The sequence below is a fragment of the Bos indicus genome, chromosome X, assembly GCF_029378745.1.
Source record: "Bos indicus isolate NIAB-ARS_2022 breed Sahiwal x Tharparkar chromosome X, NIAB-ARS_B.indTharparkar_mat_pri_1.0, whole genome shotgun sequence".
In the NCBI taxonomy this organism is placed as follows: Eukaryota; Metazoa; Chordata; class Mammalia; order Artiodactyla; family Bovidae; genus Bos; species Bos indicus.
In genome coordinates, this window is record NC_091789.1 from 85,186,445 (window position 1) to 85,317,777 (window position 131,333).

General features: G+C 43.1%; 5 protein-coding genes, 1 long non-coding RNA gene, 2 other non-coding genes and 2 pseudogenes across 31 annotated transcripts; 5 read left to right on the forward strand and 5 right to left on the reverse strand.

The window, feature by feature from the left end:
- Positions 1–8,124: 8,124 nt before the first annotated feature.
- LOC109555012 (large ribosomal subunit protein eL42-like) lies at positions 8,125–8,430 on the forward strand (annotated as a pseudogene).
- Positions 8,431–51,952, reverse strand: ITGB1BP2 (integrin subunit beta 1 binding protein 2). 7 transcript variants are annotated; one of them, XR_011565288.1, is made up of 13 exons: positions 51,422–51,952; positions 51,131–51,180; positions 50,984–51,040; positions 50,761–50,906; positions 49,968–50,062; positions 49,802–49,860; positions 49,589–49,659; positions 49,376–49,475; positions 49,007–49,120; positions 48,704–48,766; positions 42,758–42,796; positions 14,105–14,182; positions 8,431–13,868 (listed from the first exon to the last, which is right to left on the reverse strand). XR_011565288.1 is itself a non-coding variant. In XM_019955905.2 (11 exons), the coding sequence occupies exons 1-11, from the start codon at positions 51,483–51,485 to the stop codon at positions 48,117–48,119; spliced, it is 1,047 nt and encodes a 348-aa protein (XP_019811464.2). In that variant the 5' UTR covers positions 51,486–51,952; the 3' UTR covers positions 47,943–48,116. The 7 variants fall into 7 exon arrangements, 2 of the variants coding, with proteins under 2 accessions (XP_019811464.2, XP_019811466.2); XR_011565287.1 differs by having other exon boundaries at positions 14,105–14,185; XR_002180236.2 differs by having other exon boundaries at positions 14,105–14,220.
- Positions 13,382–13,484, forward strand: LOC139181780 (U6 spliceosomal RNA). The gene has a single exon (XR_011565521.1). It is a non-coding gene; the product is annotated as a U6 spliceosomal RNA (small nuclear RNA).
- A 142-nt stretch (positions 51,953–52,094) lies between the features above and the next one.
- NONO (non-POU domain containing octamer binding) lies at positions 52,095–65,284 on the reverse strand. 2 transcript variants are annotated; one of them, XM_019955904.2, is made up of 11 exons: positions 65,132–65,284; positions 59,984–60,143; positions 58,765–58,958; positions 57,147–57,448; positions 56,248–56,343; positions 55,853–56,049; positions 55,425–55,509; positions 54,895–54,997; positions 54,340–54,379; positions 54,005–54,114; positions 52,095–53,311 (listed from the first exon to the last, which is right to left on the reverse strand). In XM_019955904.2, exons 2-11 carry the CDS (start codon positions 60,132–60,134, stop codon positions 53,177–53,179), a joined length of 1,413 nt encoding a protein of 470 aa, XP_019811463.2. In that variant the 5' UTR covers positions 60,135–60,143; positions 65,132–65,284; the 3' UTR covers positions 52,095–53,176. The 2 variants fall into 2 exon arrangements, with proteins under 2 accessions (XP_019811463.2, XP_019811462.2); XM_019955903.2 differs by having other exon boundaries at positions 59,984–60,154; positions 65,132–65,275.
- Positions 65,285–78,555: 13,271 nt separating this feature from the next.
- Positions 78,556–93,879, forward strand: ZMYM3 (zinc finger MYM-type containing 3). Of its 9 annotated transcripts, none has more exons than XM_070784733.1 (25): positions 78,556–78,579; positions 80,376–81,061; positions 81,999–82,042; positions 82,358–82,430; positions 82,866–83,160; positions 83,395–83,572; positions 83,928–84,146; positions 84,437–84,587; positions 84,804–84,919; positions 85,085–85,171; positions 85,299–85,449; positions 85,661–85,833; positions 86,034–86,199; positions 86,883–86,986; positions 87,061–87,226; positions 87,501–87,613; positions 87,757–87,931; positions 88,115–88,261; positions 88,753–88,856; positions 89,332–89,500; positions 89,773–89,924; positions 90,507–90,621; positions 91,156–91,410; positions 92,188–92,305; positions 92,416–93,879. In XM_070784733.1, exons 2-25 carry the CDS (start codon positions 80,395–80,397, stop codon positions 92,606–92,608), a joined length of 4,131 nt encoding a protein of 1,376 aa, XP_070640834.1. In that variant the 5' UTR covers positions 78,556–78,579; positions 80,376–80,394; the 3' UTR covers positions 92,609–93,879. The 9 variants fall into 9 exon arrangements, with proteins under 9 accessions (XP_070640834.1, XP_070640832.1, XP_070640833.1 ...); XM_070784731.1 differs by lacking the exon at positions 78,556–78,579 and adding an exon at positions 78,926–79,000; XM_070784732.1 differs by lacking the exon at positions 78,556–78,579 and adding an exon at positions 79,102–79,181.
- Positions 93,880–95,011: 1,132 nt separating this feature from the next.
- On the reverse strand, positions 95,012–95,971 carry LOC109554867 (large ribosomal subunit protein eL33 pseudogene; annotated as a pseudogene).
- Positions 95,972–105,790: 9,819 nt separating this feature from the next.
- GJB1 (gap junction protein beta 1) lies at positions 105,791–112,891 on the reverse strand. 8 transcript variants are annotated; one of them, XM_019956378.2, is made up of 3 exons: positions 112,754–112,837; positions 108,540–108,598; positions 105,791–107,307 (listed from the first exon to the last, which is right to left on the reverse strand). In XM_019956378.2, the coding sequence occupies exon 3, from the start codon at positions 107,289–107,291 to the stop codon at positions 106,437–106,439; it is 855 nt and encodes a 284-aa protein (XP_019811937.1). In that variant the 5' UTR covers positions 107,292–107,307; positions 108,540–108,598; positions 112,754–112,837; the 3' UTR covers positions 105,791–106,436. The 8 variants fall into 8 exon arrangements, with proteins under 8 accessions (XP_019811937.1, XP_070641332.1, XP_019811936.1 ...); XM_070785231.1 differs by lacking the exon at positions 112,754–112,837 and adding an exon at positions 110,462–110,717; XM_019956377.2 differs by lacking the exon at positions 108,540–108,598 and having other exon boundaries at positions 112,754–112,891.
- Positions 112,892–113,504: 613 nt separating this feature from the next.
- LOC109555522 (uncharacterized) lies at positions 113,505–120,360 on the forward strand. Of its 2 annotated transcripts, XR_002180282.2 has the most exons (3): positions 113,505–113,693; positions 115,276–115,365; positions 116,880–120,360. It is a non-coding gene; the product is annotated as an uncharacterized lncRNA (long non-coding RNA). The 2 variants fall into 2 exon arrangements; XR_011565478.1 differs by having other exon boundaries at positions 115,276–120,360.
- Positions 120,361–124,429: 4,069 nt separating this feature from the next.
- On the forward strand, positions 124,430–124,502 carry TRNAC-ACA (transfer RNA cysteine (anticodon ACA)). Its single transcript has one exon. It is a non-coding gene; the product is annotated as a tRNA-Cys (tRNA).
- A 3,826-nt stretch (positions 124,503–128,328) lies between these two features.
- LOC109555521 (heterogeneous nuclear ribonucleoprotein F-like) lies at positions 128,329–129,049 on the reverse strand. Its single transcript, XM_019956457.2, has one exon. It carries the CDS (start codon positions 128,965–128,967, stop codon positions 128,329–128,331), a length of 639 nt encoding a protein of 212 aa, XP_019812016.2. The 5' UTR covers positions 128,968–129,049.
- Positions 129,050–131,333: the final 2,284 nt, after the last annotated feature.

Sequence of the window (131,333 nt, forward strand, 5' to 3'; positions counted from 1 at the left end):
CTTCACAGAGCTAGAACAAATAATTTCACAATTTGTATGGAAATACAAAAAACCTCGAATAGCCAAAGCAATCTTGAGAAAGAAGAACGGAACTGGAGGAATCAACCTACCTGACTTCAGGCTCTACTACAAAGCCACAGTTATCAAGACAGTATGGTACTGGCATAAAGACAGAAATATGGATCAATGGAACAAAATAGAAAGCCCAGAGATAAATCCACGCACATATGGACACCTTATCTTTGACAAAGGAGGCAAGAATATGCAATGGATTAAAGACAATCTCTTTAACAAGTGGTGCTGGGAAAACTGGTCAACCACTTGTAAAAGAATGAAACTAGAACACTTTCTAACACCATACACAAAAATAAACTCAAAATGGATTAAAGATCTAAACATAAGACCAGAAACTATAAACTCCTAGAGGAGAACATAGGCAAAACACTCTCCGACATACATCACAGCAGGATCCTCTATGACCCACCTCCCAGAATATTGGAAATAAAAGCAAAAATAAACAAATGGGACCTAATTAACCTTAAAAGCTTCTGCACATCAAAGGAAACTATCAGCAAGGTGAAAAGACAGCCTTCAGAATGGGAGAAAATAATAGCAAATGAAGCAACTGACAAACAACTAATCTCAAAAATATACAAGCAACTCCTACAGCTCAACTCCAGAAAAATAAATGACCCAATCAAAAAATGGGCCAAAGAACTAAATAGACATTTCTCCAAAGAAGACATACAGATGGCTAACAAACACATGAAAAGATGCTCAACATCACTCATTATCAGAGAAATGCAAATCAAGACCACTATGAGGTACCATTTCACACCAGTCAGAATGGCTGCGATCCAAAAGTCTACAAATAATAAATGTTGGAGAGGGTGTGGAGAAAAGGGAACCCTCTTACACTGTTGGTGGGAATGCAAACTAGTACAGCCACTATGGAGAACAGTGTGGAGATTCCTTAAAAAACTGGAAATAGAACTGCCTTATGACCCAGCAATCCCACTGCTGGGCATACACACTGAGGAAACCAGAAGGGAAAGAGACACGTGTACCCCAATGTTCATCGCAGCACTGTTTATAATAGCCAGGACATGGAAGCAACCTAGATGTCCATCAGCAGATGAATGGAGAAGAAAGCTGTGGTACACATACACAATGGAGTATTACTCAGCCATTAAAAAGAATTCATTTGAATCAGTTCTAATGAGGTGGATGAAACTGGAGCCTATTATACAGAGTGAAGTAAGCCAGAAGGAAAAACACCAATACAGTATACTAACGCATATATATGGAATTTAGAAAGATGATAACAATAACCCTGTGTACGAGACAGCAGAAGAGACACTGATGTATGGAACAGTCTTATGGACTCTCTGGGAGAGGGAGAGGGTGGGAAGATTTGGGAGAATGGCAATGAAACATGTAAAATATCATGTATGAAGCGAGATGCCAGTCCAGGTTCGATGCACGATACTGGATGCTTGGGGCTAGTGCACTGGGATGACCCAGAGGGATGGTATGGGGAGGGAGGAGGGTGGAGGGTTCAGGATGGGGAGCACATGTATACCTGTGATGGATTCATTTTGATATTTGGCAAAACTAATACAATTATGTAAAGTTTAAAAATAAAATAAAAAAATATATAGAAATTGAAAAAAAAATAAAAGTTATAAGAAATATATACAATAGTGTCAAATAGGAAAAAAAGCTTAAGGAAAACGGGGAGCAGCAGTGGCAGAGCTTCCATTGTTGTTGTTCAGTCTTGTCCTACTCTGTGATCCCATGGACTGCAGCATGCCAGGCTTCTCTGTCCACCATCTCCTGGAGCTTGCTCAAACTCATGTTCGTTGAGTCAGTGATGCCATCCAATCAGCTCATCTTGTCGCCCCCTTCTCCTGCCTTCAAACTTTCCCAGCATCAAGGACTTTTCCAATGAGTTGGCTCTTCCCATCAGGTGGCCAAAGTACTGGAGCTTCAGCTTTAACATCAGTCCTTCCAATGAATATTCAGGACTGATTTCCTTTAGGAAAACCAGTCGGTTTGATCTCCTTGTAGTCCAAAGGACTCTCAAGAGTCTTCTCAAAAAAACAAAAACAAAAACAAAACAAACAAACAAAAAAAAAAGTCTTCTCCAACACCACAGTTCAAAAGCATCAATTCTTTGGTGCTCAGCCCTCTTTATGGTCCAAATCTCACATCCATACATGACTACTGGAAAAACCATAGCTTTGACTAGACGGACCTTTATTGGCAAAGTAATGTCTCTGCTTTTTGATACACTGTCTAGGTTTGTCATAGCTTTTCTTCCAAGGAGCAAGCAGCTTTTCATTTCATGACTGTAGTCACCATCTGCACTGATTTTGGAGCCCAAGAAAATAAAGTCACTTTTTCTGTTTTTTCCCCACATATTTGCCATGAAGTGATGGGACCAGATGCCGTGTTCTTCGTTTTTTGAATGTCAAATTTTAAGCCAGCTTTGTCACTCTCCTCTTTCACGTTTATCAAGAGGCTGTTTAGTTCCTCTTTGCTTTCTGCCATAAGGGTGGTGCCATCTGCATATCTGAGGTTGTTGATATTTCTCCTGGCAATCTTGATTTCAGCTTGTGCTTCATCCTGCCCAGCATTTCTCATGATGTACTCTATATATGCTTCCCCGGTGGCTCAGATAGTAAAGCGTCTGCCTGCAATGCGGGAGACCCGGGTTCAATTCCTGGGTCGGGAAGATCCCCTGGAGAAGGAAATTGCAATCCACTCCAGCACTCTTGCCTGGAAAATCCCATGGACGGAGGAGCCTGATAGGCTACAGTCCATGGGGTCACAAAGAGTCGGACATGACTGAGTGACTTCACTTTCACTTTTCACTCTGCATATAAGTTAAATAAGGAGGGTGACACTATACAGCCTTGACGTACTCCTTTCCCAATTTGGAACCAGTCAGTTGTTCCATGTCTGGTTCTAAGTGCTGCTTCTTGACCTGCATTCAGGTTTTGCAGGAGGTAGGTCAGGTGGTCTGGTATTCCCATCTCTTTAAGAATTTTCCAAGTTGTTTGTGATCCACACAGTCAAAGGCTTTAGCATAGTCAATGAAGCAGAAGTAGATGATTTTCTGGAATTCCCTGGCTTTTTCTATGATCCAATGGATGTTGGCAATTTGATCTCTGGTTCCTCTATCTTTTCTAAGTCTACCATGCATATCTGGAAATTCTCAGTTCATGTACTGTTAAAGCCTAGTTTGGATGATTCTGGGTGTGAAATGAGTACAATTGTATGGTAGTATGAACATTCTTTGGCATTGCTTTTCTTTGGGATGGGAATGAAAACTGACCTTTTCCAGTCCTGTGGCCAACTGCTGAGTTTTCCAAATTTGCTGGTATATTGAGTGCAGCACTAACACAGCTTCATCTTTTAGGATTTGAAATAGTTCAACTGGCACTCCATCACCTCCACTAGCTTTGTTCGTAGTGATGCTTCTTAAGGCCCACTTGACTTCGCACTCCAGGATATCTGGCTCTAGTTGAATGATCACACCATTGTGGTTATCTGGGTCATTAAGCTTTTTTTTGTATAGTTCTTCTTAGTATTCTTGCCACCTTTATATCTTCTGCTTCTGTTAGGTCCATACCATTTCTGGTATTTTTAATTTTCTTGAAGAGATTTTTAGTCTTTCCCATTCTATTGTTTTCCTTTATTTCTTTGCATTGTTCTTTGCAGAGCTTCTGAAATTGTCAATAAAAATACCTGAAGGTTGGCAACTGCAAAATAAAACATTTAGAGCTACTAAGGGAAAACTAAATGCAGACTAGGCATTAGATGAAATTGGGAAATTATACATTCTATTGAGTGTAATAATGTTATTGTAGTTATATTTTTTAAATCTTTGTCTTCTAAAGATATATATAAGCCAAAATATTTAAAAGTGAAGTGTGTAGGAAGATGTCTAGAATATGCTTTAAATACTACAGCAAAATTTTCCTAATAATAATATTAATAGTAATAAATGAGAGGGCTAAATAAGGCAATAATAACAGAGTATTCATTATTATTGAATTGGGTGATAGGTACATGGGGACTTATTATACTATTCTCTCTCCTTTGTATATGTTTGAAAATTTCCACAGTAAAAGCTTTAAAAATGAGAGTTTGGAATGACCTCCAAGATATAGTGTTAAGATAAAAACAAGATCCAGAACATGTGGATGGTACGCTATCAATTTGATAAGAAAAAAATTAAAAGAAAGACTATGAATTTTTGTTTATATATCACAGACTATCTCTGAAAAGATACTCAAGACATTGATAACTTTAGGGACTTTCGTGTTGGTGAGTGGTTAAGACTCTGTCCTTCTAGTTTAGGGCATGTGGGTTTGATCCCTTGTTAGGGAACTAAGTTCTCACATGCTATGCAGTGTAGCAAAAGTAAAAAGCAAACTGGTAACTTTAGTTGTTTCCTAGAAGGAGAAACTGTCTGGCTTGGGGACAAGAGTTACAAGGCGATTTTTAAACTGTATATCCTCTTGAAACTTTTGAAATTTTGAAACTATGTAAATATTCAAAAAGTAAATAACAATTAAAATAAATATTTTCTGATAATATGGCTCTGACTTTCATATAATCATTAAGGATTCCTACAATAAAAGAGGTATAATTTAGCCAAGAATTTTAATAATCCTAAAACCAAAAATTTTTTTTTTTTTTTGCTTTTTATTTTTTATTTTTATTTATTTTTTTTTAATCCTTCCAATTTTATTTTATTTTTAAACTTTACATAATTGTATTAGTTTTGCCAAATATCAAAATGAATCCACCACAGGTATACATGTGTTCCCCATCCCGAACCCTCCTCCCTCCTCCCTCCCCATACCATCCCTCTGGGCCGTCCCAGTGCACCAGCCCCAAGCATCCAGCATCATGCATAGAACCTGGACTGGCAACTCGTTTCCTACATGATATTTTACATGTTTCATTGCCATTCTCCCACATCTTCCCACCCTCTCCCTCTCCCACAGAGTCCATAAGACTGTTCTATACATCAGTGTCTCTTTTGCTGTCTCGTACACCAGGTTATTGTTACCATCTTTCTAAATTCCATATATATGCGTTAGTATACTGTATTTATGTTTTTCCTTCTGGCTTACTTCACTCTGTATAATAGGCTCCAGTAAAACCAAAATTTGAAATAATTTTACAGAAACATTAGAGGTGGGGAAAAATATGAAAGAACAATAGGTACAAAATAATTATTGCTATAGACAGAAAAAGAATAAGTTTAAGTGTTTTGAATACAGGAGTTATTACTCATTGACTAGAAGTAAGAACTAAAACTGGAGGGGAAAAAGGAACAGGACAATTTGATCAGCCAAGCAACCAAACAAATCAATGCAGAAACAGACGACTTGAACAAGACTATAAACCAGATGACTGTTGGCTGACTGGGGACTTCTGGATACCCTCAGATGGGAGGTGACAGCCAGGGAAATGACCATGTGATTAGAGGATTAGAACTTCCAGTCCCATCCCCTGACTTTCAAGGGAGAGGGGCTGGAAATCAGTGCAATCACCAATGGCCAATGATTCAATCAAACATGCATATCAAACATGTACCTCCATAAATATCCTAACCAAAGGAGTTTGGAGAGCTTCTAGGTTGGTGAACATGTGGAGGTACTAAGTGGGTATCACACCCAGAGAAGTCATGGAAGCTCTACACTCCTTCCCCCATAACTTTATGTATCTCTTACATCTGGCTGTTTCTGAGTTTTATCCTTTTATAACAAACCAATAATCTAGTAAGTAAACTGTTTTACTAAGTTCTTTGAGGCCATTCTAACAAGTTACCAAACACAAAAAGGGGGTGTTGGGAACCTCCGATATGTAGCTGCTCAGTCAGAAACAGAAACGACAATCCGGACTTGCAATTGGCATCTGAAGTGGGGGCACACTTGTGGGACTGAACACTTAACTTGTAGGATCTGATGCTATCTCTTGGTAGATAGTGTCAGAATTGAGGTAAATCATAGAACACCTAGTTGGTATCCCCTGAGATCTGCAGAATTTCTTGGTGTGGAAAAAACACTCACACATTTGAAATACAGTAGTCTATAGGTAGAAGAAATGAGTATGTCCCCTTCATAAATTACCAAAAATGGCCCATAAAAAAATAAAAATAAAACAAATAGAAAAAAAAAAAGAAATAGAAAATCCGAGATCTATATCTAGTAAGGATATTTAACCAGTAATTGAAGACTTCCCAACAAAGAAATTCGCAGGAGTACGATGGTTTCATTGGTGAATTCAACCAAACATTTAAAAGAGAAGCAACATCGATTCTTCTCAGACTTTTCCCAAAAATTGAAGAGGAAATACCTCATAATGCACTCTGTGGCCTATTACCCTGAAACCAAAGCCAGACAAAGATACCACAAGGAAAGAAAACTACAGGCCAACATCCCTGATGTACATGGATGTAAAAATCCCCAACAAAATACTAGCATACTAATTTCGACAGCACATTAAAGAGTTCATATACAACAACCAAGTAAGATTTAGCGCTGGGGTGCAGGGGTGCTTCAGTATATGCAAATCAATCAATATGATCCACGATATTAACATAATAAAGGATTAAAATCACATGATCATCTCAAATTTTATACACACATACACACACCAAGGGCTTCCCTGGTGGCTCAGCTGGTAAAGAATCTGCCTGCAATGCGGGAGACCTGGGTTCAATCCCTGGGTTTGAAAGATCCCCTGGAAAAGGGAAAAGCTACCCACTCCAGTATTCTGGCCTAGAGAATTCCATACACTGTATAGTCCATGGGGTCACAAAGAGTCGGACACGACTGAGTGACTTTCACTTCACACACACATTGTAGGGGAAAAAGTGATCTAAAGATTCAGTGCAAAAAAAAAAAAAAGATTCAGTGCAATCCTGATCAAAATTCCAATGTAGTTTTTTGCAGAAATAGAAAAATCCATCCTAAAATTCATTTGGAATCTGAAGCGACCCTGAATAGTCAAAATGGTCTTGAAAAATAATAAAACAACCAAATTCAAAGATGGGCAAAGGGATATTTTTTTCAAAGAAGGTATAATAAATGGCCAATAAATATACAAAAAGATGTACAACACATAATTAGTCATTAGGGAAATGCAAATCAAAATCACAATGTGATACAACTTCATACTATTAGGGTGGCTATGACTAAAAATGAAAAATAACAAGTGTTGGTGAGGATGTGAAGAAATTAACTAGACTAAGAAACTAGACTAGAACTTAACTTGACTAAGAAATTGACTAGCACTCTAGTCAATGACAAAGGAACAAAGAATGTACTATGGAGAAAGGACCAGTCTCTTCAATAAATGGTGTTGGGAATTTGGACATTCACACTGAAAAGAATGAAACTGGACCACTATATTATATCATATATAAAAATTAACTCAAAATGGTTAAAGACTTAAATGTAAGACCTAAAACTATAAAACATCTAGAAGAAAATATAGGTAGGAAATATAGGAGGTAGATCTCCTTAACATTGGTTTTGATGATGATGATTTTTTTTAGTCTGATAGCAAAGACTAAAGCCACAAAGGCAAAAGCAACAAGTGAGACTACATCAAGCTAAAAATCTTGTGCACAACAAAGGAAATCGTCAACAAAATAAAAAGGCATCCTATTGAATGAGGAAAATAATTACAGGAGGGAGGCTCAAGAGGGAGGGGATATATGTATACATATAGCTGATTCACATTATTGTATAGCTGAAACTAACACCACATTTGTAAACCAATTAACTTCAATTAAAAAGAAATAAAATAATTACAAGTCATATATCTGAAAAATATTTAATACAAAGAACCCATACAAGTCAACAGCAAAAAAAGTCTGATTAAAAATGGGCAAAAGATCTGAACAAGACATTTTTCCAAAGAAGACAAAAGGTGGCCAACAGGTACATGAAAAAATGTTCAACATCATTAATCATCATGGAAATGCAATTCAAAACCACAGTGGGATAGATATTACCTCACACTTGTTAAAATGACTATGATGGATGTACTTCTTTTCTGGCCAGGTCTCTTTTCTCTGATAACGCTCTTGCAAACATGGTGAACATTCCCAAAGCCCATTGGACTTTCTGTTACAAGTATGGCAAGTACCAACCTCACAAAGTGACATAGTACAAGAAGGGCAAGCATTCTCTGTATGGCCAGGGAAAGCAGCATTTTGACAGGAAGCAGAGTGACTATGGTGGGCAGACTAAGCCGATTTTCCAGAAAAAGGCTAAAACTACAAAGTAGATTGTACTCGGGCTTGAATGCATTGAGCCCAACTGCAGATCTAAGAGAATGTTGGCTATTAAGAGATACAAGCGTTTTTAGCTAGGAGGAGATAAGAAAAAGGCCAAGTGATCCAGTTTTGAGCTTCATATTTTATTATGAAGACAATAAAAATTTGAGATTCTTTACTTAAAAAAAAAGACTATTACAATCAAACAAAAAACAAGTAATAACAAGTGTTGGCAAAGATGTGGAGAAAAGAGAACCCTTATGCACTGTCGGTAGGAATGTAAATTGATACAACCGCTATGGAAAAACAGTATAGAGGTTACTCAAAAAATTAAAAATAGGACTACTATGTGATCCAGCAGTTCCACTTCTGGGTATTTTAATTTTTATTTATTTAATTTTATTTTCCTGCTGCAATGCTCGGCGTGTGGGATCTTAGTTCCCCAACCAGTGATCAAATCAGAGCCCCCTGCATTGGAAGCACAGTCTCAACCACTGGACAGTCAGGGAAGTCTTATCTACTTCTGGGTATTTATCCAAAGAAAACAAAAACACTAATTTGAAAAGATACATGCACCCCTATGTTCACTGCAGCATTATTTACAATAGCCAAGATATGGAAACAATGTAACTATGCACTGATAGATGAAGTGATAAATAAATAAATTATATATATATATATATATATATATATATATATATATCTAAGCCATAAAACAATGAAATCTTGAAATCTGCAACAACATGGATGGACCTAGAGGGAAATGAAACAAGTAGGACAGAGAAAGATATATAGAGTATGATCTTACTTATGTGTGTAATCTGAAAATAATAACAACAAAAATCTCCAAGCTTAGAGATACAGAGATCAGACTGATGGTGGCAAGAGGCAAACAGGGGTTTTAAGAAGTTGGGGGTAGGGGTTGGGAGAAATGCATGAACTTTTTTACGTTTAAATAAATTGTATACAGTTTTTTAAAAAAGGAAATTGGAACTTTTGCACATTGCTGATGGAAATGTAAAATGTTTGTAGCTGCTGTGGAAAATAGTTTGGTAGGGTCTCAGAAATTTAAACATAGAATTACCACATGATACAAAAACTTCACTCCTAAGTATTCAGTTCAGTTCAGTCACTCAGTCATGTCCGACGCTTTGCAACCCCATGGACTGCAGCACACCAGGCATCCCTGTCCATCAGCAACTCCCGGAGTTTACCCAAACTCATGTCCATCCAACCATCCCATCTTCTGTCATCCCCTTCTCCTCCCACCTTCAATCTTTCCCAGCATCAAGATCTTTTCAAATGAGTCAGTTCTTCACATCAGGTGGCCAAAGTACTGGAGCTTCAGCTTCAACATCAGTCCTTCCAATGAATATTCAGGACTGATTTCCTTTAGGATTGACTGGTTAGATCTCCTTGCAGTCAAGGGACTCTCAAGAGTCTTTTCCAACACCACAGTTCAAAAGCATTAATTCTTCAGCATTCAGCTTTCTTTATAGTCCAATTCTCACATCCATACATGACTACTGGAAAAACGATAGCCTTTACTAGACGGACCTTTGTTGGCAAAGTAATGCCCCTGCTTTCTAAAATGCTGTCTAGGTTGGTCATAACTTTTCTTCCAAGGGGTAAGCATCTTTTAATTTCATGATTGCAGTCACCGTCTGCAGTGATTGTGGGGCCAAAAAAAATAAATAAATAAAGTCTGCCACTGTTTCCACTGTTTCCCCATCTATTTGCCATGAAGTGATGGGGCCAGATGCCATGATCTTAGTTTTCTGAATGTTGAGTTTTAAGCCAACTTTTTCACTCTCCTTTTTCACTTTCATCAAGAGGCTTTTTAGTTCTTCACTTTCTGCCATAAGGGTGGTGTCATCTGCATATCTGAGGTTATTGATATTTCTCCTGGCAATCTTGATTCCAGCTTGTGCTTCTTCCAGCTCAGCGTTTCTCATGATGTACTCTGCATAGAAGTTAAATAAGCAGGGTGACAATATACAGCCTTGATGTACTCCTTTCCCTATTTGGAACCAGTCTGTTGTTCCATGTCCAGTTCTAACTGTTGCTTCCTGATCTGCATACAGATTTCTCAAGAGGCAGGTCAGGTGGTCTGGTATTCCCATCTCTTTAGGAATTTTCCAGTTTATTGTGATCCACAGTCAAAGGCTTTGGCATTGTCAATAAAGCAAAAGTAGATGTTTTTCTGGAACTCTCTTGCTTTTTGATAATCCAACCGATGTTGGCAATTTGATCTCTGGTTCCTCTGCCTTTTCTAAAACCAGCTTGAACATCTGGAAGTTCATGGTTCACGTTCTGTTGAAGCCTGGCTTGGAGAATTTTGAGCATTACTTTACTAGCGTGTGAGATGAGTGCAATTGTGCAGTAGTTTGAGCATTCTTTGGCATTGCCCTTCTTTGGGATTGGAATGAAAACTGACCTTTTCCAGTCCTGCGGCCACTGCTGAGTTTTCCAAATTTGCTAGCATATTGAATGCAGCATATTCAGGTCAAGAAGCAACAGTTAGAGCTGGACATGGAACAATAGACTGGTTCCAAATATGGAAAGGAGCACATCAAGGCTGTATATTGCCACCCAGCTTATTTACTTTATATATAGAGTCCATCATGCGAAATGCCAGGCTGGATGAAGCACAAGCTGGAATCGAGATTGATGGGAGAAACATCAATAACCTCAGATAGGCAGATGACACCACCCCTTATGGCAGAAAGTAAGAAGAACTAAAGAGCCTCTGGATGAAAGTGAAAGAGGAGAGTAAAAATGTTGGCTTAAAACTCAACATTTGAAAAACTAAGATCATGGCACCTGGTCACATCATTTCATGGCAAATAGATGGGGAAACAATGGAAACAGTGACAGACTTTATTTTGGGGGGCTCCAAAATCACTGCAGATGGTGACTGCACTCATGAAATTAAGAGACTCTTGCTCTTTGGAAGAAAAGCTATGACCAACCTAGACAGTGTATTAAAAAGCAGAGACATTACTTTGCCAACAAAGGTCTGTTTTGTCAAAGCTATGCTTTTTCCAGTAGTCATGAATGGATGTGAGAGTTGGACTATAAAGAAAACTGAACCTGAAGAATTAATGCTTTTGAACTGTGGTGTTGGAGAAGACTCTTGAGAGTCCTTTGGACTGCAAGGAGATCCAACCAGTCAATCCTAAAGGAAATCAGTCCTGAATATTCATTGGAAGGACTGATGTTGAAGCTGAAGCTCTAATACTTTGGCCACCTGATGTGAAGAACTGACTCATTTGAAAAGACCCTGATGATGGGAAAGATTGAGGGCAGAAGGAGAAGTGGACGAGAGAGGATGAGATGGTTGGATGGCATCACCGACTCAATGGACATGAGTTTGAGTAAGCTCTGGGAGTTGGTGATCACAGGGAAGCCTGGTGTGCTGCAGTCCATGGGGTGGCAAAGCATCGGACATGACTGAGCGACTGAACTGAACTGAGAAATGACTCAAGTGTCCATCAATAGATGAATGAATAAATAAAATTTGGTATATACATGGAATGGAATATTATTCAGCCATAAAAAGGAATAACATTCTGATATATGTTACAATAAATATGAATCTTGAAAACATGCTAAATGAAATAAGACAGAAAAATTCAAATATTGTACAATTACATTCATATAAGTTACCTACAATAGGCAAATTCATAGAGACAGAAATTAGAATAGAGTTTACCAGGTCTGTTGGAAGGGACAATGGAGAAATATCGTTTAATAGGAACAGAGTTTCTCTTTAGGGTGAGAAAGTTCTGGAAATAAGTAGTGGTAAAGGTTATACAATATTGTGAATATACTTAATTCCAATGAATTGTGCACTTTAAAATGCTAAATTTTATGTTATATATATTTGCCATAAAAATGCAAAAAGCAGGGCTTCCCTGGTGGCTCAGTAGTAAAGAATCCACCTGTCAACATAGGATACATGGGGCTGATCCCTGGTCCAGGAAGATCCCACATGCCATGGAGCAAATAACTGAGTTCATGCACCACAACTACTGAGCCTGTGTTCTCAAGTCCAGGAGCCACAACGACTGAAGTCTGCATACCCGAGAGTCTGTGATCCACAACAAGAGAATACCATAACTAGAGAGTAGCCCCTGCTCACAGCAACTACAGAAAGGCCTGCACAGCAATGAAGACCCAGCACGGCCAAAAATAAATAAATAAACAAAATTTTTTAAAAACGCAAAAAGATCCTTGGTGGTCCAGTGGTTGGAAATCAGCCTGTCAGTGCAGGGGATGGGGTTCAATCCCTGGTCCAGGAGAATTCCACATGCTTTAGGGCAACTAAGCCCATGTGTCACAACTACTGAGCCCTCACTCTAGAGCCCATGAGCTGCAGCTACTGATGCCTGCGTGCCCCACAGCCTGTGCTCCATAACAAAAGAAGCTACTGCAATGAGAAGCCTGTGCATTGCAACAGAGAAAGCCCACAAGCAGCAATGAAGACCCAGTGCAGCCAAAAGAAAAAAAAAACAAAAAAACATTTTAATGGGAAAAGAAAATCAAAAGCCAAAGAAGAGATTCAGAAAGTACATTTCAACCCACATAACAAGAACCTGATTTACTTAGGATACAAAAAGCTTTTACAAAGCAATAAGAAAAGAGAAATAGAAAACTAGGCAAAGGACATGAGTAGTATACACACACATGCAGAAAAAAAGGAAATATATGTGAATTTTAAGTACATTAGAAAGCTTAGGGAATTCTGGTGGCCCAGTGGTTAGGACTCCATGCTTCCATGCAGGGGACACAGGTTCAGTCCCTGGTCAGGGAACTAAGATCCCACATGCTGAGCAGCGTGGCCAAAACATAAACAAACAAACAAAAAGTTTAACCTTACTCATGATAAAAAGACTGTTAAGATACCACTCTTTTCCTATAAAAATGACAGTATCAGATAGTTTGATAATATATTATTTTAGCAAAGCTGTGGAGAAACACTCATATTTTGTTGTTGGATTGTAAATCGGTATATCTTTTGTAAGGCAACTCATCAAAAAATTTTTAAAGTGTGCTCACTTTGGCACACTCTACTACATTACTACAGCACATTACTACAATTGGAATGATATAGAGGTTAGCACAGCCCCTGTGCAAGGATGATACACAAATTCATGAAGCGTTCCACATTTTTGAATACATGTATATGTATAACTGAATCATTTTGCTGTACACCTGAAACTAACACAGCATTGTAAATCAACTATACACCAATAAAAACTTTTTTAAAAAAGGAAAAAAAATAAAGTTTATATGCTTTTTTATTTGTAAGTAACAGAAAACTCAACTCCAATAGTCTTAAACAATAAAGATGATCTATTGGTTCCAGTAACGCAAATTCCAGGGGACGAGTGGGCTTGGAAATTGGTTTGCTTCTGTGGCTCAACAATATCACCAAGGACCTAATTTCCTACCATCTGTCAGTTCAGTCATCCCAAGTGCGAGCTCCACTGTTTGACTCCGTTCTTGGTAGCAAAAGGGCTGCAGCACTTGAACTCTTCACATCAGCTACAACATACTGTGCAAAAGAAGAGACAAAGCTGGCTTTTATTCTCTCTCACAAGAGCAAAGGAAAAAAAAAAGAAAATCAACCTTCTTCCTCCCAATACATCAACAAATATCTTCTAACATTTCATTGACTTGGTATCACTGGATCATTCCTGAACTTTCCCTTTGACAGGACAGTGGTATGCATTGATTGGTGAAGGCCTGGCTTGCCTGAACCAATAACCAAGGCATAGGGGATAGACTTACTTTGATCATGTTACACGGTGGTGCACCAACTCTTGAAGCTGGGAGTGAGATCAGTTCCACTGTCTTCAAATTTTATGACTGCTGAACAATGGTGAAGACATGGCATGGATAGTGGGCTGGGAATGATATCAATCACTATAATACATTGATACAACAATCATACCTCTAGGAATGTTTCCTAAAATATACTAACCCACATGAACAAATAAGTATGTTCAGATGTTTTCATCAGTAAATCAGACATACATATTCAAATGCATGTGCACACACACATATACACCCATTTATTATACTTGTATATACATGGTTTGCATACAAGATATCTGGAGGAATAAACAAGAAACTGACAGTGGGCATCTCTGGAAAGGGAACTGAGGGAACAGGGGTTATAATTTCAATTGTATATCCTTTTATATTGCTTGTGTTGTTTTTTGCCATGTACATGTATTTTTAGAAAAAAAATATTATTAGTTATAGGTTTCTAACCTGTAAGATTGTCAAAGATAAAAATATTTCTTACTAGTTTCTTTATTGGTCAAAATGGCCGAGCAGGAAGACTGAGCTCACCTCCTCTCACTGGCACCACCAAAATCGCAACTATTTGATGAGAGCAACTATTGATGAGAAAGACCAGAATCTAGCAGAAAAGATCTCCTACAACTAAAGTCGTAAAGAAGGAACCACAATGAGATGAGGAGGAGGGCCAGAGTCACAGTATAGTCGAGACCCATACCCCAGAGTAGGCAACCTATAGATGGGAGAATAATTACAATTGCAGAGGCTCTCCCCAAGAAGCGAGGGGTCTGAGCCCCACATCGGGTTCCCCAGTCCAAATTTCCAATATCAGGAAGATGATCCCCAGAATGTTTGGCTTTGAAGGCCAGTGGGGCTTACTTTCAGGGGAGCCAGAAGGTTATGGGAAATAGAGGCTCCAGTCTTAAAGGGCATACAAAATCTCATATGCTCCAGGGCCCAGGGCTGAAGCAGTAATTTGAAAGAAGCTTAGATCAGAGCCACCTGTTGATCTTGGCCAGCCTTCCAGAGAGGCAAGAGACAACTGGACATAGACATATGTCTCATCCTGGAGACAGAGACACTGGGGCTGGCAAGCACCATTTTGGAATCCTGCTTCTAGTTTATTAGCCTTGGGATGCTGCCCCACTCCTGCCCACCAGCCTGTAGGCACCCATATTGAGATGCTTCAGGCCAAGCAACTAGCCAGGCAGGAACAGCCACACACACCAGCAGGCAGGTGGTCTTAAAACCCTCTGAACCCACAGCTGCCTCTGGACATGGCCCTGTCCGCAGAGGGCCCAGGACCCAGTCCTATACACCAGAGCGTAGGTACTAGACCCAGGACCCCCAAAGCCCTGCAGCCAGAGACCCCCAGGACTCAGCTCTGTCCACCAGTGGGCAGGCACCAGCCTCAGGACACTCTGTGACCTGGACTCACCCACCCGTGAGCAAGCTCTAGCCTTGGAACCAGCCTCACCCATCAGTGGGCAGACATCTGCCCAAGGACCACTGTAGCACCACAACCTGCCATGGCAGGACCCAGCCCACCCACCAGCAGGCTGGCACTAGCCCTGGAACCTACTGGGCTATGCCCTCACCCACCAGCAGGCCAACATCGGCTCTGAGACCTCTTGAGCCCCTCAGCCACCAGGATCCATCCTCAATCACCAGTGGGCTGACACAAGCTTGAGGACACCCCAGACCCTGCAGCCATGTCAAGAACTGGTCTCAACCACCAGTGGCCAGACATCAGCTCTGGGACCCCTCGGCCCTGCAGCCAGAGACCCCAGGACCTGGTTCTACCCACAAGTGGATTGGCACTAGTGCCAGGACCCAGCTTCACCCACTGGTGAGTGGGCACCACTGTTGAGATCTCTTGGACTTCAACCCCACCAACCAATGGGTAGACACTGGCCCCAGGATCACCACAGCCCCACAGCTTGCCTTCTCAGGACCCAGCCAAAACATCAGCAGGCAGAGAGCAGCCCTGGGACACTCTGAGCTCTTTAGCCAGCAGCCCGGGGATCCAGCCCCATACGCCAGTGGGCTGAAACCAGCTTTGGGATGCACAGGGCCCTGAAGCCAGAGATACCAAGACCTGGCTCTGCACACCAATGAGCTGGCATTAATTAGCTTTGGGACCACCTGGGCCCTAGCCACACCTATCAGCAGGCCAATACCAGCACTGAGATGCCTTTAACTCCTCAGCCAGCCACTTAGCCCTATTTACCAGTGGGCCAGTACCAGCAGTGGAATACCCGGGAACCTGCAGCCAGGCACATCAGGAACCAGCGCCATTCACCAGCCCCATTCAGAAGGCTGACACTAGATCCAGGAAATCCATCCTAGAAACTGATTCTGCCCACCAGTGAGCAAGCACTAGCCCAGGACCACCCCCACCCCCAAACCTGGGTCCTTCAGCCAGGATCTTGTGACCTGACCCTGCTGACCAGCAGCTAGTAGCCTCTATACAATGCAGGGTCTGAAAACCAACCAAACCAGGGGTGAGCCACACCTATGAGACCACCCACAGTAGTCAACGCACCATAACAGAAGGAACCACTTCTAGAGCATATAGCTCTGGTGACAACAGGGAAGTGTGCTGCTGGGACACATAAGATGTCTCCTACAAAAGGCTACTTCTCTAAGGTTGAGAAACATAACCAATCTACCAGATACATAGAAATAAAAACAGCAAATTAGGCAGAATGAGGTGACAGAGGAACATGTTCCAAATGAAGGAACAAGATAAAACTCCAGAAGAAGAACTAGGTGAAGTGAAGATAGACAATCTACCCAATAAAGAGGTCAAAGTAATGATTGTAAACATGATCAAAGAACTCAGGATAAGAAGAGATGAATAGACTGAGAAGTTAGAAGTTTTTTAACAAAGACTTAGAATATATAAAGAACAGCAAAACAGATGAAGAATACAATAAGTGAAACGAAAACTACACTAAAAGGAATTAAAAGTACACTAAATGATACAGAGGCATGGATCAGGAAACTGGCATACAGAGAGAGTAGTGGAAATCACCAAAGTAAAACAGAAAAAAGAATAAAAAGAAAAGAGGACAGTTTAAGAGACCTCTGAAACAACATCAAGTATACTAACATTCACATTACAGGGGTCCCAGGGGGAGAAGAGAGAGAAACGGACAGAGAACTTTTTGAAAACATAATAACTCAAAACTTCCCTATCCTGGATATCCATATATCCAGGTCCAGGAAGCACAAAGTCCTAAACAGGATCAATTCAAGGAGGACCATACCAAGACACACTGTAATTAAAAGGGCAAAAATTAAAGATAAAGAGAATATAAAAAGTGCATGGGAAAAGCAACACATACCATACAAAGGAATTCCCATAAAGCTATCAGCTAACTTCAGCAGAGACTTTTCAGGTGAGAAGGAAGTGGCACAATACATATAAAGTGAAGTAAAGGAAAAAAATAAATAAAGTGAAGTAAAGGAAAAACCTACAATCAAGAATGCTCTACCCAGCAAGGCTTTCATTCAGATTTGATGGAGAAATCAAATCAAATCTGTAAAAGTATTACAGACAGGCAAAAAAATATGTTCAGCACCACCAAGCCAGCTTTATAAGAAATGTTAAAGGGAAGTGAAAAAGAAAAGGCCACAGCTATAAACATGAAAATTATTAAAGGAAAAAGCTTACTGATAAAGGCAAATATACAGTAAAGGTAGTAAATCATCCACGTACAAAGCTAGTAGGAAAGTTTTAAAATAAAAGCACTAAAAATCAATAAGTTGTTAAAGGCTACACAAGATGAAAAGATGTAAAATATGATGTCAAAAACAGTAACCATGGGGTGAGGGAAGTAAAAATGCAGAGCTGTTAAAATGCCTTTGAAATTAAGAGATTAGCAGCTTAATCACATATATGTGTATATACATTGATTTTACACACACACACACACACACCTGATGATAACCACAAACTAAAAATCTATAGTAGAAACACATACACAAAAAGAAAGGAATCCAAACTAACACTAAAGACAGTCATCAAATTACAAGAGAATAGAACAAAAGAATAAGAGACGATCAAAAAAATTACAAAAATTACCCCCAAGTAATTAACTAAATGGCAATAGGTATGTATCCATCAATAATGGGTAATGCACTAAATGGAAATGCACTAAATGCTCCAATTAAAAGACATGGAGTGAATGAACGGATACAAAGACAAGACCCAAATATATGCTGCCTACAAGAGATACACTTCAGATCCAAAGACACACACAGATTGAAAGTGAGGGTATGGAAAAAGGTATTCATGCAAATGGAAATCAAAAGAAAGCTGGGGTAGCAATACTTATATCAGACAAAATAGACTTTATTTTATAGGTTATTAAAAAATTTATTGGAATTTAGTTGCTTTACAATGTTGTTAGTTTCTGCTATAGAGCACAGTGAATCAGCAATATGTATAATACATCCCCTTTGTCACCACAGAGTACTGAGTAGAGTCCACTGTGCTATATAGTAGGTTCTTACTACTTATTTATTTCATACATAGTAGTGTATATATCGGAGAAGGCAATGGCACCCCACTCCAGTACTCTTGCCTGGAAAATCCCATGAATGGAGGAGCCTGGTGGGCTGCAGTCCATGGGGTCGCTAAGAGTCGGACACGACTGAAGCGACTTAGCAGCAGCAGTGTATATATATCAAAACAAAGACTGTAACAAGAGACAAAGAAGGGTATTACATAATAATTAAGGGATCAATCCAAAGAAGATATAACAGGGATTTCCCTGACTGTCCAATGGTTAAGACTCTGTGCTTCCACTGTATGGGGCACAGGTTTGATCCTTGGTCAGGGAACTAAGATCTTGCATGCTGTGGCAAAGCTTCCTCACAGAAAGAAGCTATAACAATAGTAAATATATATGCACCCAACATAAGCACACCTAAATACATACAGAAAATATTAACAGACATAAAGGGAGAAACTGACAGCAACACAATCATACTAGGTGATTTTAACACCCCATTTCCCTCAATGGACAGATAATCTAGATGAAAAATTAGCAAGGAAACCCTGGTCTTATATAAAACATTAGTCCAAATGGACTTAATAGATAAATATAGTACATTCCATCCAATAACAGTGGAATATACACTCTTTTCTAGCGCACATGGAATACTCGCCAGAAGAGATCAAATGCTAGGCCATAAAACTAAGTTTCAGTACATTTAAGAAAACTAGTATCATATCAAGTATCATATCTTTTCTAGCCACAATACTATGAGACTAGAAATCAACTACAAGAAAATAAAACTGTAAAAAAAAAAAAAAAAACCCACAAATACATGGAAACTAAACAAACCAAAGGATCAGTGAAGAAATCAAGGACAAAATTTTAAAAATACTTGGAGACAAAAGAAAACGAAAACACAATGATCCAAAATCTATGGGAGACAGCAAAAGCGGTTCTAAGAGGGAAGTTTATAGTGACACAAGGGACTTCTCTGGTGGTCCAGTGGATAAGAATCCTTGATCCCAATGCAGGGAGCCCCAGTTTGATCCCTGGGCAGGGAACTAGGGCCCATATGCTACAACTAAAGATTCTGTATGTTGAAACTGAAGATCCCACATGCTGCAACTAAGGCCTAGTGTAGCCAAATAAATAAATAAATACAGTGATATGAGATTACCTGAAAAAACAAGAAAAATATCAAATAAACAAATCTGACACCTAAAGGAACTAGAAAAAGAAGAACAAAAGATAAAGTTAGTAGAAGGAAAGAAAACAGAGAGAAATAAATGAAATAGTGACTAATAAACAATGGAAAATATCAATGACACTAAAAGTTAATTCTTTGAAAAGATAAATAAAATTGATAAACATGTAGCCAGATTCATCAAGGAAAAAAAAAAAAAAGAAACGAGGGGCTTACCTGGTGGCTCAGTGGTAAAGAATCCATGTGCCAATGCAGGAGACTCAGGTTCAATCACTGATCTGGGAAGATCCCACATGTCACAGAGCAATTAAGCCCATGTGACACAACTATTGCGCCTGTGCTCTGGAGCTTGTGAGCCACAACCACTGAAGCCCATGAGCCCTAGAGCCCGTACTCCACAACAAGAGAAGCTACCACAATAAGAAGCCTGGGTACCTCAACTAGAGAGTAGCCCCCTCTTGCTACTGCTACTAAGTCGCTTCAGTCGTGTCCGACTCTGTGCGACCCCATAGATGGCAGCCCACCAGGCTCTGCCATCCCTGGGATTCTCCAGGCAAGAACACTGGGGTGGGTTGCCATTTTCTTCTCCAATGCATGAAAGTGAAAAATGAAAGTGAAGTTGCTCAGTCGTGTCCGACTCTTCTCAACCCCATGGACTGCAGCTTACCAGGCTCCTCCGCCCATGGGATTCTCCAGGCAAGAGTACTGGAGTGGGGTGCCATTGCCCCCTCCGCCTGTGCAACAATGAAGACCCAGCACAGCCAAAAATAAATAAACATTTTTTTTAAAAAAACCGAAAGGGTCCTAATCAATAAAATCAGAAATGAAAAAGAAAGTACAATTGGTACCATAGAAATTAAAGGGATCATAAGAGACTACTACAAACTATACGCCAATAAAATGGACAACCTAAAAGAAATGGACACATTCCTAGAAATGCACAATCTCCCAAGACTGAACCAAGAAGAAATAGAAAATATGAACAGACTAATTGCCAGTAATGAAACTGAATCAGTGATAATAATAAAAAAATCTCCCAAACAAACAAAAGACCAGGATCAGATGGCTTCACAGGAGAATTCTACCAAACAAACAGTTAAAGATGAGTTAACACCTATCTTTCTCAAGCTATTAAAAAAATTTGCAGTGGAAGGAACACTTTGGAACTCATTCTATGAGGCCAACATCACCTTGATACCAAAACCAGACAAGGATATCACACAAAAAGAAAATTATAGGCCAATTATCAGTGATGAACTTAGATGCAAATATCCTCAACAAAATATTAGCTAACCAAATTCAACAATACATTAGAGGATCATACACCATGATCAAGTGGGATTTATCCCAGGTATGTGAGAATGGTTCAATATCTACAAATCAATCAATGTCATATACCACATTAACAAATTTAAGAATGAAAATCTTATGATCATCTCAATAGATGCAGAAAAAGCTTTTGACAAAATTCAGCATTCACCTATGATTAAAAAACTCTCTACAAAAGTGGTATAGAAAAAAAGGGAATTCCCTGGCAGTCCAGAGGTTAGGATTCTGTGCTTTCACTGCCAAGGGCCCAGGTTCAATACTTGGTGAGGGAATTAAGATCCTACAGGCCAAAGAGTAAAAAACAAAGTGGGTATAAAGGGAACATGTGTGCATGTGTGCTCAGTCACTCAGTCATGTCCAGCTCTTTACAACCCCATGGACTGTAGCTCACCAGGCTCTTCTGTCCATGGAATTTTTCAGACAGGAATACTGGAGTGGTTTGCCATTTCCTATTCCAGTGGATCTTCCTGACACAGGGATCAAACCTGCATCTCTTGCATTGGCAGGCAGATTCTTTACCACTGTGCCACCTGTGAAGCCCACAGAGGGAACATACCTCAACATAATAAAAGCCATATACGACAAGCCCACACTTAACATCATACTCAATGGTTAAATGCAGAAAGCATTTCCTCTAAAATCAGGAACAAGACAAGGATGCCCACTCTTGCCACTTTTATTCAGCATAATAGTGGAAGTATTATCCATGGCAATTAGACAAGAAGAAGAAATAAAAGGCATTCAAATTGAAAGGGAAAGAAAATTGTCATTTTTTGCAGACCACCTAATACTATACATCGAAAATTCTAAAGACACCACCAAAAAAAGAGTAGAGCTCATCATTTGGTAAAGTGCAGGATACAAAATTAATATACAGAAATCCATTGCATTTCTATACACTAACAATAAACTACCAGAAAGAGAAATTAAGGAAACAATTTCATTTACAATCACACCAAAAGGAATAAAATACTTAGGAATAAATCTAACTAAGGAAATAAAAGACTGGTACTCAGAAAACTATAATATACTGATGAAAGAAATTAAAGATGACACAAACAGGTAGAAAGATACACTGTGTTAATGGACTGGAAGACCTAGTAGTTAAAATACTACCCACGGTGATGTACAGATTCAATGCAATCCCTAACAAAATACCCATAGTATTTTTCACAGAACTAGAACATATAATTTTAAAATTTGCATGGAAACACAGAAGATCCCTAATAACCAAAACAATTTTGAGAAAGAACAGAACTCAAGAATGATGCTCTCTGACTTCAGACTATACTACAAAGCTATAATAATCAAAGTAGTATGGTACTGGCACAAAAACAGACACATAAATCAGTGGAACAGAATAAATAAATAAAACCACACACCTGGGTCAATTAATCACAATGGAAAAAAGACAGTCTCTTCAATAAATGGTACCAGGAAAGATGGACAGCTACATGTAAAAACTGAAATTAGAACATTATATAATACCATATACAAAAATAAACTTTAAAACTCCTAAAACAGAACACAGGCAGAACTCTCTGTGACATAAATCATAGCAATATTTCTTTGGATCTGTCAATTAAGGCAAAGGAAACAAAAGCAAAAATAAGCAAATGGGACCTCATTAAATGTAAAAGCTTTTGCTCAACAAAGAAATGATCATGAAAATGGAAAGGCAGCCTACTGAATGGGAAAAAAATATTTGCATATTATATGACAGACTAGGGGTTAATATCCAAAATATATAAATACTACATACAGCTCAATATTAAAAAAAAAAAAACCTGATTTAAAAATGGGCAGAAGATCTAAATAAATATTATTCCAAAGAAGACACACAGATGGTCAACAGGTGCTCAACACTGCTAGTCATCAGAGAAATGCAAATCAAAACCACATTGAGATATCACCTCACACCTGTCAGAATGGCTATCATCAAAGAGACAACAAATAACAAGTGTTGGTGAGGATATGGAGAAAAGGGAACCCCAGTACACTATTGGTGGGAAGGTAAATTGGTGCAGCCACAGTGGAAACGAGTATGGAGATTCTACAAAAAAACTGAAAACAGAATTACCATATGATCCAGCAATTCCACACTTGGGCATATATCCAAAGAAAATGAAAACACTAATTTGAAAACAGAAGGTTCAATGCAGGATACAGGATGCTTGGGGCTGGTGTACTGGGATGACCCACAGGGATGGTACAGGGAGGGAGGTGGGAGTGGGGCTCAGGATGGGGAACACGTGTACACCCGTGGCGGATTCATGTTGATGTATGGCAAAACCAATACAATATTGTAAAGTAATTAACCTCTGATTAAAATAAATTTATATTAAAAAAAAGAAAATAGAAATAAACACACACACACACACAAAGAAAACAGATGTACCCCAAAGTTCATCAGTTCAGTTCAGTTGCTCAGTGTGTCTGACTCCATGGACTGCAGCACACCAGGGTTCCCTGTCCATCACCAACTCCTGGAGTTTATTCAAACTCATGTCCATTGAGTCGGTGATGCCATACAACCATCTCACCCTCTCTCGTCCCCTTCTCCTCCTGCCTTCAATCTTTTCCAGCATCAGGGTCTTTTCAAATGAGTCAGCTCTTTGCATCAGGTGGCCAAAGCACTGGAGCTTCAACTTCAATAATTCTAATGAATATTCAGGACTGATTTCCTTTAGGATGGACTGGTTGGATCTCTTTGAAGTCCAAGGGACTCTCAAGAGTCTTCTCCAACACCACAGCTCAAAAGCATCAATTCTTCAGCATTCAGCTTTCTTTATAGTCCAATTCTCACATCCATACATGACTAGTGGAAAAACCATAGCCTTGACTAGACGGAACTTTGTTGGCAAAGTAATCTCTCTGCTTTTTAATATGCTGCCTAGGTTGGTCATAACTTTTCTTCCAAGGAGCAAGGGTCTTTTAATTTCATGGCTGCAGTCACCATCTGCAGTGATTTTGAAGCCCCCCCCCCCAAAATAAAGTCTGTCACTGTTTCTACTGTTTCCCCATCTATTTGCCATGAAGTGATGGGACCAGTTGCCATGATCTTAGTTTTCTGAATGTTGAGTTTTAAGCCAACTTTTTCACTCTCCTCTTTCACTTTCATCAAGAGGCTCTTTAGTTCTTCGTCGCTTTCTGCCATAAGGGTGGTATCATCTGCATATCAGACATTATTGATATTTCTCCCAGCAAACCTGATTACAGCTTGTGCTTCATCCAGCCCAGCATTTCTCATGATGTACTCTGCATATAAGTTAAATAAGCAGTGTGACAATATACAGCCTTGATGTACTCCTTTCCCTATTTGGAACCAGTCTGTTGTTCCATGTCCAGTTCTAGCTGTTGCTTCCTGACCTGCATACAGATTTCTCAGGAGGCAGGTTAGGTGGTCTAGTATTCCATCTCTTTCAGAATTTTCCACAGTTTATTGTGATCCACACAGTCAAAGGCTTTGGCATAGTCAATAAAGCAGAAGTAGATGTTTTTCTGGAACTCTCTTGCTTTTTCAATGATCCAGCAGATGTTGGCAATTTGATCTCTGGTTCCTCTGGCTTTTCTAAGTCCAGCTTGAACATCTGGAAGTTCATCGTTCACATACTGTTGAAGTCTGGCTTGGAGGATTTTGAGCATTACTTTACTAGCGTGTGAGATGAGTGCAATTGTGTGGTAGTTTGAGCATTCTTTGGCATTGCCCTTCTTTGGGGTTAGAATGAAAACTGACCTTTTCCAGTCCTGTGGCCAATGCCAAGTTTTCTCAATTTGCTGGCATATTGAGTGCAGCACTTTCACAGCATCATCTTTTAGGATTTGAAATAGCTCAACTGGAATTCCATCACCTCCACTAGCTTTGTTTGTAGTGATGCTTCCTAGGCCCATTTGACTTCACATTCCAGGATGTCTGGCTCTAGGTAAGTGATCATACCATAGTGGTTATCTGGGTCATGAAAATCTTTTTTGTATAGTTCTTCTGTGTATTCTTGCCAACTGTTATTATCTTCTGCTTCTGTTAGGTCCAGTTTCTGTCCTTTATTGTGCCCATCTTTGCATGAAATGTTCCCTTGGTATCTCTAATTTTCTTGAAGAGATCTCTAGTCTTTCCCATTCTATTGTTTTCCTCTACTTCTTTGCATTGATCACTGAGGGAGGCTTTCTTACTGGAACTCTGCATTCAAATGGGTATATCTTTCCTTCTCTCCTTTACCTTTTGCTTCTCTTCTTTTCATAGCTATTTGTAAGGCCTCCTCAGACAACCATTTTGCCTTTTTGCATTTCTTTTTCTTAGGGATGGCCTTGATCCCTACCTCCTGTACCATGTCACAAACCTCCATCCATAGTTCTTCAGGCACTCTCTCTATCAGATCTAATCCCTTGAATCTATTTCTCACTCCCACTGTATAATCATAAGGGATTTGATTTAAGTCATACCTGAATGGTCCAGTGATTTTCCCTACTTTCTTCAATTTAAGTCTGAATTTGACAATAAGGAGTTTGTGATGTTCATAGCAGCATTATTTACAATAGCCATGATATAGAAGCAAAGTAAGTGTACATTAACAAATGAATGGATAAAGAAGATGTGTTAAAGAATAAAATTTTGCCATTTACAACAACATGGATGGACCTGGTAGGTATTATGCCTAGTGAAATAAGACAGAGAAAATAATTTGTTGCCACTTATATGTGAAGTCTAAAATATAAAATTATGTATAAAATAAATAAGCTACGTGGATTTCCATGGTGGTCCAGTGGTTAAGAATCCACCTGCCAGTGTAGGGGACATGAGTCAGATCCCTGGTCTAGGAAGATACCACACGCAGCGGGGCAACTAAGCCTGAGTGCCACTACTGAAGCCTGCATGCCCTAGAGCCTGTGCTCCACAACAAGTTACTGCAATAAGAAGCCTACACACCAGAACTAGAGAGTAGCCTCAGCTCGCTGCAACCAGAGAAAGCCCATGCGCAGCAATGAAGACCCAGTGCAGCCAAAGAAAAATAAATAAGCTACAAGGATATACTATACAACACAGGGAATATAGCCAATATTTTATAATAATTTAATTTTTTCAAGTTCTGCTTATTTATTTATTTATTTATTTGGCTCTGCTAGGTCTTAGTTGTAGCACACAGAATCTCCAATCTTCGTTGTGGCAAGCAGGATCTTTAGTTGCAGTATGCAAACCCTCAGTTGTGGCGTGTGGGATCTAGTTCCTCGACCAGGGATCAAACCCAGAAGCATGAGTTCTTAGCCACTGGACCAGCAGGGAAGTCCCTATAATTTTAAATGCTATATAATCTATAAAAATTTTGAATCATTATGTTATATACCTGAAACTAGTGTAATATTATAAATCAACTATACCTCAATTTATAAATTGTTAATAGTTAGCAAGGGTGATGAGAATCAGACTCATATATACTGCTGATGGATTTACAAATTAATATATCCTCTTTGGAAGACAATCTGGCAAAATCTATTAAAATTAATAATGCACAGAATATTTCACCTAGCACCTACACATCTAGGATTTTATCCTATTGATATACATATTGGCAAAGGTGCATGAATAAACATATGTACTGCAGGAGTGTTTGTACCAAGGTGAAAACCATTTATATATCTATTAACAGAGGATTTGTTATCTACATTATGATATATCCACAAAATGAAAGTTAATTTTTTTAATTGGAGGAAAGTTGCTTTATAATGTTGTCTTGCTTTCTGCCATACAACAACATGAGTCAGCCATAATTATAGATATAATCCCCTCCCTCTTGAGCCTCCTTCCCCTCCCCCCATCGCATCTTTCTAGGTCATCACTGCTGCTGCTGCTGCTGCTGCTAAGTCACTTCAGTCGTGTCTGACTCTGTGCGACCCCATAGACAGCAGCCCACCAGGCTCCCCCGTCCCTGGGATTCTCCAGGCAAGAACACTGGAATGTGTTGCCATTTCCTTCTCCAATGCATGAAAGTGAAAAGTGAAAGTGAAGTTGCTCAGTCGTGTCTGACTCTTAGCGACCCCATGGACTGCAGCCTACCAGGCTCCTCTGTCCATGGGATTTTCTAGGCAAGAGTACCGGAGTGGGGTGCCATTCACTGCTCTTCAGGTCATCACAGAGGAAGTTAATTTTAAGAAAGAATTCTACACAGCAATGAAAAAGGACAAATTATTATTATTGTTATTGGCAGCGCTGCATGGCCTACAGGGATCTTAGTTCCCTGACCAGGAATCGAACCCAGGCCTCTGGTAGTAAAAGCCTGGAATCTTAACCACTGAACAATTAGGGAATTCCCAAGAACAAATTATCGATACATTGAAAATAGATGAAGCTCTAAGACAATGCTGAAAGAAGTCAGATTCAAAAGAGTTCATACTCTGTATGATTCCATGTATATGAAATTCAAATATAGGCAAATCTAATCTATGACTATAGAAGTCAGAAAGCGGTTAATCTTGGAACTGGATAATGACTGAAAGAGGTCACGAGGAGCTAGCCTCTGTAGTGCTGGAAATGTTCTGTTTTGAGCTGGGGGTTGTTTCATAGATGTATTCATACACAAAAATGTATACTTCAGATTTGAACATTTTACTGTATGTAAGTTATACCTCAGTGGAAAAAATGAGGTGAATTATATACTGATAGGAATGAATTTTAAGATATATTTTAACTGTGTGTGGAGATACATGTATATCTCTGTCCATATATATATATATATATATATATATATATATATGGAACATTGGCAGTAAAGCAGAGGAAACAATGAATAACTACAACTCTAATGGGTAATTGCTGCAGCAGACTCTTGCTCTGAAGTCATCTGATCCCTGGTGGCCAACAATGTAAGTTTTAAAAGCCCTATGTTTACAGGTGTTGTCTAATTGGAGTTCAGGCCAAGAATAGAGAAAACAGTAGGACAGCAATATTTGAAGGGAAATAGCTGAGAATTGATTTTTTTTTAATGCCAACATTAAAACTCAGGAATCCCAAACAGGAAAAAGAAAACAAAGAAAGGAATCTCCACTCGGACATTTTTAATGAAACTTCAGAACATCAAAAAAGATTGTAAAAGAAACAAGAGAATTTGTGTCTACTTATAGTACACAATACTACCTATGACATATTCTTGTCCCTCAATAGAGAAAAAAATAGAACGGAAATATAAATCTAATCAAGTCTCTAGCTCTCATCAGTATTTAGGAAATACAAGGAACAAGAAAATATCACCACAGGGATACAATTACTAAAATGTATCTTATGGAAAGTGCTATGAGACAAATCACTCAGTTTCTTGAACTAATAAATCTCATGGGAGTTAAAAAAAAATGGTGGGAGAAGGAACGGGCACCTATAGATTAAGAGACTTAAGAAACAGGGACTTCCCTGGTAGTCCAGTGGTTAAGAATCTGCCTTCCACTACAGAGGACATGGGTTTGATCCCTGGTCAGGGAACTAAGATTCCCACATGGTGTGGGGCAAGTAAGCCCCCGTGCCACAACTACTGAGCCAGTGTGCCACAACTAGAGAGCCCATACCCCACAACTTGCGAGAAGCCTGCAAGTCACAATAAAGAGCCCGAGCAGTGCAACAAAAGATCCCTCATGCCACAACTAAGATTCAATGTAGCCCTAAATAAATAACTAAGTATTTTCTTTAAAAAAAGAAACATATCAACCAATTGCAGCATATAACCTGTGCTTGGATCATGATTCAAACAAACTAAAAATAAACACACAAACATTTATAAGACAATCAGGAAAATTTGAACAATGACTGTACACTTGATGAATATAAGAATTTTTTAGAGGTGATCGTTTTGTTGTCATGTTTAAGAAAAGTTCTTACGTCTTACAGATACATACCAAAATATTTATGGATGAGATGAAATAATATGATATCTGATATTTGCTTCAGAATAATCTTACATGGGCAGAGAAGCAGGAGCTAGCAAAATATAGATGAAACAAAATTGGCCATGAGAGCCAAAGCAATCTTGAGGAAGAAAAATGGAGCTGGAGGAATCAGGCACCACCCCAACTTCAGACTATACTACAAAGTTAAAGTAATCAAGATAGTATGATACTGGCACAGAACACAGAAATATAGATCAATGGAAGGATAAAAAGCCCAGAGACAAACCCACACACCTATGGTCACCTAATGTATGACAAAGGAGGCAAGAATATACAATGGAGAAAATACAGTCTCTTCAATAAGTGGTGCTGGGAAAACTGGACAGCTATATGTTTGTTTGTTTATTTGGCTGTGTCGGGTCTTAGTCGTGGCATGCCCTATATTCAGTTTCCATTGCAGCACATAGGATCTTTTAGTTGCGGCATGCAGAATCTTTAGGACTTTCCTGTAGTTCAAATGGTAAAGAATATGCCTGCAATGCAGGAGACCAGGGTTCCATCCCTGGGTCAGGAAGATCCTCTGGGAAAGGGAACAGCAATCCACTTCAGTATTCTTGACTGGAGAATCCCATGGACAGAGAAGCCTGCTGGGCTACAGTCCATGGGATTGCAAAGAGTCAGACACGATTGAGTGACTAAACCACTTGCAGGATCCATAGCTATGGCATGTGCGGGATCTCTTTTTTACCTGCAGCATGAAAACTCTTAGTTGCAGCATGTGAACTCTTACTTGGGGAATGTGGGATCTAATTCCCTGATCAGGGATTGAACCTGGGACCCCTGCACTGGGAGCTTGGAGTCTTAGCTACAGGACCACCAGGAAAATCCGCTGGACAGCTACATGTAAAAGAATGAAATCAGAATACTCTCTAACATTATAAATAAAAATAAGCTCAAAATGGATTAAAGGCCTAAATATAAGGCTGGGCAATATAAAACTCTTACAGGAAAATACAGACAGCACACCCTTTGACATAAATTGAAGCAAGATTCTCTCTGACGCACCTCTTAGATTAATGGGAATAGAAACAAAAATAAACAAATGGGACCTAATTAAACTTAAAAGGTTTTGTACAGCAGAGGAAACTATAAACAAGATGAAAAGACAACCCTCACAATGGTAAAAAAAATTTGCAAACAAAGCAACTGACAAAGGATTAATCTCCAAATATAAAACAGCTCACGCAGCTCAATACTGAAAAAACAAATGAGACTGTCATATAGAATGAAGTAAGTCAGAAAGAGAAAAACAAATATTGCATAATATCACTTATATGCAGAATCTGGAAAAATGGTACAGGTGAATTTATTTGCAAAGCAGAAATAGAGACACAGGGACTTCCCTGGTGGTCCAATGGCTAAGACTTCGAGCTCCCAATGCAGGGGGCCTGGCTTCAATCCCTAGTCAGGAAACTAGATCTCATAGGCTGCAACTAAGAGTTTGCATGCCACAACTAAAGACCCTGCATGCTGCAATGAAGACTGAAGATCCCCCATGGTGCAACTAAGACCCAGTGCAGCCAAAGAAAGAGAATATAGAAAACAACGGCAGGGCTTCCCTCGTGGCTCAGTGATAAAGAATCCGCCTGCTAAGGCAGGAGACCTGGGTTTAATCCCTGGTCTGGGAAGATCCCACATGCTGCAGATTAACTAAGCCCGTGCGCCACAACTACTGAGCCTGTGCTACAATTTCTGAAACCCATGTGCCCTAGAGCCTGTGCTCTGCAACAAGAGAAGCCACCACAATGAGAAGCCTGTGCACAACTAGAGTAGTCCCTGCTCGCTACAACTAGAGAAAAGCCTGCACAGCAATGAAGACCCAGCACAGCCATAAATAAAAATTTTTTACTTAAAAAAAAGAAGAAAACAACTGCAATCATCATAATAGTGAAATACTAGTGGCATTCACCTTAAAGTCAGAACAAAATCAAGAATATTCACCTGTTTTCTCAACTAATACTGAATGTTGCTCTGCAGGTTCTAGCCAAAGCATGAAGACAAAAGTTAAAATGCTGTAAAGGAAGAATCATAAAATGTCCTTGTTTATATATGATATATAGACAATACAAGAGAATGAACTGAGATACTATTAAAATTAAATAGAAATAGAGTTTAAGTTTTAAATCAATAACTTTTCTCTATAAAAACAATATCCAATTAGAAAATGCAATGGGGGGAAGATCTAATTCATAGCAGTGAAAAAAATGATAGGAATAAACCTAACAAGAAACATACAAAATACTGACATGAATAAAATTACAGAATACTACTGAAGGCTATAAGTATGAATATTTGACAAACAGATAGATGTACAATATTCCTGAATGAGAAGTTTCATTATTTAAAAACTTTTCAAGTAAGTATAAATTTCTACAACAATCTCATTGGGATTTGTGAGGTCAGGGATAAGAGTACTAAACAAGTTGGTTCTGAAGTTCATCTGGAAGAACATATAAAAAGAGCCAAGAAACTTTTAAAAGATAGAAGAAGTAAGGGAAGCTTTGCCTACCAAATATCAAATTATTATATAAAGTTGTGAAATAGTTCAAGAATAGACAAATATATCAACGGAACTGAATAGAGAAGCAGTTATGTGTGAGAATTTAGTTTATGACAAGTATTGCATTTCAAATCTCTTCTGAGGCACCAAAGTAAACCAAAACAACATACAAAACATGTACAAACCCGAAAGGATAAAAAGTTCTTGGGATTTTCTCGATGCAGGAATGTCATTTGAGAAACTGTAGCTGAAATATTAATAGTAGCTGGGAAGAGATTTTGATCTACTACAGAGGATACAGATAAGAAGGGGCCATTTCACCAGAAAAACTATGCAAAGATCCAAGACACCAGGTACAGCAGAGGATGCACATGACATATGGGGCTGGAAACAGAGTTTAACAGAAATTTGGTACAGGGGATACTTTCTAAGACCCCCAGGGGATGCCTGAAACCACAGATAGTACCAAAACTTATAATATACTGTTTTTTCCCTATATATATATTAGTATCTATGATAAAGTTTATTTTACAAATTAGGTACAGTAAGAGAATATCCAAATTGCCAGCATCTACTCTTATACTTTGGGGCCATTACTAAATAAAATAAGGGTTATTTGAACACAAGCACTGTGACACTGAGACAGTTGATCTGATAACTTCTAGGAGGTTACTAAGTGATTAATAAGAGGGTAGTGTATACAGCATGGATGTGCTGGACAAAGGCATGATTTACATCCTAGAGTGGGATGTCACAAGATTTCATCTTGCTATTCAGAATTGTGTTCAATTTAAAACTAATAACCCAATTGAAAAATGGACAGAAGATTGAAACAGACATTTCTCCAAACAAAACATACAGATGGCCAATAGGCACATGAAAAGATGCTCATCATCGCTTAATTATTCAAGAAATGCAAATCAAAACTATAATGAGGTACTACCTCACACCAGTCAGAATGGCCATCACTAAAAAGTCTAAGTCCCTGGCAGAATTCCAGTGGTTAGGACTCAGCGCTTTCACTGTCAGGTCCCAGGTCTGACCCTTGGTTGGGGAATTAAGATTCCGCAAGCCACGCAGTGTGGTCAAAAAAAATGTGTACTAGTAATAAATTCTGGAGAGTGTGTGGAGAAAAGGGAACCCTCCTACATGGTTGGTGGGAATGTAAATTGTATAGCCACTAGAGAAAACAATATGGATGTTTCTCAAAAAACTAAAAATAGACCTATGTATAATATGATCCTACAATCCCACTGTTGGCATATACCCAGACAAAACTATAATTTGAAAAGATACATGCACCCTTATGTTCATAGCAGCACTATTCACAATAGTCAAGACTTGGAAACAACCTAAATGCCCATCGACAGATGAATGGATAAAGAAGATGTGGTATGTATGTTTACACAATGGAATATTAGCCATTAAAAAGAATGAAATAATGCCACTTGCAGTAACATGGATGGACCTAGGGATTATCATACTAAGCAAAGTCAGTCAGAAAGAGAAAGACAAATACTAAATGAACATAATCTATGAAACAAAAACTGACTTACAGATACTGAGAATAGACTTGTGGTTGCCAAGAGAGAGGGTAGAGGTGGGAAGGACTAGGAGTTTGAGATTAGCAGATGCAAACTATTATATATAGGATGGATAAACAATAAGGTCATACTGTATAGTACAGAGAACAATATTCAATATCTTGTGATAAACCACAGTGGAAAAGAATATGAAGAGAATATATATATATATACATGTATAACTGAGTTACTTTGCTATACAGCAGAAATTAAATACAACATTGTAAATCAACTATACTCCAATAAAATATTTTTTAAAAACTTACAAGTTGCTTATTTCTGGAATTGTCCGTTTAATGTTTTCAAACTACATTTGACTGAGGGTAACTAAATCATGGGATGTGAAACCATGGATAAGGAGGACTACTATATTCAGTAAAAAATGCTTACCATTTCCTGAGACCAGAAGAAATGCAAAATAAAAATGAGCTACCATTATTTGCATATCTTGTTGATAAAAATTTTAATTCATAACAAAATATTGAAGAGGGTTTTGGGGAAACTGGTACCTCGTACACTGCTGGGTGGCCATGTAAACTGAAACAGCCTTTGTGGAGGGAAACTGAGCAGTATATATTAACACTTCAAATGTGTAAGGATATTTATAACTCCTTTCCAGCAATCCCACTTCTAGGAATCTATCCTCAAAAAATATTAGTATAAATATTCAAAGATACATGTATAATGATTTTAATTGCTGCATAATTTGTAATATTCAGAGAAGGCAATGGCAACCCACTCCAATACTCTTGCCTGGAAAACCCCATGGATGGAGGAGCCTGGGAGGCTGCAGTCCATGGGGTTGTGAAGAGTTGGACACAACTGAGTGACTTCACTTTGACTTTTCACTTTCATGCATTGGAGAAGGAAATGGCAACGCTCTCCAGTGTTCTTGCCTGGAGAATCCCAGGGATGGGGGAGCCTGGTGGGCTGCATCTATGGGGTTGCACAGAGTCGGACACGACTGAAGTGACTTAGCAGCAGCAGCAGCAATTTGTAATATTAAAAAACTGTCAACAACTTAAGTGTTCGCCAATAGCAGAAGAGTTAAATAAATTATGGCATATCCATACTATGCAGCACAAAAAAGAATGTCAGAGATCTATATATATTGATGTGGAAATATTTTAAAGGACAATAAAGTGATACGCTTAACAATTAAGCTACAGAAAAATATTTATAGAATAATTCCAAATTGGGCAAAAAGAAAAACCAAACCTCTCTATAAAAACATAGGTATCGCTCATACTTTTACTATGTCTCTACATGTTGTATGCCAATATGCTTATAAATGTATAGAAAATGTAAGAATACACACCAAATTTCTTATGGTGACTTCTTCTGAGAACAATTTAAGAGTTCAAATACTGTGTTTTCCATTTTATTCACATCTGTATGTTTTTGTTTTTTAAAGATGAAGGAAGCTCATACTAGTAAGTTAAATGTTTGTATCATATTGATGCAGATGATACTGAAATCTATCTTCAGCACTGATTTTTCTCATGAACTCTAATTTTGCATTTCTAATTAACTGCCTGCGAGCATTTCCACTGGAGAAGGCAATGGCAACCCACTCCAATACTCTTGCCTGGAAAATCCCATGGACAGAGGAGCCTGGTAGGCTGCAGTCCATGGGGTCGCTAAGAGTCGGACACGACTGAGCGACTTCACTTTCACTTTTCACTTTCATGCATTGGAGGAGGAAATGGCAACCCACTCCAGTGTTCTTGCCTGGAGAATCCCAGGGACGGCGGGGCCTGGTGGGCTGCTGTCTATGGGGTCGCACAGAGTCGGACACGACTGAAGCAACTTAGCAGCAGTATCAGCAGCAGCAGCATTTCCACTCACATCTTTTGCAATCATTTCAAACTCGTATCTAAAATAAAATTCACTATTGGAATATTCATATAATATTAGTTCTAGTTCCCAGTTTTCCTGTTTCTGTTAAAAGCACTAACCTACCTGTTACTTAAGTTTGAAGCCTTGTGATAATTATCTTATACCATTCCCTCTTTATCAGAAAAAAATCAAGCCCAAGGTTTTTTTTCCTTCTTTTTATTTTTTTTTTTTTTTTTTTTTTTTTTTGTATTTTATACACTTTTCTGCATTTTTAATATTCCACATGTGCAAGTATATAAAAAAGCTCAAAACACAAAAGGTGAACAAACTCAGTCCCACCTCATCCCCCACAGTGTTTCCAACACATCCACCCACTTTCCACCTCAGCCCTTCCTAGTAACATGTTTTATCAGACTCTTATGTCCTTCTAGTGTTTTTTTTTTCCTTCATGCTGCTGCTGCTGCTGCTGCCAAGTCGCTTCAGTCGTGTCCGACTCTGTGCGACCCCATAGACGGCAGCCCACCAGGCTCCCACATCCCTGGGATTCTCCAGGCAAGAACACTGGAGTGGGTTGCCATTTCCTTCTCCTTTCCTTCTTTTTAAATAATATCTTACATATCTCCTTTCTACTTTCCTTATCACCCTAACTCAGGCCTTTCATTCAACAAACATATATTAAGCACATAATATATATATGCGCTAGGCAGTTTTAGATGCTGCATATAGTGCAGAAAGACTTATATGCTAGTGAATGAGAGAAATAATGTACAAGAAAAAAATAATTATGCAATATTGTTAGCATTTATAATGCTTATCTTGTACTAGGTACTATGATAAGCTATGAGGTAGATATTAAATGAGATAGACTTATCTCATTTAATACTCCTAATGACCCTATGATATAGGCACTGTTATTAATCCCATTTTATAGTTGGGGAAACTGAGGTCTATAGCTCTTAAGTACTTTAAGGTCACATAACTAGTAAGTAGTCAAGATTTGAACCCAGGCAGCCTGATGTTATATTAATAGTTTGTCCTCTTAACTGTTATGTTATATTGCTTCTCATGTAAGGAAACCTCAGCAGATGATAATGGATATGGGGAAAATCAAACAGGGTAATGTGATAGTACCTTGGCGAGTAGGTGCTAATTTAGAGAAGATGGTCAAGAAAGGCCTCACTGAGAAGTGTGATTTTTTTTTGTTTAATGGAAGAACTCAAATTTGACCTATGAAGCTTCTCACTCTGCATTTTGCTAATTACATAGGCATTATGTGGTTTCTATGTATTTACTACAAATTGGCACCTGGATCCAAAGACTAGATCAAACTCGGATTCCATCCCTTTCATATGACTATAGGATAGACATAATGTCTAATATCTTTGCTCACTATTTATCAAGGATTGCAGGGGTACTCTTTCTGCCCCCTTCTGATGCCTATGTCAGAAGCTTTCTCTATCTCCTTTATACTTTAATAAAACTTTACTACACACACACACACACACAAAAAAAAAAAAAAAAAAGGATTGCAGAACAGTGATATCCTAATTTTATTTCTTTTTATTAATTGGAATGGTTTTGGAAAAAGACATGTCCCTTCATCTACCCAGTTCATCCAGGAAAGGCAGGATAAATACTTGATTATCTCCCTTTATTGATTAATTTTTGAGATAATGAATTGTTTCCCTATCATGAGTGGTGATAGTTGAATTGTTTCCGTATCATGAGTAGTGATAGTTGAGCTGTGAATGTTAAGAAAGAATCACCTATTCAAAGACCTGGAGAAAGACTATTCCAGGTAGGGGGAACAGGTAGTACAGAGGCACTGAGGAAGGAGTGAGTTACAGTAAGTTTAAGGAACATAGAGACTAGCAGTGGCCATATTACTTTCACTACTTCTGATGTTGTGGACTCAGTGCTTGTGTCCTCTAAAATTCATACATTAAAATCCGACCCTTCAATGTGATGGTATTAGGAGATGGGGCTTTGGGGAGGTAACTGGGCTGTAGCCTACCAGGCTCCTCTGTCCATGGGATTTTCTAGGCAATAGTCCTGGAGTGGATTGCCATTTCCTTCTCCAGGGGATATTCCCAACCCAGGGATTGAACCCGGGTCTCCCGCATTGTAGACAGATGTTTTTACCGTCTGAGCAACCAGGGAAGTCTAACTAGGATTACAAGAGATCGTGAATGGGATTAGTGCCCTTATACAAGTCATGAGAGAGCTTGCTTTCTCTCTTTCCTCTCCACCTGGTAGAGGTCCCTCATCAGAACGTGACTATGTTGGTACCCTGATCTCAGACTTCCAGCCTCCAGAACTATAAGAAATAAATTTATTTGTTTATAAACCACCTAGTCCATGGTACTTTGTTATAGCAGCATGAGTCAACTAAGACATATCTTTTAAATACATTATTCTCTCCTCCCTTCTTACTACCACACCCACTTAAGTTTGAGGTCTCATCTTTCTCTCTTAGACTACTGCAACCATCTTCAATTGGTTTCACTGTCTCTTTCTTCCACCCTAGTCAATTAACTTCTTACTCACCAAAAGCTTTCAATTCAGTGTATAAATCTTTTTGGTGAGAATGAATCTAAAGTTTTAATAATGGATGTCATTGGCAAAATAACACTGATTTAATGGATGGAGGTATTTGCTGGAAAGTAGTGCTAGAAACGAAAGACTACAGGCTTTGTACTCAAACCTGGATTTGAGTCCCAGTTCTGACTCTTGATAGATGTGTGACCTAGAGAAAATTATGCAACCTCCCTGAAGCCCAGTTTCATCATCTATTAAAAAAATAATAATAATGCTTTTAATACACTATTGTGAGAAGTAAAGGAGAATATATATTCTCATTTGAGATATATGTATATATAATATATACAAAGAGAAATAACAGATAAAGTGTGCATGTACACATGCACATTTTTTATTACAATACTTAGATCATAGTAAAGGCTCAATAAAGAGCTTTTTTAAAATTACCCTTCCCGTCATGTATCTTGCAGAAGTTCCAGTTTCAGTGATGACTGCCACATGTTTAAACTTCAGTCATTGCTAAGAGTTGTCCAAGAGTCATCAAAGAATATCTAAAACCTAAGGACCCAACTGGGATTTTAGAAGACGATTTTAGAAGATAACCACACTACTCTAGCCTAGCAGCATCCCTTTGACAAGCCTATGTGGGAATCAATGAGGCCCTTAGTTCATCAGTGATATCTCATATTGATATAACACTTTTCCAAATCACTTTTCATCTCTGATCACCTCATCTCTAACTTAAGTGGGACCCCCACCCTGGTACTTTACCTGTCACTTTATCCAGATCAGTAATTATCTCCCAATTACATCAGATTCAGTGTTTCTGACTCTAGGACCCCTGCCTCTACTGTCCTCTCTGTCTCTTTCTGCTCCCAAAGTCCCAGAACACTGCTAGAGGGAGAACCAAGCAGACCAACATAAATTCATGCTGTCCAATTTCAACTTGGTCCTCACAGCTGCTCAGCAACCCTTTTATTTGTCTCATATGTTCCCTGGCAGTCTCCCCAAAGAGGCTGTTTCAGACCTTCCTCTTTCTCCTCAAATTATAAACTCCAATCTCCCTCCTTCTACTTCCACAGATTTCATATTAGACACTTTCATCAGATCAACTGTCCATCCTGCAGCAAATCAGTAATATCTTTCTCCCTTCCAGCCTTGTCCTCTAGCCATCCAGTTTCCTTCCCGGGACAGCAATCAATGTTCTTGATCTCTTGTTTATCCTTTCAGAAATATTTTATGACTCTACAAGCTAAAGTACAGAGAAGAGGGAACTTGCACTGGTCGTTAAAGGTAAGTAGAATTTGGGTGGGTAGAGAGAAAGGAGATGCTATTCCAAGCAGAGGAAACATCCAGGGCAAAGGCACAGAGGTGGAAATGAATAAGATATATTTAGAAAACAGGGTATAGCAAGAAGAGTAATCCCCTGAGAAATAATCCCAGCTGCTGCCTCAAGAGCTACCTCTCCTTTTCTAGTTCTGACTTCAGCCTGATCATTGCTTCCCTGACTGTCCTGCTCTACATACCAGCAGAGAAGAAATGTGACACTGCATGGCCCCTCACCCATCTTATCTTGCCTGGACCTCCGTTACTATTTATTGAACCATCTGTTTCATTCCTGCTAAAGAGGTCCTAGCTTCTTCCTGAGTCAGTCTCTAGGCCAGACACCCTCCATTTCTTTGGTCACGTAGACAGTTTCCTCACACCGCTGAAAATAGGACAATTAATATAGAATATGCATTGTACAGACATTATTGATCTTACCAATATATACAACAGAGAACCTATACAACAGAGATGGAATTGGCAAAACCCAGACTATGAAACTCTACTGAAAAACAATCCAACTTCCTCAACAAAAAGTTGAAAGGAAAAAAGTGACATATAATACATATTCAATCACAATGTGTGGATCTTAGATACTGATTCAAACCAAAAAAGCTGTAAAATTATTTTGACATTTATGAAACTATTAGAAATTTAAATGCTGACTTGATATTTAATGATATCAAGGAAATACTACTTGTTTATTTTATGTGCGCTAATGATACTACAATTATGATTTTTAAAAAAGAATCCTTACCTTTTAAAGATACATAATGAACTATTTAGGTATGGGATGACATCATATCTGGAATTTGCTGCAAAATATTATGGTACAGAGGAAACAGATGGAACGAGAGTGCCCAAGAGTTGATACTAGTTGAAGCTGAGTGTTTAGTAAGGGATTCATTACAGTATTCAGTCTACTTTTGTACATGTTTTACATTCTCCATTAAAATGCTTTTTAAAATGTTATTGAATTATCAAGCATCTGATGAAAGTGTGTGTATTAATCTGAAGGAGTGGAACAGGAGGAGCTGGAATATGAGAAGAGGAAGGTCTGGAACAGCCTCTGTGGGGAGAGTGCCAGGGAATGTATGAGACAAATAAAAGGGTTGCTGAGCAGCTGCAAGGGCCAAGTTGAAACTGGACAGCATGAATTTATACTGGCCTGCTTGGTTCTCCCTCTAGCAGTGTTCTGGGACCTTGGGAGCAGAGAGAGAGGGGACAGTGGAGGCATGGGTCCCAGAATCAGTAACACTGAATCTGGTGTAACTGAGAGAGAATTACTGATCCAGATGAAGTGACAGGTAAAGTACCTAAGGGTCCCACTTAGGTTAGAGATGAGGTGATCAGAGGTGAAAAGTTGTTTGGGACACTGGTCCCCAACCTTTCTGGCATGAGGGACTGGTTTCGTGGAAGACAATTTTTCCATGGACCAGGGGGTTTGGGGATGGTTTCAGGATTATTCAAACACATTACATTTATTGTGCCTTTATTTCTATTATTATTATATCAGCTCTACCTCAGATCATTAGACATTAGATCCCAGAGGTTGGGGATCCCTAGTTTAGGAAAGCATTATATCAATGTGAGATATTACCAAGAGCCTTGCTGGTTCCCAGAGAGGCTTATCAAAGGGACTCTGTTAGGCTAGAGGGGTATGATATCAAGCTCCTCTTCTAAGATTTTAATTGGATTTTAGGTATTTGGATATTCTCAGATGGCTCTTGAACAATGACTGAGGTTTTAATCAGTAGCCATGTGACCTCAAGCAAGCTATGTCCTTCTCTGAGCTTTGGTTTCCTCATCTATAAAAACTGGGGATAATAATCCTCAGAGATCAGGTGTGAGGATTAAGTAAAATAATGTGGGTAGAAGTGTCCTACACAGTGGCATTCTATATATGATGTTTACTCCCTCAGGAGGTGAATACAATCATACATAATGCTGAAGCTAATGCAATTGTATGGTAAATATGTTATCACTTCACAGACTAGCAAAACCTGAGTGTCAAGAAAAATTTTATTTTCTGGGAATTCCCTGGTAGTCCATGCTTAGGTGTCCAGGTTCAATCCCTGGTTGGAGAACTAAGATCCAACAAGTCATTAGGTGCAGCTAAAAGAATCCTATTTTCTTACTGAAACATTATAAAATTGGATATTGGAAATGTGTCCCTCTTCTCCAAGGGAAAAAAAAAAAGAAACACCTCGACCTTCCCAAAAGGCCAAGGTGAAAGCTTTTGGTGAAAAGAAAGAAGAATAGTAGCGGTACTAATAATAGGTACTTACTATATGTCAGATACTGATCTAAATCTGCATTAGCTATTATTATTATAATACACAGATCTAGACCTCAAAGCAAAGATATGGCCTAGAGAGAAAAATGCATGAGTCATTTGCCTGTGGGTGGTATTTGAAGTCATGGGCATAATTAAGAGTGTCTAGAAGAGAGTTATATATATCAATATATGAAGAGACCTAGAGAGCATATTAAAAAGAAGAGACATCACTTTATGGGCAAAGATTCATATAGTCAAAGTCATGGCTTTTCCAGTAGTCTTATACAGATGTGGAGTTGGAACATAAAGAAGGCTGAGCGCCAAAGAATTGATTGCTTTCAAATTGTGGTGCTGGAGAAGACTCTTGAGAGTCCCTTGGGCTGCAAGGAGATCAAATCAGTCAATTCTAAAGGAAATCAACTCTGAATATTCATTGGAAGGACTGATGCTAAAGCTCCAAAACTTTGGCCACCTGATGCAAAGAGCCAACTCATTGGAAAAGATCCTGATGCTGGAAAAGATTCAAGGCAAAAGGAGAAAGGGGAAGCAGAAGTTGAGATGGTTAGATAGCATCACCGACTCAATGGAGATGAATTTGAACAAACTCTGGGAGATAGAGAATAGAGGAGCCTGGCGTGCTATAGTCCATGGGGTCACAAAGAGTTGGACACAACTTAGCAACTGAACAACAACAATGAAGAGACTGAGCCTAGGACTGAGTCCTGAGGAACTTCATCATTGAATGGCCAGTAAGAAGAGGAGGAGCCTGTAAAAGAGACTGAAAGAAATGGCCAGAGAAGTAGGAAGACAACCAAGAGGAGTGATGGGTCATAGAAGCCATGAAATGTACTTCAAGAGAGAAACCATCATTAATGTCAAATTTTGCTTGAGAGTTCAAGTAAGATAGGGACTAAAGTATCCATTGGATTTAGTGACTTGGTGGCCCAGTCAATGGTAATCTTATCACCCCAGATTGAGGCAGTTAGAAGACATATTGAAGTGTGTTGTGAATGGACTAGGAAGAAGGAAATGGAAAAAGAGTAGTTATTTTAAGAAGTTTGGTTACAAAGGAGAGAAAGGAATTAATAGTAGCTGGAGAGGAATATGAAGTCAAGGGAAATTGTTTTTGTAAGACTGAGGAGACTTGCACATGTTTAAATGTCAACGAAAATATCCAGAGAGAGAAAGGCTGAACAAACAGGGGAGAGAGAGGATAATTAATGGTGTGAGGTTTCCAGAGAGGTGTGAGGGAATACGATACAATGCACAGTGGAAAGAAATGAGAACTATAAAAGGAGGCAGGGAGAGTATTTGTGCTATTATGAATAACTATGTAGATGTGATGGTGGGAAGTAGATGATTAAATAAGATAATACATGTAAAGCACTTAGTATAATGGTTGGCAGGTTAGTTTGTATCAGAAATGGTAGCTATGGTTATTGTTGTAGTGGTGGTTAATAATGTTATACACCTGCTTGAAACTCATATTTTGGGTTTGGGGCTATGTAAAAGGATCTAGTATACTACTTTATTAATGCTGCAAATTTTAAGCTTTATATATCAAGTTTATATACAAGGGTTACTTGAAATTTTTGATTCCTCACCTCCATCCTCTCCAGGAATTCTGAGTAGTTGCTGGTCCCCTGATTTTGATAAGATAGAAAAAAGTTGTACATTTAAGATTAGTGTACTTTATACACTCTTCTATATATATTTTACATCTCTAAATTTAAAAAAGTACATCCTTTAAAGCCCCTTTTGATGTTTCACCCACAGAAAAATGACATTAAAAGTAAACTTTTGGACTTGCCTGGTGGCTCAGTGGATAAGAATCCATATGCTGATACAGGGGACATGGGTTTGATCCCTGCTCCAGGAAGATTCCACATGCTGCAGAGCAACTAAGCCTGTGCACCACAACTTCTGAGCCCACGCGCCACAACTACTGAAGCCTACACCTGCTAGAGCCTGCGCTTCACAACAAGAGAAGCCACCACAATGAGAAGCCCAAGCACTGCAATAAAGAGTAGTTCCTGCTTGCTGCAACCTAGAGAAAGTCCATTCACCGAAACAAAGACCCAGTGCAACCAAAATAATAAAGTGTTCCTACTTTAAAAAAATAGTAAACTTTTGAGCTCATTTTGCATGCTAGGAAGGTGATGCTCAAAATCCTTCAAGCTAGGCTTTAGCAGTACATGAACCAAGAACTTCCAGATATTCAAGCTGGATTTAGAAAAGGCAGAGGAACCAGAGATCAAATTGCCAGCATTTGCTGGATCACAGAGAAAGCAAGAGAATTCCAGAAAAACATCTACTTCTGCTTCATTGACTATGCCAAAGCCTTTGACTGTGTGGATCACAACAAACCATGGAAAATCCTTAGATGGGAATACTAGACCACTTAACCTGTCTCCTGAGAAACTTATACAAGAAGCAACAGTTAGAACTGGACATGGAACAACTGACGGGTTCAAAACTGAGAAAGGAATATGACAAGGCTGTATACTGTCACTCTATTTAACTTACATGCAGAGTATTCAAAATGCCGGGCTGGATGAATCACAAGGTGGAATCAAGATTGCCGGGAGATAAGATAAGATAAGATAGCATCACAGACTCAATGGACATGAGTTTGAGCAAACTCTGGGAAATAGTGAAGAACAGGGAAGCCTGGCGTGCTACAGTCCATAGGGTCACAAAGAGTCGGACATGACAGCAACTGAACAACAACAAACTTGTGGGATTTCCCTGGTGGCGCAAGTGGATAAGAATTTGCCTGCCAATGCAGGGTTCGATCTCTGCTCCAGAAGATTCCACATGCCTTAGAGCAACTAAGCCTGTGCACCACAAACACTGAGCCTGAGTTCTATGAGCCACAGCTACTGAGACCACGTGCTGCAACTACTAAAGTCCATGTGCCTAGAGCCTGTACAACAACAAAAGAAGCCACCTCAATGAGAAGCCCGCATACCGCAATGAAGAGTAGCCTCCACTTGCCACAACTAGAGAAAGCCCATGAACAGCAACAAAGACCCAGTGCAGACAAAAATAAATAAAATTATTTTAAAAGAACTTTTTTTTTTTTAGTCTAGTAAACTTCTAGACTTCCCTGGTGGTTGAGTGGTTAAGACTCCAAGCTTCCACAGCGAGGGGCACAGGTTTGACCCCTGGTTGGATAACTAACATCCCGCATGCCACCTAGTTAGAAAGGATCTGGAGGGTTCAGTTCAAGGGGAAAACTTTATTTGCACTTGAATGAGAGCAGAGAGCTAAGCCAGAATTATTGAATATCCTGGAGGTCTAGGAATCCCCTTTATTTCTGTTTAAACTTTCCTGCAAGGTAGAGGAAAGGTAGAGGAAACTTTCCTGATGCATTCTCTAACATCCCCTAATCTTGCCTCAGTTTCCAAATTCTCAGCCACGCTATGCTGCAATCCCTCACCTTTGCTGACCATGTCCATTCTCCCATCCCCATTTACGCCTAGCTACTAATGAAACCTTATGTTCCTTGAATCTGAACTGAGATAAAAGGGTGCTATGAAAAATACTTGAGATCACCTGAGGTTTGGTAAGCTTCCTAGTTTGATGTTTCTAAGAATCTGAAATCCCAGATTCTTGGCCACGCTGTTGAGGGAGTAAATCTGATTCAAGAGAGACTCCAAAAAAGAGATATCACTCCTCTAATTAAGATCTACATTTAAGGGAATTCCCTGATTGTCCAGTGGTTAGTGCTTTCACTGCCATGGTTCTGGGTTCAATCCCTGGTCAGGGAACTAAGATCCCACAAGCTGTGAGGTGCACCCCCCGCAAAAAAAAAAAAAAAAAACAAAACAAACAAACCAAAACTACATTTAAAAAGAAAAGGCTGAACTTCCCTGGTGGTACAGTGGATAAAAATCTACCTGCCAATGCAGGGAACACAGGTTTGATCCCTGGTCCCATGCTACAGGGCAACTAAGACTGTGCACCACAGCTGAGCCCATGTGCACCTAGGGCCTGTGCTCTGCAACAAGAGAAGCCACCACACCAAGAAGCTGGTGCACTGCAACAAAGAGTAGCCCCCGCTTGCTGCAACTAGAGAAATCCTGCATGCAGCAACAAGGACCCAGTGTAACCAAATAAATAGAACAAAATTTTTTATTTATTTATTTATTTTGAACAAAATTTTTTAAAAAGAAAATGCTTATAATGCCTTTTTAACTCTCTTTTAAAATCATATTCAAAATCCTTGATCTAGAATTTTAGGTTCTTCCCAATCTAGCCACACTTCACTTGACTCTTTTGTTCCCTCATTTAAACCTTCTGAGGGAATTACCTGGTGGTCCAGTGGTTAGGGCACCATGGTTTCACTCAAGGGGGCACAGGTTGGATCCCTGGTCAAGGAACTAAGATCCTGCATGCCAAGTGGCAAAAAAAAAAAAAAAAAAAAAAAAAATCCTCTGATATGTTAGCAGTGGTTACAAACAGCAAAAGGACTAAGTTTGGAGAGAATCCAAAGAGGAGTTCTTACTTCTTACTCTACACATTTTTGCATTGTCTTACAATGACAATGTATTGCTTTACCCTCTGAACCACCAGGGAAGCCCTTTGGAATTTATAATAAAATATAAAAAGTAAAATAGAACACCTTCTTACCCAAGCCTGGCTCTCCCTACTCTTCCATAGCTATCCAAATTTCTTATTCTCCAAATCTCCACTCAAAATATATTTCTTAACCCTCACATTTATGGTTGATTGATTTTCAACTAGGGTGCCAGGACAATGCAGTGGGGACAGAATAGTCTTTACCACAAACAATGTTGGGACAACTGGATAGCTATAGGCAAAAATATAAAGTTGGACCCCTACCTCATACCACATACGAAAAATTTTAAGAATTCACCTGGCAATGCGGGGGACGCAGGTTTGATCCCTAGTGGGGGAACTAAGATCCTACGTGGCGTGGAACAACTAAGTACATGTGCCACAACTACTGAAGTCTCTGTGCTCTGGAGCCCACGCGCCATAACCAGAGTCTGTGCACTACAATGGAAGATCCCACATAACACAATGAAGATCCCAAGTGCAGCCAAATAAATAAGTATTTTTAAAAAGATGGATCAAAGATCAAAAAGAAAGAGCTGAAACTATAAAACTCTTAGAAAACATAGGAATGAATTTTCATATATTAGGCAATGGTTTCTAGGATATGACATCAAAAACATAAGCAACCAAAGGAAAGATAGATAAATTAGAATTCCTAAGAATTTACAACTTTTGTGTATCAAAAGACACCAAGGAAGTAGAAAGACAACACAAGGAATGGAGAAAATATTTATAAATGTTTCTGACAAGAGATTTATCTCTAGAACATATTTTTTAAAAACCTCACTAAAAAGACAAACAACCCTATTAACAAACGGGCAAAGGTTTGGTTTAGACATTTCTCCAAATAAGATACAAAAATGGTCAACAAGCACATGTAAAGATGCTCAGCATCATTAGCCATCAGGAAAAAGCAAATTAAAACCACAATGAGATTCCACTTCACACCCACTAGGATGGCTGTAATTTAAATAAAAGACAAGTAACAAATGATATCTAGGATGTAGAGAACTGGAACCCTCATACACAGCTGATGGGAATGTAAAATGGTACAGCCTCTTTGGAAAACAGTCTGGCAATTCCTCAAAAGGTTAAAAGTTATCATTTTACCCAGAAATTACACTCCAATTATACTTGGTATATATCTAAGAGAAATGAAAACATAGGTCCACATAAAAACTTGAATGCTCACGGGAGCATTATTACAGGAGCATTACTCATAATAGCCAAAAAGTAGAAATAACCCAAATATACCTCAAGTGATGAAAAGATAAACAAGTGTTATATCCACACAGTGAAATATCATTTGGTCATTAAAAGGAACAAAGTACTGATGTCGGATGAGCATCATGTTGGATGAACATGGATGAACCTTGAAAACATCCTAAGTGAAAGAAGTCTGCCACAAAAACCCACATATTGTATGAAATATCCAGAATAGGTAAATCCATAGAGGCAGAAAGTAGATCAGTGGTTGTATCAGTTTGGGGGGAAATTGGGAGTGACTGCTAATGGGTATAGGGTTTATTTTGGGAATGGCAAAAACTTTTAAAATTGATTGTAGTTGGGACTTCCCTGGTGGTCCAATGGTTAACAACACTCTGCACTCTACTGCAGGGGCATGGGTTCGATCTCTGGCTGGGGAACTAAGTAAGATCCCACATGCTGTTGTGTGGCCAAAAAATAAAAATAAAATTGATTGTGGCTGCACAACTCTAAGTATACTAAAAAAAAAAAAAAAAAAACACCCTGAATTTTACACTTACACTTGGGTAAATTGTATAGGATGTGTACTATATTTAATTAAAGCTGTAAAAAATGTACTTGTTCCATGGTGTTTTCCCTTTCTACTACAGTCCACATTAATCACTCCATTCTCTCAACTCCTATAGCTTTTAAAATTGTACTGCACAATTTAGCACTCAAACTACTTGATAATGTTTTTTATTATCTCATGTATATTAGCCTTGACTTGTCAACCACACTACAATTTTCCTAAGAGGAATGAATAAGTCTACTGCTTCTCAGATACCTCTAAACCACCTAACATGTAACTGGGCACGTAGTAAGTACTCAGTAAATACTTGGTGGTTGTGAAGAATTGATTGCATGTGCTTGTATTCACACATGTGTGCTACACACACACACAGAAGCTGGAGGGAACGAATGCAATCTTAGATAGTGAGGTGAGAGAACGACACTATGTGAAACTGCAGAATACAAGATTTATTTAAGGGAAAAAACAGCATGGTTTGGACACTTTTGTTCTCCCCTCCTGCCTCCTGTTGCTCAGTGACACTCCATGGCCAACCATATCCTGGTCTCTGAAATTCTAAGGGAGTCACTGAGATCCTATCTAGACTTGACTGTCTGGTATCACTATTCCCCCATTGCTTCCTCCTCTTCCTCCTCCTCTGTCCAGCTCAAGTCATCATCTGAATCCTCAGACTCTTCCTCATCCATCTCTAACCCAACCTTAGCCTTAGCCTTCTCAGCCAGTGCATCGGGGTGCTCCAGCTGGGCCCAGGATCCTGGGTCAGCCTTGACCAGGGAAATTTCAACCCGAGATGGCATCAAGGAGACAGAGCTCTGCTCCACGTCTATGACCTGAGGAGGAGGGAAAGATAGACGAACACAGAAGAGAAAATGAGGAAACCAAAGGGATTGGGGTCAGGGCAGGGTGGTGATGAATGACAGGGAGAAAAATAAAAAATGCAAGATGGGGAAAAATATAGGGAAGGAATAAGTAAGGGAGAGAGAGAAAGAGGAAAGAAAGGGGAGTTGGGGGGAAGGGGAGAAAATAGGGAGAAGAGGGGGAGAGAGAGAGAATATCAAAGCAAATGAAGAGAAAACCTCCACTTTCCCACTACAACTTCGTCCCTCAAGACACCCTCTATTCATTCCAGTCCGGCCCTTCTTTTTACCCCATCTGCCTCCCCTTCTTGTGCCCCTTTCTCTTCACTTACCCCCCAGAGCTTCATCTGTGCTTGGAACACACGGTTACCATCAAAGACAATGTGGACATGAAGCTGAGAGAAAAGAATTACAGGGGTAGGAACAATCTCAGAAGGTCAGAACACATTATTATGACACAGAAGCAGGCCAGTGGTGTATTCCCTACATCCACAGGCCAGTCAAATAACCCTGACCTTACAGCTCTACCAGAGGACTATGGCGCCTACGTATTAACTGTGTATGACGACTCAGCAGGTAAGATGATAATATCACCCAATTCACTGGCCTCCCATCCAGCATCAGACATTCCTCACCTCAGTTTGACTGGCCTTCACCCAGTTGAATGCAGGAAGTGGAATCTGGCCATATATAGTCACCACTACTAAGGAATCTGTCTGATGCCAATCATGACGGCAAGATGCTGGCACCTAAAAAGAAGATGTGAAATGTGGATGGTAAGAAAGGACTCTTATCCCAAGGGGCATTCTCATGGTGTATGTGGAGAAGAAACAGAGAGTGTCAGAAAGATTAACACGACCTCATATTGCAAAACCACTGGGAGCAGAAATCTTATTTGGTCCATGCAAAAGGGAGAAGATACAGAGCTTGGCCATGAGGTACAAGGAGGAGAAATTATTTGGGAACTGGGTTCTAATCAAGAGTTCAGTAAAGTCAGGACTTACCTGCTTCCCCCAATCATGTCTACCAACTCTGCATCCTGGCTGTGCCAGGAATGCCCCAAAATCCAGGGTCTGGATGCCACAACAGCTCCAAGATTTCACCCTGAGGTAGGAATAGAATTCACTTAATCTCCTTTCCCCTCCCCACAAGCACTCCATCTTAAGGTCAACATTGGGAAAAACCTGTCTCACAGCCCACCCAGTCCCCTCCATCACCCCTCATGGAATTGAGGTGCTCCAGGGTGGTAGGTACATGGAGTAGCATCACTCTCTAGGCCTTGGTATACCTAAGACAGATAAAGGAGAATCAGGATAAGAATCAGATCAGAATGAATAAAAATGTATGCAGCCTCACATCTATACCCAGCCATCCCTCAGGCATCACGTCTCTCAAACACACGCTTGAGTCCTCCACAAACTCTCACTCACAGCATCACATCCTGGGTTCTGGCAGCTGGCCCCAATCCGGATCAAGCTACTGTCAACTCCTGGGCAAAGAAAACAAGAGTCAGGAACCCTATTCATTTCTTCCACCCAACTGCCACTTTCACTAAATTCCAGCCTGTGAAACCTGTCCTACTAAGGACCCACTTACCTGCTCCAGGTTCTTGGTCTAATTCCTTCTGTTCCAGTGCCATTTCCAGGGCTTGAGATATATTTAGCGGAAGCAACTTTGGAAGCAACTCTGACCTAGGGGGTATGCGTGGGGTGATTTAGTCCTGACCCACTAACTGTGACCAGCAGTGCCAACCTTCCCACCAATGGTATTGGAATTGAAGAAGTCTGGTGAAAGTAGGGCAGAGTTAGAGAAGATGGATAGTAATCCCATTGCCAATTTTCTTCTCTGTGGATATGCCAAATCCTTGAACCCTGGGGAATTCCCCAGGGCTTCTCTTGCCAAACTACTCAGTTGCTCTAAATCCATATTTTTCTATACAACTGCAATCATTCCCTTTTATTCATCTAATTAACTGTAGACTTTCTTCTGTTGCTCATATTATTGCCACAAAATTGACTTATTCTTCTCGGCAGCCTCCTGGCTGCCAATACTACTACATTCTTAATATATAAAACATATTTTAAAACTCTTTTCCAAAAAGAAAACCCAATTCATTCAACAATCACCCTTGTATTATAACTATGTATGTATTTGTGAGAGGTTATCTACTCTGGTGATTCAAAATACCTACCCCATTACCCCATACCATCTTAAGAGCCAAGGACATTATTTCTGGACAAATTTCCCCTAAGGCACAAAAACATACACCAAGCCCTGACACTTGGGTCTCCTCATATCTCTGATCTCTAGCTCCCAAACCTCAATGACCCATTAATCACTCCTAGGAATTTTCATGAATGTACGAAAAACCCAGGGACCTCCTCTTTACTTGGGCCTCTCCCGACGCAAAGTCTCTGCTGACTTTGGAATCACATTCGGAGGTCTTTGCTCCTGAAGTGAACTGCTTGTACCAGGGCCCTCAGGTTGAGGGACCTCAGGGAGCTTCTCGGCACAGTGTGGTCCCACAGTACAGCCCTAGTATAGATAGGGAAAGAAGATTAGGGATGGAATCCTTCTACTGGGGGCAGAATACCCGAAAGTAAAGAATTTACCTTGATGTTTAGAAACTCAGAGAAATCTACAGTTCGCTTCCGGCAGCAGGACCAACCCTGATAACAAAAGACCCAGCTCAGCTTAGATTCCTGGCTGTATTTCTTTTGCAAAATGCTCTTGCTATTCCCCCCTTGCCTATTCCTCACCTTAAGTGCATCATGGAAGATTGGGACCCCAGGGTGATGGTAACAGGAATCTGTGGATACCAGTAACAAGATCAGGAAGGAAAGGAATTCTTACTTTTCCAGGTTTATATGCTTAGCATCTTTCCATATGGTATTAAAAAAAAAAAAAGAATATCAGTAAAGACTGAAGAACACCCAGACCAATTGAACTAAGGCAGGTACACACTAAATTTCTGTTCCTTTAACAGACTGCCTACAGCTGACAACTCCCTTAGCACCCACAGAGCTCCTGGCAAGGTCAGGATTACTCACCAGGAAGGTTGGTTTGGGGGTCAAAATGCTGCCCACAGCCTTTGTTATGGCAGAGTAGAGACATGGAGGCGTTGGTAGAATTACTGAAAGGGTATTTCAAGGAGTCTGGCTGCCGAGTGGGGAACACCTCTTAGTCTGGAGGCTTTTAGCTGCCTGGAAGGGCCAGCTGTTTCTATCTTTAGTTCAGGAGGCGTATACCTCCTAACATGGGCAAGGGAACTTCAATTGGTCTTCCCAGCCAATAGAAAAGAACTCAGGAACATTTTAGCTCTGAGGCTTAAGAAAAAAGTATCAGGCAGAGCAGGGCTTGGAACCTGGGTGAGGTCAGCTAACCATTGCTGAGACTTGTTTTAGATTTACCATGCCAATTTCAAGCCTGGTCAGAAAGAAATAACCAATTTTAAGCCCCCTCCCAGTTTGGTGAAGGTACCCCAATTCCTCCAGCTATTTTCTTCCTCTTTCAAAGCAGTAGCTTTCCTCCCATCCTCATTACTTCTGTGTACCACCAATAGCACCAGATCTTCAACCACTTTGACCATAGTATACATCTAACTTTCCCATGTTTGCCTAGATTAATATTTTAAGCAAAAGGTCATAAAGGATTATTCTTATAGCCTTGCACTCATCTGAGACAGAACTTCCCTTCCTCCCCCTTCAAAAACAGCACAGAAAATTAAAAGGCTTAAAATGTATTTTAATAAGTTCATGTTGCATTATTCATTTCTCAGAAAAACTTCAAAGGTATTAGGGACAAATCAAACATGGTACACCAATAAAAAATGCACAGCGTAACTACCTAAGATAGGCAAAGCTAAGAGCTACCGTCTGACATTCAGCATACAGCAACCCTGTTCTCAAGATTGTACTAGGCCTATCAAGAAAGCTGTGAATGGCAACATCACAGACACAAAAGGGCCATTTCTGGGTTGTCCTTACCCAAGAAAAAGATGGAGGCAAGTTTAACACAAGATTTTTTTAAAGATACACTAAATGAAAATCTCTAAGAGAAAATGTCTTCCTTGGGACATGAAAGGGTAATATATGGGACATAACAGAACCGTATGTATGTTGTCTGTGACCTCTGTGGACATGTGCCTGAATTCCCACCTGGGAGTGATTGGAACAGTGGGGCCAAGGTCATTGGGGGATGTTTGGTTTTTGTGGTATATGTGGCAGGATCTCTGGGGTGAGACAGTGCACTAAGTCGTGTCCGACTCTTGCGACCCCATGGACTGTAGCCTGCCAGGCTCCTCTGTCTATGGGATTCTCCAGGCAAGAATACTGGAGTGGGTTGCCATTTCCTTCTCCAGGGCATCTTCCCAACCCAGGAATCGAACCCAGGTCTCCAGCACTGCAGGCAGATTCTTTACCGACTGGGGTGGCGGGGGGGTGTAAGAACAAGAAAGCAAATAGAACAGGGTGGACAAAGAGTGGAATGATTAAGATTAATGGGGGCTCTAACTGGATCCATTTTGCCATGGCTCCCTGGCCCTCACAGGCTCTCAACAATCACATGAGATTTTAGGAATGCACCACACAGAATTGATTAGTGAAAGGATATACCACATAGAACTGATTTGTTAAATATCACCCCTCCCTTACCCTCTGCCTCCAACATACTCCCTAGAGTACTACAGGCAGGGAAGACCTAAACTATTGGGAGGAATCCCTAACACTTTTCCAGAGTAGAATTCGGCTAAGTCCAAAAAGGGTCCTTCTTTTAAGGGTTTTGGGAAACTAGACACTGCAATTTTATTAGTATCGGCGACGTTTGTTTGGAGCAAATTCAGCTCCAGGAGCTGCACGGTTGAATGCAGGAGGGGTTCCACCAATTGCCCCAATTCCTTCCATTGTAGCAGCTTGGCCAAAGCGTTCAGTTGTTGGTGGGGTCTTAAAGAGAAAAGAGAATGACGTTATAATAGAACCTGTGCCCTAGCTTCCCACCCATCCATAGTTCCTCCCCTGGAGGCCATTTCCACACCACATTCAAGGTTCCTGATGGTAGGGGAGACTAAGCCTGTTTAGAACTATAGTGGATAACCCTAAAAAGGAAGTTGCTGACAGTTCCACCCAACCATCTTTAACTTTTTATCCTGATTCCTACAGGCTAAGTAACATTATATACTAAATTCCTGGGCTAGATAAATGTTAGCCAAGTCCTTTTTCCTGAACTAGGTATATGGACAAGGGCAGGCCATCACTCTTCAGCAAATTTAACCCTATTCAAAGTAAACATTTTGACACTACAACTAAACCACCTCAGGATTGCATGAGCCATAAACCTTTTGGACTCACATGTATTTCATATGATAATGCCTAACCTTTGTTGCCTTCCCTCCAAAAAGGAACCTATTTACCCAGGGTAGCAAAAAAATGTCAATCAAGACTAGCCAGTCAGAGGATAAAATATAATTTAAGATTGGGTTTGCACAAGACTCAAAGAGCTTGAGGTTAACATTTTATAGATAACAGTGATCCTAAAAACTATTTAATCTGTAGCAAAATTGCAGCAGGCCCAAGGACCATGAAGGCAAAGTCCTTCCTCCTATCACCATTTAGCTACTATAAAGCTCTGCAGTTTACCAATCCCAAGGTTCCATCTGGCATCATAGTGGCTGGTCCTGGAGGAGCTGGGGTACCAGCTGGCACAGGAGCAGGGGGCATGGCACCTCTGTTGTTTATGCCCATAGCACCTAAAGCAGAGTAGTGATCAATAGAGGAGACAGACATTGACATTCTTTATCTATGCCAAAGGAAACAAGTCAAGACTTCTGGGCTAAGACATGTTACCCTCCCACCAAAATTTGCTTCCAGAAATGTCAAGCCCCTTAAATTTGGACTAGGTAGGAGAAGCTACATAGTCCACCAGAGATGAGACAAAAAAAGAAATCTGTACCATTAATCTCCTAAGTCCTTACCTCCCATAGCCATCTGACCCATCCGTATCTCTTGCTCTCTCTGAAAAACAAAAAAACACTCAAGACAGTCCAAGACAGCACTGCATTCATTCTACCACAATCCACTAAGGACCACACACTAAAGAACATCTGCAACAGCTCCTTGAACTAACTCACTGTAGTTGTACAATGAATTCAGTTTAGAGCTACTAGGACACAAGTCAGAGTTTCCTATTAGGAACAAATTGAGAGATGAAAGGAAAGACACATGATTTCTTTCAGGGCTCCAACCTGTACAACAACTGCTGAGGACATCAGAAGACCAGGCAAGGCTGCCACAGGACTGAATCTATCTGATCCTGCAGTCACTGAGATTAAACAGCATATACTAGCCCCAGCTTTTCATCCTAAATTGCCTGTGAGGTAAAAAGAGCTCCTCTTCAAACCTTACCTTTCCTTCCTATGACTGCTTCTTTCTAAAAGAAGTGTCACAGAATGGAAAAATTGGTCATAGCCTATTGTGTTTTCTAATCCTAGTGGTGAGTTTGTCGTATCATGGGCACATGAGAGATATACCGCATCAGGGAAGGTTCCCTTGAATCCTTCCTGCTGTCGTCGCATCATTTCTTCTTGTTGCCGCCGCATCTCTTCCTCACGGCGCCTGCGCTCCTCCTCCTGCCTACAGAGTCACCAAGATATTTAAGCACAGGCATTAAAGAACTTGAACAGATTATCTATCTTAATAGGGGACTCAGCCAAGGAGATCCAAGAGCCCACTGAAACTACCTTAGTTCTCCAGGCAACTGTTAAGTGGGCCCAGCCCTAAAACAACCCAGATGTGTCCTTTAGGGGAAAAAGTTCTTTCCCAAAGGAGCCAGCCTCATGAGACCAGTCACTCAGCTGCTTTCCTCTTTAGTGCAGTCCCAAGAATTCACAGAACCATGGGCAGTCAAAACATCTACCTAAAGGGAGAACTTGAGAAGCAGCCAGGAAATATTTGCCAACATATTTACAAATGCATGAGGTAGCATGGTGGTAAGAAGCAGGAGTGAGACATTACCTTGTAGAGCTGGTGGAGAAAAAGGGTTGGAGGAAAAAAAAGTTACCTGAGCTCCAGCTGCTTTCGTTTTTGCACTTCTTGATTGTGCAGCTCTTCCATCCTCCGAAGTTCTTCTTGACGCCTCATCAAATCTAGAAAAACAACAGACCAATTCAGAATATTCTTCACCCTCCTCATATAGGCCCATTAATTTTCCACAAATAAAGATCCAGAAAGCAAAGGGGATATTTAATCCCTGAGTGGCCATCCGAGGTATCCAGATTCCAAAAATGAAGTCAAACCTATTATTTCCTTCTCCACAGAATCCAGTATCCTCTGCCACATCTCCAAGCTCATTTGCCTACCAAGATCAACAAAATATTTCAGAGAATAAAAGCTGAAGTTTACGCCTTTCTCTACTGATTGATACAAAGAAACTCCTGAAAAAAGTTATTTTGTCCTTCTTCTAGTTTTAAGCCTTAGGTAGATACTCACCCTGCCTCATTAGCATGACCTGGTGCTCATGGCGAGCAGCCTCCATCTCCATCTCCAGCTTCTCACGAGCTTCCTTGATGTTTCGGTCCACTTGGTCCTGCTGCTGCTTTTCCATCTCAATAAGTGCCTTCCAGCGCATGGCATACTCATACTCAAAGGAGCCAGGCTGTGCAAATCTGGGTGGCTGCTCTCGCTCTCTATTGACAAGGTTTCTGGGTTACTAAAACTCTGTCCAAGATTCTCCCAACTAAACACTACATTCCTCCCAAGGGCCAAGACAATGGCTGCCACTGAACACATACAGCAAAGACTTGCCTCTTTTACACAACCCATTACAAGCCTCCTTAAGAATAAATAGGCAAACAACTAACAGGGAATCTGACAGGATCACATACTTGTGAAATTGCTGATTCTTTATAACCAGCTTCTCTGGGAGTCCCTCCTCATCATCTAACTGGTCCATGGGCTCCACAGTCACAGGTCGAGGAAATCTGGGAGAAAGAAAAACACTCAGTGTTAGTCAAATTATAACCTTCATTAGGCTTCCCTCTCCACATGAGTCAGTGGCACAATGAACTAATTAAGTGTCAGCACTAAACAATTTTTTTTTTTTAGCACTAAACAATTAAACATACTTCTGAAGGTGCTTTTACACCTAGTCCCAAGTAACCAAGTCCTTTAAACAGAACTCTGTGGAATCTGGGGTTGACAGGATGGGGTCAGGGTTCAGATCTCTGAACACAGCCTTTAAGTAGGTAAAGTACTTAAGTGCGGGGCTGCCCCATTGCAGCCATCATTTGCCTGCCATGCAGGAGATGCTGCAGGTGCCACAGCCTTGAGCCCTGGGTTGGGAAGATCCCCTGGAAAGGAAACAGCAACCCACTCCAGTATTCTTGCCTGGGAAATTACACGGATAGAGAAGCCTGGTGAGCTACAGTCTATGAGTTCACAAAAATGTCAGATACAACTGAGCAAGCAAACTCAGAACTCAAGATAATGACTTAGAATAAATACTAAGAGAAATGTTGCATGCGCAAAACAATTTACGAGTTCTAAAACTTCAAAGTAAGGGGAGATTTAACACTGACTAAATGACAACTTACTGAAAATGTCTATCTTTTAATCCTCATACCATTTCCATTAATTTAAGATTATACTGAAAACCCTACCAGAGAGCTGGATTGTATCTAGTCTTCTAAATGAACACAAGAACATGCTTCTTAGAGGCTAACTCCCGAGACCACAGAAGGAAGTAGCATTTAAGGTATGTTTCTGAAAATGACCCCTCACTCACGTGGTTAGCAGGAAGGAGCCTTCACTGCATCTGTCCAGAGCTTTCCGAGCAGCTGGCTTCCCTGAGAATTCAACAATGCCTTTTCCTGAGGGCCTGCCTCGATCATCCACAATGACTACAGCCCTCTCCACCTGGCCGAACACAGAAAAGGCCTCCTCCAGCAGTTCATTGGACACATACTGAGGAAGGTTTCTGACTGTAAGGGATGCACTATGGCAGGCAAAGCGCACACGCAGCTGCTTTCCACGGAGTGGCATGTTGTCCAGTTCTACTTTGGCAATCTCCGCTAGGGTTCGTGTTTCCTAGGAAGCAGAGCAAAGTCAGAATAACTCAATAGCTGAACAATGACCACCTACACAGCCATCAAGAGTCTAAAGTACCATAGCTCAATACCTCAATGTCTCAAAAAAAAAAAAAGAAAAAAAAAACAAAACAAAACCCAAAACCCTTGGCAACAAGCATACAAAAAAAAAAAAAAAGGATGGAACTGGAAGAACGGATTCATGTGTTTCAGATAATTCTTTGGTTAACCTAATTGCTCTGATGGCCTTGTAATAAATCAATTGGAAATTCTAGAGTTAACATGACTTACATGGTCATCAGTATCACAAGCTATTCTCTTAAGTGTTAAATCTGGACAACAATGACCAGCATAAAACCTACCCTTACAATACAGAAGTCAGAATTATTTTAGTTTCAGCTAGCTATGTACCAGAGTAATCAGAATCATTATACCCTCCAAGAGGCCTCTTTAGAACCACAGACCTTGATGGGACCCTCCCCTCCACATTCTTAAAGAGGAATCTGAGCCCCAGAAAAAAAGACCTGCCCATATAGTTTTGAGTTAGTGGTAGATCTGGAATGAAGACTGGTTCTAACCGTAACATCCAGTGATCTTACTAGCACATTATGTTCCTCATTTATGGAGATAGATAACACCCAAAAAGGTTTCCCCCACATACTTAAACACATTTCCTAAATCAAATCAGACATCTACACTTAAAAATGATTATGATAAACGTTATATTATGTGGATTTTAGCAATTAAAATTTTTCTTTCAAAGTAGATACAAAAAAAAAAAAATAGATAAAAAACTGTCCCCTCAAAGTTTTGAAGACCCTTAAGTGAGATAATACATGCATAAGGGCTTTGGAAATAAATTATATAAATCTTGATCATTACTAAAAGTCTTTTCCCATTTTTTCAGGAAAAAATCTTAACTTACTAAAAGTATTTGTAGAGGACAGTAAACAGGGGAAAGGTACAGAAAAAACAAGATTAACTATGACTTGAAAGTTATTGAAGCTGGGTAACAAGTTATGTGCAGGTTCACTGTACTATTCTCTCCACTTCTATATGCTTGAAATTTCCCAATTAAAAAAAGTTCCAAAGGGCATATAAGCCCCAGAGTCCTAGGCAAATAAACCTATGTTGCCTTGAAACAAAAACCTATCAGGAAAAATTAAAATAAAATATGCATTTTGTCCTGTTCTACCAACTATAAGCTTTTACAAACATCATCTAAGAATTATTTCTACTGCCTAATTTTCCATATCCATCATTTCCCAGCTTCACCACCTTTTAGAGCACATGCTCTAAAAGCCTACAGCTGCTTACCAAGCGGATAAAGCCAAAGCCCTTGTCCTTATGAATGAAGACTTCGCCTGCCTTCCCATATTTCTCAAACAGTTTCCTCATTTCCTCCTCAGTGATGTCAGGAGGAAGATTGCCCACAAAGAGCCGGCTACGCTGGGTGAAGGTCTTCTCTCCTGGTTTCCTAAAATTCTTCAGGTCAATAGTCAAGCCTTCATCTGAGAGAAGAAACATAGTCACTTAAAAGATTGGGGAGAGATTTACAACAACTGCTGCTAGATAAGAAATGTAATTGCTGTAGAGAAGTCAACACCATTTCCCAATGGAATCTATCCACTAACCACTTATCAGTAAATTGCACTTAGAATGTGAAAGCAGTATGCAAAGATCTGGGGGGTGGAGGGAGGGAGGACAGACTTCTTAACAACTCTACTGTGGTCCAGGAGCCAACCTAGACTAACTCAGAGACAGAAAGACAATACAAGAGTTACTGTCAAAGAGAAAACCAAGCAAGTCAAGGAGCTCTATGTCAGAAGTGACTGGATTTTTACATTTAAAACATAATTACAAAGAAAAAAACCAAAAAACAAAAACAAAACTGTCCCATTTCCCAATCCCAAATCAATCTTCATAACCTTAACAGTTCCCATTCTTTCAGGCTTGGGGTAATATAATGAAAAGAAATGAGTTAGGAAAGAGTATTCTTTGTAGGAATTTTTGGAAATAAGGAAGATGCGGTTGTTTGTAGTTTTAGACACATACAAGAGGTGCTCAAAGTTAGCTGAATGGATGGGAATGTATCTTTAAAGATCTTTTACTCTGATTAAAACTAGGGAGGCAGAGGCCCCAGGCTAAAAGTATAATACTCAGTATCAGATTTCTTCTCCATTAAGTCTTAAAAACCTTCTTTATATTTTCTCTACCTACTAGTCATATGATGATTACCACAGTAAGAACCAAGCTCTCAGGTAAAACATGCAGCCATCTGTTTAGCAAAACGATGTGCCAATGCAGCAAAGCAACCTGTATTCAACTGCTATCCTACAGATCTGCTCCTTATTTCAGAGAATCAGCCTTTTTCTATCCTAAATATTGAGATAAATAGGGAAAAGAACAACAAAGGTGTGCCACAAAAGCCCATTCCTTTATAATCCCAAGAGTCGAATCTAAAAATCAAGAAACTATTCCCAAGAGAGAACCGACTTGGGAATGGTTTCTACTTCATTACCTAGCATGTACTTACTCTGGCTGCTGGCTTGCTGCCCATTTGCAGGCATTGGTGGAGGTGGTGGCTGCTGCTGTTGCTGCTGGTGGTGCTGCTGATGGTGATGTTGATGATGCTTCCTTGGAGTGTGGTTTTGTTTCTCCAAGTTAAAAGTTTTATTGCTCTGCATCTTTGTACCCTAAAAATAAACTGGAATGTCAGACATATTCAGTGCTTAGAACATATTCAGTCACTAATTTCCTAGTGACTTACATGTCAATTAATCACCTATGGTACTATTTCAAACAGGTATGGTGAAGGAGTACAATTCAAGTATCTAAAACCACCAGCACTAGCAGTTATATTGCACACAGAAACTAGACAAGTACTAAATAAGAACAGCTTGCAATAGAATGACTTGAGGAACCTTCCAGTTCAATAACTACATGCATTGAAGTGACTTTCCCAAAATAATCTACTCCCTAAAAAATGGCCCTATCATAATATTAAATCACTTTAAAAATACAATTATTGAAATAGATTCTTGTTATCTCCAGGACTAGTAAGTCTTTGTTTTTCTCTGGCACCTTGCAGCCCTAGCCTACAGTTGATACTGTGGAAAAGTATGGGCTGTATAGACTTAGACATACTTATATGTGAAACATGGTCCTAACACTTACTAGTAAATTACTTTTGAACCAGTTCCTTAAGTTGTTATAAAAGGGATAATAAAAACACCTACCTCTCAAGGTAACTATGAAGATGAATAAATATGTGAAAATACTAGTTCTGTACTAGCATATATTGTTATTATTAAATATCATTATTAATCACAATAGAAAGATAAATGACTATCAAAGTAATAGAAGCATCAAATACAAACATATACAATCATAAAATATTAAATTTTGTCATTTAAAATCAACATAAGGGAGTTCCCTGGTTGCCTAGTGGTTAGGATTCCAAGCCACTGTTGTGGCTGGGCTTCAATCCCTGACTGGGTAATAAGAGATCCTGTAAGCCACTCAGCATGGCCAAAAAACTCATAAGATTAAAATGAAAATTCCTGGTATAATCCAGGCTGAATACAAAAGTTGATGGTTTTAAGATGGAGATTTCCTAACAGATCAGCTGAGGACCATCTCCCTTATCCAAAGGCAGTTTTCCAGTAAATTAAAGGACAAAAATCAATTCTGAATCTTTTACCCTAAACATAAGACCCTCCAGTCAGATTTAACTGAAAGATGCAGAAAATTATCTTTTCCCTGAAAACTGTATTAACATCATATGATTCCCTTAAAATAAATTATATTCCTCAGATTAAAAAAATGTGACAAAGGCTTGGTAACTGTTGATTCTGGATGAGGAATATACAAGACACTTATGTGTATAAAACTTTCTAAACATTGATACATTTTTTATATCATATCCTACCAAAACTGAAAATATCAATGCAGTTAAGTTTATATAAAGTTGTTTTATAAGACAATAGGTAACAAGAGGTATCAAGATGTTCATATTTCTTAACTCAGGAATTCTACTTCTAATAATTTATTCTAAGAATATAATTTTAAGACTTAAAAACTATATCCATGAAATAGTCACTGTAACTGACTTTCCAGTAACAAAATGATAAAAATGACTTTTTCTTTTTTACTGATTTTTTACATTAATTCAACAAATATTCACCAAATGCTTATTTGCTAGACACTATTCTAGTTGCTTGGGATGAATCAATGAACAGTCTTGCCTTCAGCAGTGATAACCTTCCAGTGAGAGAAAATATACATAATAATTAATTTACATAGTACTTAAGAGGTTTAATGCTAGGAGAAAATAAAAGTTGAGTGGAGGGGAAAGTGGATAGGGAGTAGAAGGGGAAGATTTGCAATTTTAAATAGAGTTGTGAGTTTAGCCTCACTAGAAATCTGACATTTAAGCCAAAACTTGAATTCTCATTTATATCATTTCATCAGTCTTTTGTTCTTCATTAATAAAGTACAAACTACATCTTTAACATAGGCAACAATAAAACAAAAACCCAAAAACTGACCACTGAAAGTCACTGTTGACATTTTGATATACCATTTCAGTCACTTATTTACATATCTTCTACATTTATTGTTAATGGACTCTGTATTTTGCTGTCAACCAAGCCCTTATAGTCCTGGGACACTTAGGTTATTTATAATTTGTCACTATTATACACCAATGAGCTCAGCTAAGTCTTAGGGCACCTCCATGAACAGATATTCCTCCCACAATTTCCATTTTTGCTTCTTAACCTTTAAAAAGATACACTGTCATTCCAAAACTGCAACCATAAATGCACTATTTTATATTCACCCTTTTCTCATTCCTCCTGTCAACTTAATTATAATTGTTAATGGTTACATAAAGTCCAATTGGATGTACACTAATTTACTAAACTACTCCCTATGAGACATTTAGGCTGTTTTCAGCTTTTTCCTATTATAATGTTGCAATAAGTATTTCCGTAGGATAAATTCTTAAACACCTTTGTGACTCTTGCCACATAGCTTATAGTTTAACAACTTTAAATACTGTGAATAAGTGCAGCAGTTTCAGAGCAAATTTGACACCTTAAAAAAAGAGAAAATGTTTTTAAAAATAAGATACAAGAAATTAAAACATAAAAATAGAGCTGGGGATAGGTAAGGTGGGCATTAGCATCAGATGTTTTCCCCTATGAGTCCTACATATTAAACATCCCTGTTCCCCTGATCCCAAAAGCCTATAGCAGAAACTTGAATTATTTTCACAGCCATTTCTCCAACTATTTCTTCTTACCTCTGGCTAGAATCCAAAGAGTCTTTCTCTTTTTTTAATCTCCAGCCTTTAAGAGTCAGTGGCCCCAGCCTCAATACCTTGCATCCCATTCAGGAACCCACACTGTTATATGTTAATAGAAATCCTTACAGAGATCCACTCAAAACTGAAATATTAAAAATTCTATATTTACATCCTAACCACACCTCACCACTCCATTCAAAAAGGCCATTTTACAATTTCTTAGTAGAAATTATTTCTTTGATCATAGGGATGTTTTAAACTATTTAGAATTACTTCAATGGAAGTTATTTTTTATTTTAGAAAGTGCAATGTGGTAGTTAAGATGTTAATACCAGATATTTACTGATCACTGAATGTCAGGCACTGTGCTAAGACTATATTATCTCATTTAATACTCACAACTATCTTCTGAATAAGAAAACTGATGCACATCCAAGGTCACACAAATGTGATGAAGCATGGAGTAGAACTCAGGTCTGTTGAACTCTAAAGCTCATGCTCATTTTGAGTAATCGAACTCACCTTGATTTTAGACTTTAGGATTCAAAACACTTACTAAAATGTCACCTAACCTCTTAGTTTCCTCACTAGTAAGATGGGGGTAACATCTATCTCACAGTGCTGGTTATTTTGACCAAACCAGATAATGGACATAACAGCTATTTGTTCCTGCTGGCAATCACCACCCCTATTTCTACATATGCGGTGCTCCAGTTAGACAAATTTCATCAATTACATTCTTCCCTTGCTCTTCTGGATTCTAGCAAAAATTATTTTTACAACCAAACTGCCTACCTTTGTGTCGAGTAAATGTCTCCATAATACCAATCTTTATACTCTTTCCCTTCAGTTTATTTCCCAAGAAGGCATTCAACAGTGAACACAAAATAATACTGTATAAATCACCTAAAACAGTGCCCACAAAGTAGCAAGTATTCAGTAAGCATTTGTCCCTGTAATCTACTTCTGATGATGACCACCAATATAATTTGGAAATATGTGCAGATATCTGGGTAATAAATTCACTGCCCCTAGGCACTGGGGCCTCTGAAAAGGGAATAAATCATAAAGATCAACAGTAAGGATTTATGTCTACTTACTTGCCCCAAAGACTAACCCTGATGGACTTCTTGAGAGCAAATACATATTGCTGTTAGAAAAACTGGGGCTATTTGCAACACAACTGCACAAATGTTGTTTAAGACCAAACACTACACCACATATCTGAAACCTAAAAAAAATGTCCCCTTAATTTTCAGGAAAAGGATCAACTTTTAAGTGAAAACTGTGTGTGGGGGAAATCTGGTAAAAATCTACCAGATGGAGATGGCTGCCTGGATGTGGACCAGCCTGAAAGCTGCAGGAGGCACTGGCAACGTAAGGCCCTTTTCTAAGAATCTCTTAGGACCTTTCATTTAGTTACAAGGAACATGGACAAAGACACAATATAAATCTAGCCAGGATCCCCCCATTAGAGTGGCCAGATGTATCAAATAAAAACACATTACAGTTAAATCTGAATTTCAGATTTTGAAAAATAAATGATCTTTAGTGTCCCATTCTACGTATACTAAAAAATTTGTTGTTTACGTGAAATTCAAATCTAACGGGGTGTCCTGTATTTTCTCTGACAACCCTACCCCTACCTCAACTTTGAAGATAACAAAGTGCCTCCCAGTCCTCCTTAACCTCTACTTCTGTTAAGAACACAAAGCGGCAGCTTACGACAATAGTTTTTCCAAAGGTAAAATACCCGATAGGAAATCCATAAAATTAATTTTAATTTTTTAAAAAGTGATGTCATAAATAGGTCGAGTAGATAGGCAACAGGACAAAAAAAAGTCTTCAGGAATCTGCCTAGGAAAACAACAAGGGCTGGACTAGCAGATGAACTTCCCAGCTCAGAGTTTTGACAAAGAAGCATCGCTGGGGTAGGGGAGGGGGCCCCCTTTCTCCTCCGGAACTAACGGCCTCACGAGGTCGAGAGGAGGAGCGCCCGACAAAGCGCCTCCTCCTGCAGCCGCGACTTCAGGGCTCTCGGATAATAGACCCCACACCCTCAGGCCCAGGGCGGCTCAACGATTGGGGAACTTAGTGACAAGGTTCAGCTTCCAAGATGTGTTGCACAAAAAACGACAAGGGAAGGGAAACGGGAACCAAGTTAAAGCAGAAGGCGAGATCAAGGGAGAGCGATGGGCCCCCGCGGGTGGGATGAGGAGAACGTGTGGCCGCGGAGACAAGGCCTCAAGGGGCCGCAGAACGAACGGCCCACCTTCCTTCAAACCCAGCCTCGCCCTCATCTCTTCCTTCACCGATTGTCGCTAGAAATCCTACTCTTCTCTCCAACAAGAACTAAGTCGACCCCATACTCACCCTCCACCGACTGTTTTCTGCTCAGAGTAACGGCGACGCTACACGGCCTTTACCGTCCCGAGAAAAGAGCGCGCGACCGCCGGAAACGAGACGGCGGAGATCGGTGCCTCCCAAGGGGTACAAAGTAGCGTTCCCTATTGGTTATCTGATATGCCAATCAACATTTCTCTCCAGAGGTGGAATCGGTTTTCCACCATTTCTTCGATCTTATTGGCTACTAAATGTGAAAGACTGGAGTTCGTGTGAACGACAGATGGGGACAAAGAGCGAGGCTTTGTAGCGAGTGCGCTTGCGCAAGTTGCGTCCGCTAGAGGCGGAAAAGGAAGGGGGGAGGGGGATAAATGGGTAGGGAGTGCAGGGTCGGAAGGAGAGACGTCAACTAAGTAATGGAAAGACCGAAAGACCAAGTGATGGGAGGGGCAGAGGAGAGGGGGAAAAAGGGAGAGAGAGAGGAAAGTGAAAAGAGAGGGAAAGAGAAGGGGAGATAATGTGCGCGTAGGCGTGCTCTGAGAATTCCTGCACTGCGCCTGTGCAAACAGCTAGAGTAACAATGTCATTGTATTCAGTGTAGTAGATCTCGCTTTTTTCTACTGAAAAAATGCCCCGCCATGTTTCTTTTTTCACATTTCCTCATTAAGACTTACACTCTGACACTTCTTACTTAATCAGATTTTCTAGTTGCGTCTCCTGCTGCCAGGTGGACTCATGAAGCCCAGCTGAAACAGTCATCACAATGGTTATGGTTAAAGAAAGGGATGGAGGAGAGGAGGGGAGATCGATACTTCAGTCTCTGCGTAATTACACAGAATTGTAACCAGCACTCTTATTTCCATGGTAACCAGGGAACCCAGCAGTCCAAAGATCATTATTGTTCCCGTGCTTTACAGAGAGAATCAACAGGTGTCATCATTGCCATGGATACATTTTAGGCCTCCAGATCCAGACTGATTTCTGTATTCCAAAGGATGCCAATTTTTCAATAATGCCTAGCTAGCCCTGTGGCTAATCGAGGACTACAACTGCTCACCTGATAGGTCTTTGTAGTTAATTCCCACTAACTCACACTCAGGGTTTCAGGGTCTTCCCACTGGCGCCACCTTATGTGGGGACACAGTGATCTAAATCTGCATTGTCTAGAACCTTCTGCAATGACAGAAATGTTCTATTTCTGCTCTGTTCAATGTGGCTGTACCTACTGGCCATATGTGACCATTGAGAACTTGGAGGAGTGCGTGTGAGAAACTGAATTATTAATTCAACTTCATTTTAATTAGCTAAAATTCAAGCAGTCACACAAGGCTAGTGGCTACCATATTGGACATATCAATACCAATGATTACCAAACTTTTTGAGAATAAATAATGCCTCTATTGGGCTTCCCGGGTGGCACTAGTGGTAAAGAACCCGCCTGCCAATGCAGGAGACACAAGAGACTGGGCTTCAATCCTTGGGTTGGGAAGAGCCCCTGGAGGAAGGCATGGCAAACCCACTCCAGAATTCTTGCCTAGAGAATCCCATGGACAGAAGAGCCTGGTGGGCTATGGTCCATAGGGTCGAAAAACGTGGGACATGACTAAAGGAACTTGGCACGCAGGCAACACCTGTATAATGAAAAATGAATTAATACCTCTACCCTGAAAAAGACATTTTTCCTGCTTACAGAAAACAAAAACAAATACCCAGGAGTAAAAAGAGAAAAGTCTCTCCTGTTCATCCCAGTGGTTACAATTATGACTGCATTCTTGCATTTCTATTTTCTATATTTATACTGTCCTGGTCAAAGAGAAAAGTTTCTACCTTTTTATACATGAAGGATTAAGCTACATATATTTTTCTGGGCCATGGCTTTCTCATTTTAAAAATACTTTAGCTATCTTTCCATATAAATGCATAAAGATCTATAAGGACTTTTAACATCAAATATCTTACAGACTCTGGCATGATTGTTTTTAGTATATGTTGAGTGAAAAACAAAGTTACAAAAAAGCTATGGATTCAATAACATTTCAACGAACTTTTTACTTACCATAGCTGTTTACACCATTGGAAAACCAAATAAAATAACAAAAGAAAACTTGTACTTTTGTGTATCTTCTTAAGGCAATCACAACATAAGCAGAGAAATGTTAATGTAAACAATACTGTAGGCAAATGAAATAATAGTATCATGCTAAAGGTAAAGGTCACAAAGAGTCAGACACGACTGAGTGACTGAACTGAACTGAAAAGGTAAAGGTAACACAGCTCTACTTGAGTGGATCAGGAATGGCTTCACAGAAAAGAGCACCTTTTAATCATCTTAACTAAGAGGTTGAAGTCAGAGACACCAGTGTACAAAGGTTCAGAGACAGAATGACCTATGTTTTAAGTAATTTGTCATGACTGAAGAGAAGTGGGGAGACTGAATGATTGGAAATTAGACTGAAGAGATGGATATAGGCTAAATAATTAAGGGCTTGTGCCATACTTAGAATTTTTTACTTGAATCTGTATATGATGGAGCTCAGTCATCTCTGACTCTTTGCAGCCTCATGGACTGCAGCCCACCAGGCTCCTCTGTCCATGGGATTTTCCAGGCAAGAATACTGGAGTGGGTAGCCATTTCCTTCTCCAGGGGATCTTCCCGACCCAGGGATCAAACCCAGGTCTCCTGCATTGCAGGCAGACTGTTTACTGTCTCAGCCACCAGGGAAGACAAATAATTAAGAGCCTGTGCCGTGCTTAGAATTTTTTACTTTAATCTGTAGGTGATGGAGAGATTTAAGGGTTTTGTAAAAGTAACATGTCTTTATTCTCATTTTAAAAGTAATAAATGCTTATTGAAGGAAACATTCAAAAATACACATAAACACCATCCATGGGCTTCCCAGGTGGCGCTAGTGGTAAAGAACCTGCCCACCAATGCAGAAGACCTAAGAGACACAGGTTCAATCCCTGGATCAGGAAGATCCCCTGGAGAAGGAAATAGCAACCCATTTCAGTATTCTTGCCTGAAGAATCCCATGGACAGAGGAGCCTGGCAGGCTACAGTCTATGGGGTCACAAAGAATTGGACACAACTGAAGCGACTAAACACACACACATAAACATCAAAATTCACTATGCAGAAATAGCTGTTGGACTTCTCTGGTGGTACAGTGGATAAGAATCCACCTGCCAATGTAGGGGACACGGGTTTGATCCCTGGTCTGGGAAGATCCCACATGCCACAGAGCAACCAAGCCCATGCACCACAACTTCTGAAACCCACGCACCCTAGAGGCCACATGTGCAACTGAGCCCATCTGCTGCAACTCTGAGCCCACCTGCTGCAACTCTGAGCCCACCTGCTGCAACTCTGAACCCACCTGCTGCAACTACCAAAGCCCATGCTCTTAGAGCCTGTGCCAAGAGAGGCCACTGCCATGAGAAGCCAGCACACCAAAACGAAGAGTAGCCCCACTCACCGCAACTAGAGAAAAGCCCACACACAGCAACAAAGATCCAGCACAACCATAAATAAATAATTTTTAAAAAGAAACAACTGTTAGCATTTTGGTAGATTTTCTTCCAGGCTATCACAGATACATGCGCACACACACACATAGACAGAGAGACAGAGAGAGACAAAGAGACTGAGAGACAAAGACAATAATTTTTTCCATATATGATAGGTCTGAACTTCAGAAAGATTACTGTATTAATGTACTGAGGTTGCTGTAAAAAATTACCACAAACTTTGTGACTTAACAGGAATTTATTCTCTCACAGTTCTGGAATCCAGCAGTCTGGAATAAGTATCACTGGGAGGAAATCAAGGTGCCAGCAGGGCCAGGATCACTCAGGAAGCTCTAGGAGTGTTTCTTGTCTCATCAAGCTTATGGTGGCTGCATGGCTCCAATTTCTCCCTCTGTGGTCACAGGACCTTTTCTTCTTCTTTATATGTCAAATCTTCCTCTGCCTCTCTCATATAAGCACACTTGTCATTAGATTTAGGGACCACTTGGAATACTCTTCATCTTAAGATCCTTAACTTAATCACATCTGCAAAGTCCTACTTTTTTGCCAAATAAGGTAATATTCACAGGATCCATGAATTAGGACATGGATATATTTGGGGGGCATTATTCAGCTACCACAGTCACTCTGGCAACAGTGTGTAGTAAAGATTGGGAGAGACAAGCTAAGAGATCAGAACACCAGCTAGAATACAATCATAATTTCAGGTGAAAGATGGGGAAGGACTGAACGAAGTCCTTGTAGGGACAAAGAAGAGGAAACCAAATCTAAATAATTAGAAGGTAGGATCAAGGAGGGAGAAGGCAATGGCACCCCACTCCAGTACTCTTGCCTGGAAAATCCTATGGACGGAGGAGCCTGGTAGGCTGCAGTCCATGGGGTCTCGAAGAGTTGGACACGAGTGAGTGACTTCACTTTCACTTTTCACTTTCATGCATTGGAGAAGGAAATAGCAACCCACTCCAGTGTTCTTGCCTGAAGAATCCCAGGGACGGGGGAGCCTGGTGGGCTGCCGTCTAAGGGGTTGCACAGAGTTGGACACGACTGAAGCGAGTTAGCAGCAGCAGCAGCAGCAGCAGGATCAAGGAGACTTAATCAATTAAGAAGGTAAGGAGTAGAAGACTAGAATGATTTGCAGGTTTCTGGTTTGGGTGCCTGATTGTCTGGTTGTGCCACTAACTAGGACGGGAAGCAGAGGGAAAGTCAATCAGTGCAGTTTTGGTCAAGGTGAGTTTGAGGTGAGAAGAGCCAACCAAGCAACAGAGGAAAAGGGTCAAAGCAAGGCTCTGATAAGTCCATTTTTTCCTAATTATTATTATCAATCACATAATACTTGAATATTTTCAAGGTGCTGAACATAATAATGGCGCTAGTGGTAAAGAAACCGCCGGCCAATGCAGGAGATGCAGGAGGCACATGTTCGATCCCTGGGTCAGGAAGATCCACCTGGAGGAGGTCATGGCAACCCACTCCAGTATTCTTGCCTGGAGAATCCCATGGACAGAGGAGCCAGGCAGGCTACAGTCCTAGTGGGGTTGCCCAGAGTTGGACACACCTGAAGCGACTTAGCACGCACACTGAACATAGTAATATAGGGTTTCTCAGTACTAAGGATGATCTGTCCTCCACAAATTACCAACTAGATAAACAGGTAACATCAATTTTTTAAAAAAGGTGGCACTTCCCTGGCAGTCCAGTGGGTAAGATTCTACTTCCAATTCAGGGGCCACGGGTTCCATCCCTGATCAAGAAACTAAGATCCCACATGCCACGTGGTGCAGCCAAAAAGAAAAAAGTGAATGGTCCAGTGTGTAAGACTCTGTCTTTTTTTTATTATTTTAATTGGAGGCTAATTGCTTTACAATATTGTGGTGGTTTTTGCCATACATTGACATGAATCAGCCATGGGTGTACATGTGTTCCCCATCCTGACCCTCCCCATCCCATCCCTCAAGGTCATCCCAGTGCACCAGTCCTGAGCACCCTGTCTCATGCATCGAACCTGGACTGGCCATCTATTTCACATATGGTAATATACATGTTTCAGTGCTATTATCTCAAATCATGCCACCCTCGCCTTCTCCCATAGAGTCCAAAAGTCTGTTCTTTACATCTGTGTCTCTCTTGCTGTCTCGCATATAGGGTCATCATTACCATCTTTCTAAATTCCATATATATGCATTAGTAAACTGTATTGGTGTTTTTCTTTCTGACTTACTTCGCTCTGTATAATAGGCTCCAGTTTCATCCACCTCGTTAGAACTGATTCAAATGAGTTCTTTTTAATAGCTGATTAATATTCCATTGTGTATATGTACCACAGCTTTCTTATCCATTTGTCTGCCAATGGACATCTAGGTTGCTTCCATGTCCTGGCTATTGTAAACAGTGCTGCGATGAACATTGGGGTACACATGTCTCTTTCAATTCTGGTTTCCTCAGTGTGTATGCCCTGCAGTGGGATTGCTGGGTCGTATGGCAGTTCTATTTCCAGTTTTTTAAGGAATCTCCACACTGTTCTCCATAGTGGCTGTACTAGTTTGCATTCTCACCAACAGTGTAAGAGGGTTCCTTTTTTCAAGAATCAATATAGTGAAATGAGTATACTACCCAAAGCAATCTATAGATTCAATGCAATCCCTATCAAGCTACCAATGGTATTTTTCACAGAACTAGAACAAATAATTTCACAATTTGTATGGAAATACAAAAAACCTTGAATAGCCAAAGCAATCTTGAGAAAGAAGAACGGAACTGGAGGAATCAACCTGCCTGACTTCAGGCTATACTACAAAGCAACAGTCATCAAGAGAGTATGGTACTGGCACAAAGACAGAAATACAGATCAATGGAACAAAGTAGAAAGCCCAGAGATAAATCCACGCACCTATGAACACCTTATCTTTGACAAAGGAGGCAAGAATATACAATGGAGAAAAGACAATCTCTTTAACAAGTGGTGCTGGGAAAACTAGTCAACCACATGTAAAAAAATGAAACTAGAACACTTTCTAACACCATACACAAAAATAAACTCAAAATGGGTTAAAGATCTAAACGTAAGACCAGAAACTATAAAACTCCTAGAGGAAAACATAGACAAAACACTCTGACGTAAATCATAGCAGGATCCTCTGTGACCCACCTCCCAGAGTAACAAAAATAAAAGCAAAAATAAACAAATGGGACCTAATTAAACTTAAAAGTTTTTGCACAACAAAGGAAACTATAAGCAATGTGAAAAGGCAGCCTTCAGAATGGGAGAAAATAATAGCAAATGAAGCAACTGACAAAGAATTAATCTCAAAAATATACAAGCAACTCCTGCAGCTCAATTCCAGAAAAATAAGCGACCCAATCAAAAAATGGGCCAAAGAACTAAACAGACATTTCTCCAAAGAAGACACACAGATGGCTAACAAACATATGAAAATATGCTCAACATCACTCATTATCAGAGAAATGAAAATCAAAACCACAATGAGGTACCATTTCAGGCCGGTCAGAATGGCTGAAATCAAAAAGTCTACAAGACTCTGTCTTAAGAACTATAAGTGGATGCCACCTGTATTCAACATTGTACTAGAGGTTCTAGCCAGGATAATTGGCAAGAAAAAGAAATAAAAGGTATACAAAATGGAAAGGGAAAAGTAAAACTTTCTCTACTTGGAGATGACATGATCTTATATACAGAGAATCCTATGGAATCCACTAAAAAATGTTTAGAATAATAAACAAGTTCAGCAGGGTTGCAGGATACAAGATCAATATACAAATGTCAAATATATCTCTATACACTTGCAATGAACAATTTGAAAATGAAAATAAGAAACAATCCTATTTGCAATAATATGAAAAAGAATAAAATGCTTAGGAACAAATTTAACAAAAGAAGTGCAAAGCTTATACTTTGAAAGCTACAAAACATTGTTGAAAGAAATTAAAGAAGATCTAAATAAATGGACTTTGATTAATCAGATAACAAGAGTTATCAAGGATGTAGAGAAACTGGAACTCTGCTGGTGAGAATACAAAATAGTTCAGCTACTTTGGAAGATAGTTTGGCAGTTCCTCAAACAATTAAGCATAAAGTTACCATATGATCCAGAAATGGCACTCTACCTGAGAGAACTGAAAACATTTATTCACATAAAAGCTGGTCAAAATGAATGTTTATAGCAGCATTATTAATAATAGCCAAAAGGTACATCAACTGATGAACGGTTAAACAAATATGATATATCCATCCAATGGAATATTATTCAGTCATAAAAAAGTAATGAAGTTCTGATACATGCTACAACATGGATGAATCTTGAAAACATTATGCTAAGTGAAAACAGCCAGTCACAAAAACCAACATATTTATATGATTCCATTTATATGAAATGTTCAGAATAGGGGAGTCTATGGAGAAGAAAAGTAGAATAGTGCTTGGATAAGGCTTTGGGAGATGGAGAGATGGGGGAAGATTGCTAAAGGATACAAGATTTCTTTTTAAAATGATGAAAATATAAAATTGACTGATTATTAATGGTTGCACATATCCCTGAATATACTAAAATCCATTAAGTTGTACACTTTAAATGGCCAAATTGTATAGTATATAAATTCCATCTCAAAAAAGCTCTTATTTTAAAAAAAAGAAGTATAAGTTGCACCCAAAGAAGTAATATTAACCTAAGTTGATTTCTCAAGGGACAGCACCATAGCATAAAGTCCTGTAGAGATCTTAGGACCCATATAGACCCAAGAGTGTGTGTCTCATAAAGTCAGCTGACCCTCTGTGGAGTAAATTAGGATATGTTGCTTCCCAACCTGGGAGAGATGTTTGGACAGGTCAGAGTGAATGTTAAAGAGTGGAGTGTAGGACTTCCCTGATGGTCCAGTGGTTAAGAATCTGCCTGTCAATACAGGGGACAGGGGTTTGATCCTTCCCATGTCTGGGAAGATACCACATGCTGTGGGGCAATTAAGCCTTCAAGCCCCAGAGCCCATGCTCTGCAACAAGAGAAGTCACTGCAAAGAGAAGCCCACATACCACAACTAGAGAGTGGCCCGCACTTGGGACAACTAGAGAAAGCCTGCTCATAGCAATGAAGAACCAGCACAGCCACATATAAAATAAATTAATTAATTAATATTAAAAAAGAGTGTAGTCAAATTTACATTAAGTCAAACTGCCACCATTGGACTTTCTGATTAGGAGGAATAGGTGCCCTTTTGCTACATTTCTTTCCTTCTTCTTTTTCTAAAATCTTCAAATAATTTTATTTTGTGTATTTAACATTTCTTAACAAAACAAAAAGAATTTTGCTTTCAATAGAATATTTTTTTCTTAATTTTCACTGAAGCAATGTTATTGACTCTGCTTACTTTTTAAAATTGAAGTAAAGTTGATTTACAATTTGTGTTGATTTCTCCTTACAGCAAAGTGATTCAGTTATAGATAAATATACACTCTTTTTAATATTCTTTTCTATGATGGTTTATAACAGGATATTGAATATAGTTCTCTGTGCTATACAGTATGTATGACCTTGTTGTTTATCCTAACTATGTATAATAGTTTGTATCCGCTAACCCCAAAACTCCCACTCCATCCCTTCTCCAGCTCTCTCCCCTTGGCAACCACAAGTCTGTTCTTTATGAGTTTGCTTCTGTTTCATACATAGGTTCATTTGCATCATATTTTAGATTCAACATATAAGTGGTATCACATGGTATTTGCCTTTCTCTAACTTACTTCACTTAGTATGATAATCTTTAGGTCCATCCATGGTGCTACAAAAGGCATTACTTCATTCTTTTTTATGGCTGAGTAGTATTCTTCTGTTTAAAGATGAAGATTCCTTATCTTTGACTGTCTGCCTTTTCTCCCTTCTTGTTTCACTCTTCTTTCTTTCCTTATTAATCTTATATTATTGAAATGTTACTGCAATTTGAATTCACTGAGGCTTTCCCCCTTTCTCCGTAACTCATTTGTCCAGCAATTCATCCAATAAATATACCAGGGACTACGCTAGAGGTTGGAGATAGAGAAGAGTAAGAACTGGCCCCTATTGTTGAGGAGCTCACAGTCTAGCATTTCCCCATTGTCTCCCTAAATGCATATATCCTTTTCTTCATTCCAGGGTACTTTGTGTATGTGTGTGTGTGTGCACGTGCTTAGTCGCTCAGTCATACCTGACTCTTTGCGACCCCATGGATTGTAGCCCACCAGGCTTCTCTGTCCATGGGATTCTCCAGGCAAGAATACTGGAGTGGGTTGCTATTTCCTTCTCCAGGGGATCTTCCTGACCCAGGAATTGAACTCTCGTTACTTCCCTGGTGGCTCAGACGGTAAAGCGTCTGTCTACAATGCAGGAGGCCCAGGTTTGATCCCTGGGTTGGGAAGATCCCCTGGAGAAGGAAATGGCAATCCACTCCAGTACTATTGCCTGGAGAATCCCATGGACAGAGGAGCCTGGTAGGCTACAGTCCATGGGGTCGCAAAGAGTCGGATACGACTGAGCCACTTCACTTTCACTTTCACTCCTGCATTGCAAGCGGATTCTTTGCCATCTGCGCCACCAGGGAAGCCCAAGGGTTCTTTAGAATGGTATAGAACATTACGTAAAAATCCATATGTTTCCAGAGTAGGTTCTAAAGAGTGAACAGCACTCTAATCAAATGGCTGCCAAGTGAAAGTAAAAGTTGCTCAGTCATGTGTGACTCTTTGTGACCCCATGGAATAGTCCATGGAACTCTCCAGGCCAGAATACTGGAGTGGGTAGCTGTTCCCTTCTCCAGGGGATCTTCCCAACCTGGGATGGAACCCAGGTCTCCCAAACTGCAGGCAGATTCTTTACCAGCTGAGCCACCAGGGAAGTATCACCATTTGTTTAATCAAGTTATATGCAGCCTTGCCTGTCATGAAAAAATAATAAAAGTTTGACATCTGGCAGTAGTTAGTTAAGTAAAGCATGGCACATGCAAATGATGGAATAATCTACAGCTATTACAATTATGTTGTAGAACACACTGTACAAGATAATTCCTACTTTGAAAAAATATATATGTGAAAAGAAAACAAAGGACTGGAAGGATATACATCAAAAAGAGTAGTTGTATCTCCAGGTATGATAGGTAGGATAAAAGTGATCATTGCTTTCTTCAAACTTTCTATGCTTTTCAACATTTTTACAGTGAACATTTATATTTTTATAATCAGAAAAGTATATATATAACTAAAATGAAAGAACTCCCATTAAGACAGGGACTGAGTTTTTACCTGTTATGGTGTTTACAGAACGTTAGGACTGCTTTATAAATGGTGAATAACAAGTAATAGAACTCAGTACTATGTCATAACTGTAACAAGGCTGAAATGAGTGTTGAATTGCAGGCCACAATCTTACTCAACACCTGCTCTATTGTCCCCCATCAGCTCATTCTATGTTAGAGCCTTTCATCTGTGGCTAATACATACTCAAACCTATTAAATATGGGCACTCTTCGCTTACTCAAAGAGAAATATATATGCATATATATATATATATATATATATGTATTTTAACAACATGAAGGCTCCAGGGTATGAAGTCCCAAATCATTCATGAAATCAGCTCTGTTTCCCTTATAATACGAACAAGAATCTATTAAACACCTGCTATATGTCAGGCAAGTGTACATCTCACTTAATCTTAGTAGCATTGCTATATGAGATATCATTAAATTCACTCCAGTCATTTTCTTTTTTATATAATTGTATTTATTTATTTTTGGCTGTGCTGGGTCTTCACTGCTGCTCAGGCTTTTCTCCAGTTGTGGCAAGCAGGGGCTACTCTCTAGTTGCAGTGCTCAGGCTTCTCATTCTGGTGGCTTCTCTTGTTGCAGAGCATGGGCTCTATAGCACTCAAGCCTAAGTAGTTGCGGCTCCTGGGCTCTAGAACACAGGCTCAACAGCTGTGGCCCACAGGTTTAGGACTTAGTTGGTCCGCAACAGGTGGGATCATCTTGGATCAGAGATTGAACCCGTGTCTCCTGCATTGGCAGGCAGATTCTCTACCACTGAGCCATCAGGGAACCCCTTTGCAGTAATTTTCTAAGCACATCTATATATAGAATTTTTCTACAAAGTTAGCATCATATTTTAACTCCTTTTGTAAAAAATGTAATATCAGAAGTGTTTTCATGTGTCATTTGTTTTTTTAATAGACTATTTTTAGAGTAGTTCTAGGTTTGCAGCAAAATAGAGCTGAAAGTACAGAGTTCCCATATACTCCCTGCCCTCCCTGCCTCCCAGCTCCACAGCTTCCCTTAACTATCAACATTCCCCAACAGCGTGGTACATCTGTTGCAACTGATGAACCTACACTGAGGCATTTGTTGTTGTTGTTCAGTTCCTAAGTCGTGTCCAACTCTTTGCCACCCCATCAACTGCAGCACACCAGGCTTCCCTGTCCTCTACTATCTTCTAGAGTTTGATCAAGTCCATGTCCATTGAGTCGGTGATGCTATCTAACCACTGATCCTCTGCTACCCATTGGAAAAGACCCTGATGCTGGGAAAGATTAAAGGCAGAAGGAGAAAAGGGCAGCAGAAGATGACACATTAATATCATTCAAAACCCATACTTCAGGTAAGAGTTCACTTTTGTTGTGCATTCTATGACTTCTAACATGTCACAAACATGTATTCACCATTACAGAATCATGCAGAATAGTTTCACTGCCTTAAAAATCCTCTGTGTATCATTAGTTTTTTCAAAAATGTGTTTAATGATTACATTTATTGTATGAACATAACCAAAGTTGATTTGACCAGTCCCCTATTGTAGATTTAGATGGTTTTCTTATCTCTGTTTTAAAGATGAGAAAAATAAGACCTAGTGACTTGACAAGTGATGTATCCAAAGGCAACTGGCTAAAAAGAAGGCTGAGTTGAGATTAGAGTTCTGGTCTGTCTCCAGAACCCACACACTATACCTCTGAATACACCATCAACCCCCTTTAGATTGTCTCCCCTCAACTTGAAACCAGCACAAGGATCACAACCAGAGCAGCCAAAGATCCAAGCATGTGTTGAGAAGGGCTGGCAATACAAAAGAACAAGGTGGCCCAACTGAGATGGAACAAACTGAAAATGCAAAAAGGAGGTACAGGGACAGAGAAATAAGAAAATGAGAGATGGTTACACAGTATACTGGTTAAGATAAAGAGAAAGCCGGGTTTGGGAAACCTAAACGGGAAAATTCTTGCTTTTATCTCTGTGTATAGGAGAGAGCAAAGATAACCTCAAGGCCATGAGGGGAGCCAGGAAGGATAAGGTTTCTGAGAAAGTGAATGAGGCAAGGCAGGATAAGACTCCCAAGGACTACAAGGCTAGGAGAGGCTTAGTGTGGGAAGGAAGAAAGGCCCAGAGCAAAGAGGCAGGCCAGAGCAGGAACTGGACACCAAACCTAAACATGTGTCGGGACTCCCTTCCAGCCCGAGCCTCTTCTAGTATCTCAGGATACTAAATACTCTCCAACCCTTGGAGGTCGGAGAGGGGAAGTGGAGAGCGGGGATTGTAAAGTGCTCTAACTCTAATGAGGGCTGGGAATGGATCCTGGCACGCATTTTTTTTTTTTTTTTTTAAAGCCAGTAGGCCTAACGCTAATACCCCCTCCCCCTCCCCTACTTCTCTAGCTTCAACCCCAGCCACACCCACATGCTAAGGACCATCCAGGAGGGGGAGTGTGTGGTGTGTGTGTGTGTGTGTGTGTGTGTGTGTGTGTGTGGTGTGTGTGTGTGTGTGTGTGTGTGTGTGTGTGCGCGCGTGCGTGCTCGTGCCTAAGAGAGACAGAGAGACAGAGACAAAAAAGAGACTGGGGGAGAGAGTGCGCGCGGTGGGGGTGGGGGGTGGGGGACAAGGACAGAAAGGAGGGAGAAACAGAGAAAAAGGAGGAAGAAAATCTATCGGCCTCGGTGAGGAAAACTACTGAAGAGATAACTCAGGGGGCTCTTGGGGGAAGACTCAGGGAGAAGATCCCAGAACTTACCCTAAGACCATGGAAGGAGTGGGGGAGTGTCTTTGCAGGACCTGGTTTTGGGGTCACCAGGCAGTAACAGTTACTGCATAGGCGTTGTCATTGAGCCAGAGCCATTTAACCCTCCCTGAGTGGCTGCAGAGCAGGCTTAAGACACCCCACAACTCTGAGTCTCAGAATGGTTAGGAGGGCCCGAGGCTGCAGACAAGAGGAGGAGGAGGGGCACGTGAGGGCTGGGTCCCTGCCTCCCCCCACCCTCCGCTGTCACTCATTACCCCAGCAGTCGCCCAGGGGGCGGGCTCCGGAGAGGTGGGGTTGGGGGGAGGGTAATCTTGGCAGGCGCCTGCTGCATGGCGTAGGTAGGGACTGTTGAGGGGGGCGGACGCTGGGGGGTTGAACACGAGTGGGAAGCGGAGAGAGACACGAGGAGGGGGAGGGGACCGGGAACCATTTGAATGAGAGGAGGGGATCACGGGTAGAGTGGGCTCCAGGAGGTAGGGCGGGCACGGGTGTTGACGAGGGGCCAGACTCTTGAGCCAGGTAAGGGAAGCAGGTGCGTAGATTTGTTTTTTGTGGGTTAGTGTACTTGGCCCTTTGGTGGAAAAGGGGGTGCCTCCTTCCCCAGGGGCGGGCTTCCAAGCTCCGGAGGCTAGCTTTTCCTCAACTAACGGGGCCCCGGGCGGGGGCTCAAGCTCCATCTCCAGTGCCGACGTTCCACTCCGCAATTTCCAGGCGTCCATTGGGCTGGGAGTCTCGCGCCGGGGGCCGGCGCTGTCTCGCGAGCCCCCTCCTTGAGCCAGCCAATGGGGTTGGTTGCTGACGCCGCCCGCCCGCCTGGTGCATAGCGCTGGGCTCCGTGAGCGGCGCTGCCATTTAAAGGGGCCGCGACCCCTGTCCCGGCTGCTAGGGAGGGAGGTGGAGAAGGAGCGCGGGGCCGTCGCTGACTGCAGTTCTAGGCTTGTAGCGGTTACACTAACCCTGCCGCAGGTAGGGGTCGGGCCTGAATAAGCCGAACCGAACCTGCAAGCAGGAGCTCGCAGTAGCCGGGAGGGGGGTCTGAAGAGAGACCGTAGCTCCAAAATGTCTTCCTGTAAATGCCTGCGGTGGGGGGTGGGCAACAGGAGAAGAAGGACCAGGGGAGCAATAGGAAAGGGGGACTGGGCTTGAGGAAGTGGGAGACCCTGAAAGGTAACTGGGGGGAGGGGTTAGGAAAGGCAGTTGGGGGGGGCGAGGAAAGGGCTGAGGGACGACTATGCAACGCGGGGAGGGGGGGTGGGGCCAGACAGGGTGGGTAAAGACTGGGGAACTGGGGGGCTCTTGGAGAGAGGGGAGGGGAGATAGAAACTGAGACCGCGGGGGCGGGAAAGGCTCCTGGTGGCTACGGCCCTGGAAGACTCTAAGGGGGCGTTCAGCCGGAGTTGGGGGGGGAGTGAAAGGTGAAGGGGGAGGGGAACTGGGAGTTGCAATGGGGTGGCGGGGGCTAGGCGGGCGGGTGGAGCGCCTGAAGAGTGGGGGTACAGGGCCAAGGCGGGGAACGCTTCTTCCCACAGGGGGCGCTGTACTGGGGGGGGGAGTGGTCATTCGCACTAAAACCTGTGCTAATGTTTGTCGATAGTGGTGGGGGCGGTTCAAGAGAAATCCAAGTGGATGGTGGGGTGTGTCCCAGAGCCTATATAAGAAGGAATTCTGGCGAAGACCACCTCTTCTGCCCTCTTTTCTACCCTTAATCTACAGCCCACATCCAGTCATCCTCATGGATCCCAGTGATTTCCCCAGTCCGTTTGACCCATTGACCCTGCCAGAGAAGCCCTTGGCTGGAGACCTTCCAGTAGACATGGAATTTGGAGAGGATCTACTGGAATCTCAGACTGCCCCAACTCGAGGATGGGCCCCCCCTGGCCCTTCTCCATCCTCGGGAGCCCTGGACCTGCTTGATACCCCTGCTGGCCTGGAGAAAGACCCTGGAGTCCTGGATGGAGCCACTGAGCTGCTGGGGCTGGGGGGGCTACTCTATAAAGCCCCCTCTCCCCCAGAGGTGGACCATGGTCCTGAGGGGACCCTTGCATGGGATGCAAGCGATCAGACCCTAGAGCCTGGACCAGGGGGCAGGACCCCTGAGGTGGTGCCACCTGACCCAGGGGCTGGGGCAAATCCCTCTTCACCTGAGGGGCTACTAGAGCCTTTGGCTCCAGATTCTCCAATAACTCTGCAATCCCCACATATTGAAGAGGAGGAGACCACCTCCATAGCTACAGGGAGAAGGGGCTCCCCTGGGCAGGAGGAGGAGCTTCCCCAAGGGCAACCACAGAGCCCAAATGGCCCCCCCAGCCCTTCAGTGGGAGAGACTCTGGGGGATGGAATCAACAGTTCTCAGACCAAACCTGGGAGCCCTAGCCCCCCTGCACACCCTTCCTTGCCAGGTAGGTTGCCTGATCAGCTGGAAAATCAAGGCTGGGGGATGGTAAGGAGGTGGCTGTGTGGGGAAGAAGTGGGGGTGGAGAGTAGGGATGTGTATGGAGGAGTTAGGGGTTTGGAAAGAAGGAATAGGGATGTGGTGAAGAAGATGAAGGAAAGTAGGGAGGGAGAAGCTCAGTGGCTCTGGAGGAAAAATAGGGGCAAGGTTTCAGGGGGTGGGTTGAGAAGACTGGATTTTGTGGGAGAGAGTCCCTTTTTCTTCTCCCGGTGGGCTTTTGGTTACCAGGGTCCTTCCTTCAGGACTTGGGGAGGACACCAGGCTTCTTGGTTCTAAGATCTTTCTGTTTTGTTCTAGATGAGAGTGGGGTTTCTGGGTTTGATGAATGATGCTAGGTTCTGGAGCCAAGTGCAGAGTGCTTTCAGAGGAATGGTAGACGTGCAGGGCCTAGGATTGTGTCTCTGATAGTCAGAAACTTAAGAGGCTTGCATTTCTTCCCAGTTCTACCTAGCACAGTGCCTCTCCCAGGTTGTGACCAGGGTCTTAGGGCTTATATAACCACCTGAGTCCAGGGGAACCTCCCCATACATTATTGCTTCCTTTTCCCCTTGCTACCTTTGGGTGGTTGCATTTGCTTTTGTTGATAAACTATAAATTCTTGAAAGGGATGTTACCTGTATTTCCTTAACTCCCAACCATTGGGATAGAAAGCTGGTGGGAAGGTAGGATTGTTTTTTCATGGAGAATAGCTGCAGCCCGCCCCCCCCCCCCTTAGTGCAGAGCTCGAGGTAACCCTGAGAGGGGCCTCAAGAAGCCACAGGCACGCGAGTTTTCCCTTTCAGTTTTGAGTAAGTTCTTCCCCAGGAATGGAGGCGGGGGTTGAGCCAGGGAGGGGGTGGTGAGGGCAGGCTCAAGAATTAGGCTGCTTTCTGCTTCCTTTGCAGGAGATGGCCTGACTGGGAAGGCGAGTGAGAAGCCGCCTGAGAGGGTGAGGGGGGAGGGGATTGGAAGGAGTCTGGTTCCCCCTATAGCTCTGGGAAGGGCAGACCCTTCATTTTCCCTCCCAGATGTTGTTCTGTGGAGAGTGTATGTGAGGAGAGTTAGGAGGAGGGAGGGAGCACTTGTGTCTATTGCTTCTTAAGGAGAAAGTCCAGCCTCCTTTTCTCCCCTCCTCCTAAGGGCTGGGCCCAGGGTCCCTACTCTCTCTCCCCCTCCCATCTCTGTACACCCCCCAAACCCTGTACTAGTGCAGCTGGCCCTTTAGCCTGCCCCTGGTGTCAGCTTTCCTCCCCATGTTTCCAAGGTGCAGAAGAGAAGCGAGCGCGTTAGAAGAGTAGAGCCTCCAAAACCTGAGGTTGTGGATTCCACTGAAAGCAGTGAGTAGGACTTGAAGTGTGACCGGGTGGGATGTAGCCGGCATGGATCTCCCAGCTCCTGTGGTGCTGCACACCATGCAGAATGTGAAGCACCTATCTCTGCCCTGGATTGGCATGGGAACCTGGGGCAGTGGGGGAAATTGAAAACAAGAGCAGTGAGAATGGAGTTTCCTGTTTCAACTCTGCCATCCCTGTCCCCGAATCTTCTCACTTGGATCCCTACCTTCCCCTCCCTAGGACATTACAGAGTAACTAAGGGATGGTGACACCAGTAGCTTGAGATTCCAGTGTAATAGGGGCAGAGTGGAAAGCCAAGAACCATGGGGATTGGGGATCCCAGGATCAGCTGAACTACCTGCAGGTCAGGTGATGGCTGGAGGCCTGGTCCCTTAGCCTTTTCTCCCCACGCACCACCGCCCCCCCCCCCCCACCCAGTTCCAGTGTCAGATGAGGATTCTGATGCCATGGTAGATGATCCCAATGATGAGGACTTCGTGCCATTCCGGCCCCGGCGCTCTCCTCGCATGTCTCTACGCTCGAGTGTGGCACAGAGGGCCGGGCGCTCTTCAGTAGGCACCAAGATGACATGCGCCCACTGCCGGACACCGCTGCAGAAGGGCCAGACGGCCTACCAGCGCAAGGGGCTGCCTCAGCTCTTCTGCTCTTCATCCTGCCTCACCACTTTCTCCAAGAAGCCCTCTGGCAAAAAGACCTGCACCTTCTGCAAGAAGTACGTGAGGGTCTGGGGCTGTGGGGAGAGCAGGGTTCAGGCCGGGAGTAAAGGGTGAGACAGATTCTGTTGGCAAGACCCTAGCACCATACGGGATAGAGGCAATTCACTAATAGGAAGGGTGTCTGAGAATGTTTTTGATTCTGTGGTCATTGATCCCAGAGGCGGAAGGTGGAGGCTCATGAAATGAGGGGGTGGTATCGACTAAATGTACAAGCCTGTCCCCACCTCCAGGGAGATCTGGAACACCAAGGACTCAGTTGTGGCGCAGACCGGTTCGGGAGGTTCCTTCCATGAGTTCTGCACATCCGTCTGTCTCTCCCTGTATGAGGCCCAGCAGCAGCGCCCAATCCCCCAGTCTGGGGATCTTGCTGATGCCACTCGCTGCAGCATATGCCAGAAGACTGGAGAGGTGAGGAAGCTGGATGGGGGCTGACTTTCAGAGCCTGGCCAGCCCTGAGCTGCCCCTGCAATCCTGGGGCTGCAGGGGCCAGGCCCTGTGGATGAGGGATGTGGGGAGGGGGAAGCAGCCATCGTGAGGGAGTGGATTCAAGGCTAGAGCTTCTCCAGGATTGTGTGCAGCTGGCCGTCCTTGCCTCCCAGGACCTCAGCATCAAGTCGACATCCTGATGTGCAGGTTGGGGGGTCCCTGGGCCCGCTGTCTGCTGTAAAGGTCTAGGGTGAGGTGGGGCGGGCCATCCTTGCACCAGGGTGGGTGGTGGTGGCCAGGCCCCAGCTCAGGGTGTGTGTGTGTGTGTGTGTGGCAGGTCCTGCATGAGGTCAGCAATGGCAGCGTGGTGCACCGGCTCTGCAGCAATTCTTGCTTCTCCAAATTCCGGGCCAACAAGGGACTGAAAACCAACTGTTGTGACCAGTGCGGGGCTTACATCTACACCAAGACTGGGAGCCCTGGCCCCGAGCTCCTCTTCCACGAGGGCCAACAAAAGCGGTTCTGCAACACAACCTGCTTGGGGGCATACAAGAAGGTGGGGCCGAGGGAGTAGCGCATTAGAGGGCTGTGGAAGGGGGTGTGGTCCTTGGGTGAGAAATAAAGGTGCCTGACGGGTCGAGGGCTGGGAGAAATAAAACAAATAAAGGGGGTTTCAATTGTATCTGTTATGTTTTATTTTTGAAGCTGGCTGGTGGACACACAGGTGTTTGTTATCTCATCATCTATTCTTTTTTGTATGCCTGAAATATCTCATGTTTTAAAAATTTTAAAAATAAAAGTGAAGGGACAAATCCAGCCTCAGCCTCTCCTTCCCCATCCTCACAGAAAAACACACGGGTGTACCCATGTGTCTGGTGCAAGACCCTGTGTAAGAACTTTGAGATGCTATCCCATGTGGACCGTAATGGCAAGACCAGCTTGTTCTGTTCCCTGTGCTGTACCACTTCTTACAAAGTGAAGCAGGCAGGGCTCACTGGTAGGTGCAAAGCCCTCTTCTCTGAGACCCCTGCTGGCCTTCCTTCTACCTCCCATACTCCTTCTATAGTAACCCCTGCTGCCCAACTTCGGCCCCAACCACACTCTCCCGTGGATTTCCCGTTCCATCTCTGCACTGCCTTACACCTGCTGTGTGTTCTCTCTTTCTCTCTTTCTCTCCCTCTCCTCTCTCTGTCCTTTTCTGTCTGTGCCCCAGGCCCTCCCCGACCCTGCAGCTTCTGCCGCCGCAGCCTCTCTGACCCCTGTTACTACAACAAGGTTGATCGCACAGTCTACCAATTCTGCAGCCCCAGCTGCTGGACCAAGTTCCAGGTACTCCAGACCCTGGACGAGGGATAATGGGTGTGGCAATAGAGAGGGTATGAGACCTGGGGTAGGTAGGCCTGGGCAGAGCAAAGAGCAAGCCTGACTTCCCCTCCCTCCGCCAGCCCACTGCACACATCTTGGCCCTCCCTTGTTTGTCTTCCTTCCCTCCAGCGCACGAGCCCCGAGGGGGGCATTCACCTGAGCTGTCACTACTGCCACAGCCTCTTCAGTGGCAAGCCTGAGGTCTTGGACTGGCAGGTAAGATCCCCACCCCCACCCATATTTTGCTACATGACCAGACATCTGTCTGAAGGGGTCCTTCTGCTTGGCTCTCGCTGGGTCCAGATGTCGCAGCCCTGTTCCCCCACCCCATGCCCCGTCCCAGGACCAGGTGTTCCAGTTCTGCTGTCGTGATTGCTGTGAGGACTTCAAGCGCCTCCGGGGTGTGGTGTCCCAGTGTGAGCATTGCCGGCAGGAGAAACTCCTGCATGAGAAGCTCCGATTCAGTGGGGTGGAGAAGAGCTTCTGCAGTGAAGGTAAGGAGATGGGGAAGGGCCAGAGAGTCCTGTACCTTGCAGCTGGGAAGAACAGCAGATTAAGTAAGGTAGGCTTGCAGGGTGGTCCATTCTGCTCAGGACACTCTGGAGGCTGTTAAACGTTTCAGGTGCACTGCCTTGAGAAAGTTGGGTCTCATGGCCACATGGAGATCTCATGTCTCTGGACTCTTCTCTGTTGCCCCCTTTCCAGGCTGTGTGCTGCTATACAAACAGGACTTCACTAAGAAGCTGGGATTATGCTGTATCACTTGTACCTATTGCTCCCAGACCTGCCAGCGCGGAGTCACTGAGCAGCTGGATGGCAGCACCTGGGACTTCTGCAGCGAGGACTGTAAGAGCAAGTACCTGCTGTGGTACTGCAAGGTAAGGGGGGCTGCATGTCACAAAGGAAGGAAAGGGCAGCAAGGAGCACGGGCTGTTGTGCCATCATCAGGCTGTGGGTCCATCTCCAGGGAGGAGGTTCCGACTAGCCCAGCTCCCGTAGAGTGGCATGGCTTATCCCAGGGCAAGGGACCCAGCACATTTTAGGGAGGCAGGTCTGACCACCCTGTCAACACCCTCAGGCTGCCCGGTGCCATGCCTGTAAGCGCCAGGGGAAGCTGCTGGAGACCATCCACTGGCGTGGGCAGATCCGTCATTTCTGCAACCAACAGTGTCTGCTGCGCTTCTACAGCCAGCAGAACCAACCCAACCTGGATACCCAGAGTGGGCCTGAGAGCCTCCTGAACAGTGAGTCCTGGGCAGGGGGCACAGTTTGTTAGAACTGGCCTGGACTCCTCTGACCCTGGGCCCAGCCCCTTTCTTCTTCCTCTCCTGCTTTCACCTCATCCCTGGCCAGAGCTCCTGTTTCTGTGTTGTTTTTTAGCTTCTGAACTGTGCAGGTACTAGAGGAGTCTCATTTAAAGGTTCTGAGAGCTTTTAAAAAGGGGTTCTGAGAGTTAGATCCTACTGATTTTCTATAAGGTATATATTGTAAGGAATGGGTACCTGCCATGGTAGAGTGGGGCATATAGGGGTTGTGGTTCCTTTTCAGAGAGAAGGAAGTGTCAACACAAGCTCAACGTAAACACCTTTAGGGAGAATGAAGACTATTGTCATTTCTAGAATATCACCACGGCACCTCCACACTCCAGGGGTACTAAACTCCTGATGGCCATTTAATGGAAGGTCTCAAATTATGGGTTATTGGGGAAGCAATGTTTTTAATCCTTCTTGGCAGCCGGGAGCAAAGAATCTTTTTGGCCACTATTGCTGGGACCTAGAGAAGATTAGAGCTGGGGTGGAGTGAAGGGAAAATTCTAGACTTACCATTCACATTCGGAGTTCTGTTAACAAAGCCCTCCTGGAGCAGGGGTGAGGAAAACAGAGAGCTAGTGCCTCAGATGAGAGCATTCATTTGTTTTGATCTACAGGTCAGTCTTCTGAGGCAAAGCCCCAGACACCCTCTCAAACCAAAGTGGAGAACAGAAACACCATAAAGACCCTACAGGAAAATGGAAATCTGGGCAAGGTCAAGGCAAGAGCCAAGGGGGAAGATGGTCTCAAAGGGGTTACTGTAGCAGTGGTACTCATGTTCCTTTGTGTTTGCAGATCCCTGTGAAGACCCGACCAGCCCCTGCTGCTTCCACTCCTCCACCACCACCACCACCACCCCCAGCAGCACCCCGCAAAAACAAAGCTGCTATGTGTAAACCACTGATGCAGAATCGGGGGGTCTCCTGCAAGGTGGAGATGAAGTCCAAAGGGAGTCAGACAGGTGAGCGAGGGTACCAAGGTGCCACAGGCTGTATTTTATGGTCTTAGGCCTCTTCCTATGCCTGGGAGCTGGACAAGGGAGTTTCTTAGATGGCTGAAGTGTCCTGCATATTGTTCTGGAGTCCCAGGGTCATCTGTCAACATTTGTTTCAAGGGCAGCTTTGTGATACTGAGCACATGTTAGAGCTTTTGGGGGTGATGAACAAGTATCAGGTCCTGGGGTAGATGTGACTCATCTGCCAGGGTCTCTGAGAAGACCCCTTTCTTGTCAATAGAAGAGTGGAAGCCACAGGTGATCGTGCTGCCCATCCCAGTGCCCATCTTTGTGCCAGTGCCTATGCATCTGTACTGCCAGAAAGTCCCGGTGCCTTTCTCAATGCCTATCCCGGTGAGTGTTCCTGCCCTTCCTGCTGGGGGCCTCTTTCACTTTTCCAGGCTGGAGGCCACCACCCCCACTCCCTCCCTCTCACTAGCTGTTCATCTCATGTGCTAGTGTGGTTCTTGGCATTTAGTTGGGATTCATGCCTCCAGGTGCCTGTGCCCATGTTCCTGCCCACTACCTTGGAGAGCACAGACAAGATTGTGGAGACCATTGAGGAGCTGAAGGTGAAGATCCCGTCCAACCCCTTGGAGGCCGATATCCTGGCTATGGCAGAGATGATCGCAGAGGCTGAGGAGTTGGACAAGGCCTCATCTGACCTTTGTGGTATGCCATGGGCAGCGGTGGTGAGGGAGACAGGGTGCTGCCAGTCTGTGTCTGCCTAAGGGGGTGGAGAATGGTGATCTTGTTGCCTGGTGGGATGGGGAACAGTTGGGATCAGCCCCTGAAAGCCTTTGGGGGGCACCAAGGAAGAGCTGCAGAGACTGAGCCAACCTCCCTGCCACCCAGATCTTGTGAGCAACCAGAGTGCAGAGGGACTTCTGGAAGATTGTGACCTGTTTGGGCCAGCTCGGGATGATGTCCTGGCCATGGCCGTCAAGATGGCCAATGTGTTGGATGAGCCTGGACAAGACTTGGAGGCAGACTTCCCCAAGAGTGAGTAGGATTCAGGGTGTGCCCACTGCATATAGTAGCATGTGTACCGTCAGGAAAGAAATGTTGCTTGTGACCCCAAGAATGACCCTAAACAGAAGACTCTCACAGAGAGCAGTGCCAGAGATACCAGGACACTTTTTTACACTTGAGTCTTGTTTTTTTTTTTTTTTTTCTTTTTGTAGTTGTTATAAAACTAATACAATATTGTAAAGTTTAAAAATAAAATAAAATAAAAACACATAACATAAAATTTACCAACTTAACCATGTTTAAGTTTATAATTCAGTAGTGTTAGGAATCTTCCCAATGTTGTGAATTTTATGTGTACATGCCTGTGAGCATGTTCTTTGTGTATAGCTTTGTCCTGTTGACTATAATGAAGATGTCTGGGAGGCTCATCTCGAGTCAAGTGGACAAGTAGTGGGAGTGAGGTGGGAGGACTACAGGGTTGAGGTCTTAAAAAATCGATTTCTTCTTCCTTTCCCCTCTAGATCCTTTGGACATTAACCCCAGTGTGGACTTCCTCTTTGATTGTGGCCTGGTAGGGCCTGAGGACGTGTCTACTGAACAAGACCTTCCCCGAGCCATGAGGAAGGTGAGGACTGGAGCTTCTATATCCACAGAAGAGGGATGGAGGCATGAAGGGCAGTGGGGTGGGTGTGGGGCTTTCATAGCCAAATCAGAAGCCTTAGTTTCCCCTTCCCTAGCCTCCTTTCTCTACCACTGTGTGCATTGTGTTGTGTTATTCACTCAGTCATGTCCAACTCTTTGCAACCCCATGGACTGTAGCCCACCACGCTCCTCTGTCCATAGAATTCTCCAGGCAAGAATACTGGAGTGGGTTGCCATTCCATTCTCCAGGGACTGTTTGCATTAAGGTACAGCCAAACTCTAGTTTCTCCCCAGTTCATCAGAGCTCATCAGAGCTGTTCCTGGGGTCCTGTGCTGTGGAAGCTTGCTGCATTCTTAAATTGGTCCCACCCCGCCCTGGTGGTGAACACTGTCCTGACTTGCTTCCACAGTGCTCCTTGCCTTACCTCTGCTACCCACTCCTTTCTCTTCCTCTCCAGGGTCAAAAGCGGCTGGTGCTTTCCGAGAGCTGTTCCCGGGACTCCATGAGCAGCCAGCCTAGTTGTACTGGACTCAACTATTCCTATGGTGTCAATGCTTGGAAGTGCTGGGTGCAGTCGAAATATGCCAATGGAGAAACTAGCAAGGGTGATGAGCTGCGCTTTGGCCGTAAGTACCCAGGGGAGGAGGGGAAGGGGAGAGGGAGCAGGGCTGTGATTCAGCTGAAGGTGTCCATAGGGCATCCTGTGCAGATGTAGAGGAGTTACAGAATAAGGGGAGATGCCATCTAGGTTTCAAGACTGAAGGCTCTTTGTGTGATTGTTGGGTTTGTTCTGGAGCTGGACGTGACTAAGGGATGAAGGGGTTAATGATGGAGCTAAGGGAAATTCTCCATGTGGAGCTATCTTAATGCCAGCTACCTCCACTGTGTATCTTTGCAGCCAAACCTATGCGTATCAAGGAGGATATTCTGGCCTGCTCAGCTGCTGAACTCAACTATGGTTTGGCCCAGTTTGTGAGAGAAATCACTCGACCCAACGGTGAACGATATGAACCTGATAGCATCTACTATCTGTGTCTTGGCATCCAACAGGTACCACTGACATGCCGCCTCACTTGTCGTAACTCAGCACAGTAGGCAGGGTCCTACCTGAAATGATTCTGTCCCACTTCCTGTTCCTCACCTCATCTGCTGCCTTGAGCAGGCATCTCCTACTCCAGACAGGACAAGAAATGACAATACTCTACCAAAATCAAAGCTGCATTCCAGGACTATTGACCAAGGAGCAGTATTCATTGCTGTCTGGGTTGCTTTGTTGTCCTCAAACCCATGCTCAGAGGGGACGGATGGGCAGAGCGAGGTCTCCTGAATGGTGGGGTAATGTTTGGTTTCCATGGGGAGAAGTCACATGTGCCTTAGCTGACAAAGGGGTGTGGGCTTGTGAAGAAGCAGCTGTGATACGTCTCTTCCAAACTGTCTTCTCCTCCAACAGGGCCTCAGCACCTGAGAGCTGTAGGTTTACCTGGGGAAAACCACTCTGGATCACTTAACCCAGCAACTGTTTCCCATGGTCTCCTAACTGTCCAGGTCGCCATGCCTGAGGCCGTTGGCATCATTGTCTTTCCTCTAGGGCCCAGAGTCTAGCTGTATGTGTGTCTGTTTTTCTTTTTCCAGTACTTGTTGGAAAATAACCGAATGGTGAACATTTTCACGGACCTTTACTACCTGACTTTTGTTCAAGAACTCAACAAGTCTCTGAGTACCTGGCAGCCCACGCTCCTCCCTAACAGTAAGGGCCAAGGACTTGGCAACCCCTCTGCCCTTTGCTCTATTCTTCCAGTGTACCACTCCGAGCCCTGGACTCTTGGGTCTGCCACTCTTCACAAAAGGGTCTGAGTACAGGAGCGTGTAGTTGGGTGCCTTGGGGTTTATAGCTAGGGGAATCAGAGCCCCTGTCCTTGAACATGAGGAGGGGATCAAGCCTTAGGTCTGAAGAGCTATCTCTGGGACCAAAAAAGTGCCAGGGTTGAGTGGTAAGTGAAGAAAGAAGGAAGTTGGACTCCTGAAGGTTTACATGAGTGAAACTTCTAATGCAGGTGGAAACTGGGGGGAAAAAATTCCCCCCAAACCCCACCAAAAGCCAACAAACAAATCCAGTCCTCCTGTGCAGTATAGCAAGGTGTCAGGGTTTTACACATGGTGGTCCTTTAGTGACCAAACGAGTCTGGTGTGCTCAGTGCTTGTGAGTGGAATGTGTGGGAGCAAAGGGGATAGGTGTGGGTAGCCAGTCCCTCCTGACAGCCTCTCCCCCTTGCCTTTGCAGATACGGTGTTCTCCCGAGTAGAGGAAGAGCACCTCTGGGAGTGTAAGCAGCTGGGGGTCTACTCGCCCTTTGTCCTTCTCAACACCCTCATGTTTTTCAACACTAAGTTTTTTGGGCTTCAGACAGCCGAGGAACACATGCAGCTCTCCTTCACCAATGTGGTCCGGCAGTCCCGCAAGTGTACCACCCCTCGGGGCACCACCAAGGTGGTGAGCATCCGCTACTATGCTCCTGTCCGCCAGAGGAAAGGGCGAGGTATGATGCTGCCCCCGCCTTTGCTTTTCCTCTCCCTCTGCTTTCCCCTTCCCTGCCCCACCATACCACCAGGTTGGCCCTCTCCATTATCTCTAGCTTCCCTATCCTTCCATTCCTGGTTTCCAGAAAAAAGGAACAACAACCAGTCTTTCAATCTGGTGGGAAGTGATTATCACATATAGGAGGTTACCCAGTTGCCTGTTTCCTGCCTTTCCTCATTTCAGGGCAATTTACTTTTTAGGAGGTGTGGTGGACAGGTAGGAAGCTGTTGGGTGTGTTTGGCTGAAGGGGGAGTTGACAAGAGTGAATGACAGGCTTTCCATGGCTCTGCTGCTGGGCGTAACTGCCACAGTACCTTGGTTTCTATTCTGGCCCTGGAATCAGTTCCCAAGGTCCCTTTTGGACCTGAGACTCTACCAGGACTAATGTGTGGGGTGCTGGAGCCATCGCTGTTTGTCCCAGAAAGCAGCCCTGATTTTACAGTAGGGTCTGTTTTGTCAGTTTGTCCATGTGACTTCTGAGATCACCTCTTTAGGAAATCAACTTTGGGAAGATGATAGAGAGTGTTTTAACAGTGAGAACCAGGGCACCCTTCAGAGCAGCACGTTGCAGAATGTTGAGTTGGTGCAGAGAGACTGACCGACTCTTCTGCCTTTATTTCTCCATGAGCCCATTTTGTATCCTGAGGCCTTCAACCTGTGCCCTGGACTGTGCTCTTGGAGATCCATCGTTGAGACTGCACTTTTAATGAGTCCAGGTCATTTGCCTCCTCCACAGACACAGGTCCTGGGAAACGGAAGAGAGATGATGAAGCCCCCATTTTAGAGCAGCGTGAGAACCGCATGAATCCCCTCCGCTGCCCTGTCAAGTTCTATGAATTCTATCTCTCAAAATGGTGAGTTGGCAGGTTCGCAGGAATGGCATTAGCCTGGGGACGCACGGGCCCTACTTCTCCCAGTTACTGACCTCTGTCCACCTGCCCCCCTCCTGCCCCCACCATTGCAGTCCTGAAAGCCTCCGGACGCGCAATGACGTGTTCTACCTGCAACCCGAGCGGTCCTGCATTGCTGAGTCACCTCTCTGGTATTCTGTGATCCCCATGGACCGCAGCATGTTGGAGAGCATGCTCAATCGCATTCTGGCTGTGCGTGAGATTTATGAGGAGCTGGGTCGTCCCGGGGAGGAAGACCTAGACTGAGCCCACATGCTTCCCGTATCCATCTTCCACGACGTCTGTCCCATGGCCACGTCCCACAGGGCGACAGGCCCAGGAACCGATGCTACTCATTCTGAAGGGCTCTGACTGCCCTTTTCTACTCATCCATTCCCTGCCTTCCCTAGGAATCCCTGGCTTTTACCTTCTCCCAAACCACTTGACGACCACAAGGCCTCAGTCCTCTGTACTGAGAGACTGGTCTCCCAGGGATGGGCAAAACCCAGCTAGGCCATTTTCTTCATGTTTCAGAGTAAACTCCTGGGGCCAAACTCTGAGTGAAGTGTTCATAGCTCTGGTGATCCTGTTGGCTTTGGGTTTCCTGACCCATCCCACATAGGTCAAGGCCCTTGTTCCTAGGTTTGGCCGAGGGAAGAACCCAGCTGCCTTCTCAACCTTGTCCCCACTCACTTCTCTACTCTTCCCTGGTCACAAACTAAGGGGTCTTGTATGAAAGATATGAAAGGAACTATGAAAGTGATGAAGAGACCATTTACCTAAAACACAGAGCTTAGGCACTCTTCCCTCCCACAAGATAATTGGTAGTTGGAAGCCCCTCACTACCTTGTTCCTCCTCCCCACCCCAGCAAGCACCAACGCTTGGTGCTGCAATTTAAAAAATCTTCTAAATGCTTTTTTTCCTTCAAAGGCAGAGAATGACTCTTAAGTATGGGGAGAAGACTCCTGTCCCCTTGGTTTATGTGTTTGTCTCTCTGCCATCTTAGGTTGGCATGAGCCATGGTGTCAACATGCTTAGCGGCTTTCTGTAACTGCCTCCCTTTAGTTCAGTGGACAGAGTTCCGAAGGCAAAAACCACCTTCTGACTTGGGCTGGGGCTGGGTTCCCCACTCTTGTTCTTCCCCCATTGTAAGAGCCAGGCCAAGCCTGTGGGGGCCCTGAGTCATGCAGGATGGGATCTGTGGTCAAAGGATAGGTGAAGAATTGTGGGCATGGGTCCTGCCCCCACTGCCTCCATCTTTTCTCTTCCCCATCTTGCCTCTGTAGTTGCAGAAAACTCTTAGCGTCCAGCAAAGGGGGTACCTAGTTCTTTCCCTGTTGGCTTTGCTGTTCCCCAGCCTCCTTTTTGTGTTTTTATAACTGTCACCAGTTTAGCCACTGTTTAAATTGTATATATTGTTCTGAGGCACCTGGCCTGTCCCTTCAGTGAGCCATGCCCACCTTGTGTTGTAGTGAGAAGCTGTTGTCACGACTAACCTTCTGTCTCTGGAATTGTTTCAAATAAAGAGTTAAAATTGTCTTTTGCCTTCTATTGGGGAGGGAGAGCAATGTTTTGAGGGGTGAATGATACAGTGGAGCAATGTTGGACTACTTCAGATCTCTCAAGGTATAAAGTGAGGTGTCCCACTGCAGGCTGAGAATCATTTTTATCCATCTCACTGAATGAATCCACTAGGAATATGGTCCTTGTTATAACAAGTTTACAAACACTCAAGAGAAAGATTTATGCAGCAGCTATCTATTAAGGACCTACTTACTACGTTTAAGGACCTAGTTTCAGATTATACATTTCAGAGAAAACAGATGAACTAGACTGGGATCCTATCCCCAGCAGGTTCCCAGGCTAGAGCGGGGAGAGAACAGTGAACAGTTAGCTGCGAGACTAGCAGAATGAAATACAATACCTAGTGCTATGGGACGGAGAAGGCAATGGCACCCCACTCCAGTACTCTTGCCTGGAAAATCCCATGGACGGAGGAACCTAGAAGGCTGCAGTCCATGGGGTCGCTGAGGGTTGGACACGACTGAGCAACTTCACTTTCACTTTTCACCTTCATGCATTGGAGAAGGAAATGGCAACTCACTCCAGTGTTCTTGCCTGGAGAATCCCAGGGACTGGGGAGCCTGGTGGGCTGCCGTCTATGGGGTCGCACAGAGCGACTTAGCAGCAGCAGCAGCAGCAGCAGCAGTGCTATGAGAGAGCGAAGAATAAGGAAGTCATTTCAGGTTTACAGGGGGTTGTATGCAAGTTCACTGAGGGAGGTGGCAGTTGACCCGGGTCTCAGTAAGTAGGAGGGGTTGGGGACCAGCACAATCAAAGGCTGTGATTTCCGATGAGGGGGTGAGGGGATCAGATGTGTTGCTTTAGGGAGGAGATCTCCGGGACAATATGGAGGGTCGGGGGGTAGGGTAGATCAGAAGGCCCGGACATCAGTGGAAGGATTGTAGCTAAAATTCTATGAGCTTCAATGGGGACAGAGAAGAAAAAGAGGATGAATTCAAAATGAGTTTCAGACATTTTGAAGGTCAAGTCTGTAGGCTATGGAAGAGAGGAAAGAATCAAACATGAAATCCAGGTTTCTAGCCTTGATGACTGGAAAAGTGAGACATCTTTTTTAAAAAACAGAACAAATCCACACTTTTATTTACTTAATACAGTTTCACACAGATTCTGTGTCCAATGGTCTTAGCATGAAGTTTGCTTCGGAATTCAACACAAGCCCTGCTGCTGTTCCTTAGGACGAATTACATTTCCCCTGATTGCTCTGGTTTTGTTAGGCTTTTCACCAGGAGTTGCTGTGTTATTCTTTGCTTTCAACACGTAAGCACGTCTCTTGCCTACATATAGTTCAATTTCATCTTAAGCATAAAGACTTTCAATTTTATTTTTATTTTTTTAAGACTTTCAATTTTAAAAAGGGCTGTGTGCTCCTTCTGGTTCTGGACACCCTGCTTATAGCAAGCAAAAAAAATGGCCTTGGACCACAGCCTTCCAGATATGTTTGTCCTTTTAGAAGTCTTGTTCTAAGCAGGCCTCCACAGGCTCCTAGATGGCTGAAACAGTGAAAGTGACACTCCTTTAACCAAGCTGGGAAACAGAGGCAGGGTTTTGTTGTTTTGTCTTGGGGGTTGGTTGGTTGGTTTTTTCAGGGGAGTTAGGGTAGGAGGATGTTGTAACAAGTTGAGGTTTTGATCACATTTGGTTTGAGACTCCACTGACACATCCATGTGGTGGGCTGTGGAACATGGCATAAAAGAAAATACCCAAACTTGAGTTTTAATCATAGTTCGGCCACGAAAACTTGGGCAAGCCTACCTTTTGAGTCTCCTCTAAAAAATGCCCTGACTTGCTCACAGAATTATTGCAAAGGTCAGATGACAAAACGGGTATGAAAGAGCAATGATGATGCTAGATGCTACTATATATACTAGGCAGTTGAAAATGTGGGTCTGAGGCTTAAAAGAGAGATAAAGTGTCTTACTTTGTTCTAGCTTTATTAAGATATAATTGACATATAATACTGCATAAGTTTGAGGTGTACAGTGTTGATTTGGTACACTTACATATTGCAAAAGTATTACCTCCATTGCATTAGCCAACACCTCCATCCTGTCATTTATTTACCATTTTTTTGTGTATGTGTGGTGAGAAGTTTTAAGATCTCTCATAGTAACTCTTTAGTGTATAATACAGTGTTGTTAACTATAGTCACCATGTTGCACATTAGATCCTCAGAACTTACTCATATTAGAACTGGAAGTATATACCCTTTGACCAACATCTCTCAATTTTCCCCCACACCCTAGCCCCTGCAAACTACCATTTTATTCTCTGCTTCTATGAGTTCAGCTTTTTTGGAGTCCACATACAAGTGATATCACACGGTATTTATCTTTCTCTGTCTGACTCGTTTCACTTAGCATAATGCATGAGGTGTCAATTTAGAAGTCATCTGCAAAAGGCTCCTAGCTGAAGCTATGAGAATGGACAAGATCATTCGGGGGAAATAAGAAGAGAAAAGGATAAAAAAACGGTACCTTGGAGAATATCTTCAATTAACCAGTGAAAGGAACTGAGAAGGAGAGACCAGACAAATAGGTGGAACCCCAAATCTGCCAGGTGCCAAAGGTAAAACCACCTGATTAAAAGCTATCTTTATACCACAGGCCAGGGTGAAGCCTGTTAATTTGCTTTCTCCTACTCCCATCCTCAGCAGGGCCCAAAGCCATGTAGCTTTCCTACCTCCTTCCCCTACTAGAACAGAGGAGGGTGTGATGTCATTTGCCCAACTAGATTTCTGCCCTGTGCCCAGCCTTGTGCTAATCATAAGTAAGATGAGTAAGAACTTAGAGTCTGTTCTGAGAAGTCCCCAATCTGATAGGACCAAGCTTGGGTCAAGAGTGAGCCAATTAAGGCATTTGGGGTGCAAAGTTTAAGGAGGGACTCCTGGCTGGGGTCATGCAAATATAAGGTTGGCATTTGAGCCACCCTAAGAGTGACTGCCTCCTTAAGGAGGCGTTTTATACCCTAGGTGCCTTGATTGTCTCACCCTGGTCTGACCCTGGGGAAGACTCATACGTCAATAAAATAACCAAGGTAGAAAGTAATTGCTATTCATTCTGTCCCAGGAAATCAAGATGGACCACGGAGGTGACATGGCAGCTGTGTTCTCATGAAGAGTAGATAGTTTATCAGGTAGCGTAGAGGTTCAGGGATCAATGTGCACAAAGGCATGTAGGTAAAAGAGATCTTGGGAGTGTCTTCAGGAAAGGGTGGTTGGGCTGCACAGGAGGTGGAGACTGCACAGGAAAAGGGCTGAGGAGTGATGGGAGGTGTTGCTGGGGGAAAAGGAATCAGGTTGTGAAAGGCCTGCTAAGGTGACCAACCAGTTTTAGCAATGAAAGCCCAGCATCCTGGAAACCCCTTGGTCCAGGCAAACCGAAACAGTCATACCTTCCTCAAAGCAGTGGAAAGTCATCAAAGGATTTTCACAAAGAATTGACAGGGTAGGCTTCATGGTTTTTTGTTTGTTTGTTTTTTAAATTTTCTTGACCTCACCATGGGGTATGTGGGATCTTAGTTACTTGACCAGGGATTGAACCCATGCCCCTTGCATTGAAAACATGGAGTCTTAACCACTGGACCACCAGGGTAGTCTTTGGCATCACGTTTTAAGGTGACTCTAGCATGTCTGGGTGAATGGAGAACTGAGTGCTGAAGAAACCCAGGAGGCCAGTTTCAGGGAGCCAGTGGTACAGAAATGGGTATGTCCTTTGCCTAGGGCATCTGGCAGACATGAGTTCCAGATCCGTGGCTCAGCCCTTTCTTTCCTAGAGCTGTTTGGTCTGGCCAAGTTACTATGTGGGCCTGTTTCCTCATCTGTAAATTGGGGACAGTAATTATGCTTACCTCCATGAATGGTGAGGATTAAGGGAGATACGGTTTAGCACAGTGCCCAGCACACAACAAGCACTTAATAAACATTAGCTTTTATTGTCTACATTACCAGTTAGGAGATAATTTCAAGGCCTGAAGGAAGACTGCAACATAATGGGAATGCTGAGGAGGAAAGGAACTTGAGAAAGATTTGGGAAGCCGACTTACAAGACTTTCTTTGTTGGTGAATTGATTATATTCTAGTGTGAATGATTTGTTGTTGTTGTTGTTGGCATTAATCCTCCAAGGAATCTGCTTTTCAAGACCTTTATCTCTAATTGTGGGATGAGGGGCTTTGCCCCTTAAAGGGAAGGTGGAAGGCAAAGAGAAAGTGGTAAAGGAACTGCTGGAAAATGAAGACCGCATTTGAGATTTCTAAGCTTAAGGGAGAGAAATAGTAGGATTTAAAAACTTGTCATGATTCACGGGGTTGAAAGGTAGGGGTTCTAAATAACTCTCTCTCCCCCTCTTGCCTGCACTCCCCAAATTGCCTTGCTTCCTAGAAATGGACAATTTCTGGATCCTGCTCCAAGCAGAGATCTTGGAAGAAGCACAGGGCAGCCTGTTCTTCAGCTTTCATCATTCCTCTCTCCTAACCTTAGGGCCCCCCAAACATACATCTTGTTTTCCAGCAACTTAATTTTTTCATATCATACTGAGCTTCCCCCACAACCCCCCTCTATCATGAAAGCCTTCCTAGGGCAACATAGAGCGGTTACTTTGAGATAGAGGAGATAGCACAGATTTTGGATTAGAATAGACCTAAGTGTTCATTCTAGCTCTGCAGTTTTCAGCCAAACATACTACTCAACCTCTCAAAACCTCTATTTCCTCATCTGCAAGTATGGGTATAGTAATAGCTATGTTACCATTACTGAGATGATACATATAAGTGCTTAATTTATCACCAAATCTGGTCCATACTGGGTGCTCCATGAGCAATCCCCTTTCTTCTTTCCTTTCATCCACCTAAGTTATTTCCCTTTTTCTTTCTTTCTTTTTTGGCTGCACTGCATGGCATGTGGGATCTTAGTTCTCCAACCAGGGACTGAACCCACACCCCCTGCAGTAAAGCACAGAGTCTTAACCACCACCAAGGAAGTCCCACACTTAAGTTATTTGTAAGTCTGGGAATAAAGTTTCAGAATTTATTATGATTGAGACACATTCTTTTCATTAACACTACATTAAGAATTAAGGCCCTCCCCCCACAACCATCCTTCCACTTATATCCGAATGTGGCCATATGTACCATTACATGTGTGCAAACATAAAGATTTACCTACTTCAGCACACAATTGACAACTAGACAGTCAAGAAAACATGTTAGGTGAGACAAAGAATTTAGCTCAGTGTTTGAAAGAGCTGGTGAATCTTTCAGTTCAGTTCAGTTGTGTTTGACTCTTTGCGACCCCATGGACTGCAGCCTCCCTGGACTGCCAAGCCTCCCTGTCCATCACCAACTCCTGGAGTTTACTCAAACTCATGTCCATTGAGTCAGTGATGCCATCCAACCATCTCATCCTCTGTCGTCCCCTTCTCCTCCCGCCTTCAATCTTTCCCAGCATCAAGGTCTTTTCAAATGAGTCAGCTCTTCACATCGGGTAACCAAAGTATTGGAGTTTCAGCTTCAGCATCAGTCCTTCCAATGAATATTCAGGACTGAATTCCTTTAGGATGGACTGATTGGATCTCCTTGCAGTCGAAGGGACTCTCAAGAGTCTTCTCCAACACCAAAGCATCAATTCTTCGGTGCTCAGCCTTCTTTATAGTCCAACTCTTACATCCATACATGACTACTAGAAAAACCATAGCTTTGACTAGATGGACCTTTGCTGGCAAAGTAATGTCTCTGCTTTTTAATATGTTGTCTAGGTTGGTCATAACTTTTCTTCCAATGAGCAAGGGTCTTTTAATTTCATGGCTGCAGTCACCATCTGCAGTGATTTTGGAGCCCCAGAAAATAAGTCAGCCACTGCTTCCACTGTTTCCCCATCTATTTGCCATGAAGTGATGGGACTGGATGCCATGATCTTAGTTTTCTGAATGTTGAGTTTTAAGCCAACTTGTTCACTCTCTTTTTTCACTTTCATCAAGAGGCTCTTTAGTTCTTCTTTGCTTTCTGCCATAAGGGTGGTGTCATCTGCATATGTGAGGTTATTGATGTTTCTCCTGGCAATCTTGATTCCAGCTTGTGCTTCATCCAGCCCAGCATTTCTCATGATGTACTCTGCATATAAGTTACATAAGCACGGTGGCGATATACAGCCTTGACGTACTCCTTTCCCGATTTGAAACCAGTCTGTTGTTCCATGTCCAGTTCTAGCTGTTGGTTCCTGACCTGCAAACAGATTTCTCAAGAGGCAGGTCAGGTGATCTGGTATTCCCATCTCTTTAAGAATTTTCCACAGTTTATTGTGATCCACACAGTCAAAGGCTTTGGCATAGTCAATAAAGCAGAAGTACATGCTTTTCTGGAACTCTCTTGCTCTTTCGATGATCCAACAGATGTTGACAATTTGATCTCTGGTTCCTCTGCCTTTTCTAAATCTAGCTTGAATGTCTGGAAGTTCACGGTTCACACACTGTTGAAGCCTGGCTTGGAGAATTTTGAGCGTTACTTTGCTATCATGTGAGATGAGTGCAATTGTGTGGTAGTTTGAGCATTCTTTGGCATTGCCTTTCTTTGGGATTGGGATGAAAACTGACCTTTTCCAGTCCTGCGGCCACTGCTGAGTTTTCCAAATTTGCTGGCATATTGAGTACAGCACTTTCACAGCATCATCTTTTAAGATTTGAGATAGCTCAACTGGAATTTCATTACCTCCACTAGTTTTGTTCATAGACATGCTTCCTAAGGCCCACTTGACTTCACACTCCAGGATGTCTAGCTCTAGGTGAGTGATCACACCACCGTGGTTATCTGGGTCATGAAGATCTTTTTTTGTATAGTTCTGTGTATTCTTGCCACTTCTTCTTAATATCTTCCGCTTCTGTTAGGTCCCTACCATTTCTCTCCTTTACTGAGCCCATCTTTGCATGAAATGTTCCCTTGGTATCTCTGATTTTCTTGAAGAGATCTCTAGTCTTTCCCATTCTATTGTTTTCCTCTATTTCTTTGCATTGATCACTGAGGAAGGCTTTCTTATCTCTCCTTGCTATTCTTTGGAACTCTGCATTCAAATGGGTATATCTTTTCTTTTCTCCTTTGCCTGTCACTTCTCTTCTTTTCACAGATATTTGTAAGGCCTCCTCAGACAACCATTTTGCCTTTTTGCATTTCTTTTTCTTGGTGAATCTTTGGAGGATGGCAAAGATGGCAGGAGGAAATAAAAACAGACACTTGCATAGAACTTACTATCAACTAGGTACTATTCTAAGTGTCTTTTATGTAATGAGTGCATTTGATCCTCACTGCAGCCCTGTGATAGATGTACTATTATTATCTCTATTTTACAGAAGAGGAAACTGAGGCATGGAGTGGCCAAACAACTTGGCAAAGGTCACTATGCTGTACTGACTTTTCAGAGGGTCTTCAGTTGACATGGAGAACAGTTGTTCACCATCCTGAATAAATTACCCTTTCTCTTTGAAGTCCACTGTCAAATCGCTCTGCCCTTTCTTCCATAGTTCTCCGTCAACCTTAATGCATCAAGTTGTGCAAGGTCTGCCCTGACCTTAATCTCCTCAGTATCTCCAGTCTGCCTACCATGATGAGTACAGAATTGCCTACAAGTCTAGTAGGAGCCTGGGCTTCCTAGGTGGCATAGTGGTAAAGAATCCACTTGCCAATGCAGGAGATATAAGAAACATGGGCTTGATCCCTGGGTCAGGAAGATCCCCTGGAGGAGGGTATGGCCACCTATTCCAGTATTCTTGCCTGGAGAAACCCATGGACAGAGGAGCCTGGTGGGCTATAGTCCTTAAGGTTGCAAAGAGTCGGACACAGCTGAAGCAACTTAGCATGCACCCACACTAGCAGGGACCTAACTTTTAAAAAAGAAGCATACCTACCTGTGATAGTTAAGAGTTCAAACTCCTGTGTAAATTTCTACACGTAGCATATGAGACCCTTCATGGCCTGGCCCCTGCCTGAATTGCCAGTCTTATTCCCTATCACACCCTGAGCCCCATCCCAGGCATTCTTTGCTCTAGAACACACTCCACTCTTTCAAGACCCTGAGCCTTTGCACATGCCTATATCCTCTTTCCTACTGCCCTTAATTCAACAGACTAAGCACTTACTGTGTGCTAAGATTATGCAAGTAATTACCACACAGTTTGATAAGAATTCTAATCAACACATACTACTACAATATCCTGCAGGAATTCAGAATGGGGGGAGGACTCCTTCTTTCTGAGGGGTTGGGGGGAGGGTGCAAGGAGAAGAGAGTTGAAGGTTTCATATTAGGAACTGACCTTTGAGCTGAGTCTTCAATGATTAGGAGTCTGCCAGTCAAGGAAGGGGGAGGAAATCTCCAAATGATCTTTGGCTCCTCAGTCTCGCCACACTCAGACATCAAGTCCTGGTGTCAATCCTGCGTCCAAAGGGTCTCTTACATTTGTGTCCTCTTAACTCCTCCTGCCATTGTCCAAGTCCCACAGGCCCTACTTGGGCTATTGCCACAGTCCCATGGCCAGTCATTCTTCCCCTCATTTTTCCAACCACCAATCCACTGTCTCTGCAGCTGCCAGAGTGAGCTCCCACACTGCAAATCTGAAGGTGGCCCTCCCTTACTCAAAACTCAACTATAGAACAGTCTTAATGCCTTATAGTGACATACAAGGCCCATTATTAACAGGTCACAGTTTATCTGTCCTACCTCCCATCTAGCCATTTCCCTCCTCAAATCCTTCATACCAGATTGTTTATCTAACTCTGAAGACAACACCATACCCTTTCAGATATCTGTATGGTTTCTGCCCGCTTTATTCTCCCTCCCTAAGTGCCCCAATCCTTTCCCCACCTGACAGGTTCAGACTGGCCTAGTCCAGGAATCAAAGGGAGCCTAGCTTGGTGGGCTTTTATAGCCCATTCTGTCTCACAGGTCAAGTCTGGCATTTACGTATTGTGGAATCAGTAAATGGAGCAAGCATTCCCCTCTAGCCACCACTGTGTGCACCCAGGCTATCTGATTGGGCATCCGAATCAGTTCATGGTTGCCATGCCAATTCTCTATGGAGACTGCAGCCTGCTTTGAAATCCCAACTCAGCTGGCTGGGGCCTTGACTACTCTCCTAGTTCAACCAGTCCCTTCATCCAGGAGCTGACTCTGTTCCTTTGCCCCCAGCTCCTGGTATCTCAGCACACACAGATGCTCTAAAAAGACCAGAAATGTCTCTAAGAAGTACTAGTACCGTGAGGGAGAATGTCAAGCCTTTTCCACCCTCAGATCACACCCCTTGAATATTTACCCTTGAATGGGTCATGCTCAAAAGAAGTTTGTGACATCTCCTGGACTTTGCTGTTTAGACTGCTGTCCATTCCCTGGGAAAACCCTTCATTGCCAAGTTCCTTCCACTAGCTCCAACCTGGCTGAACCAGCCTCACTCCTTTCTGGCTCATCGAGTTCTAGCATGCCCTAAGGCTGTGGTCTCGGTGCTGATGATACTATCATCCCTTACTTTTACAGTGTATAACCAGCTTTTGAACATACCTTGTTTGAGTCTCACAAAAGCTCTGTGAAAGAGGTAGAGAGCCTTATATTTCAGATGATGAAGCTGAGACTCAGGATAAGTATGAAGTTGCCAGGGGCTAGAAGTAGGTTTCCTAATTTCATTGCCATCTTCACTACTACAGTTGCTCTACTGGGTGTCTTCAGTGTGGCAAGTACTAAGCCCCACTTGCCTCCTGTATAAGAAACCCTTACATGTTTGTGACATAACCTCAAATAAAAAAGTCAGTCCTAGGGTTAGTCTGCTGTACCCACCTCCCTCTTTGCTATATATATTATGTACACCAGCCCCCCTCAAACTTCCTTTGGTCTGCTCCCACCTTCCCAGGTACTCAGTGGCAAAGAATCCGCCTGCCAGTGCACAAGATGTGGGTTTGATTCCTGGGTCGGGAAGATCCCCTAGAGGAAGAAATGGCAACCCACTCCAGTATTCTTGCCAGGAAAATCCTATGGGTAGAATAGCCTGGCAGGCTACAGTCCATGGGGTCACAAAGAGTCGGACACGACTGAGCAGCTGAGCACACATGCATGCACCTGTTTCACAACACACAAGAGAAAGTGTCCTTTTGTCTGGAACACCCAGCCCAGTAGCTTTATTGTCCCACCACTGCCCCCTGGAGAGGAAAGTCTTGATCTGGAGATGGAACCCCTTTCCAAGGGGAATTCTTAGAATCTGAAGAGAAACTAGATTTCTGAGGTGATAGATTTAACATTTCTCAATGTGGGAAGGGTATGAAGTTCCTTTGTTGAACCAGGATGGAATTTTAAAAACTTTCTTTGGCCTTTTGGACAGAAAGGAGGTGCTGTTGTTTGTTGTGTTGTGTTGTGGAGGGAGGGAGAATGTATTTCAATAAGATAAGAAATCTCCACTCACTGTGAGGGGATGGGACCTCTCCTCTGACAGGAGCTGTCGGTTTACTAAGGAAGGAGATTTCTTGCAGGAAAGAAATGTCTCTCTTTTAAGAGAGGAGGAAACTCTTTTTCAGGATTGCAAAGTGTGTGAGAAAGGAATATTTGGGCACTCCTTTCTTTTCTAAAGGAGAAACCTCCTTGAATGAGGAACCCTCCCAGGCTTTCTGTCTGAAGGAAAAAGACTGTTTCTAGAGAACAATTCTGATAAGATTATGCCTGATTTTCTCTTCCTTTCTGACATACTTCCCACAGGGAGTCAGCATTCTCTGAAAGGGAGTAGCAAATAATTTTTTCTGGTAAGAGGTAGGGAAGCTGAAGGGAGAAACCCACTGTAGGGGAAACTTTTACTCCTAGGGGCCATTGGTGAGGGCAGTGACTCTGCAACAGGGAACCCTCATGAGACTGGGGGAGGCTTTGGGGAATCCATGGAGCCCAGAGTGTCAAAGGAAGCTTAGAAAGGTTCTGGGCCAGCCCTTGTTTGCTCATATGAAAGCTGAAGCTTGCAGAAGGGAATACCTTGCTACTAAGTGACAGAACCAAGACTCGAACCCAGCTTTATCAAGTGCCAGCCTGGGGCTCTTCCCACCACAGCCCCCCAGGGAAAGAGGGGAGATACCTCTTGCTTGGGTGAGTGATGCTGAGGAAACTGCTGCTATGAAATGCTTAACCTGTGTTAGAGACATCTCTGTGGTGAGAGGCATTGATTCCTGAGGGAAGGAAACTGGGGAGAAGGGTAGAATTAGGGCTACCATCTGAGAAAAGGGGTCAGAGTCACTGTGCAATCCAGTGGGTGGCTTGGAGAGCATCCATAGGCAGTGAAGGCTCAGTTTTGAGGGAGGACAGGCCATATTTCCTCCCAGGAGTGCAGGGGACAGGCCTCGCCAAGGTGATGTATGTTACCCTCTCAGACTTGTGAACTTTCTCCATCATTTCCTGTCTTTCCAGAGGGAGTTGTCATTTTAATCTTTTTAAAATCAGAGGAAGGTGCCCAAGGAAACTTTTTGAGGGCATGTAGATGTTTTATAATAGATTGTGGTCATGTTGACAAAACTGCACAAAATTACCCAAACTCAATATATTACCTACATACTTAAAATGGATGAAAAAAATCAGTCAGAGAAAGGGATGAGTGAATTAGAGTCCAATAAAGCTGTTATTTTAAAACGGGGGCAAAAGAACCCAAACCAAACAAAAAACAGGAGAGAATGGCTCTGGGCCTGGTTGTGCCTGGCCTGTGAGGTAGTGGGATATGCGCGGCAGTCCCTCCTTGGTAGCTTCAGCTACTCAAATTGCTCTCTTTCTTTTCCCATTTCTTTCTTGATCAGCAAAAAGCCAAGGCCAGCTCATCCAGGGGGTGGTCAGAGATTGCAGGAGAAAGAACTTCACAAACACACAAGCCACCTCTTCGTTTACTGTAAAATCCTGTTTAATGTGTAACATTTCAGGCAGAGAGGCCTTGGGGACTAGAGGCAAAGGCAACCCTGACCAACCCCCACTCCAGCTTATCTGCCTGCTTCTCCCTCCCTAGCTCCTCCACCCCAGATATGTCCTCCTTTTCCTCAGGGCCAGCAAGCACTGTTCCTCCTTTTCTTTCGTTTGCTACCCTCCCTTCCCCACCCACACGTCCACAGTACCCTCCCTCCACTCCACTTGCCCACATCCCTCCCCACCAATGTGACTCCAGAAATAGGGTATCTGACAGCACGGGGTTAAGATTAGTTTCATAATTGGAGATGTTGTCAGAGCATCCCACCTCTGGTCCCCAGTGGTCCCAGGGAGAGGGAGAGGGAAGAGGAAGGGGTGCAGGCAACGAGAGCTGCCTGCACCCCCGGTAGCCTTGAGTGCTGGCGTGGGTGGCCTCCAGCTCCCCACACCTTCAGGCCCTGAGGCAGAAGGCCCTGGGGAGGAAGGGAAGTAGGGAGGGAAGGAAAGTTTTGATGGAGCAACCCCTAGCAGGCAGAGGCCTGCACACTGGCAGGGGAGAAGGAGGGGCAGGCCTGGGGCAGGACAGGGGTAGGGGGCAGGATGGGAGGTTGCCTGGTCTGTGGCATCAGCAGGCCGAGCAGCGGTCACTCTTCTCAGCCAGCCCAGCCCCGGTGCCGGGGCTGCGGCGCAGTATGTCTTTCAGGGAGCCGTCCTGCTCACTCAGCAGCTTGTTGATCTCATTCTGCTTGTATTCAGGTGAGAGGCGATGGCCGAAGCCCCCTGAGCCCTTGCGGGAGGGTGGATTGGAGCGGCGCTGGGCTCGGCGGGCACAGGCCCGGAAGATGAGGTACACCACCTCGGCCACATTGAGGATGATGCAGATGCCTGAGGCGGCCAGCATGAAGACCGTGAAGATGGTTTTCTCTGTGGGGCGGGACACGAAGCAGTCCACTGTGTTGGGGCAGGGGTAGGCATCACACTTGACCAGCCGCACCATGGCGTAGCCAGGGTAGAGCAGATAAAAGACATACATGAAAGCAGCCTCGAACAACAGCCGGAAGACCACGCTGATCACATAGGTCCACCACAGTGTCCCTGAGATGTGGACCTTGTGCCTCTTCACCTCCTCCAGGTGCAGGGGGTCGCCGTGGCCCTCAAGTCGAAGCATTTTCTTTTCAATGTGCTGCTGGTGTGCCACGTGCATGGCCACGAGGAGAGCTGGGGTGGACACCAAGATGAGCTGCAGAGACCACAGACGCACGTGGGAAATGGGGAAAAAGTGGTCGTAGCAGACACTATTGCAGCCAGGCTGGAGGGTGTTGCAGATGAAGGAAGACTTCTCATCACCCCACACGCTCTCGGCAGCCACCACCAGCACCATGATTCTGAAGATGAAGATGACAGAGAGCCATACTCGGCCAATGGCAGTAGAATGCCGATTCACGCCGCTGAGCAAGGTGTACAAACCCGTCCAATTCATCCTGCCTCATTCACACCTGCAAAACATGAGCCACAGAACAAGCTGTCAGAAAGCTGGGGTGGAAAGCCAGGCTCCATAACACTGCCTGACACCTCCCCCCAACCCTTCCAAGAGCCAGTGACAAGAAAGGAAGAAGGAGAGTCATAGCTTTTCTCACCACTCCCTCTCCCTTGCCAGCCTCTCCTTCTCTTTCTTTTCCTCCTCACTCATTCACTTGATGACTTGACCTCCCTGAGCCCCATCTCTCTTCTCCACCTTCATCCAACATTCTCTCCTCTCCTGCCCTTCCTTGCCAGGCCCATCTTGTTCTGCCATCAGCCATCCTCTTTAGCTTCCCCTCCCCCAGCTCCTTAAGTTTGGACCTGGGCTAAACCCAACAAAGCCCCGTTACCTTGGGGAGCGCCTATCCCTGAGGCCACCCAGACAGGTTCCCTATGGTCTCATGTCTATGCAGGGGGAGTGGTCCCTGGGTTCGCGCCTGCGTCCCAATTCATCACCGCCCGGTGCTGGGGAGTCATATGCTGCTTTATACCCAGTGTCTGCACAATGGGACCTTTGTGGGGCTCTGAACAACGCCCTTTAGAATTCAGATCAAACGCCCTGACTTCCGCCCACCCTACACACAGAGCACTTGTGTCCCAGCGCCGGACACCCAGCCTGCACCCACCTGTTCTGTGCCCGCCCGGTCCATCGCCGCACCCACCCCATAGCCCCACCAGAAGAATGGCCACAGCGGGGGGGAAGACGGAACAAGGACAGGTGCATGTAAGATGGGACCCAGGGGAACCAGAAGCCTCTGGCCTAAGGCACTCTCCCATGACTCTACTAGAAACTTAGATTCAGCAGGATTTTTCCTGGCTTAAATCCCCTCCAGGATATGGGTGAGCCTGAGGTTAGGAAAAGGAGCTCACTTTTATCAAGCTAGGAACTGTGCTAAGTATTTTCCCATATATTCTTTCTTTTGACCCACTTAGCAAGCCTCTAAGGACTACTACCCCAGTCTTTCCAGCTGAGGAAACTGAAGCCCAGATAAGTTAAGTAACTCACTTAAGGTCACACAGCTGAAGTGTCTGAGTAGGATGAAACACAAAAGTGTCTGAAGCAGAAGTCTAAGCTCTTTGCATGGTACAGTCTTTGTGCTTTTGCAGATGGTGTTCCCCGAAGTGTAGGCTAGCTGTTAATGATGACAACAACAGCAACAGAAGCAAGGCTACCCATAAAAACACAAGAAGCAAGGAAGCTGCTAACCTGTGAGTGCAGTCCGATCCCAAAGTCATGGAGCAAAGCCTGACCATCTCTTCTTGAGCCTGTACAGAGGATGGCCAAGTGAGGACAAGCCAGAAGGAAAAGGCAAGTTAACCAAGCAAACAGAAGAAGGTTAGAAGATGGAAAAGATAAGAGCCACCTAGCTTCGGGTTTTTTTTTTTTTTTTTTTAATCTACTATGACTTTGGGGTAAGTTACCAAACCTTTGAGTCTGTGTGCACATCTATAAATGAGGTTCATACCCAGTGTTATTGTGAGGTTCAATGAAGCAACCTGTAAAAGTTCTTAGCTCAGCTCCAATTTCATGGTTGGTGATCAAGGGAAGTAAAACCTTATCAAGAAGAGAAAACAATGTGGTTTGGGGGGGAACTAAGTGGTTTGCCAAACCCAATATCCCTCTTTATTTCTTCCCAATGCTGCTGTTGACCTATAGAGTCTGTCTGAAATAGAACAGACCATTCTGTTGCTGCCCTGCCCGCGGGTCAAGTATATATTGTAACTCCTGGTTTCCTGAGCTTGCCAGTTGCTCTAGGGAAGAAATTCCCCTCTGTCTCTTAGGCAAGGGGAGGTGGCTTCCTTCTACATCCCACCTTGTCTGCCATTACAAGATCATGCTGCAAGCCAGGAACTAGCTGTGAGAACATAAGGCCTGAACTTTGTGGCAAGTTCTGGGTGGTCCTCGCTGTTGTAGGGGGAAGGGGGAGGGTATTAGTAGCTAGAAAAATTTGTTGTTATTTAGTCATAAAGTCATGGCAGACTCTTTTGTGACCCCATGGACTATAGCCAGCCATGGGTTGGGTTTTTCTGTCCATGGGTTTTTCCAGGCAAGAATACTGGAGCAGGTTGCCATTTTCTTCTCAGGGGATCGTCCCAGCCTACAAATCGAACCCAGGTCTCTTGCATCGCCTGCATTGGCAGACGGATTCTTTACCACTGAGCCACCAGAGAAGCCCAAGAAAAGTTGGGGGAGCGGAATGAAAGAAACTAAGGGGTAAAGGGATAGTCTGCACAAGGTTTCTTCATGCAGCTTAAAAAAAAAAAAAAAAAAAGCCTCAGTCAGTTCATGCTGTGGGCCTAAACCAGTGCGGGAAAAGCAGGAACACAGGTGCCCTTTCTCCCAACCCTGGGATTCTGAAGGCAGAGCCGGTACAGGAGGTACAATGGAAAGAAATGCTTCATCCAATGAGACCTGTTAGAGTCAAACTAGGTGGTGGAGGAGCATATTGTTAAGAATAACCATTTCCCAAGCCCCTGCTCTCTGCCAGGCCCTTGCACACCATCTCCTGTAAACCTCAAAAGAACCCTGAGAGGTAGGTGTTATTTGCAACCCTCATGTCACAGATGAGGAAACTGAGGTAGACAAAGGTGAAGGGACTTATCTCAGTGTCACAAGGTTCATGTGGTGAGTACATGCCAGAGCTGGGAGTTTTGAGCCAGATCAAGCTGACTCCCTGGTGGCTCAGTGGTAAAGTCTGCCTGCAGTGCAAGAGATGCAGGAGGCGCAGGTTTGATCCCTGGGTCGGGAAGATCCCCTGGAGAAGGGAACGGCAACCCACTCTAGAATTCTTGCCTGGAGAATCCCATGGGCAGAGGAGCCTGGCAGGTTACAAAGAGTCAGACACGACTTAGCGACTAACACACATGCACACACACACACGCACACACAGAGACACAAGCTGACTCCAGAGCCCATGTTTTTTCCCAGAAGCTTTGCTGCCTCAGATACAATTATAATTTTTCTTTCTGTGAGTGCTTTTAAGAAACAGAGAGATTGAAGATTGGTCTGACTTTTATTCTCCTCTAGCCCTTCTCAGAATTCTTTCCTATAACTGACAACTCTTCTCCTCTCCTCCCTTCCCAGGGCTTTCAGTTGCCTCCAGATTTGTTCTGTTTCCCCCTCCTTACCTTTCTCTGGCTGCTTCCTCAAACCCCAAAGCGAACTTCAGCTGTTCTCTTCTCTCTGTCGTTTAGGGATGCCTCACAGACAGCCTGGCCACCCCTGAGTTTCTAGGTTCTTTTAGCTCTCCACCTCCCATCTTCTTGAGCCCTCTGGGACATAGCCAGAAGCTCCCTTTAGAGCACCTAAGGACCCTTGTGTGAGCACTGAGATCTCAATTTTTGCTCTCCGTTTAGAAAGAGCTGATCCCTATGTCAACATCAGTACCTCAAGGGTTTCATTTCAAAAACATTCATGGGAGTTACCTGATTTTGAAATCCAAACTGTTTTTGTGACTTTGGGTTAAAGTCCAGGTGTTGATATGCTCTGTGTTGCTCCAGGCATGTTTGGCTCCTGTGTTTAATTAGACAAGATTTCTCTGACCCTGTCTGGCTCTGCCCTTGTCCTCAGATCCAGATTTGCCCAAGCACTCAAGCACAGGTCAAAATCAAGAGATTGTCCTTAGTCCCTCCAACTAATATTATACCCACTTCTCAGACAGAGAAGGTGAGGCTCAGAGAAATTAAACAACTTACCTCAATGACAACTGCACTTCTGCTAAATGGTAGAGTCAAATTTCAAATTTGTTTTCCTCTGACCTCAAAGTCTTTGTACCTTGGCAGCCTTTCATCCTTTAAGGACACTGCATTCTGAGATCAATTAGATCTCAGAACTCAAAAACTGTTCTCCGCATTCCTTTCCACATGTGCCTGCATGCGTGTGTATGCGTGTACACACACACATTCAAGTCTATCTCTTTCTGCTCCTACCTCTTTCCTGTCCCTCCTTCCAACTATGGGAAATCCTTGTATCTTTTTGGTTTGGGAAAGAGGGGCCTGGCTTGGCTAAATGGGGTTACACTCAGCCTCAGACTCCATACTCCCTCCCCCATTTCACAGGCAGCCTCTGGCAAGAAAGGACAGGGGATGTTTTTTCAGATTTTCTTCTGAGTTTCCAGCTGCCTTCATCAATTTGGTGTGGCTAAGACCAAACCCCTCCATCCCTCTCCCTCTTCACCCGCTTCTCTTCCCTGCCTCCAGCCTGTGGTTCCACAGCACCTCAGTCACTGCACTGTTCCCTCCACACTGTCATATGTATCCTGTGGACAGGCTTGGGTCAGGGCCCGTCTAGCTCATTCCAGTTTTCTCCTTCTCTCGCTCTGCCATGATCTTTCCACATGGTAATATCAGCTCCCTTTCTCACTGTTGGGACTACACCCTTTTACTCCTCCATCAACTCTCTGACTTCCTGTTGCTCTCTACTTGGGCTTATTATAGCAGCCACCACTTAGGGAATACCTATTCTGTGCTAGGAGTAGTCTGTTCCTTAACTCTTATCCTCACAACAAACCTGTGAGCTGTGAGTTATTGTCTTCAGTTCACAGATGAAGCAATGGAGACTCAAAGAAGCTGAGTAATTTATCACACAGCTGGTAAGCCAGTGCTGGAACTCAGATTAGGGCTCATGTTGGCCCCTCATCAAAGCCTGGGTCCCTTCCCCATTGCTCTGCTGCATCCACCTCTATACTTCTCTCCATTCAAACCCATCTTGTCGCTATTCTCCTCTCATCTCATTTTCTAAGTCCGTGCATTCTGCCGTGCCATTCCCAACAGATGGAACAACTTTCAAACAACTAGGGGGCTACCCATCCTTTAGATCTCCCAGTCATCAGTTACTCCAAGCTCAGCTTGAGTCTCCCTGCCTCCCTCAAGAAAATGGAAATGCATGCTCCCAAACCTTGGCCCGGCTGGCTGGTCCTCTGTGCCTACCGAGTGTGCTGTATTCATCCGCCCGCAGCCCCTATGTTGGTTGCACGCCTGGTTAGCCTTCTAATCAGGGAAGGAAAACAGCACCTGGCAGTGCCCAGCGGCCCCCACTGAACCCTAACCCTGTGTGGCAGGAAATGTCTTAAAGATATAAACTTAGCCACCCTGAGCCTGGGGGCCCCCTCCAATCTTTCTGGGGATTTGACCCTGTGGGGATGAGGGTGATTCTTGCCTGGGCAAAAAAGAGTGAGAGCAGAAGCAACACTGAGCCTGGGAAAAGGATGAGATGGGGGCTACAGAGAAAGACTAAGCAAGCCTGGCACCCGGGTAGGAGGTGCCTCAGTCCAGCTCAGAGGGAAACACAGAAGGTATCTAAGTGGCTGAATGCTGAGCCCAGGAGAAGGCAAGACCCAAACCTCTCCCCAACCCCCACTTCTTCCCTCCTGGGCCACACCAGCCCCTGGGCCCACGTCCCTCAGCCCGCAGCTTCCTCACCTGGCTGCTGCTGCCCTTTCCCAGGGAATGTCTGCAGGCGTGTCTGCACTATGTCACTAGGTACTGTCAGCCCAGTCCAGGGGAGGGACAAAGAGCCCAGGGCTGGAGCCAGATATGGCCCACAGCCCAAGAGGAACCAGACAAACATTAACCAGCTCTACCTCCTCCCTCATACAATCATTAAATAAGATTGATCCCCTGAACTCCCGGTGACTTTGGAGAGACAAATCACATAGCCTGAAGTTACTGCCCCATCCCAGAGGAAGAGAGGCATCTTTGTCACCCATGTATGCATGTTCAGCCCAATCTGGGAGACGGAACTGGACCTGGGCCTCAGCCTTCAGCCTTCCCCCACCCACCGGCCACAGGTAGATCCGGTGTGTGGACGAGCTACAGAGAGGGCTCCTGCACTGGGTGCCATCCCTTCCAGCTCCCAACCTTGAAAATGCTGACTATGGGGAGAGAAAAAACAGCCATGGGCAATGGCTACTGGCCCCTTGAGGCCAAAGTGAGAGACAGCAGGGCTTCCCCCACATGGCAGTACCAGGGTTCTCTTGGGCTCTCTGCTTATTACCCATGCCCTAAGTGGCTAGGGATGGACCAGAGTGTTTCCAGTCCCATCCCACAACCCCCAAACCTCTTCCAAATTGCCTTCTACCCTCGGGGCCAAGGCAGTTGAGCCACAAAATGTACCGTGTGCAGCAACAGATCTTGGCAATCATTAAGGTAAACAGAGAATGTCAACCATTAACTGAGAGAGAAGTCCAGTCTAAAGGACAGTTTACCTGAAGACCCTGCTAATTCTGTGGCCCGGATGGCAGTGAAGAAATAACTGAAGTCAGCTTCACTGGTTCCCTGCCTTCTCTTCACTCCAGCCCGAGCTCACTGCCAGGAAGAGAGCCAGAAACCCGGCTTCCCTTGGCCATACCCGGGCATATAGGTACATTAATTGATAAATCTTTACTGGACACCTGTTGAGTACCCAGTACTGGTTACATGCCAGGGGCAGATGGCAAAAGAGGGGAAAACATTCTAGCTGTTCTTAAGGAATTTATCAACTTCCTGAGGAAATGAGACGAAGACTCAAAAGTTGCCAGGAAAATGTCGGTGCATGTTCAGTTATGTGGTTCTAACTTAGACTGCTGAGGGAGTTGGAAGAAGGGGAAGTGAAGTGAGAGTCGCTCAGTCATGTCAGACTCCTTGCGACCCCATGTACTATACAGTCTATGGAGTTCTCCAGGCCAGAATACTGGAGTGGGTAGCCTTTCCCTTCTCCAGGGGATCTTCCCAACCCAGGAATCAAACCCAGGTCTCCCGCATTGCAGGAAGATTCTTTACCAGCTGAGCCACAAGGGGAAGATGAAGATAAATTGAGATAATCAGGGAAGGCTTCCTGGAGGAGGTAAAGCTTGAGTGGAAAAGTGAAGGATGGGTGGGAATTGGAAAGGGGAAGGGTAGGGCTAGCTTTCCAGGGAAGAGGAACACTGAGTAAAGGTACAAAGGTAGGAATGAGTGGGACATGACTGGGAGACAGAAAGGAGGCAAGACTGTGTTGGGTGGCTGTGGACAAGACCAGCAGTCAGGTAAAGGGCTCAGAGCAGGAAAGATATTCAAAGTCAGGTCGGGAATTCCTTCAGTGAGTGTCTGGTAAACTTATAAGGCAAAACTAAGCTTGACACCATGGGGGTAGGCTGAGTGCCATTCTTTGGCACTTGGCAGTTCATGCTGAGCATTCAGGTTGGAGTGGATAACAAGGACTAGCATTTCTGGAGTACTTAATGGGTGAAAGGCAGTGTTCAAAGTGTTTTGCAAGTATTACTTGGATGCTCAAAATAGCTCTCTGCAGAAGGTGTTATTAATATTCCCATGTTACAGGGGAATTAAGGCATACAGAAATTAAGTGACGTGAGTGAGGTCACTCAACCAGCAAGTGACAAAGCAAGATTTGAACCCAGATAGTCTTGTGCCAGAGGTTGTTTAACCACAACATCAGAGTTGATGAGCTCTACAGGTTCCATGGAGAATCTGAGTGAGAACTGGTCCTTAACTCTAGAAGGTTCAAAACTAGCTGGAGAGATAAGATATATGCCCAAGTACCTACAACAAGGGATTATGTCCTGAATGACCTGTGTAGATACAAGGGGCCAGAAGGCATTCAGATGTAGGATTAAAAGGTACTTATTATTGGAAGAGACAGAGTTGGATGTAGATCATAAAGGAGATGGAGAGGCCAGCCATTCCAGGTGACAGGAAGCTGTGAGATGTGTTTAGGGAACGGTGGGCAGACCTGTTTGACCAGAAGAGAAAGCTCCTATAACAGAGCTCCTAGGAAGGGAAAATACAGGTCAATATCAGTGTGTACTCATTGTTTCTTAGAGTTCTGGCAGGGTTTCTCTAGGTGCTTATAGTTTTAGGCTACAGGAAGTCTTTTTGAGTAGCTTGTAGTGGTATAAAAAATACTGTTGCTAGAATTGACTTGTCCTCTGCCTGTTTACTGCTGCTTGAACACATCTTCTGGAAAGGGGACAGAAGAGAGAGCATGGGAGGGGAGGAAAATGGAGAGGAGAGGAGGAAAACTACTACAGCAAGCAGTGCAAATCCATTGGCTCCTGGTAAGCAGCTAAAATCAGCGTCTGCCTTGAATCCTAAGCAGCCTTTCTTCTCACAATGGACGTCTGGGGGGAATATTAAAAAAAATTATTTTTTACATCAGCCTGTTTACTTCCTCAAATTCACTCAGGAAGATCTTTATTAGATCTCAAAACATACAAGATAAGAGGTCTTAAACATAAGCCTGCTGTCTCCAGGATGGCTCAGATATTAGCCCAAACAAGGCCTTTCCTGTTCTGTCCCACCCAGGACCAGGACAGTTGCTGGAAGAAATTGATCACTTTATTTCAGAGCACATTTCTCCAGCAACATCGTCAGAGTTCAGAGGTTCTAAACTCATCAACAGAATCAGAAAGCCAGTGGGAGCTCTGCTCATTACATCCCGGAACAGCGCCAGCTGCCTCAGCCCAGCGAACTTAAGGCTTCCCTGGATGGTCTGCAGCAGCGCTGCCTCGCATGTGGAGTCCATCATCGAGCCTGTCCCTGGGCCTCATTACCAAACAAAATGTGGCATTTTCTATGGCTTTGATCAATGAGACAGCACTGCTGTATGGCTCAGAAATCAAAGGAGACAGCTTCCCATATAAATGTTGCTTAAGACACACAGGCCAAAAAGATCTTCCCAAATGGGTCCATAGGATTAAGGAAGTGGCTAACCCTGAAAATCTGCAGAACATTTCAAAAGTTCCCACCCCAGCTCAGGCTGTGGAAGGTTATGCAAACTGTTTCCAGTAAGGGCTGCTAGGGAAAGATGGAAGTTGTCCTGTATTAATAATTGCTCTTGGTTGTTACAAATCCTTTTTATTTATTTATTTTTAAATTATCTATTTATTTATTTGGCTGCACCAGGTCTTAGTTGCAGCATGCAGGATCTTTGATCTTCATTGACGCCTAAGGGATTTTTGGTTGTGACATGTGAACTCTTAATTGTGGCATGCAGGATCTAGTTTCCTGAGCAGGGATCAAACCTGAGCCCCCTGCATTGGGAGTGTGGAGTCTTAGTCACTGGACCACCAGAGAAGTCCCCACAGATCCTTTTTAAAAGATGTAATTGTATGAATGAGTTTGTGCCTCAGGAATTCATATTCTTAGAAGAGATCAAAAAGGGAGAGTTATCAGTATTTTTCCAAGGGGATTTCTGAAGAACTGACGCAGATAGTGCACCAATTCACTTGACGTTAAGCATATACCCTTTGCTCTCAGGACAGTTTGGAGCAGGGAACAAAGCAAAATTGCTTCAGCTGTCCTGCTCAAAAAACCTAAAAGTGTGAAATATCCTTAAACCAGCCCCATATTGTCAGGATGGTGCACTCATTCTACCAACAGTAAAGCCTAAAGGTGAGGTGGTGCTTCTTGGAGCTTATAGATTTCCTGGGAGTAAGAGCATTAAGCAGCACCGTATCTACTCCCTGCAGTTTGAAATTCTTTTTGCCCCTGCCTCCCTCATTTTTGTATTTTATTAAGACCCTGGACTTCCTTGATGGTCCAGTGGTCAAGAATCTGCCTTCTAACGCAGGGGGCACCAGTTTGATCCCTGGTCCCAGAAGATCCCAAATGCCACAGAGCAACTAAGCCCGTGAGCCACAACTCCTGAGCCGACACTGGAACTGCTGAAGCCCATGCACCTACAGCCTGTGCTCTGCAACAAGAGAAGTCATCACAATGAGAAGCCAGGTGCACATGGCAACAATAGCCCTCCTGCTCGCTGCAACTAGAGAAAGCCTGTGTGTAGGCCCACCACAGCCAAAAAAAAGAATAAATCTTTTTTTAAGAGACTCAAACTCCTGGGGTTTAGGAATGGTCCTGTATTTCACTGATGTCTGATCACTGCACCAACGGAGAGTATGCTTGCGAAAGACCCCAGGAAATTCCACATCATTTCAGGTAGCCAAGTGAAACAAGCATAATGAGAAACTGGAACTGTTGGGCTCCTATCTTAATGTTACAGCTTGATGTCCATTTCCTGATTTTTCTGCTTTGGGGTACAAGGCACTGTAAGACCCAGGGAGCAGAGCAGGGGAAGAAAACTCCCAGGTTGCATCCAATCCCAAGGGTAGAAGTAGTGTGATAGGGTTGAGGAATCAGAGAGCAGTCCAGGTTGTAGCCAAAAAAAAAAAAAAAAATGGAGCCAAGTGTCAAGTATGAAGGGTGAAGCAAAAAGCACACAGAAGAATTTAGCTTGTTCTGTTAATTGTCCAACCTGATGAGCTAACACCCTGCCCATTAAGCTGTTAATAATTTAGTACTTTCCAGTTTCCTTTCTTTATATACACACCTATCACTGAACTCATATTGTATATAAAGGGAACTTCTTTTTCATAGGATCTGTTTCCAGGACTTCCAATTAGAAACGTATTGGTTCATCACCCACCCCCTCAAACTGATAATCTAAATAAAACATGTAAATCAGACCCTAAATAGAAGCCCCGAGGCTCATCCTTTCTGTCTAATCTTTGGACTCCTCTGCCCTTCCCGCTGTCAACCAAGTTTACCAACCATAACACCACAAATGCCTTATTGAGAATCCCCTTGTCTCAGCAATCAGCCACTCTGCCCCTGTTATTTCTTTGAACCACTCAGCACTGCTAGGTCAATACCTAGGGGAGTGTCAGGCTGTTGATGACATCCTGAAAGCAAAGGCTTCTGCTAACAAGTATTGTTCATAGGAGGGATGAAAGGCTATCTAGGTAGGAAACCCAGACATTTTTCTCCCTATTTTACCTGCCCCAACTGACTCTGTTGACAGTTAAAGGGCTGATTCCTAGGCCCATTCAGATCCCTGAAATCATGAATTTTGACTGCTTTTTTATTCCATTTTGGTTCATTTGGTTGCTTTTTCCTCCTATAAAACACAAGGATGATTGAGCTACTTCACTGTTTCCTAGGAAATGGGTGTTCAGTGGCATTGGATTTGCCAGCATGAGGGCACTTTTCAGAGTGTCAAGCAGTTATTGATTGCTGAATCTGTGTTAGTGCTTTAATAAACATAAACTGCTCTTTCTCACTGTTGACATTTCACCTCACAGTGTTGGGGATGGGTTGAGCCGTAGCATGCACTGAGGTTTGGCATTATTCCTAGCGAACAACATCGTCTACGAAACTGAGCTCCACACCTTGATAAAGAAGCCCTGACTGTTATCACATGAGTCACTAGAACTTCCACAGTGATTTCATACTTATCACAGGCTTTTGGGAAGGGCTCTTTCCCAAGTATTAACCCACACTCTAAATTGTGTAGCCACATATGTAACACTGGAGTGTTTCACTCAGTTCCAATGATGCTAAGTTTGTCTCTGAGCCCAGAAGAGCAATTTCTGATGCTGATTTCCTGATGGCTCCTGCTTCCAATTCCATACTATGCTGTACCCCTTATACTGAAAATCTGAGTATCAGAAAACCATCATAACTTACCTCTCTTCAGGATGCTCAAAGCCACCACACATAGTGTGAGAATCTTAAACTGAATGGTATCTGAGACTGGGCTTCTACCCTATCTGTTTTCCTTCTTAACCACATTTTTTGATATGTCTATACTTGCCATCTATACTTCTTTATCTGGTATTCACTTTTCAGTTTCACTCCAATCCAGCTTCTGCCCCTGCTCCCTACTCCATTGAAATAGTTTTCACCAAGGTCACTTTGTTACTAAATCCTTTGGACATTCCTCAGAACTAGTCTTACTGACTCTGAGATGTTGGATTCACTTGACCACTCCCACCTTCTCTAAACTTTCTTCTTTGATTTTTCCATATATAAATATATAGCCTCATCCTGTGGCATGTGGGGTCTTAGTTCCCCAACCAGGGATTAAACCCGTGCTTCCTGTATTGGGAGTGCAGAGTTTAAACCACTGGACTTCCAGGGATGTCCTTCCCTTTTATATTAATCTTTATGTTTGCTGTTACACAAGCAATGTATGTTCCTTATGGAAAACTGGAAAATACCAAAACAATTCATAGGATAATAATAAAAATAATCTGTAGCATCACCATCCAGAGATAAGCATTACTACAAGGTGTGAAACCTTACAGTCATTTTTCAATGAAAATATATACTTATACTTTTATAAAATTGTCATCATACACTACATATTATTTTTATTGAGATATAACATTTTATTAACTCTAGGTGTACAGCATAATGATTCAATATGTGTATACATTGTGGAACGATCACTACAGTCACTCTAGTTAACATCCATCACCACAGAATTTTTTTCTCGTGATGAGAATTTTTAAGATCTACTCTTAACAACTTTCAAATATACAATACAGTATTATTTCTACATTTACCATGCTGCTCATTACATCCCCATGACTTATTCATTTTGTAACTGCAAATGCATACCCTTTGATTCCCTTCACACTTTTGCCCACCTTCCACCCCCCACCTCTGGCAATCATCAATCTGTTCTCAGCAATGCATACTGTTCTATATCCTCTTTCACTTGCTAACTGCCTTTTGGAAATGAAGTTATGATAAACCTAAACAGCTTATTAAAAAGCAGAGACATTACTTTGCCAACAAAGGTCCGTCTAGTCAAAGCTGTGGTTTTTCCAGTAGTCATGTATGGATGTGAGATTTGGGCCATAAAGGCGGCTGGGTGCTGAAGAACTGATGCTTTTGAATTGTGGTGTTGGAGAAGACTCTTGAGAGTCCCTTGGACTGTAGGGAGATCAAACGAGTCAATCCTAAATCAATCCTGAATATTCATTGGAAGGACTGATGTTGAAGCTGAAGCTCCAAAACTTTGGCCACCTGATGAGAAGAGCCAACTCATTGGAAAAGACCCTGATGCTGGGAAAGATTGAAGGCAAAAGGAGAAAGGGACGACAGAGGATGAGATGGTTGGGTGGCATCACTGACTCAATGGACATGAATTTGAGCAAGCTCTGGGAGATGGTGAAGGACAAGGGAGCCTGGTGTGTTGTAGCCCATGGGGTCACAAAGAGTTGAACACGACTTAACTACTGAACAACAACAAAGATGTCTCTAAATATTTTTCTAAAGTGTATTTTTTAATGGCTACAGAATCTTTTTTGAATTTTCTTACACTTTTCTCTTCAGGTCTCTCTCTTGTCTAACTGATTGCTCTATGCTTTTATTTTACTCTGTCCCTTAAATGTTGATGTTCCTCAGAGTTCTAGTCCCTCTGTTCCTGTCACTTTTCAGGCTCTCCCTGAGTAGGCTCATCTAACCCATGGCTTCAACTACAGATAGATTCAAATCTGTATTTTCAGGCCAGACCTCACTCCTGGTCTCCAAATATGTATATGATGTTCATCTCATCTCTTCTGCCCCCAAATCTGCTGCCCCTCCAGTGTTCCCTCATCCCATTGAATGGTCTCATATCCACCCAATAGCTCAAGCCAGGAATCTACGGACTCAGCACTAGCTTCCTCCCCTTGCTTAGCCTCCTTTAACTCTGTATTTGATAAATAACTGAACCCTGTAGGTTTTGCTTCCTCATATCTTTCAGGTCCTTTTCTTTCTTTCTATTCCACTTCCACTGCCCTGGTATAGACTACAATAATTTTACAATTGGGTTAGTAAACCAGTTTCCTGTCTCCCTTCCTCCATTCCTGGCCTCTTCCAATCCATTCTCCAAATTTTCCTTAGAGTGGCCTTTCTAAAATATATATCTGATCATACCCCTCCCCTGCTTCAAATTCTCCATTGGTTCCTCATTGCTTTTAGGATAAAATCTGCCTATAATACCTCTTCCTCATTTCTTTGCCAACTCTCCATTCCTTGAAACTCAGCTCACATAGTCTGCTCTTCACATACAAAGGCTGAGGAGTGGAGAGAGGTAGCCAGTGGCCTTTTATGCTAAATTCAGGAGTTAAGGTTTTGTTCCATCCACTTTCTCTCTCCCTTAGTTTCTCCTCTGTACTGTATATCTCTGCGATAGCACTTATCGGAGTCCACCATATTGTCTGGTTAGTTATGTGTCTTCTCTATTAGGATAACACTTTAAAAAAGTATTTGACTGTACTGGGTCTTAGTTGTGGGATATAGTTGCGGGATATAGACATGTGGGATATAGTTCCTAACCAGGCATCCAGTCCATGCCCCCTGTACTGGGAGTGTGGAGTTTTAACCACTGGTCCACCAGGGAATTTCTTAGAATAACAATTTTTTTAAGGGCACATTCCATTCAAATCTGCATCAGTACCCACGTACCTTACATGTAGTAGGTGTTTAGAAAAATTTTGATGAATGATAATTGATAACGATGGAGGTGGCCAACAAAGAAATGAACTTGAGGTTTTCAACCTGTCCTTAAACTGTCAACATGAGAATGCAGGAAATTCCCGAGATTCAGTGATTAGGACTCTGTATTCTCACTGCTGAGGGCCTGAGTTCAATCCCTGGTCTGGGAACTAAGATCCCACAAGCCACAAGGTCTGGCCAAAATGAGAATGCAAGTCATCTTTTATCTTGCCATTACTCTAGAAATAGGATGATCTGCACAGAGGCCTTAGCTGAAAGCTGTGTCCAATGCTACTGAGAGACGATTAAGAACCTACTTGGCCTGCATTACCCCTCACAATTACCCACTCTTCCAAGGGAAGTGATCCAGGGAGCTTGATCAAGAATCCTTTTCCATACTACACAGCCATAAAAAAGAATGAAATAATGCCATTTTCAACAACATGGCTGCAACTAGAGATTATCATACTAAGTGTGGAAAATTCTTCAAGAAATGGGAATACCAGGCCACCTGACCTACCTCCTGAGAAATCTGTCTGCAGGTCAGGAAGCAACAGTTAGAAATGGACATGGAACAACAGACTGGTTTCAAATCGGGAAAGGAGTATGTCAAGGCTCTATATTGTCACCCTGCTTATTTAACTTATATGCAGAGTACATCATGAGAAACGCTGGGCTGGAAGAAGCACAAGCTGGAGTCAAGATTGCCGGGAGAAATACCAATAACCTCACATATGCAGATGACACCACCCTTATGGCAGAAAGCGAAGAAGAACTAAAGAGCCTCTTGATGAAAGTGAAAGAGGAGAATGAAAAAGTTGGCTTAAAACTCAACATTCAGAAAACTAAGATCATGGCATCTGGTCCCATCACTTCATGACAAATAGATGGGGAAACAGTGGAAACAGTGACAGACTTTATTTTGGGGGGGTTCCAAAATCACTGCAGATGGTGATTGCAGCCATGAAATTAAAAGACCCTTGCTCCTTGGAAGTAAAACTATGACCAACCTAGACAGTGTATTAAAAAGCAGAGACATTACTTTGCCAACAAAGGTCCATCTAGTCAAAGCTATGGTTTTTCCAGTAGTCATGTATGGATGTGAGAGCTGGACTATAAAGAAAGCTGAGCACTGAAGAAAGGATGCTTTTGAACTGTGGTGTTGGAGAAGACTCTTCAGAGTCCCTTGGACTGCAAGGAGATCCAATCAGTCCATCCTAAAGGAAATCAGTCCTGAATATTCATTGGAAGACTGATATTGAAGCTGAAACTCCAATATTTTGGCCACCTGATGCGAAGAACTGACTCATTTGAAAAGACCCTGATGGTGGGAAAGATTGAAGGCAGGAGGAGAAGGGGATGACAGAGGATGAGATGGTTGGATGGCATCATGGACTCAATGGACATGAGTTTGGATGAACTCCGGGAGTTGGTGGTGGACAGGGAGGCCTGGTGTGCTGCGGTTCATGGAGTCACAAAGAGTCGGACACGACTGAGAGACTGAACTGAACTGAAATCAAAAAGAGAAAGATAAATACCATATGATATTACATATGTGTGGGATCTGAAATATGACACAAACAATCATATGTATGAGACAGAAACAGAATCACGGATGTAGAGAACAGACTGGTGGTTGCCAAGGCAGAGGGGACCGTGGGAGGGATGGAGTGAGAGACTGGGGTTAGCAGATATAGTTTTTATATACAGAATGGATAAACAACAAGGTCCTACTCTACAGCACAGAGAACTATATTCAATATCCTATGATAAACCTTAATGGAAAATAATATAAAAAGAATATATATATATCTGAATCACTTTGCTGTACAATAGTAATTAGCACAACATTATACATCAACTATACTTCAATTGACAGAAAGAATCCTTTTCCAGGGAAAGATTAACTCATGGATCATGGGAACCTCCCTATGCAAATGGCTCCAAAGACATTCTACTTCTACCTTCTCCCCTCTTTAGCACCAGTCACTGCTCTCTCTAGCTATTTGTAAACCAGCTGGCAAGGAACAATGGACCTGCATTGATCTCAGCTTATTTTAAAGAATGTGTGGTTAAGAATTTTATCTGAGTTGTCTCACCTCTCCTACCTTATCACCCTCAAGCAAACTGTCAGGTTGAACCAAGGCTTCCTGAAGCACTTTGTTGAAGATCGGCCAGTAGGGTTTCCCAGATTTTTCTTCTCTCAACATGTCACTCCATGTTCAGCAACAGGAGTTGGTCTTGCTGAATTACTAATGAGGGGATGTCTCAAGACTTGGCTCCACAGTTTTCCTCTCCTTTCCTTTCCTTTCAATAAATATCTGTTAAGTACCTATTGTGTGCCAAGAACTCTCTTGGGTCCATGGAGGATGCAAAGATGAATGAGACAAGTCTCATTAGTAGGTTAAATAATCAGCTTGAATATAAGGTAAGTGAAATAAGTGTTAAACCAAAGTATAAGCAATATGTTGTGGGAACACAGGTGAAAAAAAGGGAGACAGGAACTCACTAAACACTCAGCTATGTTGTCAATTCCTGTAACATACGTTATCATAAAGATTAATTCTGACTGGGGGAATCTGAAAAGTATTCATGCACTAGGACATTTAATTGGGCCCTGAAAAATGAGTAAGAATTTGACAGGAAGAAAATCAAAGACATTCAAAGTTGAGAGAACACTATGTAAAAAGGCAGTAGGGCATGAAAGTGCATGAGTTGTTCAAAGAACACAGAGTTTTGGGCACGGCTGGGTCATGAAGTATAATAAGGGTAGTATGGGTAATGAAGCATGGAAAGGTGGGCTGGCAGCACATTTTGGAGGAGTTTTGATACCTAGCTTGGACATCTGAGACTTCCCTGGTGGCTCAGATGGTAAAAGCGTCTGCCTACAATGCAGGAGACCCAGGTTCGATCCCTGGGTTGGGAAGATCCCCTAGAGAAGGAAATGGCAACCCACTCCAGTACTATTGCCTGGAAAATCCCATGGACAGAGGAGCCTGGTAGGCTATAGTCCATGGGATCACAAAGAGTCGGACACGACTGAGCGACTTCACTTTCGGACATTTGAATTTTATATAGTAGGCGAGGAGGAACCACCAAAAACTTTCCATTGAGGGGAATGACAAGATGGAAATGAAGCTTTAGGGAGATTAACTTGGCAGGATGAACTGGGAATGGGGTAAAGGAAAGGTTGCAAGAGTAGGTAGAAGGCTGTGTCAATAATCCAGGCACAAAGTTATATTCAGTCTTGGGAAGTGGCTGTGGTGACAGGTCCAATACGACAGCAAGAGGCAACATGGTGCAGGACAAAGCACATTGACTTGGAGCTCCAGTAGTCCTGGGTTCCAGTCCTGACTCATATTTACAGGCTGTGGGGATTTACCTTTCAGGGATTCAGATTTCTTTTCTGAAAAAGGTGAAGCTTTGGGAAATAATTATCTTTAAGTTCTCTTCCAGCTCTAATGGCCTCTGGTTCAAAATAAGTCACTTGTCCAATATCACAGAACCATTATTTGGTCCCAGGCAGTCTTGTCCCTACAGGCAGTGTGCTTAACTCCTGCACTACATGGACATTTATATAGGACCAATTGACCAGATTTGATAAGGAATTAGCTGACTAGGAGAATGAAGGCAGCATTGATATGGTAATGGAGTCAGAGGGAAGCTAGCGTTGTAGGGAAAGATGATATTTCAGACATGCTAAGTATGAGGTATTGGTGGAACATCTGACTAACTATTGAAAGGGTGGGATAGCAGCTCTGGAGAGAGGCAAGGATGGGAGATTTCAAGCTGGCAATCAAAAAACCTAAAAGCAATCCTAGAAACTGTGCAAAAAGATGAGTTTTTAGAAAGAGAAAGTGAGTATAGGAGGGCAAAGAGCAAAGAACTGTGGGAAGTGAGAAAAGGGTGGAAATAAAGACAAGGAAGGAACAACTGACTGTGAACCTTGAACAAGCTACTTCCATTTCCTGGCTCTTTTGTCTCCTCATTTGTAAAATGAAGGAGTTGGCACAAGTAAGCGATAAGGCTGAGACGTTCTATGCATAATCAGAGAAGACAGAAGAGAACAGAATGCCATGGAAACTGAAGAAGAGAGTTTCTAAAAGAAGGTTTGAAGAGGTCACTTGCATCTAATGGTGCAGAGGTGTCAGGAATTAAGGATTTAGATGAAGCCACTGCATTTAGCAGTTTAAAACGATCCTCTCAAAGGTAAGACTTCTCTCTCTCACACACACCACTACTTTTCTGTACACTTTCTCCTACCACTTCTAAGCGCAAATATTCTGCAAAGTTCCATTCTCTGCCCTTCACAGCAGTGCAACCACTCTCCAAAGTAATAAGGTATATCAAAAATCTCTGGTCCATATTTTCTTTTTGCACTTCAGTTCACATTTCTAATTGCCTATTGGGCACTTCCATCAGTGACTGCAATTTAGCTGGCAGTAAAAATAATAGTATTAAACATAATCACTAACATTTATTGAGTACTTAATCTTGTTTTGTCCTATACAGTAGGCATTATCCCTATTATGCAGATGAGGAAACTGAGGTTCAGAAATATTAAATAATGTGTCTGTGCTTGCTCAGTCATGTATGATTCTTTGCGACCCTATGGACTGTAGCCCATGAGGCTCCTCTGTCCATGGGATTCTCCAGGCAAGAATACTGGAGTGGGTTGCCTTGCCCTTCTCCAGGGGCTCTTCCTGACTCAGGGATCAAACCCGCGTCTCTTGAACCTCCCGCATGGGCAGGAGGATTCTTTACCACTAGCGCCACCTGGGAAGCCCAATGTTTCTAAGAGCACGCAAATGGAATGTTGCAGAACCAGAATTCTTCCTGATTCCACAACTCAAGAGATTAATAATTTCACTATGATCAATCACCAAGTCATCATCTTTATTTCCTAAATTAGCTCAAATGCCTTGCTTTGCTGTTTGTTTCATTCTCCTCCAACATTTTGCCACCCTCCTAGAATAGGCGCTCATCCTCGTTTACTCAGAAAGTTATGGAAGTCTCTCAGTGTCTCTTCCCACTTGCAGTTGGACTCTTTCAATTCTGGACATGTGACTGATCTAGTTGAAAATAACTCTGGAAGCTTCCCATTATCTCTGTTAAAGTCCAAACTCACTAACATGCCCTTTATCTGAGCCACAAGTCATCCCCAAACATGGCAGAGACATTTCTGTCTACAAGCTCTTGCCTTTGTATCCCTCTACTTAGAACGCCCTCTCCACCCTCCACCAGGAGAATTTTCACTCATCTTTCAAATCCCAGCTCTAAAGTCATTTCCTCTGTCAGGATTTCTCAGATTCCCAACCCCTTCTGATAGAAATTATTCTTCCCTCATCTAAGCCCCTAGACCTCTTTGTCTGTCTCCTATTGTGTTATCGGCACCTTGGGGACAGTGACCTCACCTTGATCTTCTTCATATCCCCAAGAGCCAAGGCACCCAATAATATGTTCTCCTGAGTTGGAAGAAATTGTAATACTCACCTTCTGTATATTTGTTATTTAACACATGGTAACTGGTATTGTGGGCTTCCTTGGTGGCTCAGCGGTAAATAAAGTGCCTGCAATGCAGGAGACCTGCGTTTGATCCTTGGGTCAGGAAGATCCCCTGGAGGAGGGCATGGCAGCCCACTCTAGTATTCTTGCCTGGAGAATCCCATGGATAGAGGAGCCTGGTGGGCCACAGTCCATAGGGTCACAAAGAGTCAGACATGACTGAAACAACTAAGCACAGACACGACTGAAGCGAGACTGAAGTGACTTAGCACACACACAACTAGTGTTGCTATTGTGAAAAGAACTACCCAGATTCCGATTTTCAGAAAAAATAGTTAACAATGACATCTTCACATCATAGTTCAGTCTCTGCATTCTGGTCTCTGCCCCAACCATCAGCTTTCATTATGCTGATAAGTGGTTTCCATATTAGAAAAGCTGCAGACATACTTCAGAGGGAACTTGTCAGTAGTGTGTGATGCTAAGAACAAATCTCATTTCTAGAAAATTATTCTTTCTTTGGTTTCCATTATATCATGCTCATGATTTTTGTCTGCACTGTCCTCCTTGGGCTCCTCTGTAGATGTTCCCCAGAGGTCTAGCCTCGGTGTCTTCTTTTGTGTGTCTGTGTGTGTGTGAAAAAGTCTCTTTAAGAAAAAAGTTCAGTTAACAAAAAAATTTAACAAGTTTCACTTAGCAAAATACACCTGAAAGGAAATCACAGTACAAAGAAAGTTGTTAGTCAAGGCCTCACCAATTCCTACAGTATTAGTGATGTGTCTCAATTTTCAAAACAAATTTTTAAAAAGCTTAAACTTAACCTAAGAAATTTTAAATGAAAGTAAACTAGAATGAACAAACATGAGAAATGTCCTCTTTGAATTAAGGACCTAGCACCTTGAGTTTTCCAAAAAAGCACGCCTCCCCAATGTGTACACGATGATGCGGTGTAAAAGATCCACATTTAACGTACTTAAAACTACTTTAACTCAGATAACATCACTCCAGAAGTACACTACCAAAATGTTAATCAAGAAAAGCTGAAAATGGTTTTAGTTTACTCAATATCTCATGCTAGAAGAAAGTTTGCATGAAAAAACACTTAAGAGGTAATTTTTTAATCCAGATTTCACAAACTCATGGTGCAAAATGGGTCCCCTAGCTTGCTCTAGAGTAGTAACTGTTTTTCACTGCTTGTTGGCTGCCTGTGAAAACTTGACTGAAATAACTCAAAAGCTACTACAAAACTAGTCATATCTACCCATGCTGTTCTGGGCACCATAGCCAGCCCCATAACGGCCACTTACAGACTGGCTCTCAAGACCACTGTAAGTGGACTGGGTTGACACTCCCATGTCTTGCATCATCTGGCTGCTATATGACCCGTTGCTGGCCCCTGTTGTGGAATTCAAGAAAAGTTCTATGTATCTATGTTGCATGTTTGCCCTGTTTTTGGACATGGCCACCATGGCTTCTTCATGAGTGGCAAACTCAACATCAGCTTCACTGGTCACTCTTCCATCAGGGCCAATCTCAATGTGGACTCTCACAGGGTTGAGCAGGGAGAAGTTGTAAATGTCATTCTCTGTGGCTTTGTAAGGCAGCCCTCTCATATGGACGCAGTGTCCAGTGGTGCTCTGGACAGTGAACTCACCATCTCTATACCTGTGGTCGTATATCTCAGACAGACAGTAACTGAGGTCTCTCCCAAACAGGTCGGTGGTGAAGCCATAGCCATCACCGAGGCTGCTGTACTCCTCATGACCCCCATAGCCTGCACTGTAGGCACCAGACCTCATCCTCTCCAGGCCTGCCTGCTTGATGATGCCAGTATACCTCCTGGCTGTGCCAGGGCGGTCATAGGGCTCTGGCAGCTGCACTGACATGAACTTCAGTGGGGGATCCAAGTATGACCTAACTCCCTCCTGACTGCTGTTGAACACCTCAATATACCTGTGCCCTATTCTCTTCTTGAAGAGATCTCTAGTCTTTCCCATTCTGTTGTTTTCCTCTGTTTCTTTGCATTGATCGCTGAGGAAGGCTTTCTTATCTCTCTTTGCTATTCTTTGGAACTCTGCATTCAGACGCTTATATCTTTCCTTTTCTCCTTTGCTTTTGGCTTCTCTTCTTTTCACAGGTATTTGTAAGGCCTCCCCAGACAGCCATTTTGCTTTTTTGCATTTCTTTTCCATGGGGATGGTCTTGATCCCTGTCTCCTGTACAATGTCACAAACTTCCGTCCATAGTTCATTGGGCACTCTATCTATCAGGTCTAGTCCCTTAAATCTATTTCTCACTGCCACTGTATAATCATAAGGGATTTGATTTAGGTCATACCTGAATGGTCTAGTGGTTTTCCCTACTTTCTTCAATTAAGTCTGAATTTGGCAATCAGGAGTTCACGATCTGAGCCACAGTCAGCTCCCAGTCTTGTTTTTGCTGACTGTATAGAGCTTCTCCATTTTTGGCTGCAAAGAATATAATCAATCTGATTTTGGTGTTGACCATCTGGTGATGTCCATGTGTAGAGTCTTATCTTGTGTTGTTCGAAGAGAGTGTTTGCTATGACCAGTGCGTTCTCTTGGCAAAACTCTATTAGCCTTTGCCCTGCCTCAGTCTTTACTCCAAGGCCAAATTTGCCTGTTACTCCAGGTGTTTCCTGACTTCCTACTTTTGCATTCCAGTCCCCTATACTGAAAAGGACATCTCTTGGGGTGTTAATTCTAAAAGGTCTTGTAGGTCTTCATAGAACTGTTCAACTTCAGCTTCTTCAGCGTTCCTGGCTGGGGCATAGACTTGGATTACTGTGCTACTGAATGGTTTGCCTTGGAAACGAACAGAGATCATTCTGTCGTTTTTGAGATTGCATCCAAGTACTGCATTTCAGACTCTTTTGTTGACCATGATGGCTACTCCATTTCTTCTAAGGGATTCCTGCCCATAGTAGTAGATATAATGGTCATCTGAGTTAAATTCACCCATTCCAGTTCATTTTAGTTTGCTGATTGATGTTCACTCTTGCCATCTCCTGTTTGACCACTTCCAATTTGCCTTGATTCATGGACCTAACATTCCAGGTTCCTCTGCAATATTGCTCTTTACAGCAATGGACCTTGCTTCTATCACCAGTCACATCCACAACTGGGTATTGTTTTTGCTTTGGCTCCAATCCTTCATTCTTTCTGGAGTTATTTCTCCACTGATCTCCAGTAGCATATTGGGCACCTACTGACCTGGGGAGTTCCTCTTTCAGTATCCTATCATTTTGCCTTTTCATACTGTTCATGGGGTTCTCAAGGCAAGAATACTGAAGTGGTTTGTCATTCCCTTCTCCAGTGGACAACATTCTGTCAGACTTCTCCACCATGACCCGCCTGTCTTGGGTGGTCCCACACAGCATGGCTTAGTTTCTTTGAGTTAGACAAGGCTGTGGTCCATGTGATAAGCTTGACTAGTTTTCTGTGATTATGGTTTCAGTGTGTCTGCCCTCAGATGCCCTCTCGCAACACCTACGGTCTTACTTGTGTTTCTCTTACTTTGGACATGGGGTATCTCTTCACGGCTGCTCCAGCAAAGTGCAGCTGCTGCACCTTACCTTGCAAGAGGTGTATCTTCTCACCACCACCCCTCCTGACCTTGAACGTGGAGTAGCTCCTCTCGGGCCTCCTGCACCTGCCCAGCCACCGCTCCTTGGACGTGGAGTTGCTCCTCTCCGTCGCCGCCCGTGGCCTCCGGCGGTGGGTAGCTCCTCTTGGCTGCCGCCTCTGGCCTCGGGCGGGGAGTAGCTCCTTGCGGACACTGCCCCTGACCTCGACGTGGGCTAGCTCTTCTCGGCTGCAACTGCGCCGTCGCAGACTGGCACTTGGCCGCCGCCCCTGACCTCAGATGTGAGGTAGCTCCTCCTGGACGCCGCCCCTGACCTCGGATGTGGGGTAGCTCTTCCTGGATGCCGCCCCTGACCTCCACGTGGGCTAGCTCCTCCCAGACGCCCCCCCTGACCTCCACGTGGGCTAGCTCCTCTTGGCCGTTCCTGCACCATTGCAATCTGGCACTTTCGGCCACTGCCCCTGACTTCGGTCATGGGGTAGCTCCTCTCAGCTGCTCCTGCCTATGGCCGACTGGCACTCTCGGCTGTCGCCCCTGACCTCGGGCATGGGGTAACTCCTTGCGGCCACCGCCCCGACCTCGGACATTAGGTAGCCCCTCCCGGCCGCGACCTCAGGCGTGGGTAGCTTCTCCCGGCCACCACCCT

Coding starts and splice junctions, on each gene's coding strand:
- ITGB1BP2 (XM_019955905.2), bottom strand. CDS start 51,485: ATGTCTCTACTCTGCCATAACAAAGGCTGTGGGCAGCATTTTGACCCC. Junction 50,907..50,983: donor CTGAGTTTCTAAACATCAAG/GTAAATTCTTTA, acceptor TATCTATACTAG/GGCTGTACTGTGGGACCACA. Junction 49,861..49,967: donor AGACCAAGAACCTGGAGCAG/GTAAGTGGGTCC, acceptor TTCTTTGCCCAG/GAGTTGACAGTAGCTTGATC.
- GJB1 (XM_019956377.2), bottom strand. CDS start 107,291: ATGAATTGGACGGGTTTGTACACCTTGCTCAGCGGCGTGAATCGGCAT.
- LOC109555521 (XM_019956457.2), bottom strand. CDS start 128,967: ATGTCAGTGCAGCTGCCAGAGCCCTATGACCGCCCTGGCACAGCCAGG.
- ZMYM3 (XM_070784733.1), top strand. CDS start 80,395: ATGGATCCCAGTGATTTCCCCAGTCCGTTTGACCCATTGACCCTGCCA. Junction 81,062..81,998: donor TGCACACCCTTCCTTGCCAG/GTAGGTTGCCTG, acceptor CTTCCTTTGCAG/GAGATGGCCTGACTGGGAAG. Junction 88,262..88,752: donor GGAGGCAGACTTCCCCAAGA/GTGAGTAGGATT, acceptor TTTCCCCTCTAG/ATCCTTTGGACATTAACCCC.
- NONO (XM_019955904.2), bottom strand. CDS start 60,134: ATGCAGAGCAATAAAACTTTTAACTTGGAGAAACAAAACCACACTCCA. Junction 56,344..57,146: donor GGCTCCTTCCTGCTAACCAC/GTGAGTGAGGGG, acceptor TCTTTCTCCCAG/ATTTCCTCGACCTGTGACTG. Junction 54,998..55,424: donor CGAAAGCAGCTGGAGCTCAG/GTAACTTTTTTT, acceptor GTGACTCTGTAG/GCAGGAGGAGGAGCGCAGGC.